The sequence below is a fragment of the Mytilus edulis genome, chromosome 7 (genome assembly GCF_963676685.1).
Source record: "Mytilus edulis chromosome 7, xbMytEdul2.2, whole genome shotgun sequence".
Classification (NCBI taxonomy): domain Eukaryota; kingdom Metazoa; phylum Mollusca; class Bivalvia; order Mytilida; family Mytilidae; genus Mytilus; species Mytilus edulis.
In genome coordinates this window covers 44,392,126-44,502,154 of record NC_092350.1, presented here as the reverse complement: position 1 = coordinate 44,502,154, position 110,029 = coordinate 44,392,126, and the positions used below count along the sequence as shown (strand labels likewise).

At 32.1% G+C, this 110,029-nt stretch overlaps 4 protein-coding genes and 1 long non-coding RNA gene across 5 annotated transcripts; 3 read left to right on the top strand and 2 right to left on the bottom strand.

Annotated features, from left to right (window-relative positions):
- Window positions 1–17,230: 17,230 nt before the first annotated feature.
- On the bottom strand, window positions 17,231–44,875 carry LOC139481556 (BBSome complex member BBS2-like). The gene is made up of 22 exons (XM_071264973.1): window positions 44,809–44,875; window positions 40,892–41,027; window positions 37,965–38,177; window positions 35,382–35,507; window positions 34,680–34,742; window positions 33,942–34,019; window positions 33,595–33,699; window positions 32,810–32,896; window positions 32,160–32,237; window positions 31,813–31,870; window positions 31,047–31,144; window positions 30,481–30,642; window positions 29,565–29,621; window positions 27,990–28,023; window positions 27,204–27,267; window positions 25,583–25,690; window positions 24,739–24,865; window positions 23,034–23,162; window positions 22,385–22,522; window positions 21,518–21,630; window positions 21,026–21,174; window positions 17,231–19,848 (listed from the first exon to the last, which is right to left on the bottom strand). Exons 2-22 carry the CDS (start codon window positions 41,006–41,008, stop codon window positions 19,751–19,753), a joined length of 2,202 nt encoding a protein of 733 aa, XP_071121074.1. The 5' UTR covers window positions 41,009–41,027; window positions 44,809–44,875; the 3' UTR covers window positions 17,231–19,750.
- A 178-nt stretch (window positions 44,876–45,053) lies between these two features.
- Window positions 45,054–65,797, top strand: LOC139481554 (uncharacterized protein KIAA2013 homolog). The gene is made up of 15 exons (XM_071264972.1): window positions 45,054–45,253; window positions 50,566–50,666; window positions 51,449–51,571; window positions 52,754–52,882; window positions 53,557–53,615; window positions 54,469–54,573; window positions 55,381–55,454; window positions 56,189–56,326; window positions 57,162–57,258; window positions 57,868–57,936; window positions 58,627–58,826; window positions 59,960–60,075; window positions 61,692–61,956; window positions 62,774–62,898; window positions 63,147–65,797. Exons 1-15 carry the CDS (start codon window positions 45,123–45,125, stop codon window positions 63,332–63,334), a joined length of 1,920 nt encoding a protein of 639 aa, XP_071121073.1. The 5' UTR covers window positions 45,054–45,122; the 3' UTR covers window positions 63,335–65,797.
- Window positions 65,798–73,476: 7,679 nt separating this feature from the next.
- Window positions 73,477–80,052, bottom strand: LOC139481581 (uncharacterized). Its single transcript, XM_071265002.1, has 3 exons — window positions 79,983–80,052; window positions 79,757–79,842; window positions 73,477–75,254 (listed from the first exon to the last, which is right to left on the bottom strand). Exon 3 carries the CDS (start codon window positions 75,248–75,250, stop codon window positions 73,559–73,561), a length of 1,692 nt encoding a protein of 563 aa, XP_071121103.1. The 5' UTR covers window positions 75,251–75,254; window positions 79,757–79,842; window positions 79,983–80,052; the 3' UTR covers window positions 73,477–73,558.
- An 11,659-nt stretch (window positions 80,053–91,711) lies between these two features.
- On the top strand, window positions 91,712–94,550 carry LOC139482888 (uncharacterized). Its single transcript, XR_011654993.1, has 3 exons — window positions 91,712–91,744; window positions 93,594–93,730; window positions 94,526–94,550. It is a non-coding gene; the product is annotated as an uncharacterized lncRNA (long non-coding RNA).
- Window positions 94,551–96,323: 1,773 nt separating this feature from the next.
- LOC139481580 (uncharacterized) lies at window positions 96,324–102,701 on the top strand. The gene is made up of 5 exons (XM_071265001.1): window positions 96,324–96,583; window positions 97,623–97,746; window positions 98,742–99,670; window positions 101,807–101,926; window positions 102,313–102,701. Exons 1-5 carry the CDS (start codon window positions 96,421–96,423, stop codon window positions 102,357–102,359), a joined length of 1,383 nt encoding a protein of 460 aa, XP_071121102.1. The 5' UTR covers window positions 96,324–96,420; the 3' UTR covers window positions 102,360–102,701.
- The last annotated feature ends 7,328 nt before the right edge of the window (window positions 102,702–110,029 follow it).

Below are 110,029 nucleotides of genomic sequence, written 5' to 3'. Positions count from 1 at the left end.
TCATGACAAAACATCTGTCCTCAAAACACCGCAAGCAAACTCAAGATCATATACATTTTGTTAGTATCATATCTTATATTCTGCTTACACTAAGTTCATTTGTATAACTAAATGTTCCTTAGGGTATCTAGTTTATAAATTGTATCCAAAGTTTGGATCCATGAACAAACATGGCCGCCATGGCTACAAATAAAACATAGGGGTCAAATGCAGTTTTTGAATTATAATATCTCAAAAACTTTTAGAGCAAATCTTTAGGGGTAAAATTATTCAATCGGTCAAAATCTATCAGCCCTGAAATTTTCAGACGATCAACTCATTGTTGGGTTGCTGCCACTAAATTGGTAGTTTTAAGAAATTTTGCAGATTTTTGTTATTATCTTGAATATTTATTATAGATAGATATAAACTGTAAACAGCATGTTCAGCAAAGTAAGATTCACAAAAAAAACTATATGACCAAAATTATCAATTGACCCCTTAAGGAGTTATTGCCCTTTAAAGACAATTTTACACAATTTTTTCATCAAGTTTGCTTACATTTAGAAATCTTCTCCTCTGAAACTATTGTGTCGTATACTTCTTAACTTTGAATGAATGTTCATTTAGGAATCTAGTTTATTATATGAATTGTATCTGAATTTTTTATCCATCAACAAAGATGGCCACCATGGCTAAAAATAGAACATAAGGGTGAAATGCAGTTTTTGGTTTATATCTCAGAAACTAAAGCATTTAGAGCAAATTTATTAAGGGTAAACATGTTAAGTTGAAGATCTATCAGGTGTAATACCACCAAATCATGGTGAGTCACATCCGGTTGTATACGAAAGTAGGTCTTAAAAAATATTCCCTTGAATTTGACAGTTGTAGGTAATTAATCCTACATTTTATTGCAGTAAAAGCATTTCTGTGTCATAAACAGTGATTTTGCTAGCGCTCGTCACTTTCGTATTTTACGAAAGGGTTTTCTCATTGACGAAAGTATTTCAAACCAATTTTCGTCACTTTAATTTTGAAAGTGTAAAAAAAATTTCGCAATAAAAACTATAAATCTACCTGTCCATGTTTTTGACAAGTTTATGGCCTCCAGGTAATTAAACATTTCATAAAGGTATTATTAATACAAGTTGTGATTACAACTAATCCGCCTATCGCCATCGGATGGGTCACTAATCCGTTAATTATTAATAAACCCATTAATTGAATGACCATCATAATTATTTCCCCCAGGAAGATCAGTCAGTCAGTCGGCATTTCAACAACCAGGAGTATAGTTTCATCATTTAATAAAAAATGTAACAACCCGGGCAGTTCGCATTTGAATTTCAATATTTCTCAAACGATCACAATCTGAAGTTCGTTTGTCGTAGATTCCTCATTCGAAGGCATTTTCGTCATATTTGATTTAAATTTTCATCAAAAACTTCCGGCAATTTCCATTTAAAATAAAGAAATTTAATGTGTTTATTCAAAACTTTCACGAGTTAAACAGGTGCTTCCTGTATTGTGTTCTACGCATGCGTGAAAGTATTCCTTTGACTATTTATAGACATTAAAAACGTAAAATACGAAATCATATAGAATCAATTTAACGAGAGAGACAAATATATATCTCTTACTAAAGGAATTTAAATCGAAAAAATATAATTTTCTGATGAATCCGGACTCGTTTTAAATTTATTATCCACGTGTCACTTCCTGTTTTCGTTGCAGATGGCAGTTAGGTCCGCTGCTGTATGCCCTGAGGTAATCGGTGCCCTCAGGTAATCGTGGCAATAGTGCCCATATGCGTAGTAATAACATGATCTAAAAATAGAATAAACTAAAAATACATCATTGTACTTTCTATTTCGACTGACAGTATATGTGCGAAAAATAGGAGAAAACAGGAACACATACAATTTTTTACAATAAGTTACGACAAATAATTCACGAAAAAAATCCAAATATTTGGTTTATTTGTGATCAGTGCAACGTGAACAGATTTTTATTTAGTGAAACGTAAATGACTTAAAATAATTAAAAAGAAAACACTTTTTGAATGGCGATTTAAACTTTTATAATAATAGTTGTCAAAAACTGGTTTCATAGAGACTTATGTAAATAAATGTATATATAATAATTTAAACTAACTATTAAAGAATAAAAGTTATCCACACATGCATAAGGCAGCAAACATTTGATTTTCGGGGGGGGGGGGGGGGGGGGTATGGATTTGTTTTCTTCGGCGAAAGACAATATTTTGGAGACAGGTCGAAAACATTTTTTTCTTTCATTTCAATTTTAGCATTACATATAGTGGCAGAACAATTAGAAACAAACTTTAAAAAAAACATAGCCCCCCCCCCCATCCTGAAAATGAAATGATTGCTGCCTAAGTTTCGTGAATGTCCTGTTGAAACTTTGACTATCATTGTGTTTGGTAATATATGACACTTACATATGGACAGATTACGCATATATTGATTTTGGTTACTTCTTTTAAAGTAACATAAGTAGAAAACGATAACATTTAATAGATAGGTTAATGAAAGTCAGTCCATCTTGTCCGACTGCATGAGGGGCGGCGGCGGATCCATCCATTTAAAAAAAGGGGGTTCCCAATCCAGGACACAAGAAGGGGGTTCCAACTATATGTTTCCATTCAAATGCATTGATCTCCAAAAAAAAGGGTTCCTAATACCCAGAACACCCCTGGACCCGCCACTGTCCATTGTTTAACTACTAAATTGTCTGTTTTACTTACTAGTACACTTGGTACAATAAAAAAAACCTGATAATAAATTGTTCAAATAAGGCCTTTGAAAATAGTGGAATTAATTACTTTTGGAGTGTCAAAAACTGGTTGGAAGTACTTGATAAATTGCATGCATATATTGGTGATTTTAAATCTGTTCAAAGTTTTGATTTTTCTACCCTATATACCACTTTGCCTCATATTCTTATTGAGAAAAAAATCACATCCCTAATTAACTGGGCATTTAAAAAGTCGGAATGCGAGTACATATGTTAAAACTCTTTGCGATCATTTTTTAGTAGCAATAAACAAAAGAACTATGTCAATTGGACATGCTTTGATACTATTTATGCGTTTGAATTTTTATTTGATAACATTTTTGTTATTTTTAGAGATTCCGTACATCGTCAAGTTATTGGAATTCCAATGGGGACTAACTGTGAACCAATTATTGCGGACCTGTTTTGTATTGTTATGAGTTACAATTTATGACTTAAATTACCAAAGACCCATCTAAACAATATTTGGTACAAAAATTCAACAATACTTTTAGATATTTGGATGATATATTGGCTCTCAATAATAACGACTTCCGTATGTATACTAAAGAAATTTATCCTGTAGAGGTTACTTTAATTAAAGCTAATGATAACAATGACCACTGCCCTTTCCTCGATCTTGATATCTATATCATAAACGGGAAGATTAATACAAAAATTGTTGATAAGAGAGATGTTTTTTCATTTCCTATTGTAAATTATCCATTTGTAGATGGTGACGTTCCCTTGTCATCATCTTATGGTGTTTATGTATCTCAACTTGTACGATTCTCTCGTGTATGTAACAACGTATTAGATTTTAGCGAGAGAAATGTATGTATTACTAAAAAATTATTACACCAGGGTTTTCGATATCACAAACTGGTCAAAACATTTACTAAATTTTATCATCAGTATAAGGAAATAATTCGTAAATATAACTCAACATGCAGACATCTTATACGTTCGGGTATTTCACATCCAATTTTTTAGGGAAGTATTCTAAATAAAGAACAAAAATGTCAGTATTCTCCTCAGAAACTAACAAAACCTTTAAATAGACTTATTAAAAAGGGATATACTAGTAGTTACGATACTGTTGTCAGGTCATTAAAGATTGCATATTTTGGCTTTAATATTGATTCACTGATAGAGCCTTTGAATCGGAACTAAACACATCTATTTCTAAAAAACAGTTGTTGGCATGACACGGGTTATGTTCTTCTCATATATTTTATGATAGTATGATACTAAACCCCTAACGGGAGGGATTGTGCCTGATATTCATATGATGAACACATAATCTTTCAATCAGTTTAATTGAGGTCAGGAGCTGGCATGTAAGTTAACTGCTAGTACTCTGTTGTTATTTATGTATTATTGTCATTTTATTTATGTTCTTTTATTACATCTTTTGATATCGGACTCGGACTTCTCTTGAACTGAATTATAATGTGCGTATTGTTATGCTTTTACTTTTCTACACTGGCTAGATGTATAGGGGGGGGGGGGGGTTGAGATCTCATAAACATGTTTAACCCAGCCGCAATTTTGCGCATGTCCCAAGTCAGGAGCCTCTGGCCTTTGTTAGGCTTGTATGATTTTAAATCTTAGTTTCTTGTCTATAATTCGGAGTTTAGTATGACGTCCATTATCACTGAACTATTATGCATATTTTTAGGGGCCAGCTTAAGGACACCTACAGCTGCGGGAATTCTCGCTACATTGGAGACCCTTTAGTTGCCTTCGGCTGTTGTCTGCTCTATGGTCGGGTGGTTGCCGCTTTGACATATTCACCATTTCCTTTCTCAATTTTAATAACTATGTTTCTGATCTAATTTTGTATTCTATAAACGGCAGGGATGATTCCAGGTGATTTCTAATGGGTCCCTTGAACATCAAATTGGGAATTTTTACCCCAAATGGGATTTTTTTATGCATACAATCTAAATCGAAATAATATCATTTTCCTGGCCTGTAAAAACGGAAAATGTATCTTAAGTTTCACCTGTACACTGATTGAAGAAGTTATTGGATTCAGACCAGGGAAGTTGTAATACATGAATACCATTGCACATGATGCACTATCATCTTAACTTTGGTAAACAAGGCAAATATGCCAGCTAACATAAACCTATGGCAAGCAGTTTAGCTATTTATTCGAATTTCAAATTATCTCAAACTATTTCATCATATATAAGATATCTTATATAACATATAAGATTTTTATAAGATATCTCATTTAATATATGAGATATCTTATATAATTTAATTTTTTAAAGCTATCTTATATATTATATGAGATATCTTATATTATATGAGATATCTTATATACTTATAATATATCGTATAAACTTATAAGATATCTTATATACTTTCTAAGATATCTTCTAAAGTTTATAAGATATCTCATTAAGTATATGAAATATCTTATAAATATTTTTTATACAAGATATCTTATATAGTTTATTGGATATCATCTTAAGAAAATCATATAAGATATATTATATGAATTATCTTATAATTTCTATACGATGTCTCTAATAATATATCTTATAAGATATATAAGATATCTTAAATAATCTTTTTTATAAGATATCTAATATAAATATATATCTTATATGATACAAAAGATATCTAATATCGATTATTAGATATCTTATATAGTATATAAGATATCTTATAAATATAATTTATATAACATATCTTATATAGTATATAATATATCTTATAAATATACTTTATATAACATATCTTATATAGTATATAAGATATCTTATAAATATACTTTATCTAAGATATCTTATATATAGTTTATAATATATATCATATAGTTTATAAGATATCTGATATTAAAAGAAAACTATATGAGATATGTTATAAACTATAAAAGATATCTCATAAATTTTGTAACATATCTCATGAACTATGTAAGATATCTTATAAACGTCATGAATGGTCTATCATCAACATTATTTTCAAAAACGCTCAAACTTTTGTCTTTTGAGGAAATAGAGCAAAATATAAAATAAATTCTTTTACAAAACAAGTTTTAATCAAGTTACATAACCGGCTCTGCTGGGCGATCTGTTTTTATAAGATCGGCGCCCATTAAAATTTATTCATCAATGTTGTATCAAAATTTGAATTTGTTCTTTGCCGAGGTCTGCTTTGACAACAATTTTGACAAAAAGCATGTTTTTGATCAACCTGCTGAGCGATCCACTTTTGCAAATTCAAATACTCCCATAACATTTTATTCAATTAAATCCGGCTGCTAAAATTGTTTACCTCAAGTTGACATAATTAAATCGTTGTTAATAAAAGGCGATAGTAGTCAGCATTCTTATCCGGATTTTGCTACGTTTTGACGACAAACTATGACAAATTATAGTTGCCGTAATCGGTGACTGAAACTTTTCCGGAAATACCAATTTTTATTTTATTTTCCTGAATTGGGAATTTATATTCACAAACATTTTTTGGGGGTCGCTGGGAGAATTAAGGGCCGCTCAGCGGCCCTAAACTATATAGTGAAATCATCCCTGAAACGGCATCTATATATTTACACTACAAATCTACAACTCTCAGTCTATGGCTACACGTGCTGATCTTATCTATATGCATGCATAATATTCATTAACTGTGTATGAGTATCAAAATCGTATCATTCGCGATGATGACCAGCCAGTACACACTGTAAGGATTTTATTCACCAGTATTAAAAAAGAGAAACATTGTAGTACGAACAGTAATCTATTTTTTTTTTCCATTTGACATTACTTTGAAAGTAACGTAGTTACAAGCACAGGTTATATAGTATATAACTGCTTTTTAAAATGTTAATTGTCTTTATCAATCTTATTTGAGAGATGTTGGATATTTTCAAGGAAAAACCTCACATCTCCAGTGGACTTTTGTACATGGTCAGATAACCTTAGGTCATCTCTAAATTACTGTGTATTTCCTGTATCTCATATCGTATCTATGATTGCTCACATGGTGAGGTTACCTCAGGTCACCTCTGTATGATTGAACATTGTGAGGTTACCTAATATTACCTCTGTATTGTTGTACATGGTGAGGTTACTCTGTATTACTGCACATACTTGTATTACCACACTTTGTATAAACTTTACAAAACACTATTTTTTTAGTTTTCCTCAGGGCACTTCTGCATTTCTATACATGGCCAAGTGCACATGTTAACTAATGTCATTTCTTAACTACTGTATATAAATATGTAACCTCAGAATACCTCTGTATATAAGAATATGTTGAGGTAACCTAAGGTCACAACTTCATGGTCATTGTACCAGCTGCATGTTACCACAGATAAACTTTGCAAAACGCTAATTTTCTACAAACCTCAGGTTACCACAATTGAATGTTCATAACTCCCTTCGTCAGCTTAGTCAGTCCAGATTACATCTATGTTCTTTTTATTCACGGACAGGCTACCTCAGGTCATCTGTAAATTACTGTACATGACCAGGTTACCTCAGGTCATCTGTAAATTACTGTACATGACAAGGTTACCTCAGGTCATCTGTAAATTACTATACATGACCAGGTTACCTCAGGGAACCACTGTACTACTGTGCATGGTAAGGTTACCTCAGGGAAACATGGTACTACTGTGCATGATCGGGTAACTTCAAGGAACCACTGTTCTACTGTGCATGGTCTGGTTACCTCATGAATCCATTGTACTACTGTGCATGGTCAGGTTACCCCAGGGAACCATTGTACTACTGTGCATTGTCAGGTTTCTTCGGGGAACCATTGCACTACTGTACATGGTCATGTTACCTCAGGGAACCACTGTACTACTGTGGATGGACAGGTTACCTCAGGGAACCACTGTACTACTGTGTATGGTCAGGTTACCTCAGGGAACCATTGTACTTCTGTGCATTGTCATGTTACCTCAGGGAACCACTGTACAACTGGGCATGGTCAGATAACCTCAGGAAAACATTGAACTACTGTGCAGGGAACCTTCGTACTCTTGTGCATGGTCAAGTCTCCTCAGGGAATCATTGTTCTACTGTGCATGGTCATGGTCCCTCATGGAATCATTGTACCGCTGTGTATTTTAAGGTTACCTCAGGGAACCATTGAACTACTGTGCATGGTCAGGTTACCTCAGGGAACCATTGTACTACTATGATGGTCAGGTAACCTCAGGGAACCAGTGTACTACTGTGCATGGTCAGGTTACCTCAGGGAACCACTGTAAAACTGGGCATGGTTAGGTAACCCCAGGGAACCATTATACTAATCTGCAGGGAACCATTGTACTGTGTATGATCAGGTTTCTTAAGTGAACCATTGTACTTCTGTGCATGGTAGGTAACCTCAGGGAATCATTGTACTACTGTGCATGGTCATGTTACACCAGGTAACCACTATACAACTGGTCATTGTCAGTTAACCTCAGGGAACCATTGTTCTATTGTGCATGTTCAAGTTCTCAGGGAAACGTTGTTCTACTATGCATGGTCATGGTACCTCAGGGAACCATTGTACTGTTGTGTATTATGAGTTTACCTCAAGGAATCATTGTACTACTGTGCATAATAAGGTTACCTCAGGGAACCATGGTACTACTGTGCATGATCGGGTAACTTCACGGAACCACTGTTCTACTGTGCATGGTCTGGTTACCTCAGGGATCCATTGTACTACTGTGCATGGTCAGGTTACCTCAGGGAACCATTGTACTACTGTGCATTGTCAGGTTTCTTCGGGGAACCATTGCACTACTGTACATGGTCATGTTACCTCAGGGAACCACTGTACTACTGTGGATGGACAGGTTACCTCAGGGAACCACTGTACTACTGTGTATGGTCAGGTTACCTCAGGGAACCATTGTACTACTGTGCATTGTCATGTTACCTCAGGGAACCACTGTACAACTGGGCATGGTCAGATAACCTCAGGAAAACATTGTACTACTGTGCAGGGAACCTTTGTACTCTTGTGCATGGTCAAGTCTCCTCAGGGAATCATTGTTCTACTGTGCATGGTCATGGTCCCTGAGGGAATCATTGTACCGCTGTGTATTTTAAGGTTACCTTAGGGAATCATTGAACTACTGTGCATGGTCAGGTTACCTCAGGGAACCATTGTACTACTGTGTATGGTCAGGTTACCTCAGGGAACCAGTGTACTACTGTGCATGGTCAGGTTACCTCAGGGAACCACTGTAAAACTGGGCATGGTCAGGTAACCCCAGGGAACCATTATACTAATCTGCAGGGAACCATTGTACTGTGTATGATCAGGTTTCTTAAGTGAACCATTGTACTACTGTGCATGGTAGGTAACCTCAGGGAATCATTGTACTACTGTGCATGGTCATGTTACACCAGGTAATCACTATACAACTGGGCATTGTCAGGTAACCTCAGGGAACCATTGCACTATTGTGCATGTTCAAGTCCCCTCAGGGAAACGTTGTTCTACTATGCATGGTCATGGTACCTCAGGAAACCAATGTACTGTTGTGTATTGTGAGTTTACCTCAAGGAATCTATGTACTACTGTGCATGGTCAGGTTACCTCAGGGAACCATTGCACTACTCTGCATGGTCAGGTTACTTCAGGGAACAATTGTACTACTGTGCATGGTAAGTAATTAGGGAATCATTGGACTACCGTGCATGGTCAGGTTACTTCAGAGAACCATTGTACTACTGAGCATGATCAAGTTACTTCAGGGAACCATTGAAATACTGTACATGGTCATGTTACCTCAGGGAACCATTGTACTACTGTGCATGGTCAGGTTACCGATAGAACCATTGTGCTTCTGTGCATGGTCAGGTTACCTCAGGGAACCATTGTGCTTCTTTGCATTGTCAGGTTTCCCCAGGGAACTATTGTACTACTGTGCATGGTCAGGTTACCTCAGGGAACCATGGTACTACTGTGCATTGTCATGTTACCTCAGGGAACCATTGTACTTCTGTGCATGGTCAGGTTTCCCCAGGGAACCTCTGTACTACTGTACATGGTCAGATTTCTTCAGGGAACCATTGTACTTCTGTGCATGGTCAGGTTACCTCAGGGAACAATTGCACTACTGTGCCTGGTCAGATTACTTCAGGAACAATTGTACTACTGTGCATGGTAGGTTTCCTCAGGGAACTATTGTACTAAAGTGCATGGTCAGGTTACCTCAGGGAACCAATGTACAACTGTGCATGGTCACGTTATCTCAGGGAACCATTGTACTCTTGTGCATGGTAAGGTTACCTCAGGGAACCACTGTACAACTGTGCATGGTCAGGTTATTCATAAAGATAGACAAGAATGAGATTTACAGATAATTTAGTAGACTGAATTTTTTTCTGAACTCATTTTTTTCTGTTTGTTTATAGGTTTATGGTGAATGGAAACATAAATATAGACTTTTAAAAAAATCTTGCATCTTTTGGGGATATCATTCCAGGAAAGTGGAAGGATATCATGTTTACTTGAAGTGGTGAGGTCTAGTAAAAATAGCAAACAGAAAGTAGAAAAAAATGAGTTGACTTCAGGATTGCGTAACGTTTTATTCTTCGTGGCAAGACCCCCTTTTTTCAATTAAATCACAATTTCACTTTGGTACATCCATGATATGAACATGAATTTTTTTCTAAGATCAGCTGTTTTGCATGTGAGCCTATGGAGCAGTCAATAACAAGACTGCAACCTTATGTTAATTTGATTTGAATCGATTATATTTGTTGTTATTTTTGGGGTTACCTGAGGTAATCCTGTTATGAAAGAATACTTCGTAGATACTTTGCTGGTATATGCATTTATGCTGTAATTACACAATTTCTTAATTTAAAATGTAGGACTTCATAGATTTGTATTGTTTATGCGATTATATGTAAATGTTACACGAGTTCACCTGAGTTAAATGGGTTGTATTTGGTGTTATAATTGGGGTTACCTGAGGTAACCCTGTCATGAATGAATACTTCGTAGATACTTTAATAGTCTTTACATTAATTGTAATAAACAAACTTATTTATTTTGAATGTAGGACTTCAATGAAGTTATATTGTTTATGGGGTATATATGTAAAGTTGATCTCAAATGACTTCAGTTAAGTGGGTTATATTTGCAATTATTTTTGGGGTTACCTCAGGTACCCCTGTTATGAAAGAATGCTTATTAGATAGTTTGCTAGTGTAAACATTTATGTTGTAATCAAACAATTTCTTTATTTTACATGTAGGACTTCACAGATGTAAATTGCTTACACGATATTTAAAAAATGCGATCTGTCTTAACTCGATTTAAATGGATTATACCTGTAGCTATTTTATGGGTTACCTGAGGTAACCCTGTCATGACAGAATACTTAGTAGATACTTTGTTAGTATATGTATTTATGGTGTAAAAAAACAACTTCTTCATTTTCAATGTAGGAATTCATTGAAGTTATATTGTTTATGTGATGTAAATGTAAAGGTGATTTGAATTAACTTGAGTTAAATTGGTTGTAATTGCTGTTATTGCTTGGGTTACCTCAGGTAACCCTGTTATGAAAAAAATATAAGTAGATACTATGCTTGTGTAAACATTTGTATTTTAATCACACAATTTATGAATTTAAAAATGTAGGACTTCATAGATTTGTATTTTTTATTTGATGTTATTGTTATGGTTACCCGAGGTTATCCTGTCATGTAAGAATACTTTGTAGATAGTTTTCCAGAATATACATTTAAGTTGTAATAAACGATTTACTTTTTTTTTTATAAATTTGAACTTCATAGATGTGTATTGTTTATATGATATTTAGGAAAGGCAACTTAAGTTAACTTTATTTGAATTGATTATATTTACTGTTATTTTTGGGTTTACCTGAGGTAACCCTGTTATGAAAGAATACTTCGTAGATACTTTGCTTGTATATGCATTGATGTTGTAATTACACAATTTCTTAATTTAAAATGTAAAACTTCATAGATTTGTATTGTTTATGCGATGTATAGATATATGCAACTTGAGTAAACTTGAGTTAAAAGGGTTGTATTTGTTGTTATTATTAGGTTACCTGAGGTAACCCTGTCTCTCAGGTAACCCTGTAATGAATGAATTCTTCTTAGATACGTTGCTAGTCTTTACATTAATTGTAATAAACAAACTTCTTTATTTCAAATGTAGGACTTCATGAAAGTTGTATTGCTTATGTGATGCACATGTAAAGGTGAACTCAGTTAACTTCAGTTAAGTGGGTTATATTTGTAATTATGTCTGGGGTTACCTCAGGTACCCATGTTATGAAGAATGCTTTTGAGATAGTTTGCTAGTGTAAACATTTATGTTGTAATCGGACAATTTCTTTATTTTAAATGCAGGACTTCATAGATCTGTATTGTTTATGCGATATTTCGGAAAGGCGACTTAAGTTTACTTGATATGAATGGATAATACTTGTTTCTATTTCATGGGTTACCTGAGGTAACCTGTCATGGCAGAATATTTAGTAGATACTTTGCTAGTATATCCATTTATGGTGTAATAAATCAACTTCTACATTTTTAATGTAGGAATTCATTAAAAAAAAAATTATATTGTTTATGTGATGTACATGTATATGTAAAGGTGATCTGAATTAACTTGAGTTAAATAGGTTGTTTTTGTTGTATTTGTATTGGTTACCTCAGGTAACCCTGCTATGCATGAATTCTTAGTATATACCTTGCAAGTGTATACATTTATATTTTAATTACACAATTTCTTAATTTAAAAATGTAGGACTTCATAGATTTGTATGGTTTATGTGATGCATATATATTTAAAGGTGGTACCTGAGTTTACTTGAGTTATATGGGTTGTATTTGTTGTTATTGTTATGGTTACCTGAGGTAACCCTGTAATGAATGAATTTTTTGTAGATACTTTGCTAATGTTTACATTAATTGTAATAAACAATCTTCTTTATTTTAAATGTAGGACTTCATGAAAGTTGTATTGTTTATGTGATGCACATGTAAAGGTGACCTCAGTTAACTTCAGTTATGTGGGTTATATTTGTAATTATGTCTGGGGTTACCTCAGGTACCCATGTTATGAAGAATGCTTTTTAGATAGTTTGCTAATGTAAACATTTATGTTGTAATCAAACAATTTCTTTATTTTAAATATAGGACTTCATAGATGGGTATTGTTTATTTGATATATTGGAATGGCGACTTAAGTTAACTTGATATGAATGGATAATACTTGTTTCGATTTAATGAGTTACCTGAGGTAACAGTGCATGACAGAATATTTAGTAGATACTTTGCTAGTATATGCATTTATGGTGTAATAAACCAACCTCTTAATGTTTAATGTAGGAATTCTTTGAAGTTATATCTTTTATGTGATGTATATGTAAAGGTGATCTGAATTAACTTGAGTTAAATAGGTTGTATTTGCTGTTATTGTTTTGGTTACCTCAGGTAACCCTGCTATGAAAGAATTCTTAGTTGATACTTTGCTAGTGTTTACATTCATATTGTTATTCCACAATTTTTTAATTTGAAATGTAGGACTTCATAGATTTGTATTGTTTATGTGATGTATATATATTTAAAGGTAACCTGAGTGAACTTGAGTTAGATGGATTATCTTTTTTGTGATTGTTTTGGTTATCTGAGGTAACCCTGTCACGTAAGAATACGTTGTAGATAGTTTTCCCGAGTTTACATTTAACTTCTAATAAACCATTTACTTTTTCATTTTGGACTTCATAGATAAGTATTGTTTATATGATATTCAGGAAAGGCGACTTTAGTTAACTTCATTTCAATGGATATTTGTTGTTATTTTTGAAATAACATGAGGTATCTCTGTTATGAAAGAATACTTCGTAGATAATTTGTTGGTATATGCATTTATGCTGTAATGACACAATTTCTTAATCTAAAATGTAGGACTTCATAAATTTGTATTGTGTATGCGAGGTATATATAAATGTAACCTGAGTTAACTTGAGTTGAATGGGTTGTATTTATTGTAATTATTGGGGTTACCTCATGCAACCCTGTCATGAATGAATACCTCGTAGATACTTTGGTAGTGTTTACATTTATTGTAATAAACAAACTTCTTTATTTTAAATGTAGGACTTCGTGAAAGTTGTATTGTTTATTTGATGTACATGTAAAGGTGATCTCAGTTTACTTCAGTTAAGTTAAGTGGGTTATATTTGTAATTATGTCTGGGGTTACCTCAGGTACCCATGTTATAAAGAATGCGTATTAGATAGTTTGCTAGTGAAAACATTTATGTTGTAATCAAACAATTTCTTTATTTTACATGTAGGCCTCATGGATGTGTATGGTTTATGTGATATATCGGAAAAGCGACTTTAGTTAACTTGATATCAATGGATAATACTTGTTGCTATTTTATGGGTTACCTGAGGTAACCCTGTCATAACAAAATACTAATTAGATACTTTGCTAGTATATGCAGTTATGCTGTAATAAACCACTTTCTTCTTTTGTTATGTAGGAATTCATTGAAATTATATTGTTTATGTGATGTATATGTAAAAGTGATCTGAATTAACTTGAGTTAAATAGGTTGCATTTACTGTTATTGTTTGCGTTACCGCAGGTTACCCTGTTATGAAAGAATTTTTAGTACATACTTTGTTAGTGTATACATTTATATTTTAATTACACAATTTCTAAATTTAGAATGTAGGACTTCATAGATTTGTATTGTTTATGTGATTATATATAAAGTTATCCCAGTTGACTTGAGTTTAATGGTTGCATTTGTTGTTATAATTGGGGTTACCTCAGGTAACCCTGTCATGAATGAATACTTCAGATCATTAATTGAACTTTTATGAAAAAAAAAAAAAAAAAGTTTATAATTTTACAAGCCATCCCCACCCTACACGTACATACGAAATGAACGATCGGTGAATACAAATAATAAAATCATTTGGGAAGTTTGTTGACATCTTTGGTATTTGGTCACATTAAAATTTGGTATTAAGATCTATCTAAATAAGAACTATATTTTCGTGCGTATTTAATCAATGACGCATTACCATGATTACCTCAGGGCACCGATTACCCCAGGGCATACAGCAGCGGACCTAACTGCCACCTGCGTTTTCGTTTCATTTTAAAACCGAAAGTAGTAAACGTGATCTATTGTTGATTTGTTTACAACCTCCTTTCAGTAATTATAATAGTTCCAAAAGGATTTTACACATTTCCAACTTGATAGAAATGATTTCCAAATATCGATTTAGACCTTTTATAAGGATAATGATTATGGAGTGAAATAATCATTGCAAGTTAGTTTCTGCTGTGATTCCCTGTTTAAAAAAAAAAAAATAGAATCCAACTTTTGTTGATCAGGAATGACCCCTGGAACAAACTGAAGAGAAATTGTGAACTAAATTTCTGGATTCCATGTCAGAATCTTTCATAATAATGGCCAATACAGTCAAATCATACAATAACTGCCAACCATGCTGGTGCCTCAATCCCTTAAAATCGGACAAAGTCAAAAGATGAAGCTAGTAATATACATCATTGGTCCCTTGCTTTTACACAAAATAAGGTTGATTTTAATAGCGCGCAAAAGTGACTAAAGCCCTCAAAATCCTAGCTTAAACCCTGGTCATAAACATATGCCTTGGGTATTTCAAAACACCATTATTTTTTTATTTGGGATTTCTATAGAAAATTTTGTAATCTTGAGGTTACATGGTGACTTAACCTTGTATACAGATAAATTACGGGGAGACATTTGATTTGTTAACTTCCAATGATGGTAATTTTCTCAATGCAATGAAATGTTATTTGAAATTTTTTCTATAGTACTGGACAGGATAAAACTTTACTCATGCCAAGTATTTCTTTATTTGAAACAAAGATAAATTCTGCAAATTTTTTTGAAAAGTGCAAATTTAACAAAGACTAATAGGGGAAAATCAATGGTGGTATTACACCTAATAGCCCTGAAATTTTCAGACAAACCGAACAACCCATTTTTGGGTTGCTGCCACTAAATTGGTTGTTTTAAGAAAATTTTGCAGTTTTTGGTTATTATCTTGAATATTTTTGAAGATTAAGATAAACTGTAAACAGCAAAAATGTTCAACAAAGTAAAATCTACAAAAAAGTTTATATGACCAAAAATTGTCAATTGACCTCTTAAGGATTTATTGCTCTTTAAGGACAATTTTACACAAGTTGTTTTATGTTTTTTAACTTCTCAAATGAATCTAGTATAAATTTTGTATTTCATTTCCTTGTACCTCAAGAAACATACTAGACTCTATGGCTGAAATGGAAGATATGGGTAAAAAGCAAAAATAATCATTGATGAAAGATTTAAGCAAAAAAATTACAGGTGAGCAATTCAGGCACTTGAGAGCCTCTTGTTTAAATCTTCTCACTCATAACTATTACAATGAATTAGCTGACAAAATGTTAAAGATATCATAAAAGTGACAATAAAAAAAAATTGATAGAGAATGTGTCCCAAATGGACACAGCTGATGCCCCTGCTTGTGTATAACATTATCAAGGGACACAAGATCTGTAAAAGTGTCACTATCAAATTGGTACTTGATCTTAGTTTTGTGATGATAAGCATTATGTTTAAGTTTCATAACATTTGGTTGAGGCAAACTGAAGTAAGAGAATAGAAATGGAAAATTCAGATTTTTTTCCATTTGAAAAGGGGCATAACTCTAGAACTGTAAAATGGTTGCTGCCAAAATTCCAGCCTGATCTGTATTTTGTGGTAATAAGCGTTGTGTGTATTTTTCATAACATTTGGTTCGACAACTAAAGACACCACTGAAGCAAAACAAAATATTATTGACGATATATATACAAGTATGTTCAATAGATATAGGAAGATGTGGTATGTGTGCCAATGAGACAACTCTCTCCATCCTTTTTCAAGGGATTTTTGTTGTTTGTTTTATGTCCAGCTGCAATTAGATACATGTATAAGAAAATGTGGTACGAGTAACAATGAGACAATTCTCCATTAAGTCCCAATTTATAAAAGTAAACCATTATAAGTCAGAGTATGGTCTTCAAATAAAACCATTCAAACAGGAATTCAACACCACTATTCCAGGTCAGGGTTTTGATGGTTGCAAACATGTTTAACCTCACAACATACTACATGTATATATGTCTTAATTGAATTCAGTGGTAGTGGTTGGTTGCTGTCATTTATATTTTTTTGTTTTGTACATAAATCAAGCTGTTGGTTTTCTTGCTTGAATTATTTTACATTTGGTCATTACAGGACACAGCTAAGCTTTCAATAGGATATGGATTTTGCTCATTGTTGAAGGCTTTTCAGGGACCTATTGTTGGTCTCAAGTACAGCATTTGGTTTCTGATGGATATCTTTCTCACTGACAGTTATACCACATCTTCTTTTTTTTATATAACAGACAAGAGATGTTTTATGATTTTTTTTATTTCAGATACAACCTTCCTGACCATAATAAAAGGAATCTATAAATATAGGTAACAAATATGTTTGTTTTACCATTATCAACAACAGACCTGCAACAGACTTAACAACAAACCATAAATATGGTTAGTTTTTGCTGCACATTGTAATTATAATTATATAATAAATACTGTCAAACTTGTTTTATCAACACCTAAACAATGTTGTTTTGTGGTCTATAACACTTTTTGATTTTTTGAATTCAAGGAGCCAAAAATGTGGCCTTAACGTATCTTTCTTTATCTTCTAATTTCTACATGATGATCATGATGGTGCACACAGAATGGAATTTTAAGTATATTTCAAAATTTAAAATTCCTGTTTGATGGTTAAAAAGGTAAACACCTTGAAGATGATTTTGTCCTTTATCATGTTTATACTTAAAAAAAAATATTTATATTTCTGATTATTCTATTTTTTTTTTAAGTTGTAACACACTTTGTCTTTCAAAACCCAAACTGAGATTAATAACAGCAAAAGCAGCTGTACCAAATATATATATTTTGATGTTTACAATATTTAACAAGAAACAAACTAAACACAAATAATGAAAAAAACAAATTTTCTTTCAATATCTTAAACACAATTATTAGAAATAAAATATAAATGTTTAAGTACATATAAAATACAAATGAAATCATATAAATTATCACAGATAATAATTAAGGGCTTTCAAATTCCAAGTTACCTCCTGAAAAAGGGGAAGGGCTGGGAATTTGATTTTAAGTAAGGTGGGTGATATCATTTTATGTGAACCAATTTCTATATTAGGCATATGTTATTTTCTATTTGTGGGAATTTGAGAAATACAGGTGTGCCCCATCCCTCAGGTATATTTAAATAAAAAAGCCCATGGTCAAATAAGATATTTAGGTGGACTTTCATCAATCCATTCTTAGTGTCTACTCAAAGCATGATTTTTGTTGTTGTGCAAGATGTTAAACACCCCAAACTAACTAAATAGTCCTTTTCTATTAAGTACAAATGTATATATATATATATGTACTCATGTTTTTGAAAAATTCATGTTTATGAACGTTGTCAATGTTCGGACTCTTTTTTTGCCCCATAACACACATTTTCCTTTTCATATAAGACTTCGAAAGAACACAAAAGGTCATTTACCAAAATTAAAGTAGATTCTAGATTTTTTTTTCTTTCCAGATGAGACCCAAATCATACCAATTCAAATATTAAGAAAAAGTCTGAGTCAGTCTTTTCCCGCTATTTCAACAAACATTAATATCTCAAAAAGGAGCTCCATAACCTATTGATTTTTTTAGCATATTATATTCCTTAATTAATGGTCTTCTGACTTTTAGTATTAATTTTAAATACTAGATTATCTTAAATTTCACCTAAGCATGCTAAGTACATCCTAAGCTTAAAATTTGATGCACCAAACTATAATATCTGCATTATTTTGGTTAATTCTAGGATTTCATATAAGAAATGGGATGATTAAGAGTAAGGCAAAACATCTTAATACTAAATATGTAACAAGTTCAATCAATACTTTTATGAATTTTTTAGTTTATTGACACAAAATATAAATTAAATAATGGTAAACACAATCTCATAATATTTGCAAACAAAACATACACATTTTCTTATTTTATTGAAACATAAAAACAAAAGTCTTCTTAAATCTGTAGTTCCTTCAGAGTGGTTTGACCACAACGTATATGTAAAAAATGGACGGATATCATTTTGAGAGGCAATTTGTAACTACATGTATATCATATAAAAATAGCACTTCTTTTCATTATTTTAATTTTGAAAACCTTGATATACATTTCTGTCAGTTTATAAATAAATATATGCATTCCACATCTCCTTATTTTCATTTTGATATGTATGTGTACATGTATTTATGATGGTATTATTGACAATTTGTAATAATGTGAAATCTAATCATTGCGATTGCAAAACTTTTATGAAGAAAATTCACTACATGTAAGTTTGAATTATCATCACATTTTACACATTAATAAAAACATAGCAATAATTTGGAAATTACAGTACCTGAAAAATCTTTTAAGAACTTTATATAGTATCCCTTAATAAAACACTTATTTAGAATTATAGTCAAAATCCTGAAACATTATTATTTTCGTTGGATACCAATTTTCCTGGATTTTGTTGGTATAGGTGAACCATGAATTTAAATGCTCAACTAATTACAAATTTTCCATAGACTTGTATGGAGACTTCAACAAAACCACAAAATTAAATCTGCATGGAAATGTAATTTTTCCTCAATCAACGAAAATTGGTACCCACGAAAATAAGTGAATCCACAGTAACCCATTCTTAAAAAAATATTTTGTTTTTGTCTAAGATGATTTTAGTACACTCCAAGCATCTTCAGTGCCATTAGAGTTGTTTTGACTAGCACTGTTTATGTGTCTTTCTTTAAGTATCTCATATAAATGACTTTCACTGTACACTTTGTGATATATCACTAGGAACCTGTTTTTATAATTTTAAAAAGTGAGCTGACATTGTTACTTTTGATCGCTTGTCTACATGCTGATATCACTTGTGTCTTGTATTTACCAACTGTAAAGAAATAGAAATAATATTAGTATACATTCTTATTTAACCATAGCATATTGTTGCATGCATTCCTAAGCACCCTAAACAAGTAACTAGTTTTATAACCAAAACAATACAAATATTAAATAATATTCTTGCAAGAGTCATGTTTATCTGATTTCATCTCGAGCCAATCAAGATTGGAGTCTAGTGCACCCACAAGAGAGGTTTGAACTCACAACCTCAGTGGCTAGTGATTACAGTTAATGAACTGATTAGACCACTCAGCAACCGAGACCCCTTTAATAATATAGGACAAAGAAATCTAAAGCCTGCATAATCAGAAATATTCTCATTTGGGTTTTATGTCACATCTCAGATTATCTCTGAATTCAAATTGAAAGAATAGTAAATTCTCTTAAGGACAGACATCCTTTAAAATTGCAGTAAATGAATTGGTAAATATTACATTTCCAAGGGTAAACAATTATTTGTTGCTGTAAAAAAAGACAGTATCAAATTGTTAATTTATATCCATTAAATGTAGTTCTGTTTACCTAAAAATTTCACTTCCTTTCATTTTAGATTTCCATCAGAAATTTCAATTTAAGTTAACATGACCCACAATTTTTTTTTTCTCATGGTCACCTATGGAAAATTTCTTTTTTTAGGGTCAATAATCAACTAAAGCTACCAATTAAAACAAAAGAAAACTAATTCTATTGTAAAGAATAAGTTTTCTTGTTTATAACAGAATTAAGTATAAAAGACAAAGTTTTTTATTTGAAAACTAAATTAGAGAAAGGCGAAGCACTAGTGAATTTCCTAATAACATAATGTTACCGTTCAATTTAATTTTTAACCTTCATCAGATTCATGATATTAATATCATTATTTTATAAACATGTTAAATGCCAATTAGAAACCTTAAAAGTGTTGTCTCTTTGGTAACCATACCACATCTTCTTTTTCATATCGAAAGTTAAACTTAGAAGCTACAAATATATTTTGTTTAAATTTGCTTTTTCACAATAAGTTTGATTTGAGACAAAAGTGGGAGGTAGATTTCTGTTGTATATGGTCAACATGGCAAAACAATCTCTGAAACTGAATAATAAGCTTGGACAATAAAGAAAGATATTAAAATTCAAAACCTGCATGATTTTCATGCTTCCATAAAAGACCATAGATTTCAATATACCTCTGAGCCTGCCAGATTTCTGTATAATTTGATTAACAATCTTAAGTGAGGCTAATAACTCTGTATGGTTACTACATCTAATTTTATATCCATTTATTAAGTCTCTATTCAAATTGTATAATTCTAAATATCCTTTACGCATGTTCTTCCTGAAATTATATAAAAGAATATTACATGTATTTTAAAAAACATTTATAGTTGCAAAGTAATACCATGATTTCCAATGAATTAATATTAAATCAATATTTCACATGCAAAGTAAATCTTGTAATTTCACTCCCCTGTAGTCATACAACAATAGGTGTTGACCATTTATTGATAATGATAAAACCAGCTAAGTCCTATGGAAAAGTAATATTCCTGACTCAAGTTAGCAAATAATTAGTGTGTATGAAGAATCAAAATTTTCAAAAGGCGGAGTCATATAAATATGTGAACATATCCTAGCCATTCTTGTAAAAGTTTGTACTTGTACTGAATCTTAAGCCTTACATGTCTCCCATAAGTCTGGCATCTTCAGCTCTCACCACCATACTTCTAATTAAATTAGAATGGTCAGCCATTTCTGCTGTTAACTTTTGTCGAACTACATGGAATTCATCAACCTATAAAGAAAACAATGTTTTTTTTTCAAAATTAAACCAATACATACATTTAGGTCAGAGATAAAATACATTGCTGGTAACAGTGAGTACTGTATATAAAAAATACATCAAATATTTGAAGTATTCTTATTGAGACCACATCCATCCTGAAGAACACTTAACACTACTGTAAACCAACTTATTTTGGCAGATACTTTATTTTAAGTTTAGCTCTTTCTGACACACTTTGCAGTAATTTCATGATTTTCAGAGTAACTTCGTGGACTTAGATAAAAAATATCTAATTTTAAATTTTTGCGATGATTTATATTTGCATTTTTTTTCTACATGCAAAGTCGCTAAATTAGTTGGTTTACAGTATTCCATAGTCAATTACACTAAATCATTGCTGTTTTTATGGCACTTTCTTTCAAATCCTTTTCAATCTTTTCATACCATTTATCTTTTCTAAAATTTATAATGATATTCACTAATTCATAGAAAAGTTTTCTTTGACAGATTATAACTCTTGTCATTGAATTGAATAATATCATTTCCAATATTTTCCCTCAGTTATGAATTACTTAACAATTATTATCAAAGCACTTTTTGGATTAGAAAGAGAAAATTCAGTGAGTGAAGTATAATTGGTCAGCTTAATTTGGTTTAGAGAATGGTTGTAATGAAGAATTTACAAATGTTTTGTTGCTGTTTCTGTGAATGTAAATGAATATGATTTTGACTTTTTTAATTATCAATAAAACATAAACAATACCTTGACCAGCAATTCCCTAAGTTTTTCCATTTCCTCTGGGAAATCTGCTGTGGACTGTAAATCATCAATATTCAGAAAAGAAGCCATTGCTTGTAATACATCACCTGCCATGTCCATATCATCTGTTTTGATTACAACCTGAAAACAGTGAAAATCATATCTATATTTGTACTCACACATTTGTGTCATAGCTATCCTACATTCTGTCGGCGGCGACATTCACCATTGCCATGCTCAATTTGATACATAGTTTTGATGATCTATCATCTAGTCTTATAACTCTTCCTCCAGGAAATTAGTTCTGCTTTCAAAATATTATATGCTTTGGCAATATTTTTTTTTTATAGAATACTGTGGATTCATTTATTTTCGCGGGTATCAATTTTCGTGGATTGCTTATAACTTGCATATTCGTGGATATTTTATTTCGTGGTTTTGCCAATCTCTATATACAAAGCCTATTGCAAATATGCTATTCGTTGAACATTTAAAATCGTGGTTCACCTGTACCCACGAAACCCATGAAAATTGGTATCCAACGAATAATAATGAATCCACAGTAGGTTTTAGAATTGAATGGCCTATAAATATGCTTTTATCTAAATTAGCTCTAGATCTGTTAAAAAAATACTCCTCTGTATAAGCTTACCTGACCACTAGTCTCCATTTGTATAATAACAGGACCTGACCCTCGTAATGACATAAATGCTACATTTAAATTCCCTTCACAGGATATATCATCTTGTAAGAGAAAACTTTGGTTTATCCATAACAATACCTATAACAACAAATTATTAAATCATGAGATAATGTTAAATTTGAAATTTTAACTGTACTTGAAGAACAACATGATCAGGTGTGTTTGATTTGTAACTAATTATAATTAGGAACTAATTTTTTTCTGTACATTTATACACTGAACTTTTTTAACCATAGGGTAGACGTCAAATTCTATAAAAGAACATACATTCTGTATGTGCTTGTCCCATGTCAGAATCCTGTAATTCAGTTGCTGCTGTTTGTTGCTGTATATCATATTAGTTTTCTCATTTGAATTGTTTTACATTTGTTATTTTAGGGGCTTTTTATAGCTTACTATGCAGTATGAGTTTTGCTCATATTTAACCTTTATTTGATAGCTTGCATTTGATCTCTGGTGGAGAATTGTCTCATTTGCAATTATGCCACATCTTCTTATTTCATTTTGAAATAAAAAATAAAAAAACAAAAGTAAGGTTTTATATGATTGTTTTCTGGAACCTTTTGGTTATGACTGTTGTATGAATATTTAATAAATTGAAAACTTAAAAAAAACAAAAAACTGATAGAATCATGCAGTAAACCAACTGACTTTATTTTCTCTCACAAATAGAATAAAATAGAATACGTTAATCTCAAATCTTCTCTTATAATCTTATAAAAAGACACCAACAGAGTTTAGAAAAGGTAGTGTTAAACACCCCCCACCCTAAACACACTTTTTTTCAGGTATTTCACATCCAAAATTTTATGGAAATATTCTTTATAAAGCACAAAAATGTCAGTATTCTCCTCAGAAACTAACAAAACCTTTAAATAGACTTATTAAAAGGGGATATAGTTACGATACTGTTGTCAGGTCATTAAAGATTGCATATTTTGGCTTTAACATTGATTCACTGATAGGGTCTTTGCATCGGAACTAAACACATTTATTTCTAAAAAAACAGTTGTTGGCATGACACGGGTTATGTTCTTCTCATATATTTTATGATAGTATGATACTAAACCCCTAACGGGAGGGATTGTACCTGATATTCATATGATGAAGACATAATCTTTCAATCAGTTTAATTGAGGTCTGGAGCTGGCTTGTCAGTTAACTGCTAGTAGTCTGTTGTTATTTATGTATTATTGTCATTTTATTTATTTTCTTTTGTTACATCTTTTGACATCAGACTCGGACTTCTCTTGAACTGAATTTTAATGTGCGTATTGTTATTCTTTTTACTTTTCTACATTGGCTAGAGGTATAGGGGGAGGGTTGAGATCTCATAAACATGTTTAACCCCGCCGCAATTTTGCGCCTGTCCCAAGTCAGGAGCCTCTGGCCTTTGTTAGTCTTGTATGATTTTAAATTTTAGTTTCTTGTGTATAATTCGGAGTTTAGTATGACGTCCATTATCACTGTACTATTATGCATATTTTAGGGGCCAGCTGAAGGACACCTACGGGTGCGGGAATCCTCGCTACATTGAAGACCCATTGGTTGCCTTCGGCTGTTGTTTGCTCTATGGTCGGGTGGTTGTCGCTTTGACATATTCACCATTTCCTTTCTCAATTTTATTTTGACCTAAGGTGGCAAATACACATACCCTTTGAACTCTATCATTGACTTGATATGTGACTGAACTCTTAGGTTCTGGAATGTCAGGTTTACATAAAGCATACATAGAAAATCTTGGCAACTGTCGTGTCAATTCAAATACATGGTATTGTCCACTGAAAAAGTAGTAGAGGACAATTGATATACATTATACAGAGCATAAAACATATATAGAACAAACATGTTACTTAATATCATTCTACTGAATTATGTTGAATATTTGAAATACAATAGAAAACTTATTGTATGAATTGTTATTAAAATTCACACTAATTTAGGAGCAGTGCTCACAAAATTGGGAAAATAATTTAAATATAAAGGGAGCATACTGTAATCTCCCTGAAGATAATACAGAGTGTTTACCACATTTAGTTTAAGGACAATCAAGAAACTAAACAGGATGTAAAAATAAAGATGGACAATTGTTTCCCAAACGTATTCTCATGACCAACACAGTGGTTGTTGGTGGTTGCTGTCTGTACAATATTTGTTTTTAGCTTATTGTTTTGTTATTAATCAGGCTTTTTTTTTTAAATTGTTTACCATTTTTGTCATGTTAGCTTCTTCTATAGCTGTCTATACATTATGAAGACCATACAGTGACCTGTAGCTGCTTTAATCCTTGTTATTTGGGGACTCATTAGCAATCATAATGTATTTTTTCAAATTTCATACTTTAATTCAGATTGAGAGATATATTGTTTTCAGATGTCATATCATGCACATGTGTGACCATTTAGTTGTTTGAATTTCTGTGCCATTTGGTCTGTTGTGGAGAGTTGTCTCATTGGCAATGATACCACATATTCTTTCTATACATATAATACACTTACCTGGATTTATAACCCACAAATGCTTTTATATGTAGATCTACAGGTAAATCTTTAGGTGGTACTATAGGACATTTTAAACAGTTGGATAATATACTGGGGTGTGGATGTCTGAAAGTAAATACATTTGATATTAATTGTAGAATTACTACTTTTAAATTTGATTTACATCGTTTTTTCAAAGAATCAAGTAAGTAGGCAAAAATCAGAGAAGAATCTTAAGTTATATCATGTAATGAAATATTTCAGAATATCGCAGAGTTGATTTGACAGTTTTGCGGTCAATTTTTTTTATTCAACATCTCCGGTTAAATAAATGGGGAATGTGCCCATAAGACACAGATAATGCAATTGCATATCATGTAAAGTTATAAAGGGACATAACTGAAGAATAGTAAAAGTGACCTTTCCAAATTTGTACTTAATCTGAGTTTTGTGGTAAAAAGTATCGTGTATAAGTTTCATAGAATTTGGTTGATGCAAAACTTAAAACTTAAGAAAACGGACACAAAAAAATCAGCAAATTCTCCATTTGCAAAGGGGCATAATTCTAGAAAATTTAATGACTTCCCCAAATTCAAACTTGATCTGTATTTTGAGGTAATAAGCATTAATTGTGTAAGAGTTTCATAGCATTTGGTTGAGGCAAACGTAAGTTAGAGAATGGAAACGAAAAGCTGATTTTTTTTATTTGTGAAAGGGCATTTCTCTAGAATGGTTAAAGTTAAGCCCCCAAAATTCAAATTTGATCTGTATTTTGTGGTAATAAGCATTGTGTAAAAGTTTCATAGCATTTGGTTGAGGCAAACTTAAGTTAGAAAACGGAAACAAAATAATCAGCATTTCTTTAAATTTTAAAGGGGCATAACTCAGAACAGTTAGAGTGATGCCACCAAAGTTCCAACTTGATCTGTGTTTTGTGGTAAGAAGTATTGTGTATAAGTTTCATAACCTTTAATTGAGGCAAACTAAAGTTAGAGAATGGAAACCAACTTTGGGACATATGAATAGACAACATACTTATAGACGGACAAGGGTAAAACTTAATACCCCAACCGCCATGGCGGGGTTATAAAAAACACATTTACCACTGTATTGACCAATTCTAGTTTATTTTAAGTGTCATTTTCAAGAATTGTGAAAATTATCATTTCTTTTACACCAATTAGTTCAAGTTATCAAAAGGAAAATGTGTTGCTATTACTGTAATCAAATCATTTTGTTTTAAGACATCCCCTTTTCTCAGTTTTGTTTTTAGTAATATATTTGCACGTATTTTCATTTGAATTTTTATTATTTTAAAATAAAGTTTTTAATGTACTCAACAAAATACTGAAATCAGTAATTGCAAAAAAGAGAGAAAAAACAAAATAGCAGACTTTGAAAGGGACAGTTGCAAAAGAAATTCCCCCTAGAGTAAATGTATAATTCACTCATACCACATCTTATAATATCTTTTAACAGTATTGTTCTCTTATTAGGCCTTCCTGTCCAAGTGACTGATTATACATATTATTCTAAGTGTTGATAAAACTATTGGATTGATTCAATATTCAGTAATGAAAATCTCAATGTAAAGCTATTTTTCTTTATCATTAAAAAAAAACCTTCTACATAAACTCACACAACATGACTTTCTCCATCAAAAATTCCTTCAGCAAATAATAATACTGTTCTAATAATTGTATCTGAAAAAATAAAAAAATCCTTAAAATAGAAATTTTTCATAAATATGTAACTGAAATCTGTATATGACAAATATTTTCTGTAGTGCAGTATAAAAACAATTGTAAAGTAATTTTGCCAACTAGCCATCTTCATTCTCTTTGCTTCCTTTCAAAAATACACAGTAGATCAGTCATCTTTTTATTCTAGCATTTCAAAGTTATTACCAAATCCGTATAATCTAAAATTTAAAAAGTTCAATTTAGCATAAAGAATGTCAAAGTTCTGTAATCCAATATTCACATTTTAACAAAATATTTTTTGAAACTATCAAACCCCTGGGTCCTTGGTCATAAAACTTTACTCAGAACTCGGAGTACAAAAATAGTGCTCAAAACACCAAATCCAGTATTTTGATTGGTTGATTTCTGAGTCTGAGTTCAAAAATCGTGCTCAAAAGTTTTATGACGGCAAGGCCAGAAGACAAAATAAATAGCATATACTACTAAATAGCATAGGAAAGTTAACTAAGAACTGTCTTTTTATAAAATTAGATGATTTTTGGTTCATTGCTGTTTGAAAACCTGTAATTGACTGAATTATATGAATGACAAAGTAAACAAATTCCTTTGATATCTGCAAGTTTTTTTTATATTTGCTTTGATTTTTGTGTGTATTTTTTCTTTCTAAATGAAGACCAACTGTCCCTAGGTAGATACAAGTACAGACTATGATCCATACTTACCATTAGTTGTACCAACAAATAGCTCCACATGTGGCTGAAATAAAGGAGAGTTACAAAACTGAACACATGAGCATTGTATACATACAGATTTCATACTATAAATTAAGAAATTATTGAGAGATTTTTTTTATTGTGTATATTAATGACCAATGTAATTAGGTTAGTATTGCAAAAATAATGAACTCAAATTCACATATACTTGTAATATCATGATATATTGATAAAATAAAAAAAGATTGATTTTCAGTGTATACATTTCAATGTGACAGCAATTCAACTTTGTATGGCATTAAAAAACAAGAATGTGTCCAAAGTATACGGTTGCCCCACTCGCACTATCATTTTCCATGTTCAATGGACCATGAAATTAGGTAAAAAATCTAATTTGGCATTAAAATTAGAAAGATCATACCATATAGGGAACATGTGTACTAAGTTTCAAGTTGTTTGGTCTTCAACTTCATCAAAAACTACCTTGACCAAAAACTTTAACCTGAAACTCCCACTTTCATTTTCTATGTTCAGTGGACCGTGAAATTGGGGTCAAAAGTCTAATTTGGCTTAAAAATTAGAATGATCATATCATAAGCAACAAGTGTACTAAGTTTCAAGTTGATTGGACTTTAGCTTCATCAAAAACTACCTTGACCAAAAACTTTAACCTGAAACTCCCACTTTCATTTTCTATGTTCAGTGAACCGTGAAATTGGGGTCAAAAGTCCAATTTGGCTTCATCAAAAACTACCTTGACCAAATACTTTAACCTGAAGTGGGCGAATGAATGCATGGAGGAACGGACGAACGAACGAACGGACGAACAGACGCACAGGTGGGGCATAAATCATAGGTGGGGCATAACAACACCTTCAGCTCCAGTTATGAGCATATTAATGCAATCTAAAGGGTTTGCATTTTTGAGACCCACTACTCACTTTTGCAATAAGTGTCTACACAACTTTAAGTGTATAACATATCACTTGACCTATGTTCTCTGTCCAAACAAATGTTTATGCCATACCTTCATCCTATTCCTTTATGTTTTATCACATTTTCTTCCATAGAATGTGTTTATTACCAACTCTATTATACATATATTTTTTCATCAACAAAAAAAAACAAGTAGTACTTAGGAGATAACTGTATTGTATTTTAAGCTCCCACGGCATCAATTGGGGATTTGATGGTCGCAAATTAAGTTTACTGGCAACACATTAGCGGAGACAGTAAACGGGCATTTGCGACCATCAAATCCCCAATTGATGCCGTCAGAGCTTAAAATACAATATTGTTATCTGCATTCTAATGAAACTGACAGAAAACAACGTTATAACATGTATTTAAAATCTGTCATATGCCATCTGCGCTTGCGCGTACGTCCCATGGCATCAATTGTCAATAGATGCCATGTAAATAAATGACGTTATCCAATCAAAATGAATGTTACAAACGTTGTTGCATTAGAATACATAATTACACATTTGAAACAGATTCACACTAACAAATAACCAAGTAACTATATCATTAAATTTAATAAACCAATAGTTATAATTTATCATCAATATAAGAAAAACTTACAGGTTTGCCTTCTTCTCCGGGATTAACTGTGAGTGTTGTCTGTAACTGTGTTGATGCCTGTCAAGTTAAAAAATAATGCAATGAATGATATATTTGAAAGAAGACTTAAGCAATTATGTCTCCAATTTATTCATTATTGGCGGGAAACTAACTTTCATGGATTGCATGGATATAGGCGAAATATAAATTTTAACATGCGCAAAGTACAAATATTCTATAGGCAATTAAGCTATTTGGCAGACTTTGATAACAGCCATTCAGTATTGCAACTTTGATATATTGGTTAACATTTATTATATTTTAATGGATTTGCTTTAAAGTGCAAATCCAACTCAAATCCTTTCAATTATCAGTTTTAAAAGATTAAGGATGTACTTAGGTGATCTAAGGTAAAATTAAATAAATCAAGAATTCAAAATTGATACTTTAAGCTGGAAGAGTATTGGAAAAGGATCAAACTAAGCTATAAATATTGATAGGTCTTGGAGCTCCTTTTCGAGATATTTGATTTATAAAATATGGCGGGAAAAGGCTGACTCGGACTTTTACCTTAATTTTGCATCGCTATTATTTGGGTCTCAAATCAAAAGAAAGAAAATCAAGAATCAGCTTAAATTTTGTAAAATGACCTTTTATGAATTATAAAGTCTTATGTTAAAAGATAAATAGGTGTTATGGGGCAAAATATTTTTACATTGTATCGTATGAAAAACACCGAGAAGTCCGAGCATTTGACACTTATTCCAAAACCTCACCTAAGTACATCCTTAAGTACTACTAAAAGTCTCATATATTCAACTCAATGATATAATTTAAAGGCTAAAAATAATACTTTTACATGTATCACTTCCAAAAAGGTCATCTTTGCCTGTGAAGATCACAACCAATAATTTAAAGTTTCTTTGAATCAACTTACTGGAATAACTCCCATAGCTTGTTGATCTAACTCGCCACCTGGTGGGAAAGGTTTCTCGGCTGAGAACTTATTCCCACTAGCAGCAGCTGTTTGTTGCATTTGTAAGGCTAAAACTCCTGCTTTTGTATTCTCATCATAATTCTTCAGCTCCATTTGTAAATTCTACAATAATTATAAATATTCTTCAAATTATAAATCTTTGATTTGCTTTTGGATTTGTTTTCAATAAATTTCAACCTCGTTTTTAATTTGGCCTTCCAGCAGATTGATTTGAATGTCACTGGTGAGTCTTATGTAGACAAAATGCACAAATGGTGTACCAAATTATAAACCTCATAGCTTTGAAGTTTTCATTAACACAGTTCAATCTTGCCATAAGTAAACAATAAGTTTATATATTGAAACTAAATGTTTATACTGATTTAATTCATGTTTTAACTTTTAAAATTTGATTCCTGTCCTGTCCTTATATAGAAATTAACCATGACATTAAGTAACAAGAAACCTATTATAATAGTATCATGAAAAAGATGAATGAAATTATTAAAAAATAAAATTTCTCTAACCTGTTTTCTAAGACTTAGTTCTCGAATAGTATCCTGCTCTAAGTTGGCATCCATCAGATTCCCTCTCATTTCTGCTGGAGCTGGATTGTATGCTTTTACTGTAAAAATAAAATCAAGAATGTATCCAAAGTACACAGATGACCCACTCGCGCTATCATTTTCTATGTGCACTGAACTGTGAAATTGCGATAAAAACTTAATTGGCATTAAAATTAGAAAGAAAATATCACAAGGAACATGTGTACTAAGTTTCAAGTTGTTCAGACTTCAACTTCATCAAAAACTACCTTGACCAAAAACTTTAACCTGAAGCAGGACAGACAGACAAATGAACGAACAGATGGAGGGACGAACAGACCAGAAAACATAATGCCCCTCTACTATTGTAGGTGGGGCATAAAATAGAAGATTGATTTAGAAAACTTAAACATTTAAAAATGATGATTGAAAATGTCTACTATGAACTTTAATTTTTTTTCTCATTCCAATATAATATCATTCATATCTAAAAAAAAATTAAATAACAAACTGTATATAAGGTTATTTGACACCACAAAAGGAACAAGATACTGGTTGATCACCATTAATTTACCAAGGATGAATAAAAATAATGATCAGTCTCAAGAAGACATCTACTCAATGAAATTAGTCCTTTTATATACAAACATGCACAAAATTCACTGATCAAAATATTTCTTTTAATTATATCCTTTTACATCATAAGTTTTCTAATTTAAAATTTATTCTAAATGTCAATCTGACTTACTCTCTCCTTCAGTAGAAACACACAACAACTGCTGAGTTCCATCAAGTCTGTATTCAGCCTAAAATATATATATATTTCATTGAAAACAAACAGAATTGTGATAGACATGATCAGGAATTAATTTCTAAATCATAGTTTGCAAGACTTAATAGAAAAATACATGTAACAAAGATAGTTTTAATCTAGGGGCTGGTCACTTTAGATCTTGATATTTGTACCAGTACTTATATTTTGGTGGTCTCAAGATTTCTTTGGGTTTTGTGTAATTTGTGTCTCATGTCATCCATTATTCATATTGAATTAAAAGAAATATATCTTATCATTAAATATCGTTAATTTAAACAAACCTGTACAATACCAGCAACAGCAGATGCAAAATTATCTTTGAATATAACTTCCCCAGTTCTGTCACTTCTAGCATCAATCTGTAGACAAAAACAAAGTAGAAAATAATAGATAAATATACAACCTAAAACTAACAGAAATTCAACTATTTTTATTATAACACCTTAATGTAAATTAATATTTTTCTGGATGTGAATAAAGAATTGCACTTCCCATTGGAAATAAATTGCTATACCATTATCATTAGCATCTTAACCCTTACATCATTTTACTCATGCCTACAAATAAGTTGAAAATATTTACTGGTATCTTGTCTGCTAGTTATTTATCTATCTACCTAGTTTGAGTAATGTCTTAGTTACAATATACTTAACAATGTCTTTATTCAAAAACTATTACCAATTTTCATCATGCATTTTCCAGCTAATAATATTAATACAAAGACGATGTTTGTGAAAATTGTATTTATTTTCTATGGCAATCTAATGAGACAAATAAAATTAAAAAATCAAGAAATTTTGTATCTAGCTTTTCATCATGTTTTTTTTGGACAATATCTTTAAGTTGATGAGGTAGATACACCAAAAATCCTTCTTATACTAGTTGTCCTTAAACACTACTTTATTTGTCTTATTTATATATTAGTAAGTACCTTTCCATTACTCCATCCTGTTATTAATTCTGCTACACCATCAGAATCTATATCAAAACTGTGGATAGTCAGGGCTTGATTCTTAGACTGAAATATACAAGGTTCAATATTCATAAATGTCTATGTTTAAAATGAAATTAAAGGATTTTCAAGATTAATTGAAAATAATAATATTAAGGTAGAAATATGTCACATCTTAAAATCCTTAGTTTATAAAACAGAAACAAATGCTTTATTGATCAAGAAATAGCCATACAAATGATACATAGTTATTTAATAGTGTCTCTTTCTATGTTTTAATGTTACACAACTATTTAAGGTAAGGATGAAGGTTGGAGCCAGTTAAAACCTTTAAACCTGCTACATTTTTTGGCACCTATCAGTGGCAGATCCAGAAATTTTTGTATGGGGGACCCTCTGACTGACCTGACTGAGTGGTTGTAGTTTGCTGATGTGGTTCATAAGTGTTTCTCGTTTTTTATATAGATTAGACTGTTTGTTTTCCTGTTTAAATAGTTTTACACAAGTCATTTTTGGTTCACTTTGTAGATTGTTGTTCAGTGTTAGCATAGGCTCTGTGTTTAAAGCCTTTATTTGACCTATACTGGTTTACTTTTTCAAATTGTGACCTGAATGAAGAGTTGTCTCATTGACACTTGTACCACATCTTCTTATACCTATCAATCTCCTAATAACAAATAACATTAACACATTTCCTCCTTAACTTATTTTGTTTAGAAACAACTGTATGTAAATCCTTCCCCTTTTGCATTAAAACAACTAACCTTAATCCTCCAGTATCTAGCTGATCTATCATAAACACCTACTGTACCATTAGCCAAAGCATACCCAAACCTGGAATCCATCATGGGACACAGAGATGTAATGGCCTAAAAACATAGAATTATAAAGTCAATAACTAAAAGCCTCTATGTGACTTCATAATTATAGATCATATGATTATAATTGAAAACTTCAATGTCATAATATATCACTAAAGTAATTTTAGACTTCAACATTCCAGTAAACTATTTTCAATTAGTAAATAAACTGTTGATTGTAACATTTTGATGAACAAATTTGTGATTTTGTGAAAAAAAAGCAAAATCAGCACATATATAGGAGTAAGTACCTCAGTTTCTGTCATTTCAGCAATAATTTCATCTTCTCTAAAAACTCTTATATCAAAATCTTCAGAACCAACGACAAGCTGCAAGAGGAAATAAATAAAATGTGTATCTCTAAAACTTGCTAATCTAATAAACTTTTACTGTCTTAAAATACAAAAATCTTCAATAATGAATTGAAGTAAGTATAATAAGGGAGATAATCATATGTAGCTACCTTATCAATTATAACGTATTAACCAGTTTTATTAGTGTATTTTTCAAATAAAAACTTTATAAATAAGAACATATCTTTCTTGATAAGAAAATTACTTATTTTTCAACCAAGATTGTTATACTATATTTGATATTTGTCTTTCATGATAAAAAGTCTGCCATTTCTATCAGGTACTTTCAATTGGAACAAATGCTAACTGAACATACTATTAATGACCTAATAATAATATTCATGTAATATTTCCATTTTTAAACTTGTAATCCTAGATAATTATAGATAATCGTTGATCATCTCTAACAAGATTCATTTTCTTTCTTGAGCCAGTACGACAAAAGTGAGACAAGAAATCGAGTTGAGATGACCGATGATAATCTGTTTATCATTATTTTACCTATTATGACGTTGTCAATTTCATGTCAATTTCATTAGCAACGCCATGTGCCCCCTTAGTTTCTAGCGATAATTTTCATAACACTGGACTCTGCTGAGAAAGGAATTTTCATACAATAGCGATAAATATTATTACCTGATTTTGTCCTTGTGCATTAAAATCCACCAAAGCAAGGGAACATACATTGTCTCCAGTTACCTGTAAATAGAGTATGTAAAAATATAGATTATTATTATTACATGAAAAACAGATATTACAGAAAGAAACTCATTTAATTTATTTGAATTGCACTAAATTTTTAATAAAAAAAATACCAAATAAACAACCCTCTTATTGACTTTTTTAACCATTACATTTATTATAAAAAAAAAAAGAAGATGTGGTATGATTGCCAATGAGACAACTCTCCACATGAGATCAAAATGACACAGAAATTACAACTATAGGTCACTGTACTGTGTTTGTTTTTCTGTTAGAATAAATAATGAAGGTCAATGTAACTTCATCTTCAACACTAATTCTATTTTAATACTGTAAACCTACTAATTTTGTGATTTTGCAATAATATTTTAATATTGCAAGTTCCTTAGAAAACTTTCTGAGTGTATGTTTCTCTCCATAAGAGAAGATTCTTTTTTTCAAATTTGCATATTTTTTTCTCTGTTAAAAGTCATGAAAAAAATATTTGCAAAAATAAGGTATTTTACCATATATATTGTAGCGGATAAATATGATCCTAAACATGCTAAATGTAAGCTAATAAAATAGCAACCAATTGATGTTAACAAGCATTTCATATTTTTCTTAAAACAGTCTATTGTCAATGAAAAAACTCACTGTCCAAAATATATCATTTCCATCCTGGTTATATCCTTGTAGTGAACAGTTACCACCAATCAATACCATTGGTTCTATAATGGTCCCTAACTTTCCTATAACAATACAGTTGGCTCCATCTGCACACTATAATAAAAAATTTAAGACAAAGGTTATAATCAAAATGATGGCGTATAAAGAAAAGTATATGAAAATTTATAATTAGTTAGTGATGCTGGTATTTTTTTGGTATTTAAAAAATAATCTTGTTAAATAACTAGTCACTGTAAGCTGTGTAAAAAATCTATGACAATTTGACAAAGAGCTTTAAAATTAAGATGACACAAGTATATCATACTGTGTATTTATGAGGGTTTGGATGGGGTTAAATGATTAAAGAATAATGCCCTTCAAAAATGAAGATTAGAGAATAACGGGCAAAAAAAATGAAGATTAAAGAAAAAAGGGGTTAATTTTTGGAAGATTAGAGAAAAAAGGGGTTATTTTTTTGAAGATTAGAGAAACTAGAGGCTCTAAAGAGCCTGTGTCGCTCACCTTGGTCTATGTGCATATTAAACAAAGGACACAAATGGATTCATGACAAAATTGTATTTTGGTGATGGTGATGTGTTTGAAGTTCTTACTTTACTGAACGATTTTGCTTCTTACAATTATATCTATCATGAACTTTGCCCATTAGTAACAGAGAACTATATTTGGTAAAAATTTACATAAATTTACCAAATTAATGAAAATTGTTAAAAATTGACTATAAAGGGCAATAACTCCTTAAGGGGTCAATTGACCATTTAGGTCATGTTGACTTATTTGTAGATCTTACTTTGCTGAACATTATTGCTGTTTACAGTTTATCTCTAACTATAATAATATTCAAGATAATAACAAAAACAGCAAAATTTCTTCAAAATTACCAATTCAGGGGCAGCAACCCAACAACCAATTGACCGATTCATCTGAAAATTTCAGGGCAGATAGTTCTTGACCTGATAAACATTTTTATCCCCTGTCAGATTTCCTCAAAATGCTTTGGTTTTTGAGTTATAAGCCAAAAACTGCATTTTACCCCTATGTTCTATTTTTAGCGGTGGCGGCCATCTTGGTTGGTTGACCAGGTCACGCCACACATTTTTTAAACTAGATACCCCAAAGATGATTGTGGCCAAGTTTGGATTAATTTGGCCAAGTAGTTTCAGAGGAGAAGATTTTTGTAAAAGATTACTTTAATTTACGAAAAATGGTTAAAAATTGACTATAAAGGGCAATAACTCCTAAACGGGTCAACTGACCATTTTGGTCATGTTGACTTATTTGTAGATCTTACTTTGCTGAACATTATTGCTGTTTACAGTTTATCTCTATCTATAATAATATTCAAGATAATAACCAAAAACAGCAAAATTTCCTCAAAATTACCAATTCAGGGGCAGCAACCCAACAACCGATTGACCGATTCATCTGAAAATTTTAGGGCAGATAGATCTTGACCTGATAAACATTTTTATCCCATGTCAGATTTCCTCAAAATGCTTTGGTTTTTGAGTTATAAGCCAAAAACTGCATTTTACCCCTTTGTTCTATTTTTAGCCGTGGCGGCCATCTTGATTGGTTGACCAGGTCACGCCACACATTTTTTAAACTAGATACCCCAAAGATGATTGTGGCCAAGTTTGGATTAATTTGGCCAAGTAGTTTCAGAGGAGAAGATTTTTGTAAAAGATTACTTTAATTAACGAAAAATGGTTAAAAATTGACTATAAAGGGCAATAACTCCTAAACGGGTCAACTGACCATTTTGGTCATGTTGACTTATTTGTAGATCTTACTTTGCTGAACATTATTGCTGTTTACAGTTTATCTCTAACTATAATAATATTCAAGATAATAACCAAAAACAGCAAAATTTCTTCAAAATTACCAATTCAGGGGCAGCAACCCAACAACCGATTGACCGATTCATCTGAAAATTTCAGGGCAGATAGATCTTGACCTGATAAACATTTTTACCCCATGTCAGATTTGCTCTAAATGCTTTGGTTTTTGAGTTATAAGCCAAAAACTGCATTTTACCCCTATGTTCTATTTTTAGCCGTGGCGGCCATCTTGGTTGGTTGACCGGGTCACGCCACACATTTTTTAAACTAGATACCCCAATGATGATTGTGGCCAAGTTTGGTTTGATTTGGCCCAGTAGTTTCAGAGGAGAAGATTTTTGTAAAAGTTAACGACGACGGACGACGACGGACGACGACGGACGACGGACGCCAAGTGATGAGAAAAGCTCACTTGGCCCTTCGGGCCAGGTGAGCTAATAAAAAGGGGTGAAAATTAAATGTTTACAGAATAACAGACCCCCCTCCCCCATCCAGACCCTCATTTATCCATTTTGGTGGCTACCAATTTTCATGGATATTTGATTTCATGGATAAGCCAATTAATAGTCTCCATATAGACCTATAGGAATTTTTTTACTTTGTTGGATATATTTAAGTTTCTTGGTATACCTTTACCCTGATAACCCACAAAATCTTTAAAAAAAAAATATATCCCACAAAAATACATCACTTTTGTTAATATTGAACTCACATCCTTGTAAAACAAATCACTATTATTATTGACATCATAAGCCAGTATATTTGTTTGTGTTCCAATGGCCAGTATATCATTCTTTCCATTTAGTGATCCAGCACACACTGATGATACTTGTTGATTTATATTTAATAAATTGATATCTTGGTCTTTTGTTGTGTCCACTCTTCCTCCACGCTGACCTCTTGTGTGTGGACTATGAATCAATACCTGAAAAAATATTTATACTATGTTTAACACCAATTACCTTTATTTATTATCTAAATCACTTTCACTGAAATTGTTAACTTAAGATTAAACTGGTAACCTTTGAAAAAAACACACACTGTCTACGAAATGATATTTTTATTTGTTTGTGTTGTTTACTAGCTGTCTTATTGATGTATACCAGAAATAATCCCACATTGCTGAAAACTTGATCTCAAATTTTACTGTTACAAATCCACATTAAATGTGACATTTTTTATGGCATGTACGGTGGACTGAAGACTAGCAAGTAAAAATCAAACAAAAGTATAAAAATATTTGATTCTGGTGCTCTATAAATTTAACCATAATTAATTTGTACAGTCTTTTGAGTCAATTAATGTATTTGTAACCATTTGTAACTAGAGGCTCTAAAGAGCCTGTGTCGCTCACCATAATCTATGTGAATATTAAACAAAGGAAGCAGATGGATTCATGACAAAATTGTGTTTTGGTGATGGTGATGTGTTTGTTCATCTTACTTTACTAAACAGTCTTGCTGCTTACAATTATCTCTATCTATAATGAACTTGGCCCAGTAGTTTCAGTGGAAAATGTTAATAATAATTTATAAATTTTATGAAAATTGTTAAAAATTGACTATAAAGGACAATAACTCCTTAGGGAGTCAATTGACCATTTTGGTCATGTTGCCTTATTTTTAGGTCTTACTTTGCTGAACATTATTGCTGTTTACAGTTTATCTCTATCTATAATAATATTCAAGATAATAACCAAAAACAGCAAAATTTCCTTAAAATTACTGATTCAGGGGCAGCAATCCAACAATGGGTTGTCCAATTCATCTTAAAATTTCAGGGCAGATAGATTTTGACCTGATAAAAAATTTAATCCCATGTCAGATTTGCTCTAAATGCTTTGGTTTTTGAGCCAAAAACTGCGTTTACCCCTATGCTCTATTTCTAGCCATGGCGGCCATCTTGATTTGATGGCCGGGTCACCGGACACATTTTTTAAACTAAATACCCCAAAGATGATTGTGGCCAAGTTTGGATTAAGATAGCCCAGAAGTTTCAGAGGAGAAGATTTTTGTAAAAGATAATTAAGATTTACGAAAAATGGTTAAAAATTGACTATAAAGGGCAATAACTCCTAAAGGGGTCAACTGACCATTTCGGTCACGTTGACTTATTTGTAAATCTTACTTTGCTGAACATTATTGCTATTTACAGTTTATCTCTATCTATAATAATATTCAAGATAATAACCAAAAACAGCAAAATTTCCTTAAAATTACCGATTCAGGGGCAGCAACCCAACAACAGGTTGTCCGATTCATCTGAAAATATCAGGGCAGATAGATCATGACCTGATAAACAATTTTACCAATGGTCAGATTTGCTCTAAATGCTTTGGTTTTTGAGTTATAAGCCAAAAACTGCATTTTATCCCTATGTTCTATTTTTAGCCGTGGCGGCCATCTTGATTTGATGGCCGGGTCACCAGACACATTTTTTAAACTAATTACCCTAAAGATGATTGTGCCCAAGTTTGGATTAATTTGGCCCAGTAGTTTCAGAGGAGAAGATTTTTGCATGTTTTGTAAAAGATAACTAAGATTTACGAAAAATGGTTAAAAATTGACTATAAAGGGCAATAACTCCTAAAGGGGTCAACTGACCATTTCGGTCACAGCTACTTATTTGTAAATCTTACTTTGCTGAACATTATTGCTGTTTACAGTTTATCTCTATCTATAATAATATTAAGATAATAACCAAAAACAGCAAAATTTCCTTAAAATTACCAATTCAGGGGCAGCAACCCAACAAGGGGTTGTCTGATTCATCTGAAAATATCAGGGCTGATAGATCCTGACCTGATAAACAGTTTTACTTGGGTCAGATTTGCTCTAAATGCTTTGGTTTTTGAGTTATAAGCCATAAACTGCATTTTACCCCTATGTTCTATTTTTAGCCATGGGGGCCATCTTGATTTGATGGCCGGGTCATCAGACACATTTTTTAAACTAGATACCCCAAAGATGATTGTGGCCAAGTTTGGATTAATTTGGCCCAGTATTTTCAGAGGAGAAGATTTTTGTAAAAGATAACTAAGATTTACGAAAAATGGTTAAAAATTGACTATAAAGGGCAATAACTCCTAAAGGGGTCAACTGACCATTTCAGTCACGTGGACTTATTTGTAAATCTTACTTTGCTGAACATTATTGCTGTTTACAGTTTATCTCTATCTATAATAATATTTAAGATAATAACCAAAAACAGCAAAATTTCCTTAAAATTACCAATTCAGGGGCAGCAACCCAACAACGGGTTGTCCGATTCATCTGAAAATTTCAGGGCAGATAGATCTTGACCTGATAAACAATTTTACCCCCCATGTCAGATTTGCTCTAAATGCTTTGGTTTTTGAGTTATAAGCCAAAAACTGCATTTTACCCCTATGTTCTATTTTTAGACATGGTGGCCATCTTGGTTGGTTGGCCGGGTCACCGGACACATTTTTTAAACTAGATACCCCAATGATGATTGTGGCCAAGTTTGGTTTAATTTGGCCCAGTAGTTTCAGGAAAGAAGATTTTTGTAAAAGTTAAGGACAACGACGGACGACGACGAACGCAGAGTGATGGGAAAAGCTCACTTGACCCCTCATACAATAAAACCCTTTTTGTTTTGTAAGATAGAAAATCTCACCTTTCCTGCTGTGGTAGCACATGTTAATGCTGGGTGTTTACCATCATATTTTCCAACCGTCACCATCCGCGGATTCACCTTGTGGTGAATTTTTAAATTAAATATTGGCACCAACATGATGAATTTTCATTGGTTGCTGCAAAATGAGAAAGATACATGTATTAGTTACTGTTTTGTATATTAAAAAAGTGAAATCACAATTACTGTAAATTCAGAAATTATTGTGAGGTTTTTATTATTGCTAAAAATGCGATAGAGTTGTATAAGCAATAGTTTAAACTCGCATTTAGAAATATTTTATATGGAATAAATAGATTTTTTTCTCAAAATGGCATTTAAGTCAAAACTGACAATGACTGACAAAATTGCAATAATAAATGCACGCAATAATTTCTGAATTTACAGTAGACATTTTGATAAATTCAAATAAATAAGCAGCTACTGAAGTACATGTACATGTAAAACCTGAATGTCACGGAATAGAAGTTCCTTCATAATATAAGTTCCAAAAGCAAAACATATATATATTCTGGAATAGACTAATATTTCATCAGGAATAAATATTACAGTACATGTTCCTAGCAGAATAAATGGTATAGAATATTTGTTCCTACAGGAATAGATATTATGACAATGTCTATAACAAAGTTTCCATTGGAACTTCTGTTAGGCGGAACAATTATAAGTTGACACCTGAACAACAACATCAGAATTACAGGCTAACACAAAGTATGGAATTATTAAACAGGTTTGTATGCGTGCCATCCCAACTTTAACTTGGGACAGCCATTTGAGAAAGATGTGTCAAAGGACATTGCAAGGCAAAGATATTTTCTAGGCAGTGTCTGCGCATACCCGCATGCGGGTACTAATAATCAAATTACTGTTCGTAGGCTACGCGTACCCACATCCGGTTTTATAATGAAATGGCATCAGGTCGGGAATGAAACGTGAAATATAAAGGGAATTTGTCGCAATTAGTAAATAAATTGATTAAGACTACTCAGAAGTTTTATAAATATTTATATATAGGTTCATTTGTAAGTGAACAGTTTTTCTCAATTTATAAATATTCTTGCGGCAGAGAGTGATATATACATGTGGGCAGGAACATATATATTAAGTTAGTTATACTGTTCCCAGATGTGGGGAAGACATTTTAAAGTTATCACTATCAGTCGATTAATATGATACAATTGTATAAAAGAAAATCTGGGAGTCAATTGCAGCTACAGAGGAAAGAAGAACTGGAAACACAAAAAGTGTTAAAAGTTTAACAGAATGAATTTTTCCTGTATTCACAGAGGCAAAACATTCCAAAATTTTCGTCAGGAAAATGCCTAATATTAGGTTACAAAGACTACAAAGTCCATCTAAAAAAATGTACCACAAAGGACAGTTGTCATCAAAATAAGTTACAACGTACATAAACATGATAAAATACCAGCATTTATTTTAAATTGTAGTTTTAAATCGAATTTGCCGTGTTTCATACATTTGTCCAGTTAATTTTTTTATGTCGAATACTTCTAGTTTTTCTATTGTAAACCGTTCATGATTTTAAGGATATATGTCTACTTTCAGTACTTTCCAAATGGAATGTCCTGTCCACCTAAACTGACTTGAAACTTAGTTGCTGTTTTACATTTTACTAAAAGATTATTTTTTTTTCAAAATCTCATATGGTTATTTTTTAAATTCAGTAAAATTTAATTCTTTAAATTTGCATTAACATTCTATAATAGTATTATTCTTTTTTCATATTTTTCTTTCACAGGAACTGTAGTTTCATTTTCCGTCAGTGTGCATTTAATTTGCAATGTTTATTATGTATTATTATCTAACAAATACAATTTGAAATTCTTATTTTTCATACTCTTCACTCGTTCTACAAAAAGACCATATTATCGATAATTTCCGTTTATATTTCACGTTTCATTCTCGATCCGATGGCCATGATGGCACTTTATTATAAAACCGGATGTGGGTACGCGTAGCCTATGAATGGCAATTTGTCTATTCGTACCCGTATGCGGGTACGCGCAGACACTGCCTATTTTCTATGTATACAAGAGGTACAGAGAGTTATTCTTAGAAACACAAAATTATTAAGGACTAGATAATTTTGTGTTTCTAAAAATAATTTGTTTTTTACCATGTTTACATTGATGCTTAAGGTTCATCATAACAAACAGACAAATATGGCTGTATTTTCATACCAAAAATTACTCTGAGTACAGACTTACCTGTGAAGTTGGACAAGTTTTAATGCCTGGCATCCACTAGATATAATAAAGTTTAATGCGTTTTGTGTTTCAGAAAGATAAAATCTCTTTTGGATTTAGATGGGCATTTTTTTTCCTTCATGCAAAAGGTGTGAAAATTAACTAAGTTGTGGTACAACTATGAGATGCTCCCTCAGGTAAAAAAACTGGTTTGTATTGTTTTGATTGTCCTTAATTGACATGGACAAGAGTTATCTTCACAACTACAGGTGAGTTAAAGAGTTTATCTGAGTCAGTGAGTGGACAGTATCAAAGTAATTCAGGTGTTTGTTTATTTTTACAGCTTCTGCAGAAAGGAACAAAATGCCCATCAAAAACCAAGAAAGATTTTATCTTTCTTAAACACAAAATGCATTTAACTTTTATATATCTAGTGGAGGCTAGGCATTAAAACTTTCCAAACAGCACAGGTAAGTCTGTACACAGAGTAGTTTTTGAGGTGAAAATACGGCCATATTTGTCAATTTGTTATGTAGTCCGAGATTACTCTGACGTCCAACGGCTGTTTTGCCAGACAAGCTGGGGCCGTTGGACGTCAGAGCTCGTCCCATATCAAAAAGTGGATATTTGCCCACCCAAAATAGATGCGCTGCTTCGTCGCTTCTGGTGCCGACTGACGGCCTTGGAATTATATAAATCAGGCATCAATCTGTTCATTTTTCATTTATCTTTTCATTTATGTAAGTTTCACCTACCTGCCAACCTTTATTTTTCCATATTTTAACAGTTTTCACAGAGACCCATCGATTTCTGCATTTTGACTTTCACTTTCAAATGGACGTCAAGTTACGAGAGAGTTCGTGGCCTCGAGACTCAAATATGCAAATTTTGTAGGAGATCGATGTTTAACATTTAGTAGCCAACCACGATTTGTCACCTCCTTTACAGGAGATCGGTATTAAGCATTTAGTTCCAACCACGAGAACAATCGGAAGCTCTCGGACATTTAGATAACTTGCATCGTAAATGAACGAGGTGTTACATTATGGTCATTTGCATAAATCATCACTGTTTTCCCGTGGTCACGTGATAATCTTTGAAAATGAAAGGCAAAATGCAGAAATCGATGGGTCTCTGTGAAAACTGTTAAAATATGGAAATATAAAGGTTGGCAGGTAGGTGAAACTTACATAAATGAAAAGATAAATGAAAAATGAACAGATTGATGCCCGATTTATATAATTCCAAGGCCGTCAGTCGGCACCAGAAGCGACGAAGCAGCGCATCTATTTTGGGTGGGCAAATATCCACTTTTTTTATATGGGACGAGCTCTGACGTCCCACGGCCCCAGCTTGTCTGGCAAAACAGCGGTTGGACGTCAGAGTAATCTCTGACTATTTGTTATGATGAACCTTAATGACATATACAGGCACTATTTTTTCAACATTTGTATAAAATGGAATTTGAAATATAAGAGTTAAAATGTTGAATAGGTTTCATTACAGAGGCGGAATTACAGTGAACAGAGGGTGCCTCCCCCTTTTTATAGATGCCTTTTAAGGCTTTTTATAGGAAATATTTGGTTGACTATTTAATTTAGGGAATCACTGAAGCTGGCCCCCTCTAATGCAGTCAGTTCCAAGCCCCCTTTATGAAAATATCCTGTTCGCCACTGCATTATGATAAACTACCAGAAATAAATAAATTCTTGCAGAACTTTTGTATCGAATGAAAACATTCGCATACCGGAAGTGAAGCAGAAGTAAAGTTTTATTTCGATCTGGATATGCAATTGAAGTTTAACGACAAAAAGCCAACATACTATTTCTTTCATTCAATATAATGGATAAAATGAATTCAAATGAATACAAAACTGATTTTTTTCTTTAGATTTTTTATTAAACATTCTGCCCGATCAGGATCTGACATTTCAAAAACAAATCCGGACCGGATACGATGTTGACATGGGATATTGGATGTGGCAGTACAAAACTTTCTACATAGCATGATAAGGCATGGTCTGATTTTCATGAGAAGAATTATTTGTTGTAAAGTACCAGTGATATTTAGAGTCCGTCAGATGTGGGTGAAAGGGTTTGCAGTGAATTCACTTAATAGGCTTAATTCTTTAAGCAGGTAAAAACATGTATTGATACAGAAACCAAAACAGTCAGATCTAATTTTAGACTGTGTCTAACGTTTTCTACGATTTTCCACAGGTTCCTTAAGTTACCCAGTGATTTGTCCTGTGCTCATCATTCTCTTAAAAAAGTCTACATTTCATTGTTGTGCACCAAAAAATACCAATTATCAGTCAGAACTCAGACATAAGATAAGATAAGAAAACTTTATATTGATTCGGCATGAGTACAAATAAGCAACACAAGCTCTAAGGAGCTTTTGACCGAATATAAAAACATATAAATAACATAAAAACAGTGCATTTTGACATATAAAACAACCTGTAATACAAAGTTGAATCTCACATACATAGCATGCAATAAAAATAATCAACAAATTTAGAATGAAGTAAAAACATGCTTGACCAGAGCAACCAAAAGCAGCATAAATAATAAAACAGTTTAAGAATTATCTGCAAGCAGAACAGTGACATTCCAAACCGTTCCAGGACTGAACAAGACTTTTAAAATGTGAAAAACTGTTTTCAGTCCTGAAATGGTTTGGAAGACTGTTCCATAAAGTAGCAGCAGCAAATTTGAACGATTTTTTACCGTAACGGGTTGACTTTACCTGTGGAATTTCAAGAATATTTACATACCTGAAAGAATATTTAGATTTTTTGACATTCACCAAATTTTGTAAGCACACAGGAGCGATGTTGTTTATAATTTTAAAAGTTTCTAGAGCCATTGTTCTTATCCGTCTGATCTGCAAGGAAGACACCTTAGCTTTAAGTAAGAGGTCCTCGTAGGAGCTGGTAAAATCCTCATAAACAAAACGGAGTGCTCTTTCCTGCACCTTTTCTAGTTTTTTGGAATTTTTCTCAGTGCAAAAATGCCATGCCAAAGGGCAAAAATTAAAATTACTAAGAATAAAAGTATGAAATATAGTAAGTTTACTAAGTCTATCCAAAAATGAGCCTAAACGTTTTAAAACATTTAATTGCTGTGATGCCTTCCTACAGATTGAGCTGACATGAACATCAAAATTTAGCTGGTAGTCTATTTCAATGCCTAATAATTTTACTGTTTTTTCACATGTGAGGTTCGAATTTTGAATATGTATAGATGGGTTCTTTTCAAAGGTCTTTTTGCCAACAGCCAAAACTTGAAATTTGTCAGGATTTGCTTGCATTTTATTTACCCTGAACCACTCAATAAGTACAAAACTTTCTACATAGCATGATAACAGCATTAAATAAGTCTGAATCTGCTTTTGTCTCATAGAAGTCTAAATTTGTAAGTTTTAAGATTTGTCTCCCTTTAATGCAAGACAAAATATGACTTTAATAAGTCAAATATTGTTAAGCATGATATAATTGACCAGAATCAAAAAGTTGCAAATATCGACTCCTACAAGTCGATAAGTTATCAAAATTTGTAAACTGCAAAATAAAGGCAACAGAAGAATACCGCTGTTCAAAACTCGTAAATCTATGGACAAAAAGCAAAATGGGGTAACAAACTAAAACTGAGGGAAACTCAAGTATTTTTATAAAAAGGTCATGCATCTAAATCAGATAATGACAACATTAAAGACAATGGGCCATTCCAGTTAATTTCTGACAGGTGGGGATGGATGGGGATAATTTATTTTATAGGTATCAGAAAAAAACATTATGAAAAACTACCTATCAGATCTTAAAATTAAGACCTATCAGATGAAGAGTTTATGTTCATATTGGGTGGATGGCCTTATCATGGGAAAAATTGACCTTCAGAATTTTTCACTGCAAGGGTTGTACCCATCAGAATTTTGTATCAATATCCATTCACTGTATTGTGGACAACATTCAATTCAGTCATAAATATAATACCAGATAAGAGTTAGATAATGTTTGATACAAAACTGTCTAGATACCAAAGCAGCACCCCAAAGACCTGACAAAGGCATTTTTGTAACCCCTAAGATGTACAAATGTAATTACTTTTACCTTTCAAACTATTTACTACTGCAAGACCCTTAGAAGTTTTTTGCCTATAATTGTATGTCAGATGAAAAAAACCAAATTTCACCCCCTAAGATGTATAAATTTTACACCCCTCAGAAAGGACCATCCATTCCCCTTTATCAGACATTAACTGGAATGACCCAATGCTTTGTCTTCTAAAGAAAAATATGAATAAGAGTCTAAAAAATCAGAGATAATGTTAATTAACCTTACAATGCAACCACCTGGAACCACACTTAATGAGGTAAAACATCTGTGTTTAGTACATGAGGATGTTCAATTAGATAATTAAATATAGATAGCTCAAGTCCTTGTGAACTCTCAGACAAGTTTTTGCTGTCATAGGTGGTATACTAATAAAAATTGGCCACTAAGTAAAATTAAGTTTTTTCATCAACATAAATAGACCTAAACAAGTCTGTCATTTTGTGCCTTAGATAAGTCTAAAATTGAATTCACATTTTTATAATAAATACATGTTTTGACTTCTTTAAGTCAAAAACAAAAATCGACTTGTTTATGTCTGAGCTCTGACTGTTTATAAATGTCATTTGGCAAGGTTTTTACCTGTATTCGTCATGAAGGTACCCCCATTATCACCCTCGCATATCTAACTTGCATGACCTATTTTGCAACTTACATTTAATTTGCGAAGGTACAATGTAAACACATCTTTAATTTTATCTGAAGACAATTTAATAACCTCATGCCAATTACATGAATTAGTTTTTACAATACGAAGGTATAAAAAAGAAGATGTGGTATAATTGCCAATGAGACGACTCTCCATAAGAGACCATATGACACAGAAATTAACAACTATAAGTCACCAAACAGCCTTCAACAATGAGCAATGCCCATACTGCATAGTAGGCTATAAAAGGCCCCGCAATGACAATGTACATGTAAAACAATTCAAACAAGATAACTAACGTCCTTATTTATGTACAAAAAAATTAACGAGAAACAAATAGGTAACACTTAAACAAACGACAACCACTGAAATACAGGCTCCTGACTTCGGACAGGCACATACATTATTACATACAGGTTTCATAATTTTTCCTTGCATTGTTTTAATACAGTTGTTCCATGAAAAAACGTACATGATTTCCAAAATGACAAAAAGGAAATTTTTCTAATCAACTCATCAGAAAACACCAATGTATCATGTTTATTTTAAAACCATTAAAAATTGAAACATCAGCTCTATATTTTGTATATATGGACCATAATTTGGTATTTAGCCTTTGGTTTCTTTTTTTATCCTTTTTTATAAGTTCTAAAACTTTAACTTTTATTCTGTGGGTTGTGTTGGTGTTAGAATAGTATTAATGGAACAATTGAGTTTTTCAAGAAAAAAATAATACATTTTGATTCACCGTTTACGTGACAGGAAACCACGCAGGAAACCACGCAGGAAACCAATCTTTATTTTCTTTATTTTGCACAATATATTTCAAAAGACATAAATGAACACCATTACTAGTGTTACTTGCTTCATGTTAATATTTAAAATCTATTTTCAATGTTAAATTAAAGTTTTTTTTAAACGCGACAGGAAACCATAAGAAACCGAAAGCATTTTTTTAGTTTTATTTTATTGCAAAATCTGCTTAAAATAATCTGAACAGTATACTTTTTCTTAAAATTCATCTTAAATGTAACAGTATTATAAAACTCCTAAATATGTGCTTGTTTTGAAAACAATTAGTACAATTTATTCAGAAATTTCCATATTTTCTTCATTGATACAGGATACCATAATCGTTGTATCTTGGTGTTTGATCCAAAAAAATGTATTTATATTTGGTTTTGAAATTCCAGTTATATACAATTTCTTCCAAATCATTGGCAATGTACAATTCTTTAAATCCAGTAAAGAAAAAAACTTTTAACTTGTAATTAAAATCTTTAAAATAGGCACCATGTGATATTTGTGACCTGTACACCATCTACATGGTTTCCACATTTTAACCTACTTTAGTGGGCTAAAATCAATAAAGTACTTCCTTTCAAGTCATGCATGGTAAAAGTTTACTTCTCCTTTGACAAGTTTATTGCGTTTCTGAAAAGTGTTTGCAGAACATGAATAAAAAAAAAATAATTAAAAATTGTGACAAAGATACCAACTTTGTACATTCCAAGTGTAACGGTATATTAACATGTATTTTTTATTAAATTATCTTTATTCACCTAAAATATCCAGTAATATTTACTGCTGAAGCAAAATCAATCCAACGAGCATCGGCACAATGATAAGAGACGTAATGTCGATTGAATTTTCCAAGGACCCTTTACATTGTATCTGGAAACGTAGTGTGTTATAACGTCTGTCAAATCTGAAATCGATTTTGTCAAGTCATTGGGCATTTATTTTCACACAAGATCGTATGTAACATTATGCACATAGGAAAAATAATAGACCCCGGCGCAATCTCTTTGAAAATTGTATTTTCATTTTTTAAACAAGACGAAACAAGTCTACAGATTATGTTTGCTAACATCCCGTTGGAAACAAAAAAAATGTTTAGACCTAGTATTTCATATATCCGGCCGTAAGGGCGTGATCACATGTTAGTCACATGTTTCACGTATGACCGGAAATGATTAGAACTTAACGACAAAAACAATTTTAATAAAAAAAGAAAGGAAATAACTGGACTTTTGTTTCGTGTGAAATGTAACGCATAACGATAACGTCATTTTCTAACTTAATTATTACAAGAACAAAATTAGAATGTAAATCATCTCTGATTTACCTGTTTGAACATCTCGCGAGAGTTCATATTTACATATTGTTATAAAGAATTCAATTACAACAAAGCAGATTACATCATCTAAAATTTGCGTTACGAAATTGGAAACCAAAGTAACGCTAGTGTTCTTACACCTGCTACAGAAATACTTATAGTTCTCGGCATTTTCTTCTGACTATTCTTATTGGTCGATGTTCTTTATTATTTGAAAGCAAAAGTTACGAATTTGCCGGTGACGATTATCTATAAATCAGTCAGCGTTATGCACTTCGGAAGCGAAAAGTAACGCGAGAAACGACACAAAAATACGGTCGTATAATCTTTGAAATTTGTTAATTTCAATTTTTGTTCTAGGGAAGAGTAGCATACACGTGTATGTTGATAAAAATAAAGGCATCTTTAGATGTAGTTACAACTTTTCTTGCAGTAATACACATTTTTATCACTTTTCTATCGTTATAGGAAACGAGCCCAATAGCAAATTATGGTCCATATATGTTAATGTTATAAATCATTGTAAATGTATGCATCTTTTGGTGTATTGCTTATTTTTTCAGATCAAGGAAGATAATCGGTGGAATATTAGTTTTCCTAGTATTTCTGTATTTACTTGGCTCTAGAATTCCCAGCATTGGACGAAAATCAGCACCAGTTGACGGTATAAATTATTTTTTATGGCAGAGTTGTTTGTTTAGTATGAACATGATGAATACATTGAGTATGACCATGATGACAAAAAAAAATAGACTGAAAACTTTCTGAATAAATCATCCATACTTTGAGGAGTTTTGAGAGTTTAATCGATTTGGCGTTCAATGAAATACATGTATTACTTAAGTTAACCCTTTCCTCCATAATGACGCCTTTTTGACGCCTGTGTAGTACCCCAGTTGAAATGCTTTGACTACAAACTGTCTGCATCAGACTTAAAAAAAGTTGTATCCAATATGAAAAGGATATTGATGACAATTATCTGACTTGAATTTCATTGATGAAATATTGGTTGTCACAATGCATTAACACTTTAAAACTGATGATTTTTTTTTAACTGAAAAAAATACTATGCGAATCAAGTATATTAAAAAAAAATCCATTGAGGAAAGGGTTAAGCATATTAAGTAACATGAGTAAATGTTAAAAAGAAGATGTGCCTTAATGTGGTATGATTGTCAATAAAACAACTGTCTAAAATAGACCAAATGACACAGAAATTTACAACTATAAGATACTAAATGGTCTTCAACTATGAACAAAGCTTATACAGCATAGTCAGCTATGAAATGCCCTAAAAGTCAAGTCGAAAAATTTGAGAACTTACAATATTTTGCAAATTTTTTTTTACTTTGAATTAATGTTACACAAATAGTGACAGGTGAAAGAAGTTTGAAGACAAGGTCTAACCATTATTAACTGTCTGATATATATTTTTTTCTTTTGCAGAAACAGCTTCATTATGCATTGATGATAATCTAAGGTTTCTAAAAAGTGAAGTAAAAAAATATGATGCTTTTATAAATCACTACCCACTAAAAGCTGGAGAGCAATTCTACCCAGCTTATGTTGGTAGGTTAACATTTAGTAAAATATAAGATTTGTTTAAGAATCATTCTGTTTAAGTCAAACTTAACTGAATTGATAGAGAAGGAGTTTTCAGAATTATAATACATTGAACATGTTGACTAAGTAACAAATACAATGTACTCAAATATGTAAGAATTGTAGTCTGATTTCTGTAAGGGCTATTCCAGAAAAAAAATGTAAGGGGGGGTTGGGGGGTTGGAAGGCACTTTTTGTTAGCACCCGCCACCCAGACAATTGTAATTGAGTATTATAGTGCATTATAGTGTGAAAAGTTGCTCTGATTCCCATCACCCATGTATTATTAATATAATGTGCCTTCCAACCCCCCCCCCCCCCCCCCCTATACATTTTTTTCTGGAATAGCCCTAATCAGAACTAAACATGCTAAATGGCAAAAATGTGATTCACCTTCATCATGTTCATGCAAAGTTTCATTAAGATCCGTCACAATGTTTAGTTGAATTTGAAAATTGTTAGAAAAGCAATTTAGTCTAAAGTGTTCCATTGTAATCATGGTAATGTTGACATAAGATAAAATGTTGAAACATAAATAATATGTTAAATCAGTTCAAATCTTAAGTTTTTTCTCTGCATTTATGTTCTTTCTTTTTGCAAATATTTATCCACAGCTGTTCATTCACTTGGTATGCAGTTGTTTGAGTGTTTGGCTCCTCTCATTTCCATGGAGATTATTTGACCCTGCTCACATATCATGGTCTATTGAAAATGAAAAATATCCTCATTTACATGTATAAGTTTGTGATTTGGTCTGTTTATGGGGAACTACTGTTGGCATGTTAATGGTACAAGATAATATTATGATTATTGCACACTAGTAAATCAATTTCTAAGTATTCTGAAATAACTGATCAGATCAGAATTTATTGACATGACGAGTGAAATGGCTGAACAATGCTTGATTTCAAGGCACTGGATTTGTCTCAATATTGACCGAAAGGCTGAACAGAATTTACGTTTATACACATGATACACATGTATTGTATGATTGGTTTCAATAAATATAGCTGTTGCAGTTTTATTAGTGAAGTCTTTTTTGTTGTTGCCTGTATGTCCATATCAGAAAAACGTTTTTTTTTGTGGCACATTTTAAAATACATAAAAAGATAATGAATCTTTCTTTACAGTCTTGCTTTTAATTTTTAGGAAATGGAAAGGTATCGGTATCCTTAGACAGTGAGAAAGGAATGTACATCAGACTTAACAGGGCTTTGTCATTACCTGTTAAGTATTATCCTATAGTTACTGCACATTTAGATGACTATAGTTCAAAGGGTAAGTGTTTCATAGTAAATTCAACATGAAGCCTTGCTTTCACCAAACAGCAAGCTTTTAAGGGTCCCAAAATGACTGGTATAAAATCTCTCAAACAGGAAAACCAACGTTCTAATCTGTATAAAAAATATGAAGTACTTATAAACCACATCAACAAACAATAACTACTGAACAACAGGTTCCTGACTGAGAACAGGTACAAAAAAGTGCTGTGGGTTTAAACGTATTAACAGGCACTAACATTGATTTTATTTTAAACCTCAAGTTTATATATTAATTTTCAACATTGATCATTTTTATGCCCCACCTACGATAGTAGAGGGGCATTATGTTTTCTGCTCTGTGCGTCCGTCCGACTTCATCCGTCCGTCCGTTCGTTCGTTCGTCTGTCCAGTTTAAGGTTAAAGTTTTTGGTCGAGGTAGTTTTTGATGAAGTTGAAGTCCAATCAACCTGAAACTTAGTATATATATGTTCCTTATGATATGATCTTTCTAATTTTAATGTCAAATTAGAGTTCTGACCCCAATTTCACGGTCCACTGAACATAGAAAATGATAGTGTGAGTTGGGCATCCGTGTACTGGGGACACATTCTTGTTTTAAATCTTTATGCAATATTATGAAACTTGGCCACTGTTGTGAATGTGCTTTTATTTCTGATTTTTCAATTACAGATGCAACAGTGTTAAATATACATCATGGAATAGCAGAAAAGATACAGTGTTTTGAAGTTGTAAGTTTGAATTTATAAATTTTATACACTAATTGTATTGAATTTTCTCAAATATATTATTATGAGATTTAGTTAATCTGATGCTTTAATGCAAAGTAAAAAATAAAGATGATGGTGAATATTCAAGAGACAATAGTATAGGAATAATAAATTTGACAAGATTTTTTTTATCAATTACTGTTATACATATAGAACTGTCAATAATAGTAACCATGGTAACCAAAAAAAACTTATTGTGGATTGATAAAAAATGATACTTTCTGAGATTTTATTTTGTGTTTTTTCCAAAGTCTGCCTACACACCTATGAGGGGGAGGACAGGGGGTACCCTTCTCCCTTCTCCCACCCCTCTTCTCCTTTCTCCTACCCCCGTTCTCCTTTCTCCCATTAGAATAAAACATCTCCTTTTGAGATATTTTTTCTTGAAATAGATCATTTTTTAAAAGGAGAGATATTTTATTTTTTCTCCTTTCTCCAACTTTTTCTCCTTTCTCCCAGCCTTCCTCTCCTTTCTCCTACCCCCTTTCTCCTTTCTCCCACCCCCTTTCTCCTTTCTCCTACCCCCTTTCTCCATGTCTCCGTTACCCCTGTCCTCCACCTTATCTATAGAAAATGTGTACTTCTTTGAACATTGAAATTCATGGTTCAACTTCACCTACAGAATCCATGGAATTGTTATTACAGGAATTATGCATACACAGTAATCACCATGCCTACATTTAAAGACACGCAACCTTGTGTCAATCCTCATCTGCAAAAATGTCAATACCAAAAAACACTGGTTGTACTGTAGATTTAGACATGAATGTATTAGGGGGGAAAAGTGAATGATTGTACTAATTTTTTTTTCCAGGACAAAGGATGGAGGAGTAATTGTCTTACAGTAGAATCCTTGGTTTATGCCAGTAGGACTAGACCTTCTATATTAGTACAAGATATCAAAATCAGAAATCCTAGTGTAAGTTCAAAACACAAGAGATACTTTTCTTACTTATATTATATAATGAAGAAAACATTGAAATGAATTAAAAGAGATATTTGGACTAAATATTGTGAGTATCCAGTTTGTTTGAAAAAAAATAACAACATTCTGAATTAAAAACGTATACGACCTTTTTCAGTATTATAACAAAGTAGCTTAATGTCTTTCTATTTTTACAAAAGGTACAAAAATTGTATTGGAATCATATGTTACACAGACTACAGCAGTTATAGTAATTTTAAAACAAAATTGAAACATGGAATTGTGCATTTCTTAACCTTATAAAATTTATTAATCGTCATGTATTTAAATTGTAACAAAAGATAGTTCTAAATATCAATTATTTTGAAAGGCAGTATTTTTTAATCTTCACATCCTACTTAAATGGGAGATAATCCATCATCAAGAATGTCTTCCTCATGTTCTTTCTTGAATTTATGGATGACATTTTCTGGTAACCTTTCACAAATAGAAAAGAATTTATTTCTAGGGAAAGTTATCAATGATTGAAGTGATACTAATCCTACTCTACTGTTATTATTAAAAATAATTGAACTTCTTAAAGTCTTTCAGATTTTCTTGTACCATAAAATTGCTGACTCAGGTCTTTTGGTTTTTAATGGAGCATACATTTGACAAAAACTACCTGACTTTATTGTCCAATGAAATGATAGAAATGAGTCATCAAATACAAAATCCTTGATTCTCTACTACAGTATCAATCACAGTTGTAGGAAAAGTCTAATATATCATTTTAAAACACGAACTTTACTTTTTTTGTAGAAAAACTCAGTGGTAGTAAATTTAGACCAAATTGGTCAGACACAGTTGAAGGATGCCAAAGTTAGTAAAGCAAGGTAATCATACATGAAATTTGTTATATGTTATCTATAAACAGCTGATCTAGATGGCTAGTGATCAGTCACACACATTATTGATCAAGAAGAACCAATAATATATTGTTGATTCATAAAAAGTAAAATCACAAAAATACTGAACTCAGAGGAAAATCAAACCATGGCAAAATTTCATTGATGGTACCAATTTTCATGGATGAAGGAAAAATTGTAATGAAGATTATTGATCTTTTTGTTTTACAAAAGTTTGCAGCATACAAGTTCAAGGAAGAGTTTTTTTCTTAAAACTGAACTCCGCTGAGTACAAAATATCTGTCTGAAAAATCATGTTCTTTGATTGGTTGATTTTTCAGTCTGAGTATGATCATTTTTAACTTGTCAATGAAACTTTATGACCGCAAGGCCTGTTATGCACATCGAGGCAACACCTATAACCACAAAATCCCATTATGTTTTTTTTGAATTTTCACATGTATAGTTTGGAAAAGGAAATGTATTATATTTTCTTTAATAGTTGAAGCAGCTCTCTAATGTCAAGAGAGTTACCCTCTTATCATATCATGCATTTCAATCTTTTTACTCTTTTTTTCGGTCTATATTTTTCTTATATCTATTTTATATTCAACTCATAAGATAGAATTTGTTGTACTTTAAATTGATAGCAATTCAATTAATTAATTAACTGCCGCCATCATTAATGTGTAACTTGAAATCAAAAATATTTGTCTTTGCAGTACTACAGATGCTACAGGAATGTCTGTGGAGTATACCTCAACTCAGGGAGTCATCCTAATACCAGATTCAAAGTACAAAGTACATATAGCCATCGCAACAGTTAAAATTGGTCCTTCTGTAGCCATCAAAGCTGGAAAGTAAGAAAACTTATGTTCGAAAATTACAAAAAATAATATTACAACTGCTTGTATAAGCGGAAGTTTAAATGATCTTCAAGCTTACTGACTCGATAGTTATGTATCTTTTTGCAATCTAATATGAATATTTTTTCTGTCAGAAGAAAATAGGGATTCCTAAACCATTGCAGTCAACTGTAAATATTATTTCCAGTCAGTGATTTTAAGATTATATAAACTAGAAGATGTAGCTTGGATAGACTACACTTGTTTGTACAGGTTGCTAATAATGTTGACCAATGACATATTACAATGCTGCTACTTTATTTAAAAATAGACACTTTTATATTGAGACATGATAACTTTAAAACAGAATGCCAGGTTCAAATTTTGCTCTTACTAAAAGGGCTATAATAAAAAAAAATATACTCTTCTGGCTGAACTCCATATACTAAATCTTGACATATTGTTGTATTTCTTTTGTTTCTTATTTGAATATCAGACCTGCATAACATATCATGAATATTAATCCAGTACTGAAACAATAAATCTGTGATGTTGATAATGTATACAATTCAAAGAAATATTGCTCTTAGAAAAAAATTGCAGTTTTGTCAAAAAAGAATTAATAACCCAAACTAAAGGAGAAAAATTATGCTTATTTAAAACTTTTTGTGAATTTTAATAGACTTGTCAAAAATATTTTTCATAGACTTGTCACAAATAATTTTAATAGACTTGTCACAAATTATTTTAATAGACTTGTCACAAATTATTTTGATAGACTTGTCACAAATAATTTTAATAGACTTGTCCCAAATTTTTTAATTACAATACTTTAATGACAATATTTCAGATCTGTACGATTCCATGTTGTAACAGCAGTTAACTATACACAAGCTGTAGATCTAAAGTCTAAAGCACCAGAACACTTACAGAGGAGTGTAGATCAGGTACACGATTATTTTATATACAGTTACTGTCAAACCTGAAATAAAGGTCACCATTATCAAGCAAAAACTTAACTTGTCAGGCCACCCTCTTCTCATCCCACTGTTATAATTCCTATATAAAACTTTGAACATCAATTTAATGTTCACCTCTGACAGTAAGTTCTTTGTGTTCCTGAGGGTGACATTTATATTCAGATTTTACTGTACATATATTATTCATCCCAGTATTTATAAATCAACAAGTTGATATCAGATTCTTCATATTTATTTTTCTAAATTAAAACGTAGTAAATGAAAATATTACTTTATATATAAATTTCATTCATTCATAGCCTCTCCCTGATTTACCATAATCAGGGGTGCTCAAAACCAATATTTGAAAATAGGATATGTAAATATGCTGAAAAGTACAGAGCTATTTGACCAAAAGGAACATTAAAAGAATGGTCAAATTCATCTATGGTCATCTTTGCCAGAGGGATATTAACATTAGTTTCTTGAATGCTTATATTCAAATGCTGTAAAGCTAATAAAACATCAGTATTATGTTTCAATGCATACACCATCATATTAACTTACTTGACATCCAGCTTTTGAATATTATTTTAGCTCTTGGAGTCTGTTATGAAGATAGATTATGCATCACTTAGAGAAGAGCATATTAAAGTTTGGAGAGATGTAAGTTGAAATTTAAGATAATAATAAGTTATATAAGTTTTTGAATCTTTTCAAAATGAAAAAATATTTTTTTGTTGAAACGCATAAATGAAAACTTAAACAGAATTTAATGTCCTGAATAAAAAGTGAAATGGTAGTAAAAGACAATGAGAACGTAACCCTATGACACAAAAAAGAAGTCAATGCATCTTTTAACAATAAACAACTATAGGACAGTACAAAAACCCAACAACAAACAAAAGAAAACACCACTGAATACTTGTAAACTGTATATTGCCTTTTTCTTGCCTTGAAAATGCAAGAAAGAATTGGGTATGCTGTTTTTGGCTGCAGTGTCAACAATTTGTTCAACATGTTCAAGTTTTATTTAGGTTAGTCTAAAAAAATTATTTAGGTTATAAAATAAATTATTTTGTCAAAAACTTTAAAAAAAAAACTGAAATAAACAAACTTTCAATTGGTTATCTAAAATTGAATAAAATACTATGTATGTTCCAGTATTGTAGCATTCTCAATTAATTACCTTTGCTAACAATCACACAAGACCGAACATGTGTATTTTGCATTAAATAGAATTCAACCTCATACATGTGTCCTATGATTTCATTGTGTTCCATTTGCCTGTTTTTTTCAGTCACATGTTCTTGTGTTGGGAGTCACAGTTCTGTACAATTTTCAATTTCATTTAAGATATGGAAAAGTGGATTTGGTATCAGTAACTCCAAGGCAGCTGGTTCTCTGAATGGCGATAAAATCAACACTACAATATACTATGTTCTAAGTAATATACAGGCTCCATTACATGAGCTGAGTACGACAGTTGAGGAAAAGTCAAAGATCCAGAAAACTTTACATTATCCAGATAGATGTTATGGAGGTCACACATTATTGTAAGTTTTAAACACTTTACATTTTTGAGATGCCACAAATTTTAAAGCTCTAATATTACTTTGAAAAGTCTCATTATTCAGGTAGCTATGATTCAAGCACCTTATAAGTTCTAATGTTAGTTCTGGTGTATTGATTGTAGTTTTCTTTCACTATTTTTTATTTTTACAAGTTACTCTACTGATAAAGTGACAAACTAATTTTTAGCTCACCTGGCCCGAAGGGCCAAGTGAGCTTTTCTCATCACTTGGCGTCCGTCGTCTGTCGTCGTCTGGCGTCGTTAACTTTTACAAAAATCTTCTCCTCTGAAACTACTGGGCCAAATTTAACCAAACTTGGCCATAATCATCATTGGGGTATCTAGTTTTAAAAATGTGTCCGGTGACCCGGCCAACCAACCAAGATGGCCGCCATGGCTAAAAATAGAACATAGGGTAAAATGCAGTTTTTGGCTTATAACTCAAAAACCAAAGCATTTAGAGCAAATCTGACATGGGGTAATATTGTTCATCAGGTCAAGATCTATCTGCCCTGAAATTTTCAGATGAATCAGACATTCCGTTGTTGGGTTGCTGCCCCTGAATTTGTAATTTTGAGGAAATTTTGCTGTTTTTTTGTTATTATCTTGAATATTATTATAGATAGAGATAAACTGTAAACAGCAATAATGTACAGCAAAGTAAGAACTAAAAATAAGTCAGTATGACCAAAATAATCAATTGACCCCCTAAGGAGTTATTGCCCTTCATAGTCAATTTTTAACAATTTTCTTAAAATTTGAAGATTTTCAATAACATTTTCCACAGAAAGTACTGTTATAGATAAAGATAATTGTAAGCAGCAACAATGTTTAGTAAAGTAAGATCTACAAACACATCACCATCATCAAAACACAATTTTGTCATGAATCCATTTGTGTCCATTGTTTAATATTCACATAGACCAAGGTGAGCGACACAGGCTCTTTAGAGCCTCTAGTTATTTTTTGTTATATTTTCTTTATGAAATAATATGAGGCATAAGTTTTTACTTGAAATAACTCTTCATCCTCTTTTATTCCAATTTTTGGGGTATAGTTTTATGACTTTAACCTTTTTTTTTCTGACTTAAAACAATCCATATCTGTATATTATAGGTTTTATTCTGAAACATTATGGTCAGAGATAAAAGATGAGGAAGACATTGCTGATGTTACCTCAACATGGATGATCACACTAGAGAAGAAAGGATGTAGTATTATAGTTAGAGCAGGTACATTTATAATTTATTTTATCCTGTTTGGTAGCATCTTTTAAGGAAAGACCTTTGAATAATATACAACACCAGGGTTGTGTTCAATTATTGACAATATCGACTACATAGGGCTACGTAGATTATTGAACGTGTAGCTAGCCTATCTGCTACATAGATATTGATAGCAGCTAGGCTCGTTCAGTAGACAAAAATCTAGGTAGCACTACATAGCCACTACTATATTGAAAGCAGCTAGGCTAGCTACTCGTTCAGTAGACAAAGATCTAGGTAGCACTACATAGCCATTACTATATTGAAAGCAGCTAGGCTTGCTACTCGTTCAGTAGACAAAAATCTAGGTAGCACTACATAGCCATTACTATATTGAAAGCAGCTAGGCTAGCTACTCGTTCAGTAGACAAAAATCTAGGTAGCACTACATAGCCATTACTATATTGAAAGCAGCTAGGCTTGCTACTCGTTCAGTAGACAAAGATCTAGGTAGCACTACATAGCCACTACTATATTGAAAGCAGCTAGGCTTGCTACTCGTTCAGTAGACAAAAATCTAGGTAGCACTACATAGCCATTACTATATTGAAAGCAGCTAGGCTAGCTACTCGTTCAGTAGACAAAAGTCTAGGTAGCACTACATAGCCATTACTATATTGAAAGCAGCTAGGCTTGCTACTCGTTCAGTAGACAAAGATCTAGGTAGCACTACATAGCCATTACTATATTGAAAGCAGCTAGGCTTGCTACTCGTTCAGTAGACAAAAATCTAGGTAGCACTACATAGCCACTACGATATTGAAAGCAACCCAAAACAATCCTTGTTTTTGTCTGAGGTATAAAGAAGTAAAGTGTTGTCTTCTACAAAAAATTAAGATAAACGGAATACAGAAATCTGATAACAGTTAACTCCTGATAGATTTAGTTATGAGCATACCTATAATAATTTTATTATTCTTTAGAGTGTATCTTTTGATGTTAGTGACCTTGTCTTCAGTTTATTTGTACCGTATATAACTTGCACTGAAATATTTTTCACAATTCCAAAGTTTGCTGGTGATAAAAACTTCTTAATCAGCATGATCATATGACATGTATGACCTCCTTTATGTTTGAAGATTGTTTAGAAGAGAATAAAAGTACACACAAAGCACTTTTTTTATTTTGGCTCAGTATGATAATTTAGTAACTTCAAGTATGTTGATAAGAATTTCTCCAATTTGTTTTTAAGTAAATAAAGGATGACCTAGATTTATTTGTGTTATATATTCTATAAATTGACGATTTGGGTATTCTTATAGTAACTTAATGACCCAATTAACTGTGTGCAAAAAAGGGAACAGGACTGCTCATATTTGGTTCTTTCAAATCTTGTTATTATTGATATGTTATCCGTTATACAAGGACAATGATACTGAGTGCATGGCATTTATGCAATTTAAAAAAAATCACTATCATATTTTTTTACAAAATATGAAACTTTATGAGTAAAGGAAATGTGGGGTATATACCCATGAGGCAGAAACACAATGACAAAAAAAAATCAAAGGATTAGAAACGTAAAAATTCAAGGTTAGCAATATAACAAAAGACTAAAGCTGTCCATTTAAATTTTCTGCTAGGTGCTGAAGGAGTATTACAAGCCATATTACTTAGTCTTGGTGGTTTAAGATTTGACGACAACCATTTGGAGATGTCGATGGAACCAAAGGACCTCCATAGAGACTTATTATTCCATAGACTTAACTATGGCAACAATACACATGTTAACATATCAGTGATAGTAGATTTAGACAATAAAGCTGTCATACGTGTGTCATTAGATAGAAATGATCGGCCATACTATGCCTGTGATGCTGGGTGTATAGATGCACCTATTGCCTTAAGGTATAATATGGAATGTATAATTGAATTTAATATGAGCTGCTTCAGATAGAAATCGGCCTTATCTAGTGCACAGATACATCAACCAGTACAAGTGTTTGATTGATTTTGGAATATTCAAATTCGAAATAAAAGATTATTTTGGTCTGTTCTGTAAGGTTCTTATATCAACTTATGAAATAATGATAGACTGCATAGATATTTTTCATCCTGACATAAGTTAAAAGATGTTCTTATATACATTTGCATATTAAAGGTTGATGTCTATCTGATGCAGCATAGCTAGGAACATGATGAAAAATGCACATATTTTCGAAATTTGAGAGTGTTTCAATATTTTTTCTGTATTCATTATAATTCTTACCATTAAAAAACAATAAATGCTATATAATCCTTAGGAAAGTATTTTAATTATTTAGGATAAAAATCTGTATGCTATTAAATTATTGGGGAAAGACAAAAGTTAACACACAAATTTTGGGGGGGAAGAATTGTAGAAAAGTTGGACAGGGGTTTAAAAATCGTAAGACACCATGGAAAAAAAGTCACAAGTGATAATCATATCAAATGTTCACAGGCAAAATTCTATTGTATGCCAATTTCTCAGTTGTCAACTTCACTAAAACTTGTTATGTCGTAAATGTAAATTGTTTTTTCTACACAATGGTGTATAACACGCCTACTTTTGTTGTCAGAATGATATGTAGCAGGCCTACCGAAGTATGTCAATATTAATTATTTCGATATATTAAGGTACATGAATATAGGATTTTTTTTTCTGAGACCAGTGCCTGTCCAAATATTTGCTTTATTTTGTCAGTAAAGAGGTTGTACAGTTTCCTGTAAAGAGGACAGAACCATTGACTTCCATTTTGTATATAACAGCTGATAAACAGCACATGGAGGAACTCAAACACACAATACATGTCAAGGAGATAAAAGAAGGTAATCATTTATATTACATGGATACAATATGATTTTAGGTATACTTCAATTGAAAAAAGGATACAAAAAGACAAATGTCAACATACCAGTAGTCAAGTTTCTTAACAATTTGTCAAGGTGTTACTGTGTAAATTGATCTGATATGAATATATTATAGATAGAAGTGCTTGCTTCTTGTGGCTTTTTAAAATATGAAGTTCTTTACACCAATTTACTGTCTAAGATAAATTTTCATGTTTTTTTTTCAGCTCCAGCACATGAACACCATGTCATTGCGTTACACAAACATGGGCACCATTTTGGAGGACTTCCAACTATATTTTGGGCTTCTTTAGCATTCCTTATAATTATATTCCATTTGTTTTTATTTAAACTGATATATAATGAATACTGCCAAGGACAGGATAGATATGGTCGGACTAGATATAGTGTGTGATTGAATGTTTCCATGGTAACCATGTTGTGATGGTAATCTTCCAATGGCAGCTAGCTATATATAGAGACAGGTGTTACAATATTTAAAAACATGATACCAGTCCAGAAAGGCAACCAGATAAATGTTAGAATCTTTCAAGTGCCTACGAGGAGAATTTGTGTGATCAAAAAATTAATTTGTGAAAATGTCTATATTATTGAAATGCATTTATCTTTGGTAAGATTTAGTGTAGAAATTCAAAGTTCCCAAAGGCGGTGAATGGTTCAATATGATTTGGACCATTGGATGATTATAACAAACTGGTAAAAACAAATTTCAATTGACAATCATGAATAAACTTACTAAAATTTCCTCAAATCTATTGTCAAGATTATTACTGATTCAACATTAGTATTGTACAGGTTTAAACTGTAAGAATGGCATCCTTTATTAGCACTGGGAATTTGAATTCTGCAATTTTGTAAAAATCACTTCAACAGAAAATAGAATAGGTATCACTGAATTATTGAGTTACAAAGCCCACACCATGTACAAGAAAAAATTATGTAATAATTGTATGACATTTCTGGTTTGACACAAGCAGAAAGTTATCTTGAGAAATCTAATATTAGATTGAAAATCCTCCTAATTTTTATTTAACTACTTTTATATCAGTAAATGATATTAAAATTTTGAATAGAAGCTAAAATGAAACACTTGTGTTGACATTTGATGATGTCACACACTGTTCGGGGAAAAGATAACAGTCCACAGCAACACTTCACATGTTCCTGTGATAAGATGATATGCTACATAACACCTTTAGAATTAATTGAATTAGCAGTTGAGTAAATGTATGCTTAAATTGGAATTGAAATGTTTTATCAAGCTCTGATGCATAGGTATTTTATGTTCACATTTATTTGACAACAATCTTTAATAAATTGAGATCATTGTTTTAAACATATCATACTTATCTCTTTCCTTGATATCTCTTGACCTGAAGTTGTCATGTGTGATTAGTGGAACCTGTATGGATGCATTCAACTGCAGAGACAAATGTTATCAACTGTTCTCACAAGTCCACTTTTTTATTAAATAGAAATCCAAAATATCCTTCTTTGTCTACTGCGTGTACATACAATAACATGTACATTCAATAACATGTATATGTAGACAAATTGTATTCTTCAGGTTTGACAATTAATTAGTACTACAAATGTATTCAGGAGAGAATTAAACCAATATATGTATTTTCACATGTTTCATGTAATTATGCAATAATGAATGTATTTACAATGGTATACTTTTGTGGGATAACTTGTTTGTTAAGTATGTTATTGAAGTGGATACATTTTGTTTATTTATTAATATGCCAGTTGGTAAATGTAGCTTATGTGTGGAGACTGTGCTTAGCATAGTTAAACAATAATGTATGGTACATGTATAGGATTATTATTAAGTTCAAAATGAATGTAATATATACCAGTTAGTAATGTAGTTTACCCTTGTATGCTTGTAGATTCTCATAAGCAGGAATCTAACAAGAATATTTCCTATTTTATTATAATTATGTTCAAAATGAAAAAGCATGTTTTGTGTAAATGGGAGTAGTGTATGAAATGTAAGGAGTTCAAATGCATGTAATATAATGGCAATAGTTGAATGCAAAGTAAGCAGTCCTTTTCGACCCCTGTAACTTTCTTCTGACATTTTTTTGCAGCTGAGAATTCCTAAAGCACACTGACCTTTTTGTTTTATTGATTTAGTTTAAAGTCTTCTGTAGTATGTGTGTGACCTTGATAAAACTTTTAAAAAAGATGTTAACCGATTACATTATTTTTTTCTCCAGGTCATCAAATTATATAATTGGTGTATTTTGGACATCCTATACCAAAACTTAAACTTTATAGTATTTGGAGATGTTCGGCAACACATTTCTGGCTTTGAAAACACATATTTTTAAACACAAATTTATCTTTTTATTCAACACTCATGACAGTATCAATCACCAATTCCAGATACATATTTCTTGTTATAAAATGACCTACTGTAAGTAAGTTATCAGATGCAATTGATAAACAGCAACATCATATTCTTTAAGTCTACAAGGTCACAGAGTTTTAAGAAATGAAATAAAGATTTTATTGAGATCTGTCATATTTTGATTCATAGATAGCTTGTCTCATTGACAATTCTCCCAAATCTTCTTATATATTTATTTGAAGAGTAAAGATATATTACATTTTTATTATCAGTTTGTTTTCAGAAGGTTGAAGGACCTGCATATAATTTGTGTATGTACGAGGTTGCAAAAAATAAGTGTGAAATTACTTTTATTTTATAGTGCTATGTTATATCCAAATGTATGAGTTGTATAAGCCTATTGAATGAGGGATCTACTGATTCTATTTATGCTATGTATGAATTATTATTGTTCATGGGATTTGATATGTTTGTTATAAAGGATTAAAAATGTCCATCCATTGATTTGTTATACAAATATTTAGGGCCATTTTTAAGTCTAACTTGCTCTACTCCTGTGAGGCTATTGTTTTTACTACATCTTATAGGACCCAATTCCTTTGTTAATAAAGGAAGACAAATACATCAACATTTATAAATTATTTATAAATCAATTTTATGACCAATTCTCATATCTGTTGAAACAAAGGATGTGTGGCATATACATCAAAAAGACAACAAAAACCCATAACATTAAGAATTCGAAAAAGACTTCTACATACAGAATGGAACATTAAACAGATGGTTTTCTTATATGCAATACTCTGAATCCCCCAGACCCTAACCAAGCTGTGATTGAATTAGATGTAAACTTTTGAAATTGAATCTCCACACCAAATGCACTAATTGAATTAAAAATTATAATGTTACATATAACAAACTATGATGAGGTTCCTGACTTAGGACAGGCACATACACTTAGGGCGGGATAAAACCATTTTTTTTTTAAATCTTTATATTATTTAAGTGTTGAAAAAACCTAATTGTCTTGCCTGTGCCAATACTGCAGAATATGAGATATAGGAACGTTGGTCTGCTGCATTTATGACAACTGTGTAAACTGTTTGTATAAAGCCAAATCGTTCAATAAGGAGATGATCCAGATATATCTCATTATTACATTGATTGCCATGAATTATTAGATCACCTGGCCTAAAAGGCCATGTGAGCTTTTCTCATCACTTGGCGTCCGTCGTCGTCGTCGTTGTCGTCGTCGTCGTCTGTCGTCGTTTACAATTTTTCAAACATCTTCTCCTCTGAAACTACTGAATGGATTTGAATGAAACTTAGCATGATTGTTCCTTAGATTATCCTGCACAAAGTGTGTGCTTCGATTTTTGATCCGTCAAAAAACATGGCCGCCGTTACTTAAAATAGAACATAGGGGTCAAATGCAGTTTTTGGCTTATATCTCAAAAACGAAAGCATTTAGAGCAAATCTGACATGGGGTAAAAATGTTCATTAGGTCAAGATTTATCAGCCCTTAAATTTTCAGATGAATCAAACAAACCATTGTTGGGTTGCTGCCACTTAATTGGTAATTTTAAGGAAATTTTGCAGTTTTTGGTCATTATCTTGAATATTATTATAGATAAAGATAAACTGTAACAGCAAAAATGATCAGCAAAGTAAGATCTACAAATAAGTTAAATGACCAAAATTGTCAATTGACCCCTTAAGGGGTTATTGTCCTTTAATGACAACTTTTCACAATTTGTTCATCATATTTGCTAACTTTAAAAAATCTTCTCCTCTAAAACTGCTAAACCAAATTCAACCAAACTTCAACTGAATGATCAGTAGGGTGTATAAAATAAAGTTTGTGCTTTATTTTTTATTTTGTCAAAAAACATGGCCGTCATGGCTAAAAATAGAACACAGGGTAAAATGCAGTTTTTGGCTTATATCTCAAAAACTCCAGCATTTAGAGCAAATAAGACAAGAAGTTAAAGTATTTATTAGGTCAAGGTCTACCTGTCCTGAAATTTTCAGCCGAATTGGGTAACTGGTTTTTCAGGTATAATGCCCCTGAATTGATGATTTTAAAGAAATTTTGCAGTTTTTGGTTATTATCTTGAATATTATTATAGATACAGATAAACTGTTAATAGCAAAAATGTTAAGCAAAGTAAGATCTACAAATAAGTCAATTTGACCAAAATTGTCAATTGACCCCTTAAGGAGTTATTGCCCTTTAAAGACTTTTTTCACAATTTGTTCATCATGTTGACTTACTTTGAAAAATCTTCTCCTTTGAAACTGCTGTATCAATTTCAGCCAAACTTAGGCTAAATGAGTTTCAGAGTATCTAGTATAAATTTTATATTTCATTTCCTTGTATGTCAGAAACATAGCTCCTATGGCTAAAATAGAACATAGGAGAAAATGATTTTTTTTTGCTTTTGAAGAAAATAGGACGATTCAAAGAACATTTAAATAAATTGAAAAGCCAAAATAATCATTGATGAGAGATTTAACCAAAAAAATTAAGGTGAGCGATTCAGGCTCTTGAGAGCCTCTTGTATTGATTTCCCTTTGAAATAAAAACTGATAATTTCACATGTGAAATAAACCTGGTTATTTCACTCCTTTGACATTATACAACAATAGGTATTTTCAAGACATTGATAAGGTCGATCAAAACAAATTGTGAATGCATAGAAAAAATTTAGTTCCTTACATTTTCTACTTTAATTTCATCACAAAAGGAAGCCGATGATAAAATATATAGGTAACAAAAGAAACTAAGCAAAGTGACCTTGATTAACATAAATTAACAAAGGACTACTGACAGCTACTGACATGCCGGCTCAATACCTCAATTATTTTTATTGAAAGATTATGTCTTCATCAAAATAGAATCAAGCACATTCCCTCCCATTATAGACTTAGTATCATACCATCGTAGCTGGTTTTAGAATAAATATGTTTATTTCCAATGTAAAGACTCTGAATGAATCAAATCTATCAAAACAAATGTCACCTTTAAAGACCAGATAACAGTATTCTAGCTATATCCTTTCTGAAAAAAGGGTTGGTTAGATTTTGAGGTGAATGATTGTATTGTTGTGCTGTGTATAAAATATTCCATTTAAGGAAGTTCGTTGCTCAGTTTCAAAATAAATAGTTTTCCAAAACACTAGTATATATTGATAGGGGATTAATTGAGGAATCAAAAGAGCAAAAAAAATAATGGGGTCAATGTGCTTGTTTTCGAGATTAGCCATTGAAATTTTGGCGGGAAAATGTTCTCTCTTGACTTTTCATAGCTTTATCATTGACCAGTTAAAGTCCTCAAAAACAATTAAAAAATAAATAAGATTTTATAAGACTTTTACAAATGTCTTTTAATTATACATGTAAAAGATTCATAAAAAAAATGGGGGTCAGATGACAAGCAAACATCCTTAAGGTTAAATGTGAAATACTTAAGAAATAATTCATGGGGGCTTGAATATTTCGTGATTTTACCACGGGTTGGCCATTTATGACAAATATTTTACCGTGAGCGTTAGCGAGGTGTAAAATATCGGCATAAAGGGACAACCCGTGGTAAAATCTAGATATATTCAAGCCCCCATGAATTATTTCGATTCTAATAGGACAAATACGGCAATTCTTTTGGATCAAAGCGCTCTAGGTGGAGGCAAATATTTGCCGTTTTCATAAATAAACGCACTTTTAAATTGATGTAAAAGAACGGAGCAAACTGAATTAGTGACATGTTTTAAACTATTTAAAATAAAGTATTTAGATAGTTTGGGATGAATTTAAATGATAATTTACTTATATGTCTAACATGTATAAAAAAAAATGGCTTATACCACATTTTAGCATCGTTTGTTTACATTTCCCTGTTGTGATGATTTTCGGATTCACAAGCGCGAATTTTCCCGTAAAATGCTTATATTCTTGCGTCATCGTTCTATGACGTCAGGTTCCTCATTCCTTTAAAAAACATATGACGTGGGGGTACAATGGAAACAGCCCATGATATATATTTAGATTTTACCAGGGGTGTGTACTCAAAGCGTTCAAAGGACCTCAAGTTAGAATTAAACATATAAGATGTGTGCACGTTGATTAATTTTCAAGAATTGTGTCCTTAAGTGGCTTTTTACAAATTTTTGATTCGAGCTTCACTGATGAGTCTTTTGTAGACGAAACGTGTGTCTGGCATAAATATAAAATTTTAATCCTGGTATCTATGATGAGTTTATTTAGTAAATGTTTTGAAACGTTTATGATATCGTAAACCCTTGTGTAATAATTTTTCTGTATTACATATCTACTTTTTGTTAAAATCAAATAATTTTCAAATAAGTTTTGTGAATTGCCATATACTATGAGTTACATAATGTGTTAGTGACCTAATATGATATATACAGGGTCAGTAAATTCCATATGGGTAGAGAGCGAAGAAGCTTGAACCCTATATGTAATTTACTGACCCCGTATATATCGTATTAGGTCACCACCACACTATGTCACGAATTATTAATTGTTCAATTTTATGAACCTACTGCCATTGGTCTGCACCAAAAAACTACGGGAGCTACCATTTGATTTTTATGGGGAGGCTAGGATGAAATTTGAAAAAAATAGGCAGGACAGGAGTTTTGAGTTAAAAAAAAAAAAGGCAGGATCAGACACTTGCAAAAAAAAAGAAGTCAGGACGACAATTTAGGTAAAAAAAAGTCAGGATAAACTAAAAAAAAAAGGCAGGACCGAACAGAGTGAAAAATAAAAAGGCAGGACAGAGATTACAGCTAAAAAAAAAATGCAGGACAAAATTTTTCATCGTAGCACCCCCATAAAAATCAAATGGTAGCTCCCTAATGTCAACAATAACAATTTAATATATCAACAACCTTGATATAACAATATTAACTTTCAATACATTTAAATAATCAAATAGTGCACTAAACATCTTGTAACTCAACTACTAACCGTATATTGAAATAAGCCCCGCCTCCCTACACACCTTATATGGAATTTACACGGTTTCCACACAGACACTTTCAATAAATCATATTCCTTGAATATATAGGAGGTAAGATAAATATTCAGTCGTTGTCGTTTTCTATAAGGTAATATTATGACTGTTAAAATTGGATCAATAGGTATTAAATAGAGTTGCTTAGATATGCAGTGTTAGAACTCCGCCAGAAAAAAAACCGATTATCATCACTAGCTTAATCAACTTGAGTAAATTTAAGCTCTGGAAGCCCCGCATTGTCCATGGACTATACAAAATAACACTTTTGATATGAACGGCGCAAAACACATGATTTCGCAAAACTCTTTAATTACGACTTAGTTTTAGAAATAAAATTATGGTGAGACCATAAATAATATTAATGACATAAATATCCCACGAGCAGCTGTTCTGAATGAATACTTTCAGCAAAATGGACATATTAAATCATACAAACCAACCTTCTTTAGCTGAAATAGAAAAATTGAAATGGCAGGAGATGATAGGCTGGTTGGACTCAAGTTTCCACACTGCTTGGTACACTACTGTCTAAAAGAACTAAAAGACTTATTCCACCCTTTTCTTTATAATTTTCTATGAGGGGGGCAAGGGGTTTAGCTGTTATGCTGTTATGGGGCGTTTTAATTCTTTGTTATCTGTTATTTTGAAAATATATTTGCTGTTACCTGTTATTGTCTTATTCTTTGTTAGCTGTTATTGGGCTTTTAGTTTTTTTGTTATCAGTTATTTTGATAATGTATTTTTTGCTGTTAGCTGTTATTGAAAATTGGAATGTTAGCATTTTTTTGACAGCCAAAATTCGGTAGAAATTGAAGATCATTGGACATTGGAGTCTACCACTACTAATATGTTGGTCCCGTATTCGGAGAAGGATTCCATTAACATATACCCATCACAGAAGTGAGGTCCAGGACAATATTCCAGTATATCTTATGATTATCCTTTGTAATACATTCCATTTATTTTGGAACATTTATTTAGAATTATCTTATTCTTTTGTATGAGAATAATGTTCCTTGTTTCCCGTACGAACATATCAAATTAGAACAATTCTTAATATGCCCCGATGACAAAAAGGAAAACATATGGCCAGAAATATCTGACAAGGATCTCAATTAAGGAATAGGTCCTTACAACCAGTTAACCTTTTATGTTATATGGTATAGACTCAGCTCTTTTCAAAGCAGAACCGAATACATTGTACAATGAAAGTTCCCACCATGTACTGGGTTCTGGAGCTGCACATAACTGTATATAAACAATACATCAAAGTTTCATGAGAACTGCTGAAAACATTTTAAAGTTTGAGTTATTATCTTAACTGAATAACATAAAATCGAAAATTAATAAAAATTAAAAGGGCGCTTACAGCAATAGATATAAACAATTCAGCAGAGTTTCATGAGAACAACTGAAAACGTTTTTGTGTTAATGTCCGAAAACTAGAAAATCCCCCCTTTTTAATTAATAAAAAACCCTTAACTCGGAAACGTAAAATCTAAAATTTATAAAATTTGAAAGGGAGTTCATGTCAATAGATATAAACAATTCATCAAAATTCCTTGCAATTTTGTGAAAGGATTTTTGAGATATTTTCAGAAAACTGAAAAAAAACCCACCATTTTTATTGAATAAAATGTCCGACATGTTGACGACGGACGGACACGAATATACCAAATACATATCTAGATACATAATTCTAAAAAAACATTTTCATAGAAAATGGAATTCATTACAAAGGATTATACCCGTAATAAGAAATACTGAATTTGTCAAGGACCCGACTTATTTTAATATTTCATTTACTGTTATCTGTTTTTGTCCATTTTAATTCCTTGTTATCTGTTATAAGCCAAATCAATTTGCTGTTTTGCTGTTATTGGTACCCCTTGCCCCCCTCTTCTATGGGTTACCGAAACTCCTAGTTGTGAAATGTCGATTGTGGAGAAAAACTTAAATCATGGAATAGAAACTAATATTTTTGCTGCCTTATTTTTCTCTGACCGTTTACATCCAAAATTATATGTTTCTTGTTTCAGTCGATAGAAAAAGTGAGATATATCTGCGTAGTCTCTGGACCACACCAGACCATTTATATCGTTTACATCAGTTATTGTTATAAAAGAAGTAACTGCAGATATCGACATGTTTTATCATACTGACAGAGTTCTATAAATTTATGTCAAAACAACTTTATACAGTAATGTAACTATAGATACAATTTAAACAGTCAGAATGTTACCTTACAGAAAACGACAACGACTGCACGGATTCAAGTCATTCAAACTCGCTCGATCTTTAATGGTAATATTCTATACGAAGCAATTACAAAATGTCGTCAATCAACTCCGTAGCTAACAAAACCTTTAAACAGACTTATAAAGATGGGACATAGTTACGAAAATATTTTTAGGACATAAAAGATTCGTTAAAATAGATTTGATTCAGTGCAAAGGGTCTTTGCATCGAAAATAAACACATACATTCTGAACTAGTTGTTGATATGATACGGGTTATGTTCTGCTAGTATATTTTATGACGGTATGATACCAAACCACAAACGGGAGGAATTGTGCTTGATTTTCATATTATGAAGACATAAACTTTCAATCAGTTTAGTTGAGGTTTACCTGCTAATAGTCCTTTGTTAAATTATGTATCATTGTCACTTTTTTCCCTCTGTTACCTGTATTAGTTTGGACTAGGACCTCTTTTAAACCTAGTTTAACTATGGCCATTGCCGTGTGTTGTTTAATTCTTCATTGAGTGAAGTTATAGAGGGGGGGGGGGGTTAGTTTCCAAACTTGTTTAGCCCGACTCATTTTTGCGCCTATCCCAAGTCCGAAAACTGGCATTTGTTAGTTTTCCGTGTTTGTTATGTAACGTTTATATCATTTGTATATTTAGTAGTGTAGTACTCGACTGTGTTGTCTATTTTCTCTGAACTACATATTTTTATTTAGGGGCCAGTTGAATTATAGGTCTATTTCGCTGTGTTGAAAACCGATTGGTGTATTATATAATATATATATATATTATATAATGAATATATTCATAAAAGTATGAAACAACGCAATTGATTTTCAAATGTTTGTAAGAAATATTCACGATAGTTAAATATTTGGTGGACTTACGGAATTTATTTATAAAATTTTATAAACTGGCATGAAACAAAGCAAACATTTTTTAGATTTTGCTAGAAATATTCACAGTTTTCAAATCATTTAAGACTATACACGACCGCTTTTCCGAATCTATTTGCAACCATTATCTTCCAACTCGATCTATCAACGTGTACAACTGATGGCCCCTTTAATCCGTTCTCACTAGTTAGAAGAAGCTGTCTACAGTTTTGTCCATTCGGAGAGAAAACAACTATATTGTTCGAATCTTGTCCTACTACGTACACATTTCCATCTATATCTATAGATATACCAACAGGGGCGCTGAGAACACTAGCATCGTTAAACACCCATCGCGTGTTCCCTTTATAGTCAATGCAGGTAACACTATTGTTACTACAGTTTGTATAAAAAAAGTTGTCTTTGAATGATGCAACACATGAAAATTTATTTACATTAGTTTTAGTAACATTTATGATCGATTTATCTTTTAGGCTGATCATTTGTATTCCATTTTTCTCAGCACAATAAATCAAATTGTCTTCACTGTAGGCTACTCCAGTGTTTACTGAGTTCACTCTCAATGTTTTCTTAACCTGTCTCGCTTTTAGGTCAATTAAGTTAATTTTAATAGCATCATTTTCATAACCAGATGTCACAGCAACTGAATCACCTCCTATGTATGTCACATCAAAAACCCGATCGAAGTCTCGAATATCAAATTCTAGTAAATTATCTGGATTCAAAACTCGAAGCATGTTAAAAGAACTACATGCAAGGACTTTTCTGCAATCAGGCAGCAACGCACACCCAGTGACAAATAACAGCTTTGTGTCAAATGATTGCAGCAATGTTGGTTTCAGGCTATCGATGGTCAAATGTTTTACAGGTACCATCATCTGAGCTTGTTTATCCTTCTGTTTCTGATAGTGTATATTACATTGCTCTGCTGTCACCACGACATCACCGAACTTTTTGATGTCAAATAACATATCCTGCAATGCTGTATTAATCTTCCACGACAATTCGAATTGATTTACACTATCACTTTTGACTATTGATTGAAAGTAATATTCATCAGCTGCGATATCTTTTTCAATATTTTTCAAAGCAAGGAATGTTTGCAGCTCTGATGCGTACCGCTTTATATTGGAAATATTGGTTTGGTGTGCAGTAATCTCTTTTTCTTTATCAATTAAAGACTTCAGTAATCGTCGTATTTTGTTACTTTCTTCTTCTTCTTTCGTTTTCAATTCTTTCAATATGGCATCCTGAACTTTATCAAGATGTTGGTTAATATTATCACGCATTTCTTGAATCTCTTTTTCAATGTTCTTACTCTGCTTGCAAATGGAAGCAATATTGTCTTCCCTATTAGTGATAATAATTTTTACATTCTCTGCCAACTCTGACAAGGTTAGTTCGAGTTCCGCAAATGCATTTGATGACTTGATGTGTCGCGTTATGTCATCAAGATCGGTCAATTCTTTGCAACCATTGTGAGTTTCAATTATACATTTCTTACAACACAGACAGTCGTGCTTTTTACAGAAAATCTGATATTTCTCGTTGTGCTCATCACAAAAATGTGCCAATTGTAAGACGTTGTTTGGAAGTTTCTGGTACTCGGTAATAGATACGATGCCATGATTTCTGGTCCCTTTTGAAATACTATGATGACATTTACATTCTTCACAAAGCCCTTCATCACATTCTGAACACCAGACGACTGATGGTTTGGTAATGTGGCGATAGTCACAGACCCCGCAAACACTCAAGCTACTTGCCATTAGTCTGCAAAGAAAACAATAGCTCATACTTTGGTGCAAAATCGTTTTCAACACAAAATAATTATATAACAGATTACCATATTACTTAAACGTATTGTGTATTTTTAAAAAACGAGTTATTCATCCAAAAGAAGTGAACGCGACATGATGCCCGCACTTCAGTTTTGATTTAGTTTTTTTTGTCAAACCTATTTGTCAACGTTGAAGAAAAAAACATTTGTATTGTCTTTTTCGTTATTTATAAACAGACTTTTCGGTAAACATTTAGATCTCAGACGATGCAGTCTGGAGTTCCAGAATTGACATATCAATATAAACCTTAATACAATTTTATGAGAATGGGACAAAAGCTTCTTCATGATTTATAAATAGCACGTGCAGCAAACCTGGAATATATATATATACATATATATAAGTACGTCTGAGTCAGTGACAACCCTACAACAGATGTATCCATCGGATCGCCATCAATGATGGTGATACATGGCTGTGTACATAATGTATATACAACTCGTCTAAACATCAACCCAACAATGTTAGATCTGTAAATTTGCTTTCGCAAATTTTTGGTTCTTCCCTCGCCGGGATTCGAACCCATGCTACTGTGATATCGAGACACCAAATCGCCTGCACTGCAGCCGTCCCGCTAGACCACACGACCACCTGGGCTCTAAAAAAAAGAGCTTTCGCAGGCCGTGTGTGGCGATCCGATGGATACATCTGTTGTAGGGTTGTCACTGACTCAGACGTACTTATACATATATTTAACGGTTTTTACTTAAAATTTAAAAAAAACCCACATTACAGCGACTTCAAGATCAAGATCAAGATCAGGAATCTTTAACAAATGATAAAATGAATAGAAGTATGACTTAAGGAGGCTCGAGGGTATAAAAATTTCAGAAAAAAATTAAACATTTGTTTTTCATTACAAATTTTATTTGTTACCTTTTGTAGTTGTTACTTTATCATATGGTACAAAAATCATTCAAAACAATCAATTCGTGTTGGCCCCAGATGACTTATAAAATGTATACATCATTGAAAAAGTTCCAAATTATCTCCCTTTGGTGGAAAAATGCCATTTTTTGGCTTTAAAATTGAAATATCTTGTTTAACTCATCGGTGACCTATATTTTTTAATATAATTTCAATATAAACTGTACTTAAACTAAATTATTGTAAATTTGAGCGATTTCTGAAATAAATTTCTTTTTTTATTTCGATATTACCTTTATTTCTCCTATTACTTCAACAGATACAAACCACCTTTACAAAAATGTATGCTTCTTTCGAAGGCAGATTGTGAGCGCAAATTAACGGTGACCCCACTTTTTTATTTTATTTTTCTATTAACTATATGAAAGTTCATTTATAGAAAAATATAGAGAAATCCTATATAAATGATTTAGATCCGCGAACACCCTTAAATTACCACGAAAGCAGCCCACATCAACCAAGTTTGCTATGTCCCACTAATGCTTTCGACATAGTTTTTCTTCCAAAAATAATATAATAATACTCAAGTCTCAACAAAAAAAAAAGACTATAGTAAACATAAAAATCTACAAAAGCAGTTGATTCAAATACGAAAATTCCTTTCATTCGTCTTAGAATGGTCAACTCTATACTCATGATACTGCAAGCAATTATACCAGTAATTGATTAAGTTTCGCTTGAAACATGTGAAAGTATTCATGTTAAAGGTAGATAGTTCACTTTGGGAACTCCGACTTCCTTCGTATAAAACATGATTTTAGTCAGGAGGTGTGCCTAGAGTAGGTTTTAATACCAACATCAATCAGGTAATTATGAATTGCTTGAATTGTTCACAGTAACTATTCTTTTTCATCATTATAAACATATTTTGAAAAGTGCTAAATATAAATGTAGATTTGTCTCTCGTCAGGGATTGGGTTCTTAGCACCTGTTAACATTTCAAACCTGTTCATTTTCTGTATAGTGTGACAACTACTGTGGATTCATTAATATTCATTGGATACCAAATTTCGTGGATTTCTTGGGTACAGGGGAACCACGAATTTAAATGTTCAACGATTTTACACAAAAATATATTTGACCAAATTAGCAGGTCAACTTGTGCGCTTGACTAGATATTATCGCAACAAAATACTGAAATAATCAAACTTTCGAATAATCCAGTTATTTTGTTTCAAATACTCCAACGAGAAACGGCTGTTGACCGAGGGTGTTGAAACATTTTAGTTTATTTCGGATTATAATTAAACTAACGCATGCATACTACCAAATTTACTTTAAAAACATCCGGGTTCAAGGAAATGAATTACGTATAGTAAAGATAAAATAAGTTATAAAAAATTGACTTAAATGAAATAAGGGTAGATATCAAAACATGTGAAATTACATCACTAACAGTAGTGATTATTTTAAAACCTATCTGTAAATTTGTTTTACAAACTGATGCAGATGCAATTTTACGAACTTGCAATATAATAGTTTATGTGTAAAAATCGGTATCAATATATGGTACGGAAGTTATGACATTGTAAATCACAGAAAGGGATACAGAAATACTCCTGGAGACGGTTCAATGATATTACAGCAGGCATTATAGGATTTCAGAAGACTACAAAGTCTTCTTCCACCAAAAAATTAAATCTCATTTGACTGACAAATCAACATGACATAATTTTAAAATGTTACTGCAGATACTGCTTTATTTTTTTTCAATAAAGAAATAGAATCTTCTACCCAAGTGTCGTAATTTTCCTTGACTGCATGAAACAAATGCTCACGTTTGATAAATTAACTTTGACCTATATCTCTAAATAGAAGTCGTTTAACAGTTTTGATGTACACGAACAATAGTAGATCTCAACTTGTCAGTTTCTATATTGAAAACGGATTTAAAGATAAAAGACATTATCTTACCTCCTATATATTTTAAAGAATATGATTGGTTAAAAGAGTCCACGTTAAGACCGTGTATATTTCATATATTCATACAGAGAATTTGTCCAATTTGTAAGGATGGAATTGAAGATGAGTTCCATTTCCTCATTCAATGTAAAGCATTAGAACTTAATAGAAATGTACTCTTTTGTAATTTAAGTGATATAGTTCCATCTTTTGTTAATATGTGTGAACAAGATAAGTTTAGTTTCATTTTGAAAAGTAATGATACGGACATTAGTACTGTAAGTGTAGCTGGAATAAGTGATATGTATGATTTGAACATTCATTTAAAGCAAACATAATGTTGTTAAGAGCTTTATAGTATTAAAGCTGATTGTAATAGCTTGAATTAATAATATTGTATGAATAACACCTCCACGCAATGTAAATAAAAAATATGTATCTCTTATCATGATCCTTGAGAAAATATGTTTGGTTGTTTTTTTGTTTTTTGTTTGTTTGTTTGTTTATTTTTTGTTTGTATTTGTATTTTGTAAATGTCGGCTGGTATCATTTCTGTATAGAAATTTACACCAATAAAATTATTTGATTTATTAGGTTAGTAGGGAGGCGGGGCTTATTTAATACACGGTTAGTAGTGGTGTTACGTCCCTTTATAAAACCAAATGGTATTAAGAAAAAAGTCTTTAAAGGTTAAAAGACGAAGAAATTGGTGATGAAGATTGAAATAAATTCATAAAAGCCATTTAAACCTAACAAGTTGTTATTGTTGGCATCTGTTTTTGTAGGATCAATAGAAGTAGTTTATTAATGCTAATAACATTGGAGACTTGTTGAAGACTTGTTGAAGACTTGCTTATTTTGATAGGTCACTAGTCTAAATTCCACACTTTAAGATAGCCGGTAAGATAAATTCGTTACATAGTGTGCTAGTGACGTAATACGGTATATATGGGGGTCAGTAAATTCCATACTGGAATTCGAGCATCGCTCCCACCCCATATATACCGTATTAGGTCACTAGCACACTATGTAACTAATAAAACATATTACCTTTTTATGAAGGCTGGTTAATCAGACACATTTTGATAACAAGATTTTCTTATGATGATATTGGCCAAGTTTAGTTTAGAGGTGATAAATGTAACGAGCTCACAGGCTTACTAATTTTCCACAAAAAAAAAAAAAAAAAAACAACAAGGAAAAAACATTTAAATTTAGTGTTTTACTTGAGTCTGGAACACCGATTTAGTTGAGTATTTGAATAATGTATGAATATGGCTAAGCTGCTATTGATATAATTTAAAGCCCTGAAGGAATCTTACATTTGGTGTTTTGCATTACCGTAGGTTAGAAAAGAAGAAAGAGCCAAAGAAATGGTCAAAGAATAGTTGCATGGATAGGCTGACATAATGAAAAAATGATTCTGAACTAATATCCGTCGTGATTTAAAACTACCTAAACAATCCTTAGTTACTCCCTTTTTATTCGCCACTTGAAATGAGTGAGGCTTCTACAATTATACATTCTTATTGTTACCTTATTTCCATTGTTTTATTTCTTTTTTCTCATTGAGTCACTGAATATAATTACCCATCTTTGAATTACCTATCTCAAGTTTTCATCTGTTTATAACATAGATCAATTTTTCACACTGGCAGTGAATTCATTCTAGATATCTTAGCGGATGTCTCCTGAAAACGAAAGTTAAATAATAGAATTTAGTTAAAATTCAGCTGGCAGACACATATAGCTGTGAAAAACTGATCTAATTAATTCACGTTGTCAATTATTATATTACAGCTATATCATGTATATAATATATATATATTACCTGATCATATAGTTTTTTTGTCATGGTTGCTCTTTTATCAAACAGGAAGGTTAATAGTCATATGACTTATGTATTGATAAACTATTGTAATTCAATATGAAGTCGGATATGGCGGTCATGTTTGAATTTGTGTACATAATAGTGATCGCCCAATTGCATTATCATTTAGCATAACTGCCATTCTATACTCACATAATGTGTAAATTATAAAAATTCAAACATATGGTAAACTACTCATAACGCACAACGCTTGCCTCATATTATTGCCGACCTCTGCCACTTTTCATATGAATCCGTGTTCCTTTAGATACTTGTCAAAAACAAGAAGAACAAGGAAGCCATACAATTTCACAGTCAAATATATTAATGATATTCTCTCCCTTAAAAATCTTAACTTTTTTGAATGGATTTCATTAATATATCACACAGAACTAGAAATTAAAGAAACAACTGACACGGGTTCCTCCAGCTCATTTTAGACTTATACATCGAATTTGATATGAGCGGTCATCTCAGTACCATAATCTATGAAAAACGAGATGTTGAAATTATTAATTTTCCCAACCTTAGTAGCAATTTACCAATTCGCCTCAATATGGGATATACATCTCCCATTTTATTCGGTATTAAAATGCGTTCAGATGATACTCAGACTTTGTAAAACGTATTCAGTGTCTGAGTAGAAAGTTGATGAACCAGAGAGGTATGTCAAAGAACGTCTCGTCCTTTTTATCTAAAAATAAGGTTCATCGGAAGGTACCAAGACCATGTTGATAAATATTTCGTATCAACTTCACAAGCAAAACACAACGGTCTTGAAATATAGATTATGGGAGCTGACGTTGCTTTTCATATTCCTGATAGTTACCGTTTGTTCGTCCGTCTGTCCCGCTTCAGGTTAAAGTTTTTGGTCGAGGTAGTTTTTGGTGAAGTTGAAGTCCAATCAACTTGACACTTAATAAACATGTTCCCTATGATATGATCTTTCTAAATTTAATGCCAAATTAGAGATTTTATCCCATTTTAAAGGTCCACCGAACATAGAAAATGATAGTGCCAATGGGGCATCCGTGTACTATGGACACATTCTTGTTGTTATTTATTTTCCACTGGATTTGTATATAGACAACAAAACAGTTTGTTATTTGGTTAGTTGTATGCTTGAACAAATCGGTAATTGTTCAATTACTTACAAACTACTGTGTTTGCTCTTGGTATTATTTTAATCCATTTAGACAGCTCTTCATATCAGACTTATGTTCTGCATGTTAAAAACCAAAGTTGAAATTTTGCGGCTTTAAAGCTGTAATGAACAAGATAGGAAAGGAGTCACTGTTAAAAGATAAAAGGGTGAGAAAATTATAATTGAACACAGTGAACAAAAACAAACGCACTGAGAAAATTGGATTACTGGTACCGTTGCAAGAAGCAGGAACATGTGATCTGGGTGGCTGTGTCTAGTCTTTGCATATCGTAACTGGTTCTTCACAATTTGTAACGACTGTGTTCCACATGTTCCATTAGTTGGGGTTCATTTTTAAATCGTTGAATACTAATTTTTGTGGATTTTGTGGGTACACGTCAACCTCAAATTTACGTGTTCATCAAAGTTGTTTGGCTTAAAGATTGTATGCAGAATTCCATAGCCAAGAAATTAAACATCAACGTAATTACTCCCGCCCCCCATCCTCAAAATCGGATGCCCAGGAAAATAGATGAATGTATAGTAAACGATTTGGTGTCTTTTTTACGCAGTAAACGTGCAAATAGTAAAATTACAAAAACTCCGATATTCCGAGGTAAATTGTAAACGGAAAGTAACTAATCAAATGGCAAAATCAAAAGCTCAAACACATCAAACGAATGAATAACAACTGTCATATTAATTCAAAACTATTCCCGTTTGCCTTCTTCATGCAGCGGTACATATGGTGACAGACACTTTTGGGAGTTGAATTGAAGTATCGGAAATGTTAATTTACACATGACCTTGTTTTCGTGTCTCAATCACGAATTTCATTTATCGCTTGAGACAATATTTTATTTCGAAAATTCATGAAAATTAAATACGTCTATATTAATTTAAAACATCTTACTATTCCAAGATATCACACAGCATTGTTTCAACGCAAAATTTGGTTTTGCTCTTTTTCAGCAAGCTAGAAAGAAAGTATACTGTGACTTTCGGAAATTACACTTAAAACTTCTCATAAAAGGAAAAAGCGCATTGCATTTTAACGCACATAGAGTCTTCGTTTTATCCCCCCATAAATTTATATATATAATTGAACACAATTCTTTTCTGGCAATGATGACAACAGCTAGTTCACTGTTCCCCCAAGACGTCTCACCGACAATTTCCCGAATGTGATCATTGATTTATTCTTCAGATTTCAAAGGATATACTGTATGTCCAAACTGGTTGACATTTCCTCATGCATTGGCTGTTGTCTGCTCTATGGTCGGGTTGTTGTCGCTTTGACACATTCCCAATTTCCATTCTCAAAATTATTGGTCATTTGTACCTGAATCCCGCCTACCACATGTGACAGTTATTTTTGTGTAATACCAAAATTAAATCGGGAAGTAAGCAGGAAAATAAAACAGAGAATTAATGATAATATTTTATAACCATTATGACTTCTTATGGATACTATTATAATGAATGATTATTGTTACGTGAACTGACAACATGGTAAGCTTTACAAACAAATCAAATCAATTTTCTTTTTAAAAACGTATAATATGTTCTTTTCTTTTTAGCGACGACACAGCTATTAGCTTCAAGATTAAACGCGTTTTATAAAGATATCTGTTTTAAACTATTTGATAAAAAAATGGCGTGAAGATCAACATGGTCTATACTTTTTCATAAATGATATTGATCATCCGGAATTGATAAAATATCGAAATGAAAGGAAAAGGAAAGACATGCGACGAACGGAGTATAATTATATATATATATATATATATATATATATATATATATATATATATATATATAATGTCTAAAAATAGCAACAATCAACATTCAATCTATTTAAGCGTGGATCAGTTTGTGAAAATAAACTGATACAGTTACTGAATTAAAATATATAAATGTCTACGAATATAACTTAAACACACTAATTAACACACTAAAAAGTTCTATTAGATGTTAAATAGAAATACGCAATATTTCGCTAAACAAATTAGCTTCATCAGGCGTGTGCATCTCTCAAGGTGAAATCGGATGCATGACAAAAAAATATTTTTGTAGCTTAATCTATACAAGACTTGAGGAAAAGTGTAACATATCGATTGATGTTGCATAACATATGTTTGTAGCTACAACTACATGAAGTTGGAATAAAAGTTTAACACATTTATAGATGTTCGATTAATTGTATGAATTTCTATAAATTAATTTGTATGATTTCAAGATATGGTTTTGATTTGTTTTTAGATCTTTTTTCGTCTCTCTCATTGAGTCCATCAGGTTCAAGAGTTTGTAACTGATGCATCCAAAATCTCTCTCTTTTTTGTCTTCCTTGTGTATCCCAATTTTGATTTTTCTCAATGATTTGAAATGTGACGTTTTCAAAATCATGTCCTGCTCTTAAAAGGTGTCTTGTAATTGGGCAGTTCCTTTCTTTTGTATAAAATGACCGATGGTTATTTAGTCGGATGTTAAATGGTGTTTCTGTTTCACCAACATACTGTATTTTGCAAGTTCCACACGTTAGAACATAAATGCAATTTTGCGTTTTGCAATTTGATGTTATGAATATGTTGTATTTTTTCTTTGTGACTGTGCTGACGAATTGGGTTTCGATAGTGGCGACTCTGCAGCACTTACAATTGCCCCTTCCGCATGGTGTACAACCTCCGATATATATATATATATATATATATATAAAATCACAGAAATTAAGGGAAAAGGAAAGACATGTGACGGAAAGAGTATATAGATATTTATTTCTATTCGGTTATATTTGAAATTTCCCTATTCTATTTCTATCTTTAGACTTGTGGTACAAGTTTGGCTAGTATGTAAATCAGAAGTGGTCTGATGTTACTGTTGTTTTCTGCACGAATATTTCGAGGGCGGTAGTACGGGTGGGGTTTTATAGGCATATATAAGTCCTGATTACGTTTGATTATTATCGATGTGCTCGAGTAACTTTGATAGACGAAGTTAACGTTAAGCTCTGCATGATATATTACAGTTATGTTTGTATTGATATGTATTTAGAGGACATTGTGAATGTATATAGATGGAATTGTGGTATATTTTTGTATATTGTAAAATGTTCACAAGATATTAAATGTTGTTTCGCTGAGAAAATAAGAAAGTTACTGCGAGCAAACAAACCTAAATTATGACTTGTCTCTTATTTAGCCATGTATTTAGTATAGAAATGTTTTAAATTCGGACGAATTCATGAGGGAGAATTTAAATATAAAAGATATGGTATGATTGCTAACGAGTAACTAATCAAATGGCAACCCACCACAAGAGAGCAAATGACACAGAAATTAGAAACTGTAGGTCAACGTAAGGCCTTCAACAATAAGCAAAGCACATACCGCATAGTCAGCTATAAATGACAATTGAAGATTCTGAATGACTTCGTCGGAGACCTTTGATATGTGGTGCTGTTTTTGAAGCTGCAATAAACTGATTTCTCAGATAGAGTACCGGATATAAAAGCCCTGAGATCGAACAGAACGCTGGAGACCAGTTGTCGAATTGGATTACTGGTACCAGTGCAAAAGTCAGGAACACTGGTTTTAGCCTTGCATATCATTGCTGGTTCGTGAAAATTTAACGACTGTGTTCAATCAGTATGGATTCATTTTCATATCGCTGAAAACTGATTTTCTCGGATTTTGTGGGTATAATTATTCAATCTAAAGTATACTTTTTCTTAAAGATTGTATGCATACTTTGGCAAAGTCAATAAATCAAATATCAAATATCAACGAAATTACAATCCACCCAATCCAAGAAAATTGGTGCCTATGAAAATAGACGAATGCACAGTAAACGATTTGGTGTTTTTAATTACCCTTAAACGTGCAACTTTCCTTATTATTCCCGCACATCTTCTTTATGCTGCGTTACCATGCTGACCCAAAAAGTCACGTTGGATAACAGCCATTTTTTGGAGTTGAATTCTATTATTGAAAAATTAAACTTACACATTATCTTGTTTTCGTGTTTCGATCACGCAATTTTATTTACTGCTCTAGACAATAGTCATGAATATTCATGCACATTTTATACTATATAATTAGGGAAAAACTTCCTTTCCAATTAATGACACAGTTATGTTTCAACGTAATTAACATTTTAGTTCTGTTCTTAAATTTTTGCAGGTTAGAAATAAAATTATATTGTGATTTTCGAAAAATAACATTTAAAATGAACTTTACGCAAATGTTATCTAAGTTTTATTTTCTTTTATTAAATTTCTATATAAAAAATAAACTTCTTTTCTGGCTATGAGGACAATAGCTAGTTCATCACCAACAATTTCCCGAATTTAAATCCTTCAGATTTCAAAGGATTTACATTAATTTCAAAGTGGTTTCCATTTTCTCATGCATTGCTCATTTGTACTTGAATCACACCTACTACGGGGCGCCGAATGGGACTCTTGTGGTTTTGTACTCAAAATTCAATTTTGTACGGACAAAAGTGACTTTTGTTCAACAAAAATAAGTTCAGTTTAACAAAATTTGTGTCATACAAAATTATCTATCAGCGGACAAAAGTCACTTTTGTCATGACAAAATTCATTTTTGTTACACAGACTTGAATTTTGTTACCTAATTTGAAAATTGGACGACAAAAGTCAATTTTGTATTCAAATTAGTTTAGTTTGATTTCTGTGAAGTAATTTGCATACAAAATCGACTTTTGTTACACAAAATTGACAAAAATGAATTTTGTCTGAACAAAATTGACAAAATTGAATTTTGTCTCAACAAAATTGACAAAATTGACTTTTGTCTCAACAAAATTGACTTTTGTCTCAACAAAATTGACAAAATTGAATTTTGTCTCACGAAAGTCAATTTTGTCGTCACAAAAATGAATTTTGTCGTCACAAAATTGACTTTTGTCTCAACAAAATTGACAAAATTGACTTTTGTCTCAACAAAATTAACAAAATTGACTTTTGTCTCAACAAAATTAACAAAATTGACTTTTGTCTCAACAAAATTAACAAAATTGACTTTTGTCTCAACAAAATTAACAAAATTGACTTTTGTCTCAACAAAATTGACAAATATATTTTATCATCATTACGACTTTTTATGGATACTGTTATAGTAAATGATTTTGGTACGTGAACTGACATTCAACAATATGCACATGGTAAGCTTTACAATAAAAATTTGATCAACCTAATTTTCATAAAATCTTTATGTACTTTTTGTCGATGACACAGATAACTTCAAGATAACATGTATTTTAAAATCATCTGCTTTTGAACTATTTGATAAACTAATGCTGTGATATTAAAATGCTCTAATTTGTTACGATCAATTTTATTGAGTATGTTTCCTACGAATAATTTCTTATGACCCAGGAATAATTGCTCATGATGAAAAGTACCATAGCTTCAAATCAATCAAAATATTTACAAAACCATACTCGAAAATTGTAATGCAAGATTGAAATCATGTCATACTAAAAAAACAAGACTCCTTAACACAAAAAGTTGTATTTAAAAACCTCATTGGTTCAACAGTCATCTTACTTCTATTCACAGCTCGTTTGTCGAGTGGTAGTCGAACTACTGTATAACCAGTCCGTCAACACTGAGGTTGTGAGTTAGGATCCTGTATGTGACAGGTGCGCTTGACTTCAATCTTAATTGACAAGGATTGTCAGTTTTCTAATCAAAGGTCATTGGTTCTCTCCAGGCACCCCAGTTCCATTCACCCATAAAAACTGTCCGCCACAAAACAGAACAATATGGCCGACTATGCAAGGGCTGTATAATCAGTCAAGGTCATTAAAACTTTATTATATAGCACAATAGTAGCGTTTATCACCTATCAATCAATCAATCTTTACTACATAATTTTAGTGGGGTTCTTTTTGCTCAATCTGTAAATTTTGTAGACTTCTTATTCATTTCGTCATTTTTTGGTTATGTGTTAAGGTTTTTTTTGTACTTTGGAATTTTTTGTCCTCTTAGCATTCTATCTGTTTATTAAGTACAGTTATTTGTTATATATCAAGACCATTTTTTAGAACTGTTAAACTTTTTTGTTTTTCTTTTGTCTTTTAAATAATCCAATTATCTGTATGGAAAGAAAGAATCAAAATTTTAATGTGTTTCCCTCAATTTTAGTTTATAACCTAGATTTGATTTTTCCTCAATAGATTTATGAATTTTCGAACAGCGGTAAACTACTGTTGCCTTTATTAATACGTTTATATAATAGATTTCTCCAAAAACACATTTAAAATCATTTTCAGGGATCTCTGATTTTCTTAATGCCCGCGTCACACTGTCCTGATTTTTACGCCGATGGCAACACGATTATGGAAATTTTCTCAAATCGGGACTGATCGTATCCAGATCGGGCTATTCGTAGTGCCATCTTTAACCATTGTAGAACCATCGGCCACTTTTTCTAGCCTTCGGGGACAACTTCGGGAAGGGTTCTAAATTTTTTAACATGTTAAAAAATCCCCGAAGGTGCGTCCGATGTTTAGGGTTCGTATTGAGTTCGTATCACCATCCTCAACATCGTAATGTCACCGGGAATGCATCTTTGAACATCGTATTGCATTCGTGTTTTCATCGTTTCCATCGGGCAGTTTTGACATTACGATGTCTACACGAATGAATCACGAAGATAACCGAAGGTCTTACGATGGCAACACGAATTCGTGAAGACCTCGTAATCCCGTCGTGAAGCCATCGAATAAAAGTACGAAGGTGACAAGATGGAACTACGACGGCAATAAATCCAGCTAAATGTAAGTTCATTTCCGCGCTTAAATACATTTAAAGTGCCATGCGCGATATGCACAGGTCAGTCTAATACGACAGTTAAGAAAGAACATGGAACTCATATCATATGATTCTATGCAAACAAGAAAGGCGACAGCGTTGTCTCTATTAATTCAAATGGAACAAGAAGAGCAGGTATTACAGGCTCAGGATTTACTTTTACAAATAAAATATTATTTTTTGTCAATTTTTCATATCAAATAACATAATAAAAATCATAAACGCGCCTCGTATACCAACACTGCAGGTACACGTATATAGGGAAATCAACTTTTTTTTCATTATTCTGATTTTTTATGTATCGTCTGAGTTGTTGTCACACGAATGTTTACTCCATAAACATTTTGTTTTCTATATGTCATATTTTCCACATTTGTTGCTTTCCCCACATCCTTCCTTTCCTTTTCAATAAAAGGGATCAACGAACCCCTTACCTAACCTTTAAGATAGATCAGTAAACATGGGCATAATTATGGGTGATTATTCAGACTAGTGCACACATTTTACAGTTTAAACAAGGCAATGCCGAGCGTGGCATCCCCTCGTATGTAACATATTGGGGACAAATATGGACACTATATTTGTATATGACACATACAGAAAATGGTAAATTGAATACGCATATTTGATACATAAACTATTTTTTTTAGAAATCAACCAAATTATTCAGTAACTGGAAATACCCACGGTCTTCCGTTTTATGATTAAACCAAAAATTAAATGTACAATATAATGTATATTCAATATTAATCTAACAATTTAAAACGCGTGATGCCTTCGGCATATAATTTAAATGCATCGTAAGCAGTACACGACGTCTTTTAAACATCGTATGGCCATCGCGCCATCATCGTAACCCATCGTGTAGCCTTCGTGATCCATCTTGTAGGCTTCGGCTGAGATATGAAGCTTAAATACCGTCTTCGGTTAACATTCGTATGTCCATCTTTTGCTATCGTATATACTTTCGGCACAATCGTATAGACTTCGTTATTCATCGTACTTGCTTCGGTCACTTTTGGGTATTTTAACGAGATCGGGACCAACTTCGTACGAACTTACAATTTTCGCATTCGGGTGTCCATCGTATATAAAAATCGGGACAGTGTGACGCGGGCATTACCAATATGATGTAGTTAAACTTGTACATTGACAATTGCCAATGTTACAATTATCACCTATCAGACCATCTGAGAATGATTGAAGGAACTATGTGTCACTTCAAAAAATGATAAAACTCAATAAAATACAGTCAGTTATAAAACGTCCCAACATAACAATATGTAAAACAAATCAAACAAAGGGCCTGCTCCATGACAAAACAAAGATCCTTTTTTTAATGAAAATTTTTATTTTTTTCTTGTAAACAAGAAAACCAGACACATGATTGATTGATTTTGCGTTGCTATATGTCAAGTAGCAAATATTTCATGCATTTTCAGGACTTTCAGACGAATGAAAGCAAACAAATAATGATGATGATACAAAAAGAAAGAAAGAAAAAACATAAACAAATCTTGAAGGATCTTTTTTGGAGGAAGGGTACTTAAAAAGTCGACTAAGTCATAATCATTCAAATGCAAATGCTGAAAAAAACGGACTTCTATCGTTTTTTTGTTTGTTACTGAATGGGGTTAACAGAATAGAGAATAATTGATAAAAAGGGCAAAACAAAACGTTTAGAGAAAAATAGGCCAACCAAATAGAGAATAGAGAACAATGTAGTGTTCAATTAAAAAGATAACAGATTAATTGGCAAAATGGAAAAAGAATGAATGAAAAAATATCTAAAAAAATAATTAAAGAAATAAAAAACCTCAATCTAGATCTTTATGTAAATGTATGTATAGTTTCTATTGATCATGTGATTTAGAGTGAACCAAATGCATTACAGAACTGTACAGAAGGGATGCTGTGTTGTATACGTTTACCACACAGCAATGGTGTTTCTTTACTTTGAAATAAGAATCAACATTGAGATATAAAAAAGATTCAACAATTTCCAACTCTTTGTAGATTAAGTGGTTAAAGACACATTTACAATAATAAACTCATCATAGTTACCAGGATTTTAATTTTATACAAACCGTTTCATTTATAATATTGTAGTGTACTAGTATTCAACCGAAATTCCAAAGCTCCCATGTAATTTCACGTAAAAATAGTGTACTTATTTAAACATGTTATCTCGTACCTTTGTACAAAGTATGAAAAATGTATACTAATAAACCCATATATCGACTGGTTGCCAAACAAAACCAATAAAATGTATTTTCTTCCTGTCTTTAGCAAGAATAGACTAATGTTATCTTAAAAGGTATGTATTATAATGTTCGAGATAGCAAGACGTGAAGACTTGTCAATATATTATCATATAATATGTACCTCCCTTCCCGTTTAACTTTCGTAAGTTATATGCAATAGGCTCCTAAAAATTTCCTTTATAAAATTCGAGTGGTTTTTAATCTGTCGTTTCATTTATTTTTAGACCACAGATAAATATTTAAAGATATGGCTTTTAATACTTGGATACCGTAAGTTATGTATCTATATATTTTATCTCAATGACATGCTTCAAATGATAACCGATATCAACATGTCCGTATTACATAAAAGGATAACACCAATCGATAAGATTACCATATAGTACATTAAATGATAAAGGCAACAGTAGCATACAGTTATTTAAACCTCATGAATCAAAAGAGAGAAAACAAGTTATATCAATCACCAACTGCCGACTCCAAGAAATGGCCCAGATAGCCTGACTTTCTACAGGCACACACTGTGGAAGAGATAAAACCAGTTCTCATGCGCATTTAATCCATAATTAAAAACTCCATGTTCGCCACGGTTAACGATGCAGTCCCCTCTACTCCGTGACCCTTGGCTAGCAAAGATGCGTAAACCTAAAAAAAACCCGCACAATAGCAAACTTGTACAATTTCACTAAATGAACCAACCCCTAATAGGACGTTTGTTGTAACAATATTGCCGATGAAGAAAAACATAAAACAACATTTCTATGAAAATAAGATCTGAGACAATTGCCAATCAAACATCTATTCACTAGGTTTGAATGGTATGAATATAAGCAATTACACAGGTATATCGTTTGCAATTGGCTTTTAACCATTTATTTAGATATAAATAGCTTCGAAATGAGAAATGTTTTGACGATTTCCTCGAAAAAAAACTTACGGCCTGATTATAACAAAACAATTTACGAAAATCAAATATGACAAACATAACAACAACAACCTCTGAATAACAGAATATTATGCATTTGGGTTAGTTCTATTGGCTACATACAAAATAAAAGGAAGACTAAACTTAAAGTATTATACTTTTTCTCTTCGAGAAACATTATATTACAGAATAGTTTTGATACCGACTACACTTGCAAACAAATATTCCAGAGTCTGTGAGATCTGTCGACACGTTATTTATATTATCTTCTGTGTTAATACAAGGCTTCCTTGGCTAAAACAGTCAAACAAGTTGTGAAATGGCCATAGATGCTGCAAGAGGACAATCGCCATCTCGAAGAAGAGTTGATAATTACAAAATTGAAATTGTACTTGGCGTAAACTTAACTTTTTATTTCTAGTTTCTCCTTTGACGCCTTAAAAAAGATATGTTATGCTAATTTTAAGTGATACTCGTTCGGTATACTTTCTCTCTATCATAAATTTATTTTTCTTTCAGAAATGTGCATAAAGATTTGTAAGGCGACGAGAGGTATTGTTTGACTTCTACCACAAAATATATTTCAAATGTGAAACATTAATTGTCTTATTCATACGAGAGAAATATGTGTTATATTGTTATGGCACCCTCAACGGAGTTGGGGTGACGTATTGTTATTGTACGTTTCTTTTTTTCCTTATTTTTATTATTCTTCTTCAACACTTTTTGTCCACACAGTTTCTCGGAATTGTATGAACCAATGTTAATGGAACTATAGCATAATGTGGACCAGCATATGAAGTTGTGCACCTGACAATGGAATGGAATGGTCAAGATGGCTGCCGTTTCCATGGAAACTGCAAAAATCCGAAAATTTTCAAAGTGTTCCAAACTGAAAGAAACTCCACAGGAATGGTAACTGGCATGTGCTGATTTGCAGTTTGACTTTGGAATTTCCAAAATGGCTGCCGTTACCATGGAAACAGCTCAAATATAAAAAATTCTAACTCTTTCATTATAACATCCAGCTGGATGAAACTTTATGAAAATGTGACCCAGTACGCCAAGATGTCAAAACAATATTTGGATACTTCAAAATGGCCGCCGTTGTCATGGAAACTAGGGCCAAGTTTTGCATTTACCCTATGGAAAAATGCATAAAATCAGCATTTTCTCAGAGAATAGTGCAGCAAAATAAATGAAACTGTATTGATATATAACATGACATGTGGCAATGAGATGTCTGCTTTTAGAATTTTGGAATTATCTACTGTAACCATGGTTGCAGCACAAATGTTCAAAATTTCAAAAAAAAAATAAAGTGCTGCAAACTGGATGAAACTTTACAGAAATACTGGCTGACATGTGCGGAATTGCATTTTGAAGTTGGAATTTCCAAAATGGCCGCCGTAACCATGGAAACAGCAAAATTGTCCAAAATTTCAAAATGCTCCAAACTTAATGAAATTTTACAAAAATGATGACTTGCATGTGTAGATGCACTCTTTGACTTTGGGATTTTCAAAATGGCTGACGCTCGCCTGGCAATGGGGGACAAGGGTGCCATCCGTTATTGCTAGCAATTACAAATCTAGTTTTTACTTATTTTTAACCATTCGTTTGCAAAGAGTAAAGTAACAGTGTTTACAATTAAGTTATAAGCTGTTCAAAGAAATGAATTTGATTGTTTTTAAAAGGGTAGACATTTTATACACATTAACATTCGTCGTCTTCCCTTTCTTTTCAAAAATACATTCATATTTGTTATTTTGAAAAAAATATACTAAGCATCGAAAGTAATCTCTATTATATGAATATCACACATCCAAATGCTAAATCATATTGAATACACACGCAGCCATGATGTGTCTGAATAAGGTCATTATATAAGTTGTATTGGTTATGTTCACTACCACCGTCTCTGAAACGTCTGAAGGATCAGAAGGTAGGATTCGTATGGGAAAGAGACTGCCTTTTCTGTGGCAGTGTAAATGTTTCCTCCGTTATGTTGGTCGACAAACTTTTCCGATCATGTCTTTTAAAATTATGTTAATTTTCTTGTCCTAAATGTGCAAAACTTGAAATAAGACATTGTATATTTGAAAAAAGGACGTTAAGGAAACAAGAATCATGAATAAAATCAACTCTACGCTGAAGTGACAAATACTCCTCCTTTAATACTTTTAGAATAACGATTGATGATCTTATTTGTACTACTATGAGCAACACAAAATATCAATAATATGTGATTATAAGGTCCACCAAGGTCTGCATGGGTTGTTGTCAATCCGTTGTTTAAAAATCTAATGCATTCTTTGTATCATTCAGTATGATAAAACAAAACCACAATGAATTCAAATATGATATGATGTAGTAGATATATTTGCATTATATTTCACAGCTTATGTTGGATGTTTTTCTGATGATGAATCTCGTTTGTATGATTATCCAAATCCTTCATGGAACCAACCAGACCAGACAATTGATAAATGTATGCGGTTCTGTAAAAGGCGGAATTTTATTTACAGCGGATTAGAGGTAAAAAGATATAAAAGGGAATATCCGCCCTAATTGTAAATTTCTTAATTTGTAAAATGCAACTCCTTAATTAGTAACATGCTATTTCTTAATTAGCAACATGCAATTTCTTTATTTGTAAAATACAATTTCTTAATTTGTAAAATACAATTTCTTAATTTGTGAAATACAATTTCTTAATTTGCAATTTCTAAATTCGTAAAATGCAATTTCTTGGTTTGTAATATTTACTTTTCCATTTGTTACATGAACTTCTACATTTCTTAATTTGTGTCAGTGTAATTGCAACCCACCTGCCAGTCAATCAGACGTTTCGTTTCTAAAGAGAAGCTACAAGTTACAAGTTTTACAAGTGAAGAGGAAAATAATGCCACAATATGCCGCACGAATTACTGTTGATAATTACAAAATTAAAGTTGGAAATTTCAAGATAAAAGTGGATTTATTTAAGATAAAGTTTATAATTCCAAGATTAAAATTGATATTTCCAAAATTTAAGTCGACATTAAAAAAAATAATTAAAAATTATGGCCCTAATACGCTTCCTTAAAAACAGATTGTAGAATGTTTTTTTTCTTGATTTTCTTGTATTTGAAAATAATTGTCCTGTAGAAAACTGAAATTACAACAACGAAAGGTGATTTCAAGATGTTTTAAACTAAATAACAAACAACAAAATTCAAAACAAGCACTGACCGTATAAATATTCATATTTTGTTAAGTTAGAATATTATTCTATTTGGCTTAACATATATAATCTAATTAATGTTCACAATTTAATATTATTATATAAAGTTTAAGACGCATTGCTTCTGTGCCACCTAGGTACCCATCAAAGTGTTCTTTAAACGTTCTTAGTAAGCAAATAGCGTGTTAATTTCTTTACATAACACGGCATCGGATGTAATATCCAAAATTGTGACCGTACGCAGCTGCATTGTAATACGTCCTGCACAGTCAAACAGACAACCCATGTTGTTAAGGGAAGGGGAAAACCAAGAGAAACCATAACATTACTATTTCCAGTTACCCACGGAACCGTTTTACTATGTAAATTCACATTGCGATAAGACGTGTCACGGTACTTGTCTATCCCAAATTCATGTATTTGGTTTTGATGTTATATTTGTTTTTCTCGTGGGATTTTGTCTGATGCTTGGTCCGTTTCTGTGTGTGTTACATTGTAGTGTTGTATCGTTGTTCTCCTCTTATATTTAATGCGTTTCCCTCATTTTTAGTTTGTTACCCCGGTTTTGTTTTTTGTCCATGGATTTATGAGTTTGAACAGCGGTATACTACTGTTGCCTTTATTTACTGTATCAACATCTGCAGTTGTTTTTGATAGATAAAAAGTGCCCTCCATGTATATTTTCTTCATCAGATGCATATCTCATATTTTTCACCAAGTGTACAAGAAGATAGATTTTCCCTTTCTTTCGTGGTACTTTTGTGCTTGCCGAAACTCATATACCCTTTATACCCTTTGAAAGGACGACTGCAATGTCCTTTCAAGTGTTGAATATATTTTGTAAACGTCTTGATAGCGATAAATTTATTGTAAAAATAAGTTCCGATAGTTAATCTTGACCATCTTTCATGCAATAAGATGTTCGATAAAGGTATTTGTAAATAATACCAGTTGGAGTAGAACAAACTCACATTAACATGTTATGTTTGTTGTTGTTGGTCTCAATATGTTTTTTACTCGTAGCAGTCACATGTTTTTAACTTGATTCTTTCTTATATTATTTATTATTCGAGATTGTTCCTGCTACAATTTTCTGCAATACATTAAGGAATAAAGCATGTTGACAAATGTTTCAATTCTAAGCAAAATGGATAGAAAGATAATTTGACAGTTTCTATGCATGTGTGCAACGCGAAATACAGAGCAGTACTTAACTGCCGCTAGTTCTCAAAGCCTCTTTCCGTACACACTTTTAAAAGTCACTAGATTGAAGTGTCAAAATTTCTAGATGGTACACTGCTTTTTTAAACTTTCGTGGGAGATCAATTCAAAAATTATTGCGATGTTTTTTTGCGACAGGATTATGCGGTGTTGACATGATAATCAACCATATGGCCATTTTTATAAATTTGCTGTCTTCAAATAAAATGAATTATTCGAAATGCTAAGGATGTTCTTATCCCAGGCATAGATTACCGTAGCCGTATTTGGCACAACGTTTTTGAATGTTGGGTCCTCATTGCTATTCAACTTTATACTTGTTTGGCTTTTTAATTATTTTGATCTGAGGGTCAGTGATGACCCTAATAAAGACGAAACGCCCGTCTTGCGTAAAATAATGATAAACCTGGTACCTTTAATAACAATTATAATCCCAGTAATTTAAACTCGAAATTTGATTTTTTTTATATGTATTAAACAGGGTTTTTCTCAATATCGCAAATAATAAAACAGTATTGTAGTATAAAATCACAAAATCGCAATAATAAATATACGCAATGATTTTCGTATGTCTTCCAATATTAAACGCGTAACTATAACTGGAGTAACAAAGTTAAAAAAAAAAATTAATTTTACTCATACCTTTTGTCTATATGATACTTGATCTTATTGATATTCTTTTCCAGCAATCATAAAACCTACAATAAATTATTGTCAAATAACAGCAGTTGCAAAAGATGGCTCTAAAAGTTATTCAAATGGTGGTGCAGTTCAATGTATTATGCAAAAAGACTTCTATGGAAGATTTCAAGTGGATCGTTTTAAAATCAATTTTCAGGCAGTTTTCAAAGTACAAGTAACTATTTCAAGGCCACATTTCATATCCAGGGAACTTTTTGGTATTACCGATGTTGAAATCTCAATGAAGAAGATAACAGTTTCAGGTCAGTTAAGAATTCTGTAGAGTATATTATAAGTACTTGTCATTTGGAACGCAAAACATTTTAAAATCAAGGATGCATAAATACATTAAAAATAAGCAGCAATAGACGGAATAGTAAATGACAAGTGTTATATTAATAAAAATAACCAACAAAGTATACTACATCGGACTCGGACTTCTCTTCAACTGAGTTTTACGGTGCGTATTGTTGTGCGTTTGTTTTTTCTACATTGGCTAGAGGTATAGGAGAAGGGTTGAGTTATCAAAAACATGTTTAACCCCACCGCATTGTTGCGCCTGTCCCAAGTCAGGAGCCTCTGGCCTTTGTTAGTTTTGTATGCTTTTTAATTTCAGTTTCTTGTGTATAATTCAGAGTTTAGTGTGACGTCCATTATAAATGAACTAGTATATATATTTGTTTAGGGTCCACCTAAAGGACGCCCTCGGGGCGGTAGATTCTCGCTGCAATGAAGCCCCATTGGTGGCCTTCGGCTGTTGTCCTCTCTATGGTCGGGTTAGTGTCTCTTTGACACATTCCCAATTTCCATTCTCAATTTTAAAATTCATGTATGGTCGATTAAAAAAACCCTATATCACTGCCAACTGCTTATGATATATATAAATATATAACATAAACTATTCAAAAGACCCTCATAAACTACAATCATAAGACAATACTTGAACAAATCTAAGTAAATTATACGATATGCATTTAAGGAAAAACATCAAAAGATTAGCAAGGTGATAAAACCATGAACCATGGATGTAGCAATCATTGTTATTTTTTATAAAGTTTTCTAATGCATATTATTGAAAAAATACCTATATGGTCCAAATACTCATATGGTCCGGCCAGTTAATGACCAAACGAGTATATACTCATATGGTCCGACCATAGGCGTACGATCGGACCATACGCGTATGCTCGGACCATATGAGTATACGCATATGGATACACATATGGTCATGACCATACGCGTATGGTCCAAATACTCATATGGTCCGGAACATATGCAAAACACAACTTGTCTCATTTATAGGAAACCAAAAAGATTTAGGTACTACAAGATATAAATCTGATTCTTCATCAAGATATCCCCAACCAGTCTATGAAAATGACAATGCAACAATATTTGTACAGGAATCATTGCAAAATGGAGAAAGGTAGAGTAACATTTAGTATCAAAACTGCATGTTTAAATTCAATGTTACTGATGAGTCTTCTGTAGACGAAACGCGCGTTTGACGAACTAAATTGTAATCCTGGTACCTTTGATAACCAATTAAATATTGTAATTTGTACAGAGACATATTTCCCTTTTTGCTGATTTAACCAATAAAACTTAAAGATGCAAACATTATCTATCTTAATTTCACACAGAATTTGAAAAGTAAAAGTTCTAAAAGAGGGACGAAAGATACCAGAGGGACAGTCAAACTAATAAATCAAAAATAAACTGACAACACCATGGCTAAAAATGAAAAAGACAAACAGACAAACAATAGTACACATGACACACCATAGAAAACTAAAGAATAAGCCACACGAACCCCACCAAAAACTAGGGGTGGTCTCAGGTGCTTCGGAAGGGTAAGCAGATCCTGCTCCACATGTGGCACCCGTCGTGTTGCTTATGTGATAACAAATCCGGTAAATAGTCTAATTCGGTAGGTCACATTCATGAAAGGGAAGGGGATTGTCGTTACGACGTAAGGAACATATCCGATATCATTTGTGAAAGGGTTAATCCATAACGGTCAACCAACTTGTGATGGCGTCCGTAAAATGTACGAAGGGATGTTTTCAAATTCACCATTTCGAACTCTTGGTTTAATAGCTTCCTTGTGAGCAGCAACCCTCTATCAAGAAAATCATGATAGGAAATGCAAACACGGGAGTATCGTATCAATTGGGAGATATATACCTCGTATGCAGGTGCTGCTGGAATGTTGCTACTTAGAAATGGAAAGTTCACAATTGGAAAGCTGCAATCATCTCTGTTTTCGTAAAGTGTCAGAAAAAAAATTAATCTTCAAAATCTAAATTTTATGCTATACAAAACTGCATCTAATTGCCATATAGATTTTTCTTTTTCTTTAATAATGTTGCATTTGACATCTTTGGCACAGTCATGAATTTTTTTTAACTGATGTTATAGGATATGTCTCACATTTCGTGTCCAAGCTGGTGGATATTTTGTTTCGAAAGATCCTACAACAAACACAGAAAGACAAGTTCCTTACGATAAAATTGAGACGTCTCATACATTATGCTACATTTATGATAACATTCCTCCAAAACACTGTGCAGAAGACCATTTTTGTAGAGGTGAACCACTTATACTGTCGAGAAGATTATTATCGTTTAGAAATATAACTGTCCAGTTTAACGGATGGATGGATCCAGACATGAACATTGGATCAGGAATAGAAATCTATGAAATCGCTGTTTATGAGGTTGAACATATATCTTCAGCGATCCAGGGCAGAGACAACAATGTTATCCAAATATTAAATATATATCCATCTGACAATAGTACATCTGTAAATGTAGAATTACCACCGAAAACTCCAATGTTGTATGTTGTATTACTGACCGTGAAGGATAAAGCTAAGAATATTAGACGATCTAGAAGATTTGTTTTGTATGATAATTCGTCGGTGATTGTTGTGAGCCCTGATGATTCATTTAACATCACCGAGGTCATGAACCATAATAAATCTTCAAAATTGTGCATCTCTTGGCAGAAAAGGTTTTACAACAACAAATTTGTGTTGAATAACTTTCTTGCTCCAATAACACCAGAGGTCGCTTCTACATCAGTAAAAGGAATTTACGAACAGGAGATAGGATTGTTACCTATAAATGGAACCGAAAACGTAAATGGATTGACAGCTTTTTATTTCACATTCATAAGAAATAATGAACAGATTTATACGGGAAAACTTCAAGACATTTCGCACCAATCAGTCTGTCTTACATCTGAAATAAAACACGGTGACATCATTACCTTCCATCTTAAAATAGAGGATATAATGAATCATACCTTAAATGATAGTGTTACAGTCTACATCAAACATATAACAGGTAATGTATACTAGAGATCTTACTGTGTCGGAATGAAAGTTTGCTATTAAATTGTAGATGAAAATATCTTCATGGTTATCTAAATAGCAACTTTGTCATTAAAACAATCAAACAACGAAATGTTATCTTAATTGTCTACTTGCCGAACAAATGATAAAAAAGTTTTGAATCGTTTGTTTAAAAAAACGTGCTGATAAGTTAAAAGTACATAGAGGTACAATTCAGTTGCGTATTGATTAAAACTCATATGTCAAGTATAGTATATGATAATAGCATATACATGATGAAGTTGAACCTTTGTTTTTAACATTTATATCCCAGCAAAACGTTGTAATTAAATACGGTATAGCTGAACAAAAATTTATTCATAATGAATATTTACTCTGTAAGTATTTGATAGAGGCGAGTTATGTCTTGTTATATTTGACTTTCTGAACTTCTCTACGTTCTCATGTTGTGTCAGTTAACGTGAGTGATTTCTTCTTATATTTGACTTTTTAATCACCACCTTGTAAAAGTTTCGATATTTTGTGAATACATGTGTGGGTAGTCTTGTGAAATTTATTGTTCTATTCTCCATTTTGTCAACGTTATGATGTATTTACAGCACACGTGAGTTTTGTTTTGTTGTATATATGTTGTGTACAAGATGTAAGTTTGTACAAATTATAATTTGTACAGGGTTTTTGTACAAGTTATAAGTTTTTTGACACCTACCTTCTTGCAACAGGTGATACAGGTTTAACTTATAAAATGTACCAGTGTAATGTTTTAAATTCAAAAAAATATACGCCAACCTAACGTTTAGTGCTATTCTCCTTGCCTTCAAACTGGAAATGAGGATACCTGAATGGTTTAAATTCTAATTTTATTTTTTTCCTTATACCATATTCATATCTATACAAAATCTTTGTGAGGTCTTATAATGTTTTTGTATCAATGCTCAGTATTAGACTGTATAATGAAGTTGTGAAAAATTGACAGAAATATGCGGAGCAAAAGACTGTATGCTGGCATCATCCATTTTTGTTCAGCAGGTCATAAAACACTGATAACTTGTACAAAAATTCTGTACAAATTCTAATTTGTACAACATTACAACTTGTACACAACATATATATATATATATATATGACTATTTAAACCTCATTTTATCTATGTTATAATGTTTTGTCGTTAGTTATCATGAGTTATGTCTTTCAATATTTACATTTTATTCTCCATTTTGTCTATGTTAGGGTCAGCAATATTAGCAGATATTAAGACTGTGTAGTGTTGATTTTCTAAACTCTATTTATTTACCTTATGATGTTTCACATCAAACCTTATACATATCATGTAATATTTGACTTTCTTAACTCCATTTTGTCTACCTTGTGATGTTTTGTCAATACGTGATAGTCATGACTTGTAATGTTTAACCTTTTAACCTCCTTTTGTCTTTGCTAGAATGTATTGTCAGCACACATGCTTACATATGAACATAACGCTGCATTTCTCTGCCATTGTTCAAATCTGCTATAATTGCACATCGAATACAACAATTGAATGCCTATTCTTTTTGCTGATTTGAATTACATTTTTAATTCATATGATTTTGTGAAAGTTAAAGCAATTACAGAATGAAATATAACTCTTGATGTTTCAATCTTAGAATATACAAGAAAAATGTTGGGGAATAAGATTACAATCGAAAAGTTCAATAGAAAACTATGATTTAATTTACGCAGAAGATGACAGGTTGTTTTCTGGCGTTACCGACCATTGTTTCGTTGATAAATTCTCCATACATGTATATTCCTTTTACTTCTGGAACCTATAAAAAGAAATATCACAAAAATACTGAGCTCCGAGGAAAATTCAAAAAGGAAAGTTCCTAATCAAACTGTAAAATCAAAAGCTCAAGCACATCAATTTCAAACGAATGGATAATAACTGTCATATTCCTGACTTGGTACAGGCATTTTCTGATGTAAAATACGTTGTAATAAGAAATATTATAATCATAATAGAAAAATAACAGATGAGACAGCGTTTAATACAACCAAGCATTATTCAAATAGAGATAAAATATTGACTGAAGAAAAAAATAATACTTGCTTTGTGCATGTTATAATGTATCTTATATATTTCAAGTAACCCAGACAAAGGAGACATCACATGATCAAATTATAGGTATTGTAACTGGAGGAATTCTATCTGTTGTTATAGTTTTGTTATTGATAATTGTGATCGTACAACATAAGAGGTTAACAGGTAAGTTATACTACAAAATATATCTTTATATTAAATAGAAAAAAGAGGTGAGTCAAACAAATATGAAAATACTAAAATATTGTTACGCTTCTTTCATTAATTATTTTAAACTGAAAGATTAGAAAAACAATCAATGTTTGTAACCGTCTTGTTTAAACATAAGGAATACTTTTAATTTTTTGACGTAAGACAATGTTTTGAATGATACATAACAAGAACATTATTTCCATTCAGTCTTTATTTTCTTTATATTCTTAAACTTTCATGAAATGTTTTGTGAATAGTTAGGCTTTCCATAATGAATCCTTTATGGCGGTGTGGAATATCGAAACTATAAGTATAAACGTCAGTGACATCAATCTTGTTTCTTCTGTTCTTTGTTTCAGAGAAAAAAGCAACATCAACTAGTCATGACCGGTATGTTTATTTCTAAACTTTTTTCTAAACAGTGTCTGCAATGTGTTTAAAGCTTAACAAAAGGAAATCGAAAAAGACGCACACAAACCGTATGATTACAAAATGTAAACAATGTGGTAAAAAAACCGACGCATTATTACTATTGATTAAAAAAATCATAATATCATGCTGGCTGGAGTATTTCAAAGCATACTCTAATGTGAATGATTTGCTCTCTTTGATGAAAACCGTAAAATGACCAATTACTGCTTACGTTTACGTCCTTTAATCGCTTGTTGATATTTGTCTCAATGATTTTTTTTGCAGTATAAAGACTTATCTGGCAAAGCTGGTAACAGATAATCAAAAGGAACTGATGCTTACGACAAATTGCGATATCAAAAAACTGGTAGAAAACCATTTGGCTAATTACATCTTCTACATATACTATTCATCATTAACCATGCATTAGAGTTAAATAAAAATAAATTTATCTGAACACAAAAACTGCGCAAATTATGGTGTATAATACTTCTCCTGTTGTAAATCACACCATTTGGAAAATAAAAGTAGATATTAGAAGGTGTGGTCTTTTTGTCAATAGGACAACTCTCCATCCTAGTCACAACTTGTAATAATAAACCATAATTGGGCATAAGACATATTTTGTAGATATAAAGAAACATATGAATCACCTGGGACCAGAGAAAGACAATCAAATATTTACGACGATGTCAGTCCGGAAGCATCAAACTCAATCTATGAATCTATTCGTTTAAAGCCAAAATCCACAATTCACGAAATTTTTGACAAGGAAAACGGTATTAAAAGATATTCTAAGATATATATTTGGTGATAAGAAGGAAAGAAACAGTGTAATATTTATATTTTCTAACAGATATAAACATTAATAAAAAAAACCCAGTGAAATACTACTGCGAATACCAAATTGAGGCGGGAGTTATAAACGGGATTAAATATCATGAACCGAAGTAAAAATGACAACGCCATATCAAAAATAATAAAATTTAAAAAAAACACGACGAAAAGACAAATATTAAAACAAACCAACACAATAAGAAACTTACGATGAGTACAACAAACACCAGGGGGATCGCAGATGCTCATGAAGGGTACCAGATACTATAATTGATATGGTTCGCTACTGACCCCATACGGATCCATAGAGGGTTTATAAAATCCATAGGGGTGAATCCATAGGCCGATTGTTCTTTGGTCTTAATTCACCCTCTATGGTCCGTAAAGGAAAGTAATGAACCGCATAACGAATTTATCGCACGCGGTACTTTTTCTGCTGCGTTTTGTAGCAAAACAAAAAATGAATCTCAACAACATCAATAGATGACGTCACCATTAACAGTAGACATGACGTCATTGACCCCCTATGAAATTTATTAACCCCTACGCATCCTTAGGGGGTCACCACGTGACGGCTTTAAACCAATCACAACGTGATAACTTAGCTGCGGGAACGTTAAAATTGTACAAAATAACATATATATAATGTCCAAGTTCATTGAAATCTTAAGATATAATAGCTTAGTTGCCAGACATCTCAGACAGTTTGATAAAGCGTATACTTATTCAAGTCATAACATTAATGACCTCAATTACTATTTAAAAACCAAGTAACTTTAGAAACTATTGCGAGTGGTATAAAACACATAATTCATTTTATAATTGTAACAGCATATAAGGTAAGAAAATGAGTTTGCAACCTCAATTTCTATTTTGTTTTGTCTTGTGCATACTAAAATAATTTGAATGAAAATTTACAAATATGAAATGAACATATATTTCTACTGTACTTGTTTTGTTGACAGGTGGACACAAGTCAATGTATGTGAATCAAGCATTTTAGAAACACATTGTTCATGGAGTTTTGCAACACACTGCGATTTCATGGAAAAGTTTAAACCAATGGAACAGACATAAGAACAACTAGATTATTATAATAATATTGCATTTTGATATTATAATCTACAGGCCAGTTGGATCGGCATTACAATTTCTATGAAAATATTATTTACAATAAAATAAATAAAATGGCATACTGTGGATTCATTATATTTCGTTGGATACCAATTTTCGTGGGTTTCGTGGGTACAGGCGAACCAAGAATTCAAATGTTCAACGAATATCATTTTTTCAATAGGCTTTGTATACAGAGATTGGCAAAACCACGAAATTAAATATCCACAAATATGTAAGTTTTCAGCAATCCACGAAAATTGATACCCACGAAAATAAATGAATTGACAGTATGGGAGACACTAAATTTCCGTTTGTATGAATACTGAATAATGTTCGACACATATTATGACAATGTCCGGACTTATTTCAATGTAGCCTTTTGTACTATTATTTGTCTGTTTGTCTGTTTGTCTGTTTGTCTGTTTGTCTTTTTCTTTTTCTTCATGGCGTTGTTAGTTTATTTTCGATCGATGAGTTTGGCTGTCTCTCTGGTATCTTTCGCCTCTCTTTTAATTATGTATTTGATTTTCAAACAATCAATATAGCAATCAACAAAACAGATAATGCAAACGTAAGATGTTGTTAAGGCAAATAACACTTGCCAACGTTGTCACTTAAACAACTACTTCTCTTCATTTCCCTTACCATAACTCGGAGACGATTGGAAACTACTTCATCATTATATTTCCGTAAAATACAAATATTCAGCATTAGCTTTGCCATTAGTTATTTGAATATATGTCCCTTTCATATAAACTTGAACATAAAAGCCAGGAACGAAAAAAAAAAATCAACTGTGCTTTTTTAAACAAATACACAGTGGATATACCTTAAAATATGTAACGACGTACTGCATCGTCTATGAGCTCAATAGTTTACACTCAGGTGACGTAAAATATCGTTGAGGAAGATATTTTCTGTTTACATGTGTTTACTAGAAAATACAAAGAATAACACGAGTTACTAAAAGTTTAAAAAAAATACTGGATAGTACAACACATACATTAACAACAAACACACAACTCCCTCGAAGAAATAAACCTACTAAAAAACACAAAAAACAACCAACAACACATGGTCCTGGCTTGGTTTCTCTTCATTTAACACAATATGACATTTTGAAGCTAAATTCCATGTTTGTTTAGCACTAGTTATAAGTCATATGACGACAAACGCGCGTCTGACGTTTTGGTTAAATAGAAGCCTGGTATACTTGATGACTTTATATATTGCAGTATACCCTTTATGGTGGACGTTTTATTTCCGATTATATCATCGTTATAGTAGTAAACATTCTGTTTATGATAATATGAAACTTTTGGTTTCAATTCACTGTTCACATGATATTAAAATAATTCGAAAAACTACGTTTTTTTTAATCAAAAGCATATTCCGGCTTAAAAAAGATGAGGCGCCACTTTTTTTTTCAAATTTTGTACAGCCTTTAAGTCAATGTGACCTTACAACTGGCATTATACTATAATAGTCGATCGTCCTTTACATGTCTCATGCAGATGAATCATACATACGCACGCAGTTGATAATAATCTTTAATGTATGAATACGTCTAACATCAGAGCTGTCTCGGGCTGATAATATGATGATTTCAATATTCTTGGGAGTAGATGCTTACTCTGTTGGACATGTTGAATATATCTAGTTTCTTATTGCTGGCCTTCGGCTGTCATCTGCTCTTTGCTCGGGTTGATGTCTCTTTGACATATTCCCCATTTCCATACTCAATTTTATCATTCGCTTAAAAGTTACTCATTGTACAAGTCTATTCAATCCAACAATTGTCTGTTAATCTCATGTTAACTTTTTATTTATAAAAGTAATAGGAAAAAAGGCATTAACCGTTTTGTCGCCTTAATGCGGATTTCATAGACACCCACTTTTATACGTCTTTCAAGTGTTTGTATAAAGTGCATATGCTGTTACTCTGTTGTCGATATTGCGTTACAAAAACCAGGCAGTCACTAGATCTTAGTAGAGGACATCAATTGATCACTTGAATGCAAGTGAAGATGAGCAGCCAGAACGAAGTAGAAAATTTGATAGTATTACCTCGTTCTCATACTGATATCGGGGTAAATTTAATTAATAAATATACGTCATTAGGAACCGCCAATTTGGGGGATAACTTTCTGTATAAAAGTGAAGTCCTGTGCTCTTCTGATTTGTAGATAATGTTTGTAATAAATATTTTTCGACAGATGGATCAAAACTAGAGTTAAAAAAAGATTATAAATAAATGTTGAATGTACTAACTATTTTTACTACAGGGCTAAAAGTATTGGGGGTCAGTAAAGGAATTAAGTGCGAATCTACAGTGTTTGTAAACAAGGCCATGTGAATGCCCAAAAATGCCGCATGACCATATGTTTTTATTGTTCAAAAGATAGGGCTACATTTGTACTTTCAAGAAAGATATACGAAAGCTGTTAATATCTAAAGGTAAATTAGGTATAAATTTAATTCAAGACATAGATTAGCATTAAAGTCAATGGGAGATTTTTTACTGAATTTACCCCTATAGAAGCATTTCATCTGTGAATCATCATTGGCTTTGAAAAATGATGAATACAATTATTTTCAACAGCTAAACATGATATTCCTAATGGTTTATTTCCCTGTACATAAGTCATATATTGTTTTGGTATATTTGTGGTATAGATTTCCATTCTATCTTCGTTATAATATTTTTAATTGTAATTTATATATACTAAGTATTGGTAACTTTCTGTTCGATGGTTTGTTTTATCAATAATAAAAAAATTACAGTTCTCTTTCTTCGAATGGTTGCTGTTTTTTTCTCTTCATTATGCAAATATGCGGACAATATCAGACTACAGGATTCAGGTTAAATGCACATGGAATGAATTACAGAGATGCTTATATAGATACAAGAAGATGTGATAGGAGTGCAAATGAGACAACTTTCCATCCAAGTCACAATTTATAAAAGTAAACCGTTATAAGTCAAAGAACAGTCTTCAATGATGAGTCTTTCGTTCTTATGTTGTACTGTTACAGCACTGTCCCAGGTAAGGGGGAGGGTTGGGATCCCGCTAACATGTTTAACCCCGCCACATTATCTATGTAAAGGCATGTTGCAAGTCAGGAGCCTGTAATAGAGTGGTTGTCGTTTGTTTATATGTTACATATTTGTTGTTCGTTAATTTTTTCGACATAAATTAGGCCGTTAGTTTTTTCGTTTGAATTGGTTTACATTGTCATTTCGGGGCCTATGCGGTATGGGCTTTCCTCATTGTTGAAGGCCGTACGGTGACCTATAGTTGTTATTTTCTGTCTGTGTAATTTTGGTCTCTTGTCTCATTGGCAATCATACCACATCTTCTTTTTTATATTCAACACGGAGTTGTATGCCATGTTCTATACCGGTTTGTAGTCATTAAATAGACAAAAATAGTAATCTTTGGCATTACTGGTTGCAAATTTAATGTTTGATGATCTTCAACTTAATAACTGGTCTGACCTCTCAAGAGGTTTGTTTCAAATTCCATAAGTATTAAAACTTGGATGAGTTCTTACAACCAATAGGTCGATGCTACTACTGTTCAATTTTACTTTTAGCACACCTTTATACAATATATGTGCTAAAAATTTTAAACATTGAAGTATGCGTGCACTACAGCAGTCATACTGTAGAAACTGATTGTAAACCAGCTACGATAACAACAGATCAATGTTTGAAAGGTATGATAGGTATTGTAACTAGTATGCAAATGTTCAGATACCTGTCTTAGAGAAGATTTCTACGAAATTATGACAGCTGCCAATTTCAAAAGAGCCTTCCTACAAAACTATGAAAAATACCCATGTCAGTAGAAGATAATTTTCAAATATGAGAGAGATTGGTTTAAAAAAGAATTTATATGGAAATCTGCACGATTCAAAGACTTTTCAATACCATTTTGTAATAAATGAAATAAACTTTAAACCAATTCAGTGCGCAGGTATCTTTAAGTAAGACAAATATTTTAAACTTTATAAAAGGCCAATACATATCCTCAGCGATATTGAAAAAAAAGAGATCAAGAAATAAATGTTAGGCTATTTTATTAATTATCCGATTGAACAGATCGCAAATTACATGACTAAAAACATCGTTCTACTGTTTTGCATTGATAAATTTATCAAGTGTAATATCAGGGTTAAAACACCAAAAGAAAAGCGGGAAAGAAGAAGACTGTATACATACATTTGCAAATGATAACATTAATATAGGTCTTGCATTAATTTGTAGGATCCTTAACAAAAGATAATTCAGCTGATCTGTAACAATTCCATCTTCATACCTTATATATCATGTACTGTATTACGACGCTAGATTAAAACTGACGAAGAAAAATAAAACCCAGCCACCGAAAGCTTTATTTTTGGGAAGCCTAGGTGGCCGAGTGGTCTAGCGTGTCGGATACAGTGCAAGGCGATTTGGTGTCACCATATCTCAGTAGCACGAGTTCGAATCCCGGCGAGAGAATAAAAAAAAAGTTGCGAAAGCAAATTTACAGATCTAACATTTTTGGGCTGATGTTTAGACGAATCATGTGTAAGTATAAAAGGGTACACCATTACGTAAAATAACAATTTATAAAAGTAAACCATGATAGGTCTTCAATGATGAGCTAAGCCTTTTTCAACTGATTTTTATAGTTCGTTCTTATGTTGTACTGTTACATCCCCACTGTCCCAGGTGAGTATGTGGGGGGGGGGGGGGGGGGTTGTAGTCCCATATATGGTGATGTTGTACACTTGTAGACTTGTTATATATTATATTTTGTAGTGTACTGTATCATAATTATATGTTCCATCGCCCCGTAAGATTTATCGTTGGCTGTTATTCAGTCATTTTATATATAAATATATATATATATATATGCGAGTCTAAATTGAAAACTACGTTCAAACCTATGATTGCGTTGGATAAAAACCGCAATTTTTATACGTGTGCATGTAAAACAAATTTCGTTGTAGAAGGGTCTAAAAACAGCACAAACAACATTTTCCAAAAGACCAAAAAAATGAAAAAGTATATTTAAACAAAACGCATTTGACTAACAGGCCGAACAACTGGTGTTCTTTAACTCTGCTGACTGCCATTGGCGATTGCCAAATAAAATTGATCACAAGATGTAACAAAATTGATCACAAGATGTAACAAAATGGATCTTAATATATTTAATATTAAACAGAAAAAAAATTAACTTGTGGCCACGATGTATTGCCACAAACATACGGTGTCAATATTTTTTTAGTACACCAGATCCGGATTATATATGAAAAGTACGTCTGAACCAAAGACGACTCTGCAACAGATTTGATCCATCGGATCACCACTTGATGTTGATACAATCTGAAAATACATATGTATATATAATTCGTCTAAACATCAGCCCAACAATGTTAGATCTGTAAATTTGTTTTCGCAAAATAAATTGCCTCGAAATTGTACAAGCGTCTTTACTATGATGTTCGGTTTTAACTGTCTTATTGTCTAAATTTTAAGATTGTTATAGTTTAATCAAAGTAGATTGATATGATTCATTTAACATCATAATCATGCTGATGAAGGCTATCTGTTATTCGAAATATTTATAAATATTTACATTTATAGTTTCCTTTTGTTTATTATTGTTGTTGTTTTGTACACTTTTTGGGCGTTTACAAAATTAATTTATTGTGTAC

What these genes read in the sequence shown, in the direction of transcription:
- LOC139481556 (XM_071264973.1), bottom strand. Translation starts at nt 41,008, where the DNA reads ATGTTGGTGCCAATATTTAATTTAAAAATTCACCACAAGGTGAATCCG. An exon ending in CAGGATGGAGTAATGGAAAG is followed by an intron (nt 32,238 to 32,809) that starts GTACTTACTAAT and finishes TTTTGTCTACAG; the next exon opens with ATTGATGCTAGAAGTGACAG. An exon ending in TGTTTCTACTGAAGGAGAGA is followed by an intron (nt 31,145 to 31,812) that starts GTAAGTCAGATT and finishes TTATTTTTACAG; the next exon opens with TAAAAGCATACAATCCAGCT.
- LOC139481580 (XM_071265001.1), top strand. Translation starts at nt 96,421, where the DNA reads ATGCAAAAAGACTTCTATGGAAGATTTCAAGTGGATCGTTTTAAAATC. An exon ending in CTACATCAAACATATAACAG is followed by an intron (nt 99,671 to 101,806) that starts GTAATGTATACT and finishes ATATATTTCAAG; the next exon opens with TAACCCAGACAAAGGAGACA. An exon ending in ACAACATAAGAGGTTAACAG is followed by an intron (nt 101,927 to 102,312) that starts GTAAGTTATACT and finishes TCTTTGTTTCAG; the next exon opens with AGAAAAAAGCAACATCAACT.
- LOC139481554 (XM_071264972.1), top strand. Translation starts at nt 45,123, where the DNA reads ATGATAAGGCATGGTCTGATTTTCATGAGAAGAATTATTTGTTGTAAA. An exon ending in GTAGCCATCAAAGCTGGAAA is followed by an intron (nt 56,327 to 57,161) that starts GTAAGAAAACTT and finishes ACAATATTTCAG; the next exon opens with ATCTGTACGATTCCATGTTG. An exon ending in TGTCAAGGAGATAAAAGAAG is followed by an intron (nt 62,899 to 63,146) that starts GTAATCATTTAT and finishes TTTTTTTTTCAG; the next exon opens with CTCCAGCACATGAACACCAT.
- LOC139481581 (XM_071265002.1), bottom strand. Translation starts at nt 75,250, where the DNA reads ATGGCAAGTAGCTTGAGTGTTTGCGGGGTCTGTGACTATCGCCACATT.